The 144,179-nt window shown below is 45.0% G+C and overlaps 2 protein-coding genes across 6 annotated transcripts; both read right to left on the bottom strand.

The window, feature by feature from the left end:
* Positions 1-391: 391 nt before the first annotated feature.
* Positions 392-18,484, bottom strand: TK1 (thymidine kinase 1). Its single transcript, XM_088473349.1, has 7 exons — positions 18,256-18,484; positions 11,476-11,507; positions 11,253-11,366; positions 5,660-5,753; positions 5,490-5,579; positions 4,478-4,597; positions 392-2,402 (listed from the first exon to the last, which is right to left on the bottom strand). Exons 1-7 carry the CDS (start codon positions 18,319-18,321, stop codon positions 2,211-2,213), a joined length of 708 nt encoding a protein of 235 aa, XP_088329475.1. The 5' UTR covers positions 18,322-18,484; the 3' UTR covers positions 392-2,210.
* Positions 18,485-78,368: 59,884 nt separating this feature from the next.
* On the bottom strand, positions 78,369-136,749 carry LOC148541892 (uncharacterized). Of its 5 annotated transcripts, none has more exons than XM_088475240.1 (11): positions 136,651-136,749; positions 136,195-136,269; positions 127,896-128,003; positions 123,305-123,430; positions 119,081-119,155; positions 115,720-115,839; positions 102,399-102,497; positions 83,161-83,427; positions 80,689-80,880; positions 80,302-80,354; positions 78,369-79,605 (listed from the first exon to the last, which is right to left on the bottom strand). In XM_088475240.1, the coding sequence occupies exons 1-10, from the start codon at positions 136,697-136,699 to the stop codon at positions 80,323-80,325; spliced, it is 1,143 nt and encodes a 380-aa protein (XP_088331366.1). In that variant the 5' UTR covers positions 136,700-136,749; the 3' UTR covers positions 78,369-79,605; positions 80,302-80,322. The 5 variants fall into 5 exon arrangements, with proteins under 5 accessions (XP_088331366.1, XP_088331376.1, XP_088331385.1 ...); XM_088475250.1 differs by having other exon boundaries at positions 78,369-79,602; XM_088475259.1 differs by having other exon boundaries at positions 119,081-119,134.
* Positions 136,750-144,179: the final 7,430 nt, after the last annotated feature.

Below are 144,179 nucleotides of genomic sequence, written 5' to 3'. Positions count from 1 at the left end.
CAACCATTCAAAAACAGTTTGGTAACGAACAATGCCTTTTCCAGCATGATGGAGCACCGTGCCATAAGGAAAAAGTGATATTTAAGTGACTTGGGGAGCACACACACAAAAAAAAAAAAAAAAAAAAAAAAATCGAAATTTTGGGTCCATGGGCAGGAAACGCCCCAGACCTTAATTCCATTGAGAAATTGTGGTCAATTCTCAAGAGGCGGGTGGACAATCAATAAACCCACAGATTCTGACAAACTCCAAGCATTGATTAGGCGAGGATGGAAAGCCATCAGTCAATCCTTTGACACTTATGAAATGCTTGTAATTTTACTTCAGTATACCATAGTACCATTTGACAAAAAGGTCAACTTTGTGAAAACCAATACTTGTCATTCTCACAACTTTTGGACATGGCTGTACATGCACCACTCAAGGTTTTGCAAATTGTTTTTCCAGTGACTTCATTAAAGATGCAGTACATAAACTAATAAGTGCAGCTATTATTAAAATAGCATTTTCTTTACATACTGTATATAAAGTTAATGGCCATGTGCTAATTTTCCTAACCAGCAGTTGTAGTTTTGCCATTTCAGCCTGGCTTTCAAGCCACAGCTACTCACAGATAGAAAAGAGATTGTCCAGCACAAAGGAACCAAAAGGATAAAATGTATGTAGATTGTATAATAAACTTATTTCAGTTTGTCAGTACAATCACTGTTCAGAAAGCAAATAAATGATGCACGAGTGAACCAATCCAGAGCAAATCTTTTACTTCTGGCATGAGTAACATTACACTAATATTTCAGCTTGTGCCAGTGCAAACTACGCTTTAATTTTCTCCTTTCTGTTCCTTTGCACCAGTGAATCACCCATCTCAATCCATCACAGCAAGTTTGGGAGAGATTTTTTTTTAACCAACTGTGGTGCAATGTATGGTACCCCAGCAGACCATCTAGCCAGATCATCTGATTGAGCACCGATTGCACTTTCTATCTGCAGAACATAGAAGGCAATCTGACACTTGTATGCATATATAAATGCAAATAAATAAACCAATAACCTTTTATGGTTCTCAAACAAACATGCTATGTACAGCCAATTTTTGCACCGCAAAGAGCTGACTGAAAAATCACGGCAATTAAAAAAAAAAGAATTCATTAAATACTATTGGAGTTGGTGATACCACTTTCAGACAGAATTTCCCCAAAAGGTCGCTTTTACGTACCGGGTTATTTTGCCGGTCCCAGCCTGACCCGTTCAGATAGAGGAGCAAATTTCCTGGGTTGAAACATTTGACCCAGTATTTGCTGATTAATACGGGTATTTCTTATGTCTGCATAGGTCAACCCGGGTCGAAATTCCTGGGTCGAGGTCTCGGGAATTTTGACCTGGGTTGACCCTTTCAGACAGAAAAAGGACCAGTGTTGATCAGCAATTTACCGGGTAGAAATGTTTGACCCAGTAATTTGCTCTTCTGTCTGAAAGGGGTATGACATTACCATCCACTGGCAGGTAAAGTTACCAGGAAATGGTGTTCTTTTAAAATACATTTTATCTGATACTTACACCAACTGTATTCACTGCTGTTTGGCAGCTACTTTTTTCTATAAATCTTTAGGTCACCAGGAAGAGGTTTGGAAATTAAAAGCTGCAATTTCCTGCTGTGGATGATTGCCGCTGTTCACCATCACACTCTACCTGTACTTCCTTATTTAGTGGTCTTGTGAATCATTTGTTTTTATAGGCATAGTAGTAACAGACTACTGCTAATTACATTTACAACACCAATAACCATTTTAACATGAATTATCAGCAAGCTTTGCTTCCACTTTCAAGTGGTGTCTTGCAAGCAAGGGTAGACAACCTCAACCTACAAACGACTTGGATCATGCTAAAGCAGCCATGATTACTAACAAAGGATTGTTATTGCTCCACAGAACATCATAATACAGTAATTTCCCTGTAAAAGCAGCAGACCTTTGGCAGCAAAAAACAAATAAACAAACCAAATTGATTAATGGACTACCATCAAACATCACACAATGTAAAATGCACATTTATACACACACACACACACACACACATGCACCCTCGCTGTTGACTGCCCATTGAAAGTCAGTAATAATGTAATCAAGCCAAGTTTCTTCACCACATACTGCCCAGAATATCAGCCCTGCACTGTCCGTTTCACTTGAAGCACAAGGTTGGGTAACATGGAATTAAGAGCATTGCAGCTGTGATAGTGGTTTACGTGGCGACTTGGCTGGTAGGTGTTTAGTGCCAACTGAGAGAGATGCTTTGTCTTTAAGTCTGTGACCAAGGTTCTCTTTCCCCTCCTCCGGCAGCTGTGTCCTAAAGTAGCATGGTCTGCAGACAGAGTTATACTTGTCAGCTCCTCCGATCACTTCCACCTGCAGAAAAGAAATCGTTGTATGAAGTGAAAGGACTTAGCTGCTAGTATAAAATATAATTCTGGTATAACCCTGGCTCATAACCCAGTCTGCACTCTACAGCAATCATACATCATAACCTTATCCACCCAACTACCCCAATATCTATTACCAGAGGGATTACATCCTGTGATTTTGAGATCCAGGAGCACTGTAGAGCTAATTGTTGTTTAAGTCTGGTATAAAAGAGGTATAAGTGTACTCCAAAGTTCAGGGTCTGACCTGGGGGTTGGAACAGTGTTCCAATCCGGATCAGACCCAGAACTTGCCCCTTTCATACCGGAGCCGGGTCTGCAGTGACCCGGCTCTTCCGTCATTGCAGTGGACGCTTGGGCACGATTCAGGTCATTGTGACCCGGATCGCGCAGTTTACACTGCAGGGTGCCACGGGAACGACCCATGGCCAACCCTGCAAAGTGCCTGAGTTGTATCGCCGGACCGCGGTGGATCCATTTACACAGACAGAAACCCTGGGTTTATGCACATCAACCCGGAGATTTTTAGGTCGGTGTAAAAGGGGGTATGACAAACAGCATACTACTAGAGAGATATTGCCCAACTGTTCCATGGTATGATCCACATACATTTACAGGCCAGATTATATTACACCACTAAACAGAGGCTTTAACCGCGTTATACAAAGTGCAGGTCATTGCTTAGAGCCGCCCCAACGGAAAAATAATCTCTGCCGCCTCCTCTTCCTGGACCCACCCTGCACTGGAGGCAAACATTGCAGCCTCCACTTATGCTACCTGGAGCCCACCAAACCAAGTGAGATGCCTGTTGGGAGGGTGCACAATGGTTTGCTGCTTGCCGCCTGTGATCGGGTTCAGTCATCCCGGTCAGCGCTGCCCCTTCCCCCTTACTTAATAATGCATGTCAGTGAAAAGGTGAGAAACAAGCACAGTCTTATTTGACAACCATCAGGATGTTAATTCACCCATTAATGTTGAGTTTCCATATATGAAGAGAATATTCATTCTCATGGTGTAGTAGCTCTTTAAAATGTATTACATATAAGACGGCTAATCCTAAACATCCTTATAATTAGAAGGTGCCTTGCGTGAGGATCCTTGAAAGAAACATGCCTGCCTATTAAATATAGTCGGTATGCACAATTACCATTTAAAATTGCCAGTTCCCTAGATCAGCACCTTCTAGTGTAATAGTTTCTCACCTTTTGCATTACATAACCTGATTGTGACCATACAACGGTCCACTAGGAGAACATAGCTGCCACCTAGATTACGTGAGGTGTAATTGGAAATAACTATTCAGAAGGATATCAAGATATACAAACTAATTTTTGGGGGGAGGGGGAGAGAGCGAGAGATAAATGAAAATATTATATATATATATATATATATATATATATATATATATATATATATATATATATATATATATATATATATATATATATAGACACACACACACATAAGCAGCACTCTGGAGACTTCAGCAAAGTTGAAATAAACAAGTGTCTTTATTCGACATTTCGGGGTACGTGACCCCTTCCTCGGGAACACACAAATTTGTGTGTTCCTGAGGAAGGGGTCACGTACCCCGAAATGTCGAATAAAGACACCTGTTTATTTCACCTTTGCTAAAGTCTCCAGAGTGCTGCTTATATTAAGGGGAGTGATCTCCACCTTTTGAGGGCACCTGGAGCAAGTTACAGACCCCTGTTGTGCTGCAGAGTGCCGGGCTATTTGTATGGTATAGAAAATATTTTTATACCACTGTAGGTGGTCAAAACGGCGGCACAGCGGTCACCGCCGGTGAATGGATGCCGGGCGCATGTGCCCGGCATCCATTCACTGTGACCGCAGCACTTGGGGGCTACCCGGCATGTCCGTAAGTGCCGGGCACGGCCCCAGGAGTGACGAAAAGGTGGAAGTGTCATAAGACACGCCCCCTTTTCTTTGGCTATGCAGAAGTGCCCTAAGCTCTAGGTCTGGCGCCCTGCCTGCTGCCGGACCTAGAGTGAACACTAAGTACGGATGCAAATTGTTATCTCTCAATGGTCAACTTACCTCTTTTTCTGCCCCTAATCGCTTTGTGTAAGAGGCCTCACGATAGCATTCCATGCAAACAGCGTTCAGCTTTACAACACTCTCTGCCAATGGCACCAAATTGAGGATGTCACCGAAAGCCTTATAATAGAGATAGGAAAGAGACACCTCAGTTCCAATACATTTGACAGTGTCAACACTGCCAGAAATAGAAAATTAACACACGTTAGGGAGCTACAAGACAACCCAGCACTATGTACACATTGTATGAGCCTATAGCGTGAATGCACTAATCTTAAGGATCAACTACTTAGCTGAAGTACCAAATCACTGCTGCACTTCACCTCCAGCTGACCCAACACAGATAATAGGCATCACAGTTTCACCAATTAAATCGTATCATTTATATATGCCCACATCTAACAAAGTAGTGTCAGCCAGTTTGTGCATATGGCATCAGCAAAAAAAAAAAAAAAAAGTTGACACTATTGGAAAATATGCTCCGAGGTCACACAAGGCATACATTACATACACTTACAACCACAATATTTAACAGTTTTGCTAGCAAAATAGGTTCTTTATTTATTGCTCAGGCATATGTTAAGGCATAATAGCGAACGCCTATAAGTGTTGCATTCATAATCAGCCAACCACAAAAGGTTGACTAGAGCTGACAACCTCATCAGTGCATTTGCACCGGTCCCTGACCACCCAGAAGAGTGAGAGGGAGGGAGGGGGTGACAAATCAAGCATATATGCACCAGTGTCCTGTTCTACACGACTGCACACCACTGAATGCCCCTTCTCTCCTTTGCCAATATTCGAATATTCTGCATTCTTATAGATAAATATCCATAAGTAATAAGAATACAGTGTAGCAATTTATCAGCGCCCCTAAATATTGACCATGAAGTGCCTCAGTGATGTATATGGGTGCTAATGCTTCAATAGGCTGTATACTTCTGAATATTGCTTTAGCCCATACAATGGTCATCTCCACTGCACATAGCTGCTTATTTCCAATCCTACCCACCTTCCTCTGGAATGTGCCATCCAGTGCAGCCACAATTATAGTCTTGCCTCTGTTAGCCAGGTCTTCACAGAACTCAACCACATCTGGGAACTACGAGGAGAAAATTCCACCAAGTCATTGTGAAGATAGAACAGAATAGTAATCTTCCCATAAAGCATTTAGATACTTACAAATTGCCCCTCATCAATTCCGATCACACAGTGGGTCAGAGCCTCTGTGAACACATCTGCCAGATTGCAGGCAGAAACTGCAGACATTGTGTGGCTATGGGGACAAACATGTATAGTATTAGGAATGAAGGATTAATATTGGAAGTCATAAAATGCATAAAATGAGAGTTATGGTAAGAACTTACCTTTGTTAACTCACTTTCTTCAAAGTCCATAGGGTCCACAGGAAGACCTTTGGGTGTAGGTGGTGGATCTGGAATCCGGGCACCACGCAGTAAAAAAGCTTTTAGCTCCCAGGATGCACTTGTCCACTTTCCCTATACCCCGCCCCCAAGCCAGAGGCACCTCAGTTAATACTAAGCCAAAAGTCAGAGGAGGATGAGAGAAGGAAGACTGGTACACACAAAAATCACACGCTTAGAAAAGGAGACCGGAAACCGGTGACCAGAAACATAGCCCATAAGAAGCCAGGTGCGTTAGGGTGGGTGCCCTGTGGACCCTATGGATTTTGAAGAAAGTTAACAAAGGCAAGTTCTTTCCATAACTCATTTTCTTCTTCATGGTCCATAGGCTTCACAAGGAGACCTTGGGGGGATGTCCCAAAGCAGTCCTTTTAAAGGGTGGGGACGCTCCAGCCCTGAGAGGAGAATCCAGAGCCCAAAAGGAAGCATCCTGAGAGGTGAAGGTATCAAAAGCATAGAACCTCAGAAAGGTCTGAACAGAAATCCACGTGGCTGCCTTACAAAGCTGAACAGCCGAGACGCCACGGTAAGCTGCTCACAGACAGAATAGAATGAGCAGTAACAGAAGCCAGAAAAGAAAGGCCCGTCTGCGAGTAAGCCTGTGAGATAGTCATACGAAGCCATCTAGCCAATGTTTGTTTATTTGCTGGCCAACCCTTCTCGCGAAATCCAAAAGAGCACAAATAAGGAGTCTGATTTCCGAACGGAACTGGTACTGACCACATAAATCCTGAGAGTGCAGACCACATCCAAAGAGGCCTCATCTACCGAGAGGTCTGGTGATTGAAAGGCGAGACTATAATTTCCTCATTAATGTGGAAACTAGAAACAACTTTAGGAAGGAACCCAGGGTGAATCTGAAGCAAAACCCTGTCCTGGTGAAATATCAGAAAAGGGGAGCGACAGGAGAGCTCCTCTATCTCCGACACCCTCCTAGCGGAGGCAATAGCCGAAAGAAAGAGTCTTTGCCGTTAACCACTTCAGTTCCACTGAATCTAGGGGTTCAAATGGAGGACCCTGGAGGGCCCGAAGGAGGCACTTATGCACTTTCAGTGAGGCCAGGCAGAGAAGCTGGCTTACGCGCTCTAAGCCAGCTTCTGCTCTGCCTGGCCTCACTGAAGCTAGAGAATCCTTTGGACCTTAGGACCGAGGAGGTCATCCAGGTATGGTAGCAGCCGGATACACTGATCCCGCAGATGGGCCGCCATGATAGCCATAATTTTGGTAAACACCCTTGGAGCTGTGGACAGAGCAATGGGTAGAGCCCGAAACTGGAAGTGTTGCTGTAGTATAACAAACCGGAGATGACGCTGGTGAGAAGGCATTATAGGAACATGTAGGTATGCGTCCTGAATATCCAGCGATACCATAAAATCCCCAGGTTCCATAACCAGTATGATGGAGCGTAGGGTTGCCATCCTGAACCTGGACACCCTGAAGAATTTTTTCAGGGATTTGAGGTTGAGTATAGGCCTATGAGAGCCATTCGGCTTCAGAACCAGAAAGGGTAGAACAACAACCAGTCCCTCGCTGAGATAGCGGGACTGGCACAATTACCCTTGCAGCAAGGACTGTATGGCTTTCTGGATATGTAGGGTCTTGTTCGTGTCTGAAGGAGGGCCTGTGCAGAAAAACTGGTGGGGAGGTCTTCGAAGGAATGAGAGGGCGTACCCGCGAGAGACCACTTCTCTTACCCAAGCATCCTTGGTGTTTTGACACCAGCACTGGGCAAACTGAAGTCTGCCTCCCACTCTGGGACCCCCAGAGGTAGGCCTGCTCCTTCAGGCTGAGGGTTTATCCTCTGGTTTGGAAGCAGGGCGTCTTGTGCTCCAGGCCTGTTTCTTAGGCTTGGAAGCCTTCTTGGAAGCTGACTGTCTAGGAAAGGACTGTCCTTTGGGCTTTCCTTGGGGGCAAAAGGACCTACAGGAAGAAGCTTGATGCTGAAGGCAGAAACTCACATTTAGATGCTGCCAATGTGTCAACAACCTTGTCCAGGTCTTGCCCAAACAAGATCTCCCCATTGTAGGGTAAGGCTTCCAGGCCTTTCTTAGAATCAGCATCCATCTTCCAAGAGCGGAGCCACAGGGAACGGCAGACAGCCGCAGCCAAGACTCTGGAGGTCAGTAGACTGGCATCCAGAGCAGCCTCTCCAATATATGCAGCCGCATCCCGAATGTGACTAAACAATGACACCGGATCCCCAGGAGCTTCTGAGGAGAAGGAGTCCTCAAGTGCATCGGCCCAGCTCTCTATAGCTACCCATGAAACAGCCATGGATGGGCGGGCCCCTGAAAGAGAGTAAATAGATTTCAGGAAAGTTTCCACTTTCCTATCTAGGATCTTTTAAGGAAGAACGAAAGGCATAGGTAATGTAGCACTTTTAATTAAACGTGTAACGTGGGAATCCACCGCAGGGGGAGATTCCCATTTTTTGTTTTACAATGAGCCTCAGGAAATGGGTAACATGAGGCCAAACGCCTTTGAGGTTGAGACCTCTTACCTGGCAACTGCCAGGCAGTAGCCAGGTGTTCTACTAGCTGATCTGACAGGGAATTCTGCGGAAGTCATCTTAACCCGTGTAAACAGAGGGTGTTTGGATTGAGGGGTTGGCTCGTCATCCTCTATTACCAATACGAATCTGACAGCTCTCACCAAGGCAGGAATATAAATTTTTGACCTAATCTCCACCTCCTGCAGAGTGGAGTTGGGGTTAGAGGCATCAGCTACCTCTCCGTCTTCAGATGACATCTCAGACTCTAAGAGCTGTGTGGACTGTGATGACAACATAGTACGCTTAGCCGGGTTTAGGGGTTTCTTACCCTGCAACATAGTCTGGAGGGCAGTAGAGGAAGCCACCAGGCTCTAAATAATTTGTGGTAATCCCTGTGAGGGAATAACGGTCTGCTGTGGTAACCCCATAGGGGGAAAAAAACAGTGTGGAACGCTAAACGGCCCGCATTAGAGGCCAGAAACTGAGATAAGACAGCCCAAGGGGCCTATTGTACCAGTTGCTGGGGGAGGAGTGTTTGAGATGCATGGGGGATTAGAACACCTCACACAACCAATCCCGAACCAAATCCTCCTCACTTAAACCTGCAGCACATAATCGGCAAGAATAGGTGCAGAAGAGTGCATGTTACCCAAGTCAGACATATCTGCAGAGTAACACACAATATGGCACTGGGTATAATGCAACCACAAGTATATACTAGTAGAAGAGCAATGCACTGGTCCTGTCTGATGCTTGGGTAAGATGCAGGAGCCCACTGCCTAATATGGCTCAGTGCAGCACACAACCGTATGTGACAAACCTCACAAATATTTCTATAGATGTGAGGTATAGGAACCACCCTAACTACACCTGTATTAGAGAAGAGGTATAGATATATGCTGACAGTTAGGAAAAAAAGTCACAGATAGGCAGCACTAGCACAAGTCACATACAATGCAGAAATAACACTACAATCAACCACACAGACTCAGTGACTGGTAGGCTATAGCACTACATACGCTCACTCCAGGGAGAGGTATGTAGGGGGACCGGACCCACGTTATCCTGAGAGCGCTGCTACTGTGCCACGGAAAGAAAATGGCCGCCGGAGACCTCAGAGGGGACGTGGTCGGAGGACAGCTCAGAGAAGCCAGACCTCAAAGGAAAGGCACCCTGAGCTGAGGAGCAGCTTTAATGGGGAAGCTGTCTCTCCTTGCTGATTGTTTAACACCCAAGACGGTGGTTCCCACACCACTTTTCCTTGGTCTAGTGGAGCGTGGTGGCTAGAGCCTGTGTCCACACTCAGCACCTCCGGTCTGACTGCTATCACGCGGGTCACCTCCATACCTGTCCTCTTAACGTCCGGCTGCAGTCTGGGTCCTCCCACGGGGCATGGCAAGCACTGACCTCGGGATGACTGCCGAGATCCCCAGCCTGAACTGGCGTTGCGGCATCGGAGGGGTGACGGAGCGGCAGCGCAGAAGTCCTAAGGACAGTCTGCTGCTGCGCACTGTAAGTAGTAAAAGATAAAATAAAGAATAAAATAAAAAGCTTTAGGGTCACCTAAGCAGCCCCCTCCGTAATGGTGACAGACTCCGGCCGGGCACCAACAAAACGGAGGCGGCTCGGGGGCGGGGTAGAGGTTGAGTGGACTAGTGCATCCTGGGAACTAAAACCCTATAACTGCGTGGCGCCCATATTCCAGATCCACCACCTACACCCCAAGGTCTCCCTGTGGAGCCTATGGACCCTGAAGAAGAAAGACTTGTTAAAGGAAACACTAATCACATTTGACTGTGTTACTATTTTTACAGTCTTCGGTTCAGAAGTTACAAAAAAAAAAAAAACAACCCACACACAAAATAGTTAAACGCTGTCCAGCTGCATTTAGAAATGAGACGTGAACCATGAACCATGTAATACAAGCAGGAGGACCATCTTACAGCCACTCTATGATTTTAAACAAAGTATATGGAAACCACAACACGCCCTGCTGCACAAGGATCAAGTGTTTTCTGGTGGCCCATGCTTTCCTGCATAATTAGTCTCTACTGTATGTAAATATAGTTTTATTGATCTAACACTTGGTTGCTTGTTTGGGTGTTATGGCCACCAATGTATATTATCCATACCCTTGTCCTGCAAGTCACTTTTTGGTTATGTACTTTGTAAGCCACTACAGAACACTTGTGGCGCCATATAAATAAACGATAATAAATTGATTTCATTAACATATCTACATATATAGGCTTGCCACATCATTCCCTTAATTGAGGACACATGTGAGTTACACAGGTTCTGTGGTGGACTAAAAACAGGTGAAATGTAAACTTGAAGAAGTCAGCCATCCACAGAATCTGTGTAACTCCTATATTTTCCAAATTAAACGGATGGTATGGCAAGCCTATACACACACACATATACATATTTTATATAGAACATATCCGGTTTGTTGCATGGAACTAGGAAATGGCAGTTTAACAAATAAGACCACCACCGAGGGTCATTGCTTCCATAAAGGCAAGTTTCCATCGTAGGGGTGACACAGACAAGGTTTTCAACTCACTGCATGGCCCCTAAACCTTTTTCCGAACAAACTTTCACCAAACAATAACAGAACTGCTTGCAGAAGGTAATTGCCATGCAGTGTTAATAGAGCATCAGCAAGAGGAAGTATTCCTGTCATTCTCCTGCAAAACACCTATCAGCGTGGAGCTAGTTCACCAATTATAGGAAGATGCAGGTCACCCTCTATTATTCTTGCAATCCGTTGCACGGTGCTGCCAGTGACATTATTCCCAACAACACCCTGGTATTTAAGCAGCAAGATGGAGAAGCTGAAAAGGAATGCATTCCTTACCGGTCATGAGTAGCCAATTGCTCCTTGTTGTAACGAGTGTCTTTAGCATACTTTATAACCATACACTTGTACTGTGCTATTTGAAAGCGACGTACTCTACGCATCAATTCTGTACTGCAAGTTTAACACAAAAATACAATAAATCATTACGAAAATGCAGTCTTAAAATGTAAGTCAAAACATCCCTCCCCCACAATCATAATTAGAAAGAAATCAGGCTCACCTTTTTCCTGAAAACATGGGTCCAAATATCACCTGAAACAAACATAGGAATGTTAGCAATTTCTGTGAGATGCACAGCTAACAGTTACGACTTTCCAGGGACTGATCCCCAGGAAATTTACCACGCAGCGGAAGCCCAACAGCGCTGGAAATCCCGATCTTGGATAGGTAAGTATCCACTAACCTAAACACCCTAACCCTCCTTAGAGGTGCCTAACCCTAACTTCCCCCCCCAAGTGCCTAACCCTAACCACCCCCTTCCCCGCTACCTAAACCTAAGTCCCCCGGGCGGTGCCTAACCCCAAGTCCCCCCGGGGGTGCCTAACCCTCCCCCTAGCCTAACCCTCCCGGGGGGGGGGGGTGCCTAACCCTGTCCCCTCCGGGAGCCCTAAACCTATCCCTCCCCCCTTGCGGCTGTCCGCTCGCGGCGCCCGGCATCACTACGATCGTGATGCCGGGGGCCGGTGTCCCGGCGTCAGGGAAATGCGGGCGTCTACATCTAGACGCCCGGCATTTCACCCTTGCCGGGATAAGACAGTCGGGAAGCCGGCTGCCGGTATATTTTATTATTATCATCATTTATTTATATGGCGCCACAAGTTTTCCGCAGCGCCTTACAAAGTACATAAACAAATAGATTGATATACAGTGACTTACAGTACAGTAAATACAATGCATTACAGGACATGGATAATGTACATTGCTACATTCACGACCATAACACCCAGATAAGCAACAATGCAAAGCAATCAAGTGTTCGGTGCCCTGGTAGAGAGTAAGAAGTAGATGAAGGTATAGTAAGGAGATGCACAAGAGGGTAGAGGGCCCTGCTCATAGGAGCTTACATTCTAAGGGGGAGGGACAGACAAACAGGGATGACACAGATGGGGTAGGCAGGGAGGAAGGAGTATGTAGCAGCAAGTTAAGATGAGAGCTGTAAGGCTTTGATGAAATAGTGGGTCTTGAGAGCCCGTTTGAAGGATTGTAGAGAGGTGGAGAGTCTGATGGGAAGCGATAGAGAGTTCCAAAGGTGGGGAGCAGCACGGGCAAAATCTTGGAGGCGGGAGTGGGAGGAAGTAATCAGCTGGCATGAAAGGCGGCGTACATTTGCTGAACGAAGAGGGCGGACAGGAGAGTGAAGGGAGATGAGATCAGAGATGTAAATGGGAGAAGAATGGCTGAGGGCTTTGTAAGTGAGCGTGAGAACCTTAAATTGGGTTCTAAAGGGGAAGGGGAGCCAGTGGAGGGCTTGTAGGAGAGGGGAGGCAGATGCAGAGCGTTTTGAGAGGAAGATGAGCCGAGCAGCAGCATTAAGGATAGACTGGAGAGGAGAGAGATGGGATTTGGGGAGGCCAGATAGGAGAAGGTTACAGTAGTCCAATCTGGAGATGACCAATGAGTGTATGAGGGTTTTAGTGGCATCCTGGGTGAGAAAGGGTCTAATCTTGGAAATATTTTTAAGATGAAAGCGACAGGACTGTGAGAGATTCTGGATATGTGGTTTGAAGGAGAGGGTGGAGTCCAGGATAACTCCAAGACAGCGCACTTTGGGGCAAGAGGAGATAGTTGTGCCATCAATTGATAAAGAAATGGTGGGAAGTGTGGTTATGTAGGGGGGAGGGAAGATGATTAGCTCAGTCTTAGACATATTAAGTTTAAGAAATCGCTGGGACATCCAGGAAGAAATGGCAGAGAGACAGTTGGAGACAGGAGTGAGGAGAGAGGTCAGGGGAGGAAAGGTAGATCAGAGTATCATCAGCATAGAGATGATATTGGAGGTCAAAAGAGCTGATGAGTTCACTTAGTGAGGATGTATAGAGTGAGAAAAGGAGAGGTCCAAGAACAGAACCTTGGGGAACACCCACTGTAAGAGGCTGTGGGGGAGAAGAGGAGTCATGAGAGGAGACAGAGAAGGATCGGTCAGAGAGGTAGGAGGATAGCCAGGAGAGGGCAGTGTCACGCAGACCAAGGGAGTGAAGGATTTGCAGAAGGAGAGGGTGGTCCACAGTGTCAAAAGCAGCAGAAAGGTCAAGGAGAACGAGCAGAGAGTAGTGGCCCTTGGATTTAGCAGCAAGGAGGTCATTGCTGACTTTAGTGAGGGCAGTTTCAGTGGAGTGGAGAGAACGGAAACCAGACTGAAAAAGGTCAAGGAGGGAATGAGAGGAAAGAAAGGTGGTAAGGCGCATGAAAACAGCACGCTCAAGGAGATTGGAAGCAAAAGGGAGGAGAGAGATGGGACGGTAGTTGGAGAGTGTTGGAATCAAGGGTTGTTTTTTTTAGTATGGGGGAGACAAGGGCATGTTTAAATGCAGACGGGACAGTGCCTGATGATAGGGAGAGATTAAGGAGGTGGGCAAGATGGGAGCAGGCAGAAGGAGAGAGGTAGCGGAGGAGACGTGAAGGGATAGGGTCAAGGGGGGAGGTGAAAGGGGGGTAAGGACTGGATGAGGGACATGACTTCCTCTCCAGATACAGGGGAGAAGAAAGTTATAGTCGGTAAAATTGAAGGAGAGGGGTGATCTGGGAAGAGAGGAGGTGGATGGCAGGGGGACTGGTGCGATATGATGTCCTGATGTATGGAGTCAATTTTAGATGTAAAGTAGGTAGCAAAATCAAGGGCAGAGAGCAAGGAGGGGAGACGAGGAGGGGGTGGGCGGAGGAGGGAGTTGAAGGTGGTGAAGAGACGTTGGGGATTTGAGGACTGAGAGGAGATGAGGTTCTTGAAGTATGACTGTTTAGAAAGGGAAAGGGCAGCACTGTATGATGAGAGCATAAATTTGAAATGGAGAAAATCAGCCTTAGAGCGTGATCTTCTCCACTGTCGCTCGGCAGTTCGCGAACACTTTTGCAGGTATATGGTGCATTTGGAATGCCAGGGTTGAGGTGTAAATCTGCGGGGGTGAATAGTGATCGCCGGAGCAACAGAGTCCAGAGCAGAAGTAAGGGAGGTATTGTATAGAGAAATGGCTTGTTCAGGGCAAGAGAGAGAGAGGATAGGGGAGAGAAGTGAGTCAAGCTGGGAAGAAAAAGAAACGGTCAATAGCATCAATGTTACGTTTAGTGATAGTGGCCAAAGGAGGTAGAGGAAGGGAAGGAGAGAGGGATAGGTTAAAAGAGAGAAGGTGATGGTCTGAGAGGGGGAATGGAGAATTGGAGTAATCAGAAATATCACAACGGTGTGTAAAGACCAGGTCAAGCGAATGCCCACTCACATGGGAGGGTGAGGAGGTCCATTGAGAGAGACCAAATGAAGACATGAGGGTGAGGAGTTTGGAGGCAGAAGCTTCTGTGGGGATATCAATAGGAATATTGAAGTCACCTAGGATAATAGAGGGAAGGTCAGAGGAGAGAAAGTGAGGAGGCCAGGAAGCGAATTTGTCAATGAATTTGGAAGGAGGGCCAGGGGGACGGTAAATAACAGCAACTCTAAGGTGAACTGTTTGGAAGAGGCGTATAGCATGAACCTCAAATGTAGAGAAAGTAAGAGATGGTTCAGAGGGTAGGAGTTGGTAGGAGTAACCGGGGGATAGAAGGACCCCTACCCCACCACCATGGCGACCCCCAGGCCGAGGGGTATGAGAGAAGATGAGACCCCCAGAGGAGCAGCAGGGGAAGTGGTGTCAGAGGGTGAAATCCAGGTTTCAGTAATGGCTAGGAGATGCAAGTTTTTAGAGATGAAAAGGTCATGGGTGGGTACGAGTTTGTTACATACTGATCTGGCATTCCAGAGGGCACAGGAGAGGGACAGTGTTTGTATAGGCAGTCGGCTTCCCGATTGCTTCCCTGCCTTAAGAGTCCATTATTGAGGTCCATTGCCCGACAGCTAGAGAGGATGGAAGAGCAGGAGTGGCCTTTCACACTGTGGTGTCAGAATCACCATCATGGAAGGCTGCAGTGAGAGAATATGCAGGTCGGTCTGTTTTTGAGCAGCTAAGGTGGAAAATCAGGTTGTTTAATGGGCATTGTGTGGCACACTGGTGGACAGGGGATGGCATTTCAGGTACAGCAAGTGGGCAAAGGGCTATGCAAGTGACAGGATGGTGGTGGGTGGGCATGGCAGGTGAAAGCAAGCAACATGGGGCACGTGAAGAAAAGTTGGGGGGCATAGGAGCACATGAGGGAGAAGCTGGAGTAACCTGTGCTTGATTAAAATCACATAAGGGCAGGTTCGTGCATTGCCATATTCATATTAGAATGGGCACTTATGGCAAGTCCTGGATAAATTGATCTAAAGTATTAGTGATGTTATGGACCCATCTGATGGGGTTCACCTTGATGTGGTGGTTAGGCATACATTTTTGGCCACATGTACTAAGAACCTCATTTATACTCTGTGGTAAGTGTACAGTTTCTCATAATTGTTTTGACTATTAGGGGTCAATCATATAGGTGTGAATTGCGATTTTCACTTCGAATTCGCATAGCGAATTCATTTTGCAATCCAATTAGCAACTCGCACTGATCAGTCAGACTGAATTCGTAACTTTCCACTCGCACCTCCCTGAGTATGAGAGATGGAAAGGAAAATCTTTATTTTAAGGTTAAAATGTGGGGACACTGCGCTGAACCCCTTGGTCACCCCCCCTAATGGCCAAATAGTAAGTTTCTAATTAGCTTATTTAGTCAAATAATTACATGTCATTTTGGGGGGACAAAAAAAAAAAAAAAAAAAGAAAAGTGGCCTCAAATTACCCCAAAATCAACTTTTTTGTTAGTTTAGGCACCCAAATGTAATTGCAATAATTTTAGTTGAAAAATAATTGTTTTTATAATTTTTTTTATCCATTTTTCAAGGTGCCCTCAAAGTACCCCAAAATCACCTTTTCCTTTTTTTTGTATTTTTCGTTTTATTCGTTTGAGATTAAACGAAAAGTTTGTTTATCATTTTCTTGCATTTAAAAAAACAAACAAAAACAAACACACAAATCAGCCATTTGACACCATTTCAAAACCTACAGTAACTTCCTAATGGCCACAAACAGCCGTCTATACAGTCCTGCTAACTAAATTATACATTTTGGGGTTTCCAGGATGGTCTTCCAACATTTTCATGCATTTCTCGCAAATCTCATTCTCCCTCCGCTGCAAGTACTGCGAATAGGCATTTTTAGTTGGATTGGAGAATTCTCAGGCGCGCGCTTCGCGGCGATGTGTGCAAGTTTAAAGACACAAACTCGCTACTTGCAATTCGCACCTAATTGGATTGACCCCTTAGTATTCTTAGAGCTTAGAAAGTGCACCTGCATTTCCTTATTCTCGGCATGACACTAATGGCCCCCATGCACGGTGCGATATAGCAGCCGATCCGACGGATTGGTACGATAGCGCTGCTATATCATACAGTGTGTGGACATGATATCGGCCAGTGCGCGGTCCCGTGGGGTTGTACATCGCACCTCCAGATCTTACTGCATGTTCACTTAATCTGGGGATGTGATGTACGTTCCCATGCAGTGCTATGCGGGTGGGGGGAACACCCAATGTCGTCCGTCGCATCTCAAGGTGCGTATCACACAATGGGGGAGATGTACGAAGCCCAGAAACGGTATCAGCGCACGTTATGTGCGCTGAAACCGCTTCTCCCCGATGTATGATCGGGGGTCCGGGCGGTAAATGACAGGGGCGCCCCTGTCATTATCAGCGCTGCTATCTATAAGGTAGCAGCGCCGACGGCAGGGTCATTTACGAACGGTCATAACGCATGACCGTTCGGCCGGCTGTAGCTGTCGTTATCGTCAGCTACAGCCTGGCGTCAGCCTATCCCCACAGCAGGGACAGCGCTGTCCCTGCTGCCGGCTCCAGGGCTCCACGCGGGGATCTTGCGATACTTGCGAGATCCCGCGCATGCTCAGTGGAGCCGGCCGAGAGACACAGCGCATCAGCACTAGGCTGATGCGCTGCTGTCTCTAGCAGGTAGCGCCGGAGGGGGGAGTTAATGCTCCCCCTGTCCGGCCGATGAGAGATGAGATATTTATACATCTCATCGGTAGTGCTTCCTGCTTCGCCTTGGTAAAGAGGCGAAGCGGGAAGCGTTATAGCGGCACGTTAAGTGCCGCTATAATACATCTACCCCAGTGTTTGAAATCAGCATGTGCAGTCCAAGCCCTCCCTTTAATTTTGACCAGGAAAAAAAACAGGCAGCACTAGGAATTCTGTTATTTCAAACTAGAAACACTGGTGATTGAGGGATGGTTCCAGGTCTAATTTCCATCTGTACAGGTCCTAGCAGTCCCTATTTCTGGCTATAAAAGTCCCATTAGTCACTAGTTCCGTCTGTACTGGTCCCATTGTGCCAGCAGTCCCCATTTCCGTCTGTACGGATCCCATTGTGCCAGCAGTCCCTATTTCCGTCTGTACGGATCCCATTGTGCCAGCAGTCCCTATTTCCGTCTGTACGGATCCCATTGTGCCAGCAGTCCCCATTCCTGTCTGTACGGATCCCATTGTGCCAGCAGTCCCCATTCCTGACTGTACAGGTTCTAGCAGTCCCTATTTCTGTCTGCCTGGAAGGGTCTCACTCTGTAGTCCCTATTTCTGTTTGTAATTACGTATTTGTACAAGCAGAACCTATTTCTGCCTGTATGGGTCCCACCGTGCGAGAAGTCCCTATTTTCTGCCAGTGCAGTGTAGACTTCCTCACCGCTGCAATCATATGTACAGGGACTCGGTGTTGCTGACTCTTGAGGGAAACGGTGACCTAGCCGCTGTGCTGTCCTCATTAACTTATCCTTAGCGCTAATATATTATGTTACTCTGCTCTCCGCTGGGAGTGAGACCTCACCTGAATCTGTCCGCGAACCTTCCTGGGGGAGGCGGGCAGAATGTCAGCTACATCCAGGCAGCTCATGTTAGCAGAGGCGGCGGCGGGAAATAAATGCGGAGATTCAACGTTATTCAATCTATACAGTATAAAACGATTCAAACAGTCCCGCGTTCAGGCACAAACTCCAACCAATCAGTGTACGGCACAGACTCCCACCCAGCCAACCAGGAACAAGACTAGGCTAAAACAGCTTCGGTTCGGTCATTGCGTGGGAGTAACAGACATCCTGGTTCTTGTGTGACTGTGACTACTGCTGCCGCCAAAATTATATGTGGCGGGTGTAAGTGTGTGCAGTGCACATGAATTATGATCTCTGCTCCTCACATGCTGTAGTAGCAGCTGCTGAGCTGTATAATAATAATAATACAATGATTCGCCAGACCGGCTGCCGTCCGCTATCCATATCAGAAGAAACATTTAAAAAAACCAAAGCATAACAACAACTGTATTAATATACTGGACAGTAATCGTCATATAATTATGTAAGTAACACAAAACAGGATTTCTAAGGCGTATGGAGCCCTGCCTAATCTGGGAGACATGCCAAGTCACCAGCCCGCCTAAAATTGGACTGGGATTTATAAAAGCTAAATGGAGTGTATGGCATGTTAAGGGACATTGGGGTAGATGTATGATAGCGGTACGTTATACTGCTTCCTGCTTCGCCTGTTTACTGAGGCGAAGCAGGAAGCACTAACGATGAGATGTAAGAGCATCTCATAGGCCAGAGTGGGGGAGCGTTATCTCCCCCCTCCAGTGCTACCCGCTAGAGACAGCAGTGCATCAGCCTAGTGCTGATGCGCTGTGTCTCTGTCCCGGCCGGTTCCACTGAGCATGCGCGGGATCTTGCAAGTATCGCGAGATCCCAGCGTGGAGCCGGCAGCAGGGACAGCGCTGTCCCTGCTGCGGGGATAGGCTGGCGATAATGACAGCTACAGCCGGACGAACGGTATGACCGTTCGTACATGGCCTTGGCGCTGCTATCTACAAAGCGCCCCTGTCATTTACCGCCCAGACCCCCGATCATATATCGGGGAGAAGCAGTATCAGCGCACATAACGTGCGCTGATACCACTTCTAGGCTTCTTACATCTACAAATTTGGGGTCTATTTATTAAGCAGTGATAAGAGACAGAGTGAAAAGTGATATGTAAGTGATAATGTGCCATCCAATCAACACCCAACTGTCATTTTTCAAACACAGTTTGAGATAGCAGCTAGGAGGTGATTGGCTGGCACCTTTTCACTTTTCCTATCACTGCTTAGTAAATAGACCCCCATTAACTGTCAGATTGGAATTACGACTTTATTTATCAGATGATCCTGATAGCATCTGATACACACCTGTCCTGCCAGATAGGAAAACACTATAAATACTAATTGCAACAAGTATATATATATAGAGTGCAACTAAACGTTCTTGAATTTTATAATACATTATGTTCACTACTATGATAACATGGGGCCCATATTAACTTTTTCTTTACAAATAGCAACTAGTCTACAATTTCTTCATGCATTTTCATCAGTGGCGGCTGAAGGCATGGGCTAGCAGGGCTGTCGCCCAGAGCGCCATAGCCTGAAGGGCACAGCCCTGCCTGAACAGAGGCACTCACCATCGTCCGGCTCCAAAAATTCCACCCTCCACCCACTCCCTGGCGTTATTGGTATACACTCAGGGGAAGGGAAGAGACACAACAGTGCACCACAGGACGTTGTTGGGAGCAGAGAAGTCTAGCTTCGGCCCCGATTAAACTGGGTTTTGCTTTAATGCCCAGAGTTATGGAAAATTTGCTATAATGAGTGTTATCTTTTATTGACGGGTTATTCTAAACTGAAGACCACTTTAGAGACACAAACACTTCTAATTCAAATTTACCCAAGTTTTGTATATCCTCTGAAGAAGATCCTGAGGAAAAGCTCCAAGGAATATTTTTTTGTGTGTGCATGTTAGCCACACCTGTCATCGACGTAGGTGCGCAGGGGTGCTGTGCTGCTGTCTGTCAAGGGGCTGCTGCCTATTTCAGGGGTTCACCCCCATTGTGAAAAATCAATACATTTTTATCTGTGCATATTAGCCACACCATCAGTTAAAAAAAAATATATATTTTATTTTTTTAATTTTGATAAATATTTTTATTGCATTTTGTAAACAAAACCAGTAATAAAAAAAAATCTCTTTTTAAAATAAATATTGCAATGAAAACCTTTTTTATAAGTTATTGGTTTCCAAAAAGTTTTTTTTTTAATCTTAAACATAGCAGAAATGTTATCCCAACAGCTTAGAAAGTTATATGCTCTAAAAAACTAAAGCCTATATTTATAAACCTATGTAGAGTGTACATCCTAAATTCTAAAACTGTTCTAGTCAAAAGCAAAGATTATAAGTGTAGTGTGTTATAGTGTGTTATTATGATGTTAGAATGTAGAAGGCCAAAAATTGGGTGGACCACACATGGCTGATTGATCAACCATGGCGACTGGATTAGTGTCATAAGGAAGAGGAGGCTGCAAACTGGGTGTCATGTTATGAGTTGGCCATATGGGGTATGTTACTATTAAGGGATCAGACTGGTTATCAGTTGACACATTATTATAGTTGTTATTCTGGGTTGTCATCTCCTGAAGCGTGTTTACCAACAGACACAGACTACCTATCAGCTCAGGCATAGACACTTCCTGAGGAACATGTGAATGAAACCTTTCCACACTACAGAACATGATGGAGAAATCCCTTGAAGTTCAGCACCTAGTCCTAGAGCATCTTTTTTCATGTTCTCTGAGGCCTCTCCTGACTGAAGAAAGCTTCTCCACACCGTAGTCTTCCATTGTGACTTTTTAATGTTGATTTCATTGTTGTCCACTGGCTGAGATCCATCTCATCCGAGGGTTGGGTTTTCCCCATGCAAATGAGACAATTCGCATCCAGAAGGTGATTCTTATGTTTAGCCGTGGTGTCAGTCTCTCTTTTGGTAGAATTTGCCCAATCTTGGTCTTGGGGGCACCATGATGAATCAGACAGATCCTCCAGTGTAAACATCTGATCTGTTGTTGTATCTATTTCTATTAAACCTTTGTGTGTGAGTTTAGTCATCTGCCGCCTTTGGTGGAGATCTTTTTCTGCTTTCTAAATGATCTCCAGACACAACGTAAAACTTAAACTGAAATGTTGCATTAATGCTCTGTTCCGCTTGTTCACATATCTAAGTAATATGGTTAAATGGACAGTGGGAACAACAGCAATTTGAAGGGCACTAACTAACTGTTTATTTTTTATGTCCCTGTACAGGTTGGGAAATTCCTTTACATAACAGAAGGTTTGCAAAGGATTATTTAAGGCAATTGTTTATTTATTTTTGGAAAGCACACTTCCTGGTCCCCTTCTGGGTTGAAAAAAATCCAGGTATGGTGCTAAAAAGAGAATTCCCAAGAAAGACACAATGTAAGACTTAAATCTGAAATGTTACATTTAATGCTCTGTTCCGCTTGTTCAAATATCTGACATGGTTAAGTGGACAGTGGGAACAACGGCAGTTTGAAGGCCACTAACTAACTCAGTTTTTTTTAATGTCCATGTACAGGTTGGAAAATGCCTTTACAGAAGGTATGCAAAGGATTATTTAACTCAATTGTTTTTTGGAAGCACTCTATACATGGTCCCCTTCTGGGATGAAAATCCACTACTAGCTGCAGAACCAGCGCAGAAAGACACAACTTAAGGCCTTAAATCAGGGGTGACCAACCTCGGCCCTTGAGAGCTTACGTATTCCAAAAACATTTAGAAAAATTCACAGGTGGAGTTAATTATTATAGTTGTGATTCTGTGAGGAGACCTGGAAAACATGCACTGTTGGTAGCTCTCGCGGACAAGTGTTGGCTACCCCTGCCTTAAATCATAGATCTTACGCTTGACCACATATCTGTACTGGTTAAGTGGCACTTTGAGGCCACTAACTAACTGTTTTTTTTTATGTCCCTGTACAGGTTGGGAAATGCCTTTATAGAAGGTTTGCAAAGGATTATTTAAGTCAATTGTTTATTTGTTTTTGGAAAGCACTCATCCTGGTCCCCTTCTGGGATGAGAAAATCAACTCCCAGCAGCAGCCATGCTCAAGGATTCTTCCGTGGCAAGGACTGATGTGAATGTATCAAATTTTTTTTGTAAATGCCGCCTCCCCTTCTCCTTCATAAATTTTCTTCGGAATAAAAAAACTAAATAATATATATTTACTACCAATCAACCCTCTCTGTCCCTGCCCTGCCTTCAACTACATACATACTCCAACTCCCTTAGGCCTCTCTTGAATATTAAAAGTGTTTCCTGATGTGCCATGTTTGAAGTTGAACTGCCATGTGTTTGTGCCGCCCACTGCTGCAGTCAGCCAGCTATCTAGGTGCAAAGTTTGGGCCTAAACTAGATTAAAAAAATCGATATTGTGAGCTGTGGGGTGGTCAAAATTGACTAGAAACGAGTGGAAATAAATGTTATTGAGGTTAATAAAACTGTAGGAACAAAAAAAGGCCAATTTTATGTGACTTTAGCTGTTTTTATGATTTTTTAAGAAAAAATCCAGATCCAAAACCAGAAAAACAAAACACAGAGGTGAAGTTTTGGCAAAACCAATCCAGATCCAAAACGAGGTGAGATCCAGATCCAAAACTACAACACGAGGGTCAGTGCACATCTCTAGTTTAAATGGTATAACCATCCAATCAGATGTTGACATAGTATCTGAAGCTGGGTACACACCTGAATGACCCCTTGTGATGGGCTGATACGATGCAACTATAGATCATGCCTGGGAACAAACTGTTCAATCCGCTGATTATAACATAATGTTAGTGAACCGCATCGTAGGTCACATCATCGCATCTGATGTGCAGCACTTCAGATGGGAAGATACAACCACACATTTCTTCACACTATACAATGGTCTTTGCGATCCATCGCGGATCACCAGATTGGACAAATTATCATATAGTATGCAGAGAGCAGCTCCTGGGGGGGCGTGGTCTAATTGCGCCGGTGTGACCTTGGCCCCTTAGGATTAAAAAACCCCAAAAACATATTTTTGCAGCACCGCGCGATGGGTAGGGGGTCGCAGTGAACCCCTCAGCCCGGCTCAAAGCCGGGGGGGTGTAATCACTGTGATCGCTTTCCCCCACAGGCATAGGAGACTGATGTGAGCAGTCTGTTAATGCAGCCCAGCACGCAGCACTTTGTGGTGGTCTGCAGTGAAGTAAGAGGGAGGGGGGGCAGCACCTCTGAGTATGTCCCCAGCTTAAGGGTAACCAAAGCAAATTATTTTGCAAATGAAAGTGCTACCTAGTGCCTAGTTTACCATTGCTTTGACAATGCAAGGTGACCGCATTATGCCTTACAGCGTAACCCTGTCCCGCCAAGCAGAATTACCTTCCCTTCCCTTTTATCCCTAAAAACCTACAATACAAGCATTATTAAAATAGTCTGATTTCTTTGAGGTCTTGTTGCAGGTGGCGCTCCACCTCTCTCTGTGTCGGAGAGTACCATATATGTGTCAACTAGGTTTTGTATCCAGATTTTTGCAATAGAGTCAGAGTCTTGTTTGCTTCTTAATTCAGGATGGCTCGCCTAACATTTACGAGAGTCATGTTATCAGCTATTGCTCCCCAAGGCTCATTACTGGGAGCTCATCAGGATAGATTTGAGGAAATGGAGATGTACATGAAAAACATGGAAGGCATATATTGAGGAAACAATGAACGCTTCACCTGTACATGAGCGATTGCCAGCAAAACTAGAGGTTTTGCTACTGTATTTGTAGGAATGCTGCAGTCTACAGTAAAAAATGCTTTACTGGGAATCCCGTAGTCTTGTGGTTCCCAAACTGAGTTCCACGGGTTGGTGATCCAGGACCAACATAAATTATTTAGGGTCAATGTGATTGGCAGTCACCACAACTGGCTTTGCCTATCATAAAATATGTGGACTAATAGAAGCACAACCCTGTCCACCACCACATAGCTGAAATTAAGGAAGGCATATAAGCACAATTTACTTTGCTTTAATAATTTTTGCTGAATTTCCGAATAACAAACGTCTGGCAAACAGATGCCGTAAAAAAATGCTGATTCTCTAGGGCGCAGTGATTCAAGAAAGTTTGGGAACCGCTGCCGTAGCCTTTAGGAGTTTTATCACCCAGTGTTGCTCTCCCTTGTTATGGCCTTTCCATGACACTAGATGAATCCCTAGAACAATATGTAATTAGGTCTTCACCTGTAGCAAGCCAATGTTCTTGTATTGTGCTATATGCTCACATATACATTGATGCCCCTAGGATTTGGGCTAGAGATTTAGCTAAATGTCATCTTAGCATAGGAATATGGAATCTGTCAAGGTACTAATAGACTGCAGGCTCATTGTTACATGAGAGCCAGGGCTGATGGTCAACAAGAAAGATAATTAGCATCTAGTAAGAAAAGCTAACTGGACAATCAACATCCACTGGTAGACTTAGGCAAAGGTCAGGACAGGTAGAAGAAAGCAAAGTGGATCAACTCACGAATAGGTAGTGGATGCTAGCCTGTATTTCGGGATTGGCAAGACCTAGTACTGAGTCGTGGACTCTAATGTGCCGCTGGTATTCACCAGGGACCCCCGCAAGGAGGTTTGGACATAGTATGTCGCAGCCCACAGGCTTTGTTCCCTAATTCAGGTGCTGGCGTACTCTGAATGCAGAGGTGTATGAAGGAGAGGTGTAAATGTAGTTGACAAGCCGGGTCAGAACCAGACGGACAAGGCGGTACCAGGAATCGGGCAATATCAAGGTCAGGAACGAAGCCAAGGTCAAAGCCGGAATACCAAGCACAATACCAGGGAGAAGACGGAATCGGCTCACGGACGAGCCAAGGTTAGGATAGAGCAGGAACAATCATAGATAGAGGAACGATGGAGTAAAGTTGGGAGCCTTAGTCCAGCTCCCTGTGGCAGCCGCTCACTGGAAGAAGAGGAAACAAGCCACTGGGACCGCACACAGCATGTCCTGGGCAGCTGTAGAGCAAGGGAGCCAGGAACCACCCGCCCGCTGTCCTGTGAACCACCAGCGCTGCCAGACCAGGTAGGTGGATGCCAGGGTCCAGCACGCCGTGACATTACCCCCTCCTCTAGGGGGGGTTGGCACCAAACACCCCACAAATTGCTTGTTAGGGAACCTCTGGTGGAGGATCTTCAGAAGAAGTTTGGGTGCATGAATATCCGAGGCCTTGACCCAACAGCGTTCTTCAGGACCATATCCTTCCCTGTCCACCAGGAATTGAACTGTACCTCGAGACACTCTGGAGTCCAAAATCTGCTTCACCTCGTACTCCTCCTGATGATCTACTGGAATAGCTGAAGGAGGATCACAGGGCCTCGAAAATCGATTCAGAACCAGAGGTTTCAAGAGAGAGATGTAGAAGACATTTGGAATCTTAAGCGTGACAGGGAGCTTCACGCGATATGACACCGGGTTGATTACTTGGAGAATCTGTAATGGCCCATTGAATCTGGGGACAAACTTCATTGTAGGCACCTTCAGTCGCAGATGTTTGGTTGACAGCCAGATTCTGACACCAACCTCTTCCTTCTCCTGTCTGCAAACACCTATTATCTCGAAGATGCTTTGCACAAGTTCTCCTTTACCCCTCTCCAGATATTGAGGAACAGCTTAACTGTATCGCGGATGACTGGAAGTGATACTGACCTAATGGCTGGCAATTCTGGCAACACAGGTTGCAAACCATACTAGATAAAGAATGGAGAGTGGCCCGCTGTCTCATGGAACAGATTGTGGGCTCGATTCAGACCCACTCGCTAGGATGCATTCACACGCAGCTTACCGATGTTTGCATTCTATGCATGTGTACATATTGCGTGTGCGCGAACCAGTCCATGTGATCGCGAAGCGTTTTCTCGCTGCGCATAGCCACCTCGCTAGAATGAGTGACAGGACGAGCTGTTTGTGGGTGATGACAGTGGTTGGTCGATGGAAACGTGGGAGTGGTGGTGCGAACGCAGGCGTGCCTGAGCATCTTAACGCCGTTTCAGAGGTGTGCATAATTGAGACACAGCATCATAGTACATGTCACTTAGCTGAATTTTACACTGACGCACTCACAGTGCTTGCAGTAGGGTATGATCTGCCACAAGGGCTGTGCATGCATCCGATGGTTCTCGATGTTACCGATTGTTGCATACACTTCCTGGAGATGACGTGTATTGCGAAGGGAAAGTGGGCGTCTTAAGATAGGCTGGTGGGCGTCTACATACACACCGCGATCACACGCCAAGACATAGTAGGCGTGCTAGTGCCTTGCTGTGTGATCGCAGGCTATGCATACTTTCACGTGCGAATGCATCTAGCGAGCGGGCCTGAATCGGGCCCTGTGTGCGAACTGAAGGCTTGAATCAGATGCGTTCGCATGGAGCCTGCCGACATTTCCAATCTGCGCATGCGCGAACCAGTCCATGCGATCGCAAAGCGTTCGCTCGCTGCGCATAGCCACCTCGCTAGATTGAGTGACAGGATGAACCGTTTGTGGGTGGTGACGGGTTGGTCGATGGAAATGGAGAAGTGGTGGTGCGAACGCAGGCGTGCCTGAGCGTCTTAACCCCAGTTTCAGAGGCGTGCATAATTAAGACACAGCGTCATAGTACATGTCACTTGGCTGAATTTTACACTGATGTACTCGCTTAGCTGGCGTGCTAGTGCCTTGCTGTGCGATCGTGGGATTTGCATACTTTCGCTCCGTGCGAATGCATCTAGCGAGCAGGTCTGAATCGGGCTCTCAGCCCATAGCAGCAAGGAGACCCTATCTTCCTGATTGTCCGGCACATACATTCAAATTCATTTTTCCAAATCTTGATTCACCCGCTCCGTCTGACCGTTACTCTGGGATTGGTAGGCTAATGAAAAGTTCAAGTTAACCCCAAAACATTTACACAATGCCTTCCAGAATCTGAAGGTAAATTGAACCCCAAGGTCCGGCATGATGCCTTTAGGGAACCCCTGCAACTTGAAGATCTCCCTTATAAAAGGCTCCTGTTAGCTTTGGAGCCGAAGGTAGACCTTTTAATGGAATGAAGTGAGCGGCCTTGGAAACCCTGTCCACTGGTAGATCGGTGACAAAGTACATAGAAATATGGGTCCAAGGCAGGGGCTGGCTGGCAACTTTTAGCCTGGGGGGCAAATGCATGCAGGCGGCCCTGGCAGAGGAGTAGCGTGTAGCTACGGTGCCCGAAGAACGTGCGTGCTACGGCGCCGCCCCCCCTCAAGTGTTTCAGGGAGGAGGCGGGTCCATATGGGATTAATGTAAGGTAAAAATAAAGATTAGGGGCAGCCCCCTGTCGTAGTGCCCATATGCAGTGCCCCCGTGTGCCACAGGAGATAACACCCTTATGCAGGCCTCCAGTAGTGATCCCCCCCTATGCAGTGCCCCTTGTGCCCCCAGTAGTGGTCCCCCCAGTAGTAGGCCCCTTATATAGTGCCCCCAATAGTGGTACCCCCTATGCAGTGCCCCCAGTAGCAGTCCACCCCCCCATGCAGTGCCCCCAATAGTGGTAACCCTTATGCAATGTCCCTTAAATAGTGGCCCCAGGTGTAGTCTCCCCCCTATGCAGTACCCCCAGTATTGCCCTTTATATAGAGCCCCCAGCAGTGGTCCCTCGCAGTGCCCCCAGTGGTAGTCCCCTCCCCCTATGTAGTGCCCCTAGTAGTAGTCCCCGCCCCCCTATGCAGTGCCCCTAGTAGTAGTCTCCTCCCCTTGTAGTGCCCCCAGTAGTAGTAGTAGTCCCCCCTTGTAGTTCCCCCAGTAGTAGTAGTCCCCCCTTGTAGTGCCCCCAGTAGTAGTAGTCCCCCCCCTTGTAGTGCCCCCATAGTAATCCACCCCCCTGGTAGTGCCCCCAGTAGTAATCCCCCCCTGGTAGTGCCACCATAGAAATCCCCCCCCTGGTAGTGCCCCCATAGTAATCCCCCCCTTTGGTAGTTCCCCCATAGTAATCCCCCCCTTGGTAGTGCCCCCATAGTAACTCCCCCCTTGGTAGTGCCCCCATAGTAATCCCCCCCCTTGGTAGTGCCCCCATAGTAATCCCCCCCTTGGTAGTGCCCCCATAGTAACCCCCTCCCTTGGTAGTGCCCCCATAGTAATCCCCCCCTTGGTAGTTCCCCCATAGTAATCCCCCCCCTTGGTAGTGCCCCCATAGTAGAGAGAGACTTAATAAAAAAATAAAAAAAAACTTACCTGAAACCCCGCTCCTGGTCCCGACGCTGCTACAGGCTCCTCTGGCCGCTTTGCATTATGGGAGAGACATCGTCATGACGACGTCTCTCCCATTACCCACTGCGGGAGCCGGAAGATGGCTCCAGCAGTGGGAGCAGCGGCAGCCGCTGAGAGTCTGACAGACTCTCAGCGGCTGCTGATTACAGCAAACACACAGTTGCCGGCTCCAGCGGCTGTGTGTTTGTGCTGTGTAGCGCTAACCGGACTCCGTCCGGTCAGCGCTACACACGCGGTGCAGTCTGTGTCACAATGACACAGACTGCACCGGCCCGCGGCCCGCATGATGCTGCGGCCCGGGGGGCACATGGCACCCTGCCCCCCGGCCCAGCCCGCCACTGGTCCAAGGACAGTTGGGCACTAATAATGGATGCAGGAGACCTGAGGGCGAGTGAAGTGGAACCTTGTGTTGAGCGCAGTTAGAACAAGCTGCCATGAAGTACTTAACATCTTGGCGAACCGTTGGCCACCAGTGCCCCCTAAGAATTGGCTCCAGGGTTCTTTACTCAGGTGTTGCGAATGTCTTCCCTGGAGGGACTATGGCCCTGATTCAGAGCCGTTCGTTAGAGGCAGTACACTCGTTGCGTTCCGATGTTGACTAACCGTGCATGCGCCGGTGTTACACTGCGCATGTGCGTACGGCTGATTGCGAGTTTTTTTTGTCTCGTTCGTCAAATAGCGTACAGGAAGTGACATGTCAAATGTGATTGACAGAACATGCCGTTTTTGGGCGTTGACGGGGGTGGAGATGGAAAAACGCAGGCGTGGCGAGGCGTTTTTGGGGCGTACATACATTAACAAATGCGAACGTCAAATGTGTTCGTACAAACTCATACGTCACTGGATGATCCTCTTTCCCTTCAAAATGCTCGCACAGCTTAGGGGCTGGATAACTCGACCACAGTGGCGATGGCCTTCTCCTCCGTCCCGGCACTCCACGATGTTGCATCGATTAATCACGGCTTGTCAGAAACTCAATTAGTGTTGGATTGAAAACCGGCTTGGTATGTGTTTGGAAAGCAGTTTTTTTGGATAGCACAAAACCGAACGCAGGTGGAAATCATAGCTGCTAATGTCAGGATTACACAATCAATTAGCGTACATTTGTGGGGGTGTATTTTGGCCGCAATGTGTTCGTTTTTGGACTATTGTAACAATAATGTCATCATGTTTAGGTTTGGTCCCTCATTTTGTGTTTGCAAGGTGTTTTTTACTCCTTAGGTAATGTTTTAAACGTTCCTTAACGAGCACTTTTTTTACAATGTGTAATTTGTGTTTTTGAACGTTGTTGGCTTGTGGGCCCGGATTAAAAGTAACCCATTTTGTAAAGAATGTCAGAATACAAAGTCGTACATTTCTGCAAAATTTATTTGTATCCACCCATAAAAAAAAAACATATTGAACTACAACATTTTGGGCAGTGTTCCACAATATTTATTAATTGTGCAAACAATAATTTTTGAATAAACGTAAATGTAAAAATTAAAAACAATTCACAAGAAAGGAGAGGGAAGTTTTGGCCAGAAAGGAATATGAGGCAAGCACAGAAGGAGTGTGGGAAAAGTAGCCAATGGTGTCACCGTTTTTTCGCCCGTTTGGCTGGGGGAGGGAGGGCACCAGACCAGGTCCGGGATGTCATCGGGCTGGCCTGTCCAGAGGCAGATGTTGTGGCCTCTGGACTAGGCACATTTGGAGGATTGGCTGATGTTGTGCCAGAGGTGGAGGATCCTGATGTTCCGGCAGGAAGGGAGGTCGGCTCCACCATGTGCTGGCGAACGAGCTGCTCCAGGGCAGTGGCGATGCGGATGTTGGCCCTGGTATTTTCCGCCAGGGCCTGACCAATGGTCACGTTGGCCGCAGCATTTTGCTCCAGGGCCTCAGCCACCCGTACCAGACTGGCGTCCATCCTCTGCAGAATCTCCGTATGGAAATCCGATTTTAAATTGAGTTCTGTGAGGAGGGACACTGCCTGCGAGGGGGATTGCCCTGGACTGGCTTCTGCAGGGTCCTCAGCCGGATGTACTGGTTCCTCCCCTGCAGAGCCAGCAGAAATTCTGCGGCCAAGGCTCCCCTCTGGAGCAGACTTATCCGCCTGTGTCTCTGTTGGAAAAATGAGAAAAGACTCACATTAGAATCTACATATTGGCACAATAACATTTCACAGTTGGTGACATCACAACATTTACCTGGGACAACATGAGGAGCCGCAAAGTCTGGCATGTCCGTATCCATGTTGGACACGCCAAACACCTCCACAGGCTGCACACACCCCTGTGCCAGCTCTTCTAAATCTGTAAACTCCAATGACACAGGGGTGGGACCTCCACCTGTCCCCCTTGCATGCCTAGCCCTGTGTGCCATTTTTTGTTTCAGCCGATATTTGAAGTCTTGCCATCTGTGGGTTAAATTGGAAGCATTACTTTTTATTTGATTGGGTTGTTGGTTTTAGGTGGTCAAGTGTTTACTTACCGCCGTTTGACATCCCGGGCTAGACAGACATAATCCCCCACCCTATTGACCTCCACGGCTACCTCTTCCCACATTCTCCACTTCTGGCTTGCACTCATATTCCTGTCTGCCTGTGGCAGGATGTCCACACACTTCTGAATCAAAACCTCCATCTCCTTTCTTGTGAATTGTGGCTGCCTTTTCTTTTTGGCAGCTTTGCCCGGATTACTGGGCCCAGCAGCCTCTTCCATGTCATCCTCCTCACCTATTTGGGGTCATTTGAAGAAATCTCAAATGCCCAACTTGCACAATAATATGTTTAGAATTAATCATTGAGTCAAAATGCATGAAATACTTACCGCGGGACTGTTGTCCATTGTTTTCCTGGTCTGTATCCATGTGTGTTGTTCCAACTAGAAATACACCAGAATTGTGTTTTTGTCTTGTGACGTATTTATACATGCGTCCTTATTTTGCGGCCGCATCATTGTGCGTTCCTCTGATCCTTCCTTAATTTGGGCGGGAAACTAAACACTATTTATAGGTTGTGGCGTTTCGACTCGAGGTGGCGTTTATTGAATGTTGGAGGTTACGTTGGTTGGAGTTGATTGTTGGCTGGTTTTGGAGATTGCGTTTATTGTTTTTTTTTTGTGTGTTAGCGGTTTTTCTTGGTTTTCAGTTCTTTTTTTTTCACTTTTGGTTTTTTGGATCGTTTCCAGTTTTGGTAAGTTTGGGGAAGTATAACTTCGGGGCAATTTGTCTCTCATTGTGGTGTTGATTTTTCTAATATTTTTTTTCCGTCATTTCATCTCTCTTAGGTTTTTTTTTGGCTCTGCCCAAGACATTTTGGTCCGGTTTCTTAGGTATTAGCTCTTGGTAAGTTCATGTGTTAAATTGTTTAGGGAATGTTCTTGTTTGTCTGTACGCAACTTTGGTTGGCCTTCCACATGTGACGTTGTTTTTTGGCAAATCGAACTCTGTGTTTTTTGTTAATATTTTTGGCCGCCGTTATTGTGCCCTGTATTTGCGATCTAATTAGCGCATTTTTACTACTTGCTATTGTGCCCTGTATTTGCGATCTAATTAGCGCATTTTTACTACTTGCTATTGTGCCCTGTATTTACGATCTAATTAGCGCATTTTTACTACTTGCTATTGTGCCCTGTATTTGCGATCTAATTAGCGCATTTTTACTACTTGCTATTGTGCCCTGTATTTGCGATCTAATTAGCGCATTTTTAATACTTGCTATTGTGCCCTGTATTTGCGAACTAATTAGCGCATTGTGAAATGTGTATTCATCCCTTAATAATGTTTTTTGTCGCATGGAGCATTGGTTGATTACATTTGGCCTCTATTTGGCGTAGTGTGCGTAACGTCATTTTGCTCTTGGGCCAAATGTGTGTGTGTCCCCTTTTATGTTTTGTGTTGCTTAAATTTGTGATAATGACATGGCCAGCATAAAATGATGTATATTTTTGATGTTATTATTTGCAGTTACAACATATCATGACAATACCCCGGCATGTAAGCATCACTGGATGGTATTTGAAAGCAAAGTTACATGTATTTTTATTGGGTGTTGTAAAAAGGCTGACCTTCCAATGTTGTCATTTCAGGTTGATTTGGGTCGGATGGTTCTGGCCCTGCTCCCGGAAGCCGACCAACCTCAATCTCGTCCCAGGCGTAGGCATCGTAGGCGTGCAAGGCCCCAGATATTTCGAACACGTGTCACCCTTTTTGGAATGCCAGATGATGAGGTTTTAAGATGATACCGTCTTCCTCCAAAAATCATCATAGACACTCTCTCATTAATAGAGAGTGATCTTGAGCGGCAAATTGACAGTCCTACAGCAATTCCACCACTTACGCAATTAATGGCGGTGTTACATTTCTGTGCCTCAGGATCGTTCCAAACAACAGTGGGAATAGTGGCGGGCATCTCACAATCCTCCTTTTCCCGGATCCTGAGGGCAGTGATGGAGGCACTTTTCAAGCACCTCCATCATTTTATTCAAATGCCTTTGGATATGGGTGCCCTTAGTGTGGCCAAGGCCAATTTTTACCAAATAGCTGGCTTCCCACACATCATAGGGGTTGTGGATGGTACTCACATACCACTTCAGCCTCCAGCACGGCTGGAGGCAATATTTAGAAACCGTAAACACTATCACTCCCTCAATGTAATGGTGGTATGTGATGCCTCCCTCCAGATCCTGTCCCTGAATGCAAAATTACCAGGAAGTGCACATGACTCCTTCGTCATCCGGCAATCAGGGATATGGCACAAATTAACCAACCTACAAGCTGGTGATGCATGGCTTCTGGGTAAGTGGAGACCTTTAGTACATAACAATGTTAAGCTTCATACAGAGTGAGCCTGATGTTGTCTTTTCGTTTTCATAGGAGACAGTGGCTACCCTTGCACGTCCTGGCTGCTCACTCCTTATTTGGCTCCCACACCAGGGCCACAAAGTGAGTATAATTCTGCACTTACTGCCACCAGGCAAGTGGTGGAGCGCTGTATCGGCCTTTTAAAAGGCCGATTCAGATGCCTCCACCGCTCTGGTGGCGAACTCATGTATTTGCCGGATATGGTTTCGAAAATTGTGGTCCTGTGTGGGATATTTCACAACATCGCCATAAGGAGTGGTGTCCCAATGCAGCCAGAGGATGCCTTACCTGAGGATGGCCCCCCCGAGGTTGGTCGGAGGTCAGTATGTGGGGGGGCCATACGCGATGATGTGGTGGCCAGATTTTTTAGGTAATTATTTGCAAAAAACCAGTGTTGATACCTAATGTGGTTGGGTTTGTTTGAGAGCATCTAATTTTTTGCTAATTTGTTTCTCCCTCTTCTGTTTTTTGACATAATCTTTGGCACTCCAACGATGACTACTTCCTGCTACCCTTACAAAACCTGTATGTGGATATTTTGTGGCTATATTCGGGAACACTTCTTCCACACCATATATGTGGAATCATGTTGGCATGGTCCTTCGTGAACCAGTTCTTGATTGTTTTTTTTGGGTGTTTGTTTTTTGGTATGTGTTGTATTTGAGATTATCACTGTGTGTTTTGTTTGTGAATGACCACTTTGCAATTTCTGTTATGTTGGTATTAAATTTTTTTAGAGCGAAATGTTGTCCCTTTTTTGTAACGTTACCACCAAGTGTAACCAGGTTCACACATGTAACATTTGACTAAGGGGTAATTCAGTACTGACGCCATTTGTGCAAAAATGATTCCTTTATTCTGGGTCCAAACCAACACCAAAAGGAAGCCTGGACAATCCTTTTGCTTCGTAATATTGCCCTAAGCTGCTTGCACACCAACTAGGAACCTGGAAAATGTTGAAATATCTAATTGTGACTACACCAAAAAAGGGAAATCAGATTTGTACTGTTAGGTGTTTCTTGTGGCTGTTGGACCCAAAAATACAACACACACTCTTATTGGGCCAAATGTGAAATCCTTGCAGGAACACTATACTTATGTCAGGGTAAACAATATGTGGTTGGAACAAAACGAATGAGCCAGAACGTAACTTCAAACAAAACAATTTATTTACAGAATGTTGAACAAAAAAAAAACTACTCCCTAAGGAGGACCGACATACGGTCAAGGACCACCAGCACCCCGATGATTTGGCTGTGCATCTGGGCCACACATCCTGTTAAATTTGCCCGAAGCCTCTGTTCCTCTGTGGGTGAGAAAAAATTGGGGATTAATACAACAATAGTGAAACCACATAAAAAAACAATTTAAAAAACAAAAAAAAAATGCATTAAAATTCATCACACTAAAATGGTGTAGGGCAAAAATACAAGGCCTATGTCCAAATTCAGACAGGTGTGCTATGTGTATGTTGAAAACAGCAGTAACAGGTTACGGCAAACGACCAAAACCACTTATTTTTGTGTAAAACAAACAAAAAACCTAAAATTAAAAACAAAAAACAAACAGTTTGTGTCGAAAAAAAACAGCAAAAAAAAACATACCGGAAGACCCAACGCCAGCTACAGAAGGCCCTCCATCGTCCTCCTCGGAGGTGGGTCCATTCCCCAAAGATCGGGGCGGTGTAATGACCGACTCCGGGGAGGGGGTCATTCGAATAGGGGTAGTTGGAGGAGAGGGGGAATTGGGACGGAGGGGAAGGAGTCCAGAAAAATCTGGCTGAGGGTGTAGGAAGGCTGGGGAGGAGGGGGGAATAGGGGAAGGAGTGGAGTTGGAGTGTTGGCTGAGGGTGGGGGAGAGTGGCCGTGCTCGCCGTCTGGCGGGACGCTGATGGCGTAGTCTTCGCTGGGCCCCTAAAAGATGGTAAACAAATTGTGGTTAGATCCAACACAAATCCGCAAACAAAATCAATTTCAAATGCACCCCCAAACCCCCCCCAAAAATAAAAAATTAGAATGAATAAAGATGAAAGACAGGGAAAACATGGCCATGCAGATATGAGGAGAATGAATAAAGATGAAAGACAGGGAAAACATGGCCATGCAGATATGAGGAGAATGAATAAAGATGAAAGACAGGGAAAACATGGCCATGCAGATATGAGGAGAATGAATAAAGATGAAAGACAGGGAAAACATGGCCATGCAGATATGAGGAGAATGAATAAAGATGAAAGACAAGGAAAACATGGCCATGCAGATATGAGGAGAATAAATAAAGATGAAAGACAGGGAAAACATGGCCATGCAGATATGAGGAGAATGAATAAAGATGAAAGACACGGAAAACATGGCCATGCAGATATGAGGAGAATGAATAAAGATGAAAGACAGGGAAAATATGGCCATGCAGATATGAGGAGAATGAATAAAGATGAAAGACAGGGAAAACATGGCCATGCAGATATGAGGAGAATGAATAAAGATGAAAGACAGGGAAAACATGGCCATGCAGATATGAGGAGAATGAATAAAGATGAAAGACAGGGAAAACATGGCCATGCAGATATGAGGAGAATGAATAAAGATGAAAGACAGGGAAAACATGGCCATGCAGATATGAGGAGAATGAATAAAGATGAAAGACACGGAAAACATGGCCATGGAGTTAGGGCCACAAAGACAAACATGAAAACCACAATCCATTAAACTTACTCGCAGCGATCTGCATGCGAAAGCTTGCCAGCAAGCGGGGCGTCCGCCGTTGCAGGTCCGACCACCTGCGCTCCAGCTGCCCGATATGGCTGCGTGAGCCGAAGGAGCGCAGGCGGGCCCGAACCTCCGCATATGCGGATCGCTTCTCCCGGTTGGTGATCGGTGGAGGCTGGCTGGTTATCCGCCGATCCATCACCTTCGTAAGCACCAGCAGCTCGCGCTTGGTGAATGCGGAGGCTCTCATGATGGCAATGGAGTTTTGCCAAAAAATCATTTTTGATAAAGTGCTCAAAAATTTTCTGATTGGCTAATGTATTTAGGATATTAACAGGAGCAATTCTATTGGTTAGTGTATGAGTCATGTGTTCGACAGGGCCAGAAATCTGAGGAGACTTATGATAGGCTTAATGTAGTGACATGCGTAAGCAAATTTACATTAAAAAATGAACTCCATGAAATATGCGGGGCTAAAAACAAATATACCAATTAGTTTATAGGGGTTAACATGTATTTTGACAAATAAAAGCGAATGTTTAAGCCGTACGTATTCTGCGGGTAAACACAAACACGGACATAAATAAAGTTTATTGCATTGTGTAAAAAAAAAAAAAAACAACAATTAAGCTAATTGATATATTGATTGGCATGTTACGATTGAGGGAGGTAGGCAGAATAAACGAGCAGTTAATCGAAATGTCTCAGGCCAACTTCCGGGTAGTACTAGTGCGTGCGTTCCCTTCAAACCACTTCGGGGATGTACGCTCGCTATTTGGCACGCTCGTTAGTTAGAGGAGGGGTCGCCTGAGTTTGGGGAGGATGTTTTGATGCAAACGAAAATACGAGCGTGTGCCTGAATTTAAATATTTCTTTACGTTCGCCTAACGTACGAATGGCCACTTGCGTCCGGGTCTGAATGAGGGCCTATGACTTTGGTGGTTTCTGCTAAATAGCAAGATGGATTCGGGATGGGCCTATCCTCCCGAACTTCGTCCTCCTCAGCTAAACTGAATGCTGGGACAATGCATCAAATTTGATGTTTTTGCTGTGTGGCCGATTGCGACCATCTGGATTGTCAATAATTCAGACAGTGAGCGGTCCTGAGGTAAGTAAGGTTCTTATGGTAAGTGTAAACTGTCACAGGGAATTTTGCCCCTTCCAGCAGGTATCGCCATTCCTGTAGGGCTAGCTTGATTTAACCGACAAATAATTTAAAAAGTGCCATGTGTGGGCATGATAACTATGCCGACACATGCCCCCACCGTCGATGATGGTCGTCGCTGATCAATTGAACATGCAGAAAGATATTGACCTATCGTTCACGAATTGGCACACATCATTCCGTATGTGTGCATGATGAATGATGCGATAGTCGAAGGACTATTTGTCATCACTGATCCTGGCCACTGCCCTCCATTTTGTGCCAGACGACGAGGACGGTGATGGAGAAGCAGCAGCGTGGATCGTCTGGGGAGATTTGCCTTCAAGATTCAAGTGAGTGTACAATAGTGCCTGTATTCCACTGCACCACCAACGTACCCACTGTACCATCAATGTTTATTAACCCCTACATCACCAATGTTTTTTAACCCCTGCACCACCAATGTAATTAACCACTGCCCCACCAATGTATCCACTGCACCATAAAAGTAATTAACCACTGCCCCACCAATGTAATTAACCACTGCCTCACCAATGTACCCACTGTACCTCCAATGTTTTTTAACCCCTACACCAGCAATGTTATGCTAGTGTAGCTCCAAGGTAGTTTCTACCAAATTATTTTATTAAAAAGTCCACCAATGGTGATTATAAATTTGCTATTAAAATAAAATGTCAAACTTAAAACACTGAAAATTAACTTAATGTTTTATAAAAACATCAGTAAACATTTAAAGAATCTATCTGGAAAAACATCCAAACAGGAAAAACATTAACCGTATAAACAGTAAAAAAAAATACAATGGGTGTATTAAAACATTTTTTTTTCTGTTTTCCTACAGACATGAATAGTGCAAGAGAAAGGTAATTAATCACTGGCTTCTTGGAGCTATACAGAAACCGTGAATGCTTATGGAGAGTTAAAAGTAAAGAGTATAGCAACAAACAAAAAAGCTGCAGCCATAGACGAGCTAGTGACATTCAGCTTGCCCTATCATGATGAGGCGTGTCCGAAATGGGTGAAGGGCAGAATACAGAACTTGAGCACTGCCTACTTAAAAGAATATAAAAAGCTACAGAAATCGCGGGCTTTAGGAGCTTGGGCAGAAAAAGTGTATACTACCACATTATGGTACTTTTACCTGCTGCGGTTCATTCATGAGCATGAACCACAAAGAGCTTCTCAGTGTCTTATGGTGAAGAACGTGCCAGAAGAGCAGGAAGAGGACACACAGGTAGCGGATCAACCGTCCTCTTTAGATGTGATAAGTGCAGACACAGGGCCTGATTCAAACCCGCTTGCGAGCGATATGCGCTTGCAAGCGGGTCGATGGTGGCTCTGTCCATGCGCACGACAGAGCCGGCTCTGTCGTGCGCATGCGCGAGACCCGGATAGCGACGGGCAATCCGTCGCTCCGGGTCTTGTACCAAAGGGGGCGTGCCCAAACGGAGGCGTCACCACGAGCACCACGAGTGATGTCAGTGGGAGAGATTTCGGCTCTGTGAGAGCCGAAATCTCTCGGGCTTGCGGCAATGAGACCCTACCACAAGGGTCTCGTTGCAAGCCCGATGGTCGTGATGGTCTTGATGATCTTCCCGGCCGCTCGCTAAAGCTGTGGGTGGTCACCCACAGCTATGCGAGCGGCCAGGAGGCCGCTCTAAAAAACAAGAAGGCCGGCCCTGATTCAGAGCGAGCGCTCTGTCAGAGTGTCTGGCTCTGAATCAGGGCCACAGTGCATACACACCATGTCAAATGTTTGCTCATATAGTCCTACAGTTCAAAATTGTTCAATGGAGACAGTCCTCTTGCCATGGCACTGCCCCCACTCCATTAAAGTAGGCCAGTTATTGCTCCCTGACCTCTTTAGCCAGTGCAGTCCCCATTGTCTCCAGATTGACAGGTTGTGCCACAGAGTGCATTTGGACTGTCTCTTCTGGCTGGTCCGGGTCGTCTGGCATAGCTGTGCCTGATGTCCTCTGTTGGCTGGTTGATTTTTGTCTGAGAAAATTGTGTAAGACACACATGCCAAGACGACCGAATCAATTTTGTCCACACTTAGATCTATTGCCGTGTGGAATATTCTAAACCGGTTGCTCAGAATGCCAAAGGCGTTTTCAACAATCCCGCGTACCCTGTATAGCCTGTAGTTGTAGATGAGCTTTTCTTTAGTCAGGCCCCTTTGTGCGTATGGCTTCATTAAGTGTTCATGTAAAGCAAATGCCTCGTCAGCCACAAACACAAAGTTAATGGCGTGCTTCGTTTCCGCTGTTGTTGGCAATTTCAGGCTATTGGAGGTAAGCCTTTCATAGTAGTGTTTTTTTTTTTAAAGGACCCACTATCCGAAGCACGGCCATTTTTTCCGACATCCACAAAGATGAACTCATAGTTGGCATTCACCACTGCCATGAGTACAATACTAAAAAAACCCTTGTAATTATAATAAAAAGATGCGCTATTGGCAGGAGGGGTTATGCGGATATGCTTCCCATCGATCGCTCCCCCGCAGTTTGGGAAATTCCACCTCTAATCAAATTCCTCAGCAGTGGTTTGCCACTCCTCCACCGTTGACGGGAACTAGAATAAAAAAAGAAAAGAACATACATAAACATGATATTTACGCTTTTCCTACAACAGTCTGGTACACCTGACCTGGACCTGAGTTCTAGCCCACAAATGACTGCCATCAGTGAAAGCAAGGCCGAATGTAGGCAACCTCTTACTAATAGAAGATATTGGCGCAAGGCACAAAGTGTTCAGTCATCGGGACTATTAAAACAAGTGGAGCAATCTTGGCACCCTTATTGCTAGTTCTTTCCATGCTTTGGATCCGGATGAGCAGATCCATGCCGAGCGGATCATATATGATGCAGTCATAAGGGGAAACTCAAAACAACTGGCCAGCACCACAGGGCTTACTGATGAGCCTCTGCCCCAGCCAACTGTACAGCCAGTTCAGAGGATTGGTCCTCCACATCATAATCAAACCTGCCAGCCACCTACCAGCCCACAACACTGATGGGTCCAACCCTATCCCACTCTATACCCCATCCCACTTACCCTACTCCCCAACCTACCTACCCCTCCACATCCTCAGAGGCTCTCTACAGAGCCATGTTGGAGGTGGACAAGGAACCACCTCAATTTTTACATTTTTGAAAAGTTTATTTTAATTTTTATATTTGCTCTTAAAAATATCAAGTTTTATCTCTCCCAATAGCTACAGTATGGTATACAGTGTTGATGACGTAGATTGGACATGGTCACTAAACACATGATGTAAGGACACATTGTTGGCCACAATCTGTAGTTGCGCCATGTGTTTCTTGGCCAATTCAATCCGCCGTCTGACACGCCGTATTCCATAGAGCAGCATAGCTATTGGGACTGATAAAACTTGTTGATAATGCAGTTTTATGTGTGTATGTTACCATGTCTTTTATTCCTGAGGCTCCTCAGTTTCGTTGGGTGCCTGGCCGGTGTCGGGTCACTGAACACGCAGTGGGGCTGTCACTAACAGCCCCTGAAGTATGAAGATTCTTCTAGTGTGGATAGTCCAGTGGAAGTTCACACTGCCGTGTCATCACCCGCAGGCGCCGAGACGCCGGTACTGATCCGGGGATCTCGGCGGGCCTCTGGGGTCTTGGCTAGCAGAGACCCCGGAGGATCCCTAGACTGCGACCGGATTCGATGGGGCAGCAGGTAAGCGACACGCAGGGCTGGAGACTCCCTGGGGTTGACAGCGCGTGGAACCAGGCATTAAGTCCTGTGCTTCCACAAGGCTACCTGGGACAGCAGCGGGCTGGAGTTAGCGTGAATGCTCCAGCGTCCTAGGGGTTAATCGCTGGCCAGGGGAGGCAGCCATCCCTGTTTTACAGCCGGTTCCTCCCCGCTGTACAGCGCGCCTTTCCACCACGGTGTGACTGGACTGTGAATGCTTCCTTCTTCTGGCTCCACCTCCCATGAGTTCTTCGGCCATTTCTCCGGCTGCGTGTCGCAAATCTTGGCGGGCGGTGCGGAGTATGGGTCCCCCTACATACATCTCCTCCTGATGGTGGTCAATGTATGTAGCACTTTGTCCTACTAGGTGCTAAGTCTGTGTAGTTGACCAGTAAGTGCCATTAAGTGCAGGTATTGTTGTTATTCTGCATTTGTCTGCGACTGTATGCTAGCACTGTCTGTCTGGGTTTCTCTTTCTATAACTATCAGCCACGTTTATGCTACCCCTGTACCTATTCTGCTATTCTGAGCCATAGCACTGTTGTTGTGCGGGTCCAGCTAAAGTGCAGTCTGTGACCTTACTACACAGTCACATCTATAGAGTGGTATCCTCTTCACTATGACTGGCAGTGAAAGTGATATACCTAATTTGGCTCCTATTAAGCTGCTTTGTAAGAAATGTACAGCGGATTTAGGGGCGGCGGACATAGCCTCTAAGGAGTAATGTTTGCGGTGTTATACCCCTCCAAGTTCCTCTGCGGCCTCTGCCACTCTGCAGGAACCGCCATGGGAGTGCTTTGCAAAGGCACTAACGGCCATTGCGGGGCATTTGGCAGGCCCTCCTGGGTTTCCCAAGTTTGGTTTTCAACAGCAGCAACTTATGCCAGCACAGAACCTGCTGCAACAGTTTACACCCATGCAGGGGTTGCCTGCTCATTGGGTTAATACATTTCCCGATGTGTTGCCGTACTGAGGTACGACAAAATGACACACCCGACAGCAGACCAGCTAAAAGGGTCTTGCTGTCGTTGCAATCTACTGTATGTGATGACAATGATGTATCATCTGATGATGGACTGCTCCCCGGTGAGTCTGACTCTGATCTCCCTACTCAGAAGTCAAAAATATACATTCCAGGTCTGATACAGGCTGTGAAGCCCTGATCATTGAGGAGGATGAGCCTCCTGCGCCTAAGTCTAAGCATGCATATTTCATGGAAAAAAAAGTGGGTGAGACTATATTCCCGTTGTCTGATCAACTGGTGAATCGCTTGGAGGTAGCTTGGAAAAGGCCAGGGAAGCATTATCAACCACAGAAGCGTCTAGCCTCTGTTTATCATTTGCTGAGAGCTATTTTACCAAGTGAGAGACTCCACCGGCGGTGGATTCCCATGTCACGCAATTGGTAAAAAGCGCGACGCTACTTATGCCTTCCATGTCGTCCCTGAAGGATTCTACAGATAGGAAGGTAGAGGTCTGCCTTAAATCTGTTTATTCTCTTTCGGGGGCTGGGTGCAGACCAGCTATGGCTATCTGCTGGGTGGCTCGGTCCATGGAATGTTGGGCTAATAGCCTGGAAACATCCTTAGCCCCAGAGAACAGCAGAATCTTGTGGGAAACCTCCGACATTCTGCTACCTATATAAATGAGGCAGCATTGGATGTTAGCTTATTAAATGCCAGGATTTCTTTGGCAGACATTGCGGCTCGCCGCTCTTTGTGGCTCCGTTCTTGAAGGGCAGATGCGGACTCCAAGAGGGGGTTGTTTGAGTGTTTGATGGAAAAGTCTTGTTTGGCCCTGATTTGAACAAGATTGTGAATACCTTAGCAGCAGCTAAGTTGGCTTGTCTGCCTTCTGCTCCGGCCTCTTCGGGGGCTCGGACCTATCGGGCCTCAGGTAAGGCTAGAACTCAGGACCTCATTCAGAGTCGGTCGTACGCAGCCGATGTTTGCTAAATTGCGCATGCGTAAATTCGCAATACGCGTGCGCAAACTAACTGTTACGATCGGAGATATCTCTCTCCTTGAACTTGGCCAGGTCGTTAGTTTGAGTGACAGGATGAGGCATTTGTGGGTGATAACAGGGGAAGGTGCTTGTGAACGGGGGAGTGGAGATCCGAACGCAGGCGTGCCTGACTATGCAAACGGAGTTTTATGGGAGTGCATAATTAACAAAGTAGTGTCATAGCACACGTGACATGGGAGGATTTTACAGTGACTTGATCGTAGAGCTTAAGAGAGGGTATGGTCAACCTTAAGCTCTACGACCAGATCCGATGGTTCCCGATGGTCTGGATTAATCCTTATATGCCTGGAGATGATGTATAATGCTAACGAGAAGGGGGAGTATTTTTAGTCTTACGGACGCTTCCTCCCCTTGGTCGTCCAGCTAACGATCCCATCTTAACGACGCAACTTGCGAGTGCATCATTTTCATATCCGGCCCCTTTTCCCTTACAACCGTGCGGCCGCAACGACCGACTCTGAATGAGGTCCTCGGTCCTTTCCCAGGCCATCCACTGCCAAGAAATCTGCCAGGTCTAAGAAGCAGGCTTGCAGTACCAGACGTCCGGCTGCCAAGCCTGATGACAAGCCCTCCATCTAATGGGACGGGCCTCCTCCTGGGGGACCCCAGGGTGGGAGGCCGACTTCTTCAGTTCGCCCTGTACTGGTGTCAGACTACCATGGATTCCTGGGTGAGGAAAGTGGTCTCTCCTTCCACAGAAGGCCTCCCCATCAATTCTTTTGCACAGGACTTCTGAAAAACTTAGTCGAAGCTATGGCTATTCAAGAGGTAGTACAATCCATGCTGCAGGCAGGGGTCTTTGTACTGGTCCCGTTGTCCCAAAGGGGAACGGGTTATTATTCCAGCCTTTTTCTAGTCCAGAAGCCAAATGGTTCTTACCGTCCTATTCTCAATCTCAGGTCCCTGAACAAATTCCTCAGCGTAACCAGGTTCAGGATGGAAACCCTACGCTCAATTATACTGGCTATGGAACCTGGGGATTTTAAATCACTGTTTATTTGCAGATTTCCGGTTCGACCTGCAAGGAAATTGCATCATGCGTTCTCAAGATATAAACTATATGAAATTAGTGGTTAGAATGTGTAGCTGTATGAAGTGTTTTTTACTAGTTTAAACTAGGGTTGAGCGGGTTCGGATTTCTGAAATCCGAACCCCCCCCGAGCCCCCCCGATCCGAGGCAGATCCAAGTCAGGCTCGACTTTTCCCGCCTGACTCGGATCTGAAATCGAGGCAAAACGTCATCATCCCGCCTTCCGGGTATCGCGGGTTTTAGATTCTATATAAGGTCCCCGCGTCGGCGCCATTTTCTCACTCGGCTGTGGACAGTGAAGAGGGAGGGTGGGAGTTAGGGCTGGCTGGGCTGTGTAGTGTAGTGCAGTGTAGTGTTGTGCTGTGCTGCACTGTGCTTCTGTTGTCCATAGGGGCTGTGTCCACTCCTCCAAAGTCCATAGGGGCTGGCTGTATTGTGTTGTGCAGTCAGTTGTCCATAGGGGCTGTGTCCACTCCAAAGTCCTGTGCAGTGTCCCAGTCCTAAAGGGGTGCTGTAGTGTTGTCCAGGGGGTGCTCTGTCCATCAGGGGTGCTCCCCCCAAGTGCAAAAAAATAAATATTTTTTCTGTGTTTGTGAATTGTGTGTGCAGTAGCCGCACGTGCATCAAAAAGTAGCGTGCGCCTGTGTCATAAGTAAAGGGCCGGTGAATTGTGTGCACTGTGGCTGCACATGCATCAACAAAGGAGCAGCGCCAAGCGTGCGCCTGTGTCCCATAAGTAAAGGGCCGCCTGGCTTGTCCATTAAAGGGTGCTGTAACCCCCAAAGTGCACTCCAAAAAAAATAAAAAATAAAAATTTTTTGTGCTTGTGAATTGTGTGCGCAGTAGCCGCATGTGCATCAACAAAGTAGCGCCAAGCGTGCGCCTGTGTCATAGGTAAAGGGCCGGCTGGCTTGACCGTTAAAGGGTGCTGTAGCCCCCAAAGTGCACTCCAAACCAAATAAAAAAATATTTTCTGTGTTTGTGAATTGTGTGCACTGTGGCTGCACGTGCATCAACAAAGGAGCAGCGCCAAGCGTGCGCCTGTGTCCCATAAGTAAAGGGCCGGCTGGCTTGTCCGTTAAAGGGTGCTGTAACCCCCAAAGTGCACTCCAAAAAAAATAAAAATATATATTTTTTTGTGCTTGTGAATTGTGTGCGCAGTAGCCGCATGTGCATCAACAAAGTAGCGCCAAGCGTGCGCCTGTGTCATAGGTAAAGGGCCAGCTGGCTTGACCGTTAAAGGGTGCTGTAGCCCCCAAAGTGCACTCCAAACCAAATAAAAAATGTTTTCTGTGTTTGTGAATTGTGTGCACTGTGGCTGCACATGCATCAACAAAGGAGCAGCGCCAAGCGTGCGCCTGTGTCCCATACGTAAAGAACCGGCTGGCTTGTCCTTTAAAGGGTGGTGTAACCCTCAAAGTGCGCTCCATAAAAAATTAAAAATTCTCCTTTTTTTTTCTGTCTTTGTGAATTGTGTGCACTGTAGCTGCACGTGCATCAACAAAGGAGCAGCGCCAAGCGTGCGCCTGTGTCCCATAAGTAAAGAGCCGGCTGGCTCATTTCTTAATGGGTGGTGTAACCCACAAAGTGCACTACTCTCCAACAAAAATAAAAAATTATTTTCTGTGTTTGTGTGCGCCTTAGCCGCACGTATATATCAATATAACATAAATGGAGGACCAAAGTTTCTCCGATAAAAATAAAATAGGGAAAGATCAAGAACTACTTCCTCCTAGTGCTGAAGCTGCTGCCACTAGTCATGACATAGATGATAACATGCCATCAACGTCGTCTGCCAAGGCCGATGCCCAATGTCATAGTAGAGGGCACATATAATCCCAAATGACAAAGTTCAGGAAAATGACCTTAAAAAAAACATTTCAATCATCTGAAGAGAAACGTAAACTTGCCAATATGCCATTTACGACACGGAGTGGCAAGGAACGGCTAAGGCCTTTCCCCTATGTTCATGACTAGCGGTTCAGCTTCACATGACGATGGAAGCCCTCATCCCGCTAAAAAAATCAAACGAGTTAAGCTGGCAAAACCACAGCGAAGAACTGTGCGTTCTAAGAAGATATCACAAATCCCCAAGGAGAGTCCAATTGTAGTGGCGGTTGCAATGCCTGACCTTCCCAGCACTGGATGGGAAGAGGTGGCTCTTTCCACCATTTGCACGCCCTCTGCAAGTGTTGAAAGGCGCACCCACAGTCCACTTGCTGATATGCAAATTGAAGATGTCACTGTTGAAGTAGAACAGGATGAGGATACTGGTGTAGCTGGCGCTGAGGAGGAAGTTGGCGAGGAGGATTCTGATGGTGATGTGGTTTGTTTAAATCAGGCTCCGGGGGAGACAGTTGTTGTCTGTGGGATGAAAAATCCCATCATGGTCATGCCTGGGCAGAAGACCAAACATTCCACCTCTGGTCTGGCAATATTTCTATCCAAATCTGGACAACAACTGTCTTGCCCTATGTACCATATGTAAAGGTAAAATAAGTAGGGGTAGGTACGTTATCCACCTAGGAACATCCTCCCTTATATGGCACCTGCAGCGCGTTCATAAAAAGTTACTGTCAAGTTCAGAAACTTTGGCTAAGACCGTAAGCAGTCCAGGGATACCTAAATCCCGTTGTCCTGTTGTATCCAAGCACCTGCAAACCACACCGTCAACTCCCTCCTCGTCAATTTCCTCCTTAGTCAGGAGCGGAAGTAGTCCTGCAGGCCATGTCACTGGCATGACTGACTCTCCTATCCGGGATTCCTCCGGAGGATCCTGCATTGCTACGCCTACTGCTGCCACTGCTGCTGCTGGGAGTCGTTCATCATCCCAGAGAGGAAGTAGGAACACCACTACTTTTACTAAACAATTGACCCTCCAACAGTCCTTAGCGAGGAGGATGAAGTACGACAGCAGTCATCCTGAAGCAAAACGTATAACTGAGGCCTTGACTGCTATGTTGGTGTTAGATGTGCGTCCGGTATCCACCATTAGTGCAGTGGGATTTAGACAATTGATGGAGGTAGTGTGTCCCCGGTTCCAAATCCCGTCTAGATTCCACTTCACTAGGCAGGCGATTCCGAGACTGTACAGAAATGTCAGAAAAAGTGTCCTCAGTGTCCTGAAAAATGCGGTTGTACCCAATGTCCACTTAACCACGGACATGTGGACAAGTGGAACAGGGCAGACTAAGGACTATATGACTGACAGCCCACTGGGTAGATGTATCACCTTATGCAGCAACAACAGCAGCGTCACCAGTAGCAGCATCTCAGAAACGCCAGCTCATTCCAAGACAGGCTACGCTGTGTATCACCGGTTTCAGTAAGAGGCACACCGCCGACAACCTCTTAGAGAAACTGAAGGAAATCATCGCCCAGTGGCTTACCCCACTTACTCTCCTGGGGATTTGTGATATCTGACAACACCACCAATATTGTGTGGCATTACATCTGGGCAAATTCCAGCACGTCCCATGTTTTGCTCACACAATAAACTTGGTGGTGCAGAATTTTCTGAAAAGCGACAGGGGCGTGCAGGAGACGCTTTGGGTGGCCCGAAAAATTTCAGGACACTTTCGCCATTCAGCGACTGCGTGCCTAAGACTGGAGCGCCAGCAAACACTCTTGAACCTGCCCCACCATCACCTGAAGCAAGAGGTTGTGACGCAGTGGAACTCAACCCTCTATATGCTTCAGAGGATGGAGGAGCAGCAAAAGGCCATTCAAGCCTATACATCCACCTATGACACAGGCAAAGGAGGGGGTATGCACCTGACTCAAGCGCAGTGGAGAATGATTTCCGTGCTGTGCAAGGTTCTCCAAACCTTCGAACTTGCCACACGTGAAGTCAGTTCAGACACTGCCAGCTTGAGTCAGATCATTCCCCTCATCAGGCTTTTGCAGAAGCAGCTGGAGAAAGTGAAGGAGGAGCTAAGACGGAGCGATTCCGCTCGGCATGTGGGACTTGTGGATGAAGCCCTTCATTCGCTTTGCCAGGATTCCAGGGTGGTCAATCTGTTGAAATCAGACCACTACATTTTGGCCACCGTGCTCGATCCTAGGTTTAAAGCCTATGTGGTGTCTCTCTTTCCGGCCGACACAAGACCTGCTGGTGAAAACACTGTCAGCTGAAGCGGAACGTGACACGTCAACAGCTCCTTCTTCATTTTCTCCTGCAACTGGGGCTGCCAGGAAAAAACTTAGGTATCCTAAGCAACCCGCTGGCAGTGATGCAGGGCAGGCAAGACCAAGTTTGGACATCTGGTCCGGACTGAAGGACCTGGCAACAATTTCTGACATGTCTACTGTCACTGCATATGATACTGTCACCATTGACAGAATGGTGGAGGATTACATCGGTGACAGCATCCAAGTAGGCATGTCAGACAGTTTCCTGCCAGTACCTGTACTGGCAGGAAAAAGAGGCAATTTGGAGGCCCCTGTACAAACTGGCTCTATTTTACCTCAGTTGCCCCCCCTCCAGTGTGTACTCCGAAAGAGTGTTTAGTGCAGCCGGGAACCTTGTCAGCGAAAGGCATAGGAGGTTGCTTCCACAAAATGTGGAGAAGATGATGTTCATAAAAATGAATTATCAACTCTTCCAGGGAGACCAGCAGGGGCTGGCTAGCAACTTTTAGCCTGGGGAGCAAATGCATACAAGTGGCCCTGGCAAGTATAGATGGCATCCTGCCATCCGACCCAGCACACCTCTGTAAGCAGTCATGCAGGGCCCCACCGGCCATATTTCAGGTCTGAGAGGTTTTCTGCTTTACATGTATTAGTAAACTCACTGACCCTCCCTTGTCCCTACACTATATAAAAAAATCAATGCTGCAAGCTCTATATTTTATTACAATGACCTTGTCCTGTGAATGTGCTGTATAATGGCACACAAATACCTCCCCAGATGCTATATGTATAATAATAATAGTAAACCTGTATGGTGCTGCAGGTTTGCCATAATGATGTGTGTAATCTTACATTTGTGGCAGTGCCAGCTGCTTACTCACTGCCATCAACCCCCCCCCCTCCCCTCTCTCTGTGCACACAGCAGCAGCGTCAGCTATGCTATTATCAGAGGCCAGTGCACAGGGATGAAGGCTAGTGGGAAGTGGCCAGGCGGAGGGAGCTGTCACCACATCAGCCCTGGTAACCTGCAGCAAATCCCAGTAACACACCACACATCCATCTCCCTCATTACCGTCATCCTTGCATTGGTTCTGGATGCAGATCTAATGCCTGGATCCCGGAGTCACTCCCTGATCTGGCACCCAGAGCAGCAGTGGTAGCGCTTAGGAGAGAATGCAGGAGCAGTCTCCATACTCGAGTCGGGGATAAACAAGCGCAAGCCCGGCAGCGTCATGTGACTGAGATCGGAGGTCTCAGACTGCTATTGGATGAGGCAAAGCTGTCGGCTACGGTGATTGGGGACGCAGGGAAAAGCTGATTATGTTATTGGCCGGCTGCAACACAGTGCTTCCTTGACTGCCAGTAGCGTGAACACATAATACTAGCTGTCCATTCCGAATTCCGCAATCTCTGCCTGGCTTGTGCGGCCCCAAATGCTTAATAGTATACCGGCCCAGGGGGCAGTTGGCACCCTGCCCCCCGGCCCAGCCCGCCACTGGAGACCAGCCTCCAGAACGTACAGAGGGACCTGTGGTGGTGGATTCCAGGGGGGACGAATTAATTCTCTGTGAGGATGAGGATGTACACAACACTGAAGAGGCTGAGAAATCGGTGGATGAGGAGGATGAGGACGACATCTTGCCTCCGTAGAGCCAGTTTGTGCAGGGACAGATTAATTGCCAGCTTGTTTTGTGGGAACCCAAACGAACCAATCATTTCAGCCACAGTCATGTGGCAGACCCTGGCGCTGAAATGATTGGTTTGTTAAACTGGGCATGTCCTGTTTATACAACATAAGGGTGGGTGGGAGGGGCCCAAGGACAATTCCATCTTGCACCTCTTTTTTTTCTTTGCAGTATGTACTGTTTGGGGCCTAGTTTTTCAAACTGCCATTTTGTCTGCCACTGCAGTGTCACTCCTAGATGGGCCACGTGTTTGTGCCGCCCACTCGTGTCGCTTAGCATAGTTATCCAGCTACCTCGGTGCAACCTTTTGGACATAAAAACACTATTGTGAGGTGTTCAGAATAGACTGGAAATGAGTGGAAATTAAGGTTATTGAGGTTAATAATAGCATAGGAGCAGAAAAACCCACAAATTCTTTGATTTTAGCTGTTTTTATGCTTTTTTTAAAAAAAAATACAGATCCAAAACACAAAACCCAGAACCCAAAACACAGAAGGGTGGTTTTGGCAAAACCAATCCAGATCCAAAACACGAAGAAAGATCCAGATCCAAAAAAAAAACACAAAAAGTGGCCGGTGCACACCCCTAGTTTAAACCAGTTCTTCGGCAGGAAAACCACACAAAGCAACATCTGAGGAACTGGGACATACCCCTAGTGATGCTGTATGAACTGTCCAATGACCTGCATCGTACTAGAATGTCCAGGAGCATGATCCAATGGAAACCTGTTAACTAGTTTCTTTGTTCTGGGAGGGTATATAGCTTACATACTGGCTATAGCATACAGCCATTCTTCTTGGATGACCACAGGCTTCTGGACTGATGACTGTATGCTGGGACCAGTGTACACTCGTATGTATTGGGCTGTATTGTATATTCTGTATTTAATTGTCTTTGCGCTAATTGTGCTAGATGAAAGCGTGTAACTTTCTTTTATTGCAATAAGAACTTTTTGTGCTTTGGAGCCACAATTATTGTCTGGACAGCGATTATTTCTCTCTAGCAATTTAAGGGTATTCATAGATGGGGGCTCGCAGTTGATATCATGCCACCGTGATTCGCACGATAGCGAATGGACCTCGATTCCGCACCAAAGCTTGGAAGGCACCATAAGCAGGCAAGAACGCACTGTGGACCTCATTCAGAGTCGGTCGAAGCGGCCGCACGGTCATACGCCACCGATGTTCGCTATACTGCGCATGTGTAAAGTTCGCAATGCGCGTGCGCAAACTAGCCGCTACGATCAGAAATTTCTCTCTCCTTGAACACAGCCAGGTCGGTAGTTTGAGTGACAGATGGAGGCGTTTGTGGTTGGTAACGGGACGGTGCTTGAAAACGGGGGAGTGGAGATCCGAACTCAGGCGTGCCTCATTATGCGAACGGCGTTTTATGGGAGTGCATACGGATTATGGGAGTGCATAATTAACAAAGTAGCGTCATGGCACATGCGACATGGGAGGTTTTTACATTGACATGATCGTAGAGCTTAAGAGAGGGTATGGTCAACCTTAAGCTCTACGACCAGTTCCGATGGTTCCCGATGGTCTTGATTAATCCTTATATGCCCAGAGATGACGTGAAATGCGTACGAGAAGGGGGCGTATTTTTTGTCTTCCGACATCTTCCTCCCCATGGTCGGCCAACTACCGATCCGAACTTAGGGACGCAACTTGCGAGGGAATGATTTGAATATCCGGCCCCTTTTCCCATACGACCATGCGGCCGCTTCGACCGACTCTGAATGAGGTCCTGTGTTCGAAACCCTGCTACCAATCAGTGGTGTGGAATCGATGTCCTTTATTGTGTGATCTTAAGGGGCGCTGATTAGGAACTTGGGGACAGGAGAAAAAGGTTTGTTTATTTTATTGTCTGTCCGTGTTTTGTGTGTTAGTTGCATTATTGTGTATGCGACTAGTCGCAAAATAGCGTAATTTTTCATTTCCGCGCTTTTGTGTATCAGTCGCATTATTGTGTATGCGACTAGGTGCACAATAGCGTAAACATGTTTCCGGTATTGCTGCCACGTGTTCAAATTGTTTAAGATTGCATTGTTGTAAATATAGCGTGATTACATTGTTTTGAGTCTCCTAATCATACTGCCATATCTAAGAAAAAGTTGAATTTCTTTTCTGCGCAGAAAAGCTGCATGATAGACGTATATTTGTGATGAATATAGGGGTACTGTGTGTTCCCTATTGCTAGGGGTACTGGGCTTGATTCAGAGCTGAACGCTCTGACCAGAGCGCTCGCTCTGAATCAGGGCCCTCCTCCCTAAAAATGGAGCGGCCTCTTGGACGCTCATATAGCTGTGGGTTACCACCCACAGCTTATGCGAGCGTCCATGATGATGGTCGCGATGGTCAAGACCATCGCGACCATCGGGCTTGCGACGAGACCCTGCGGTAGGGTCTCGCTGCCGCAAGCCCTGGAGTGATTTTGGCTCTATCAGAGCCAAAATCACTCCCACTGACATCACTACTGATGTGAGTGGGGCCGGACTCAGACGGTAGGCGTTCCCATGGGAACGCCTCCATCTGGCAGCCACGCCCCCGGCACGCCCACCAAAGAGGGCGTGCTGTCAGTCACCATCGACAGCACGCCCCCTTTGGTGCGAGACCCCGAGCGACGTATTCCTTGTCGCTCACCGGGTCTCGCACATGCGCACGACGGAGCTCCCTCCGTCGTGCACATGCGCATTCGGCCAACATCGACCCGCTTGCGAGCGTCCTTCGCTCGCGAGCGGGTCTGAATCTGGCCCACTGTGTGTTCCCTAGAGCTAGGAGTACTGTGTGTTTCCTAGGGTACACATAGCAGGTGTATTGCAGAAAGGGGTACTGTGTGTTCCCTACTACTAGGGGTACAGGGCCTAATTCAGACCTGCTCACGAGCGCTGAGCGCTCGCAAGCGGGTAGATGTTGCCCAAGTGCGCATGCGCACGATGGAGGTGGCTCCGTCGTTTGCATGCGCGAGACCCGAATAACGACGGCCAAGCCGTCGTTATATGTCTCGCACCAAAGGGGGCGTGCTGTTGATGGTGATTGACGGCGCGCCCCCTTTGGTGGTCGTGCCGGGGGCGTGGTTGCCCAGACGGAGGCGTTCCCATGGGAACGCCTACCGTCTGGGGCCGGCCCCACTGATAGAGCCAAAAGCACTCCGGGGCTTGCGGCAGCAAGACCCTACCACAGGGTCTCGTCGCAAGCCTGATGGTCGCGATGGTCAAGACCATCATTTTTGCCACTCGCTATAGCTGTGGGTGGTCACCCACAACTATGCGAGCGGCCAGGAGGCCGCTCCAAAAAGGAGAAGGGACGGCCCTGATTCAGAGCTAGCGCTCTGTCAGAGCGTCCAGCTCTGAATCAGGACCACTGTGTGTTCCCTAGAGGTAAAATTGGCTCTCAGTGTGATCACAAAATCCATTGATCAGTTAGGTTCTTTGGGCATTGCGATTGAACCACACGGTTGGGGCAGACCATGATTGTGAACTGAGTTGTGGTGGAGGAAATCACTGCTAGCAGTGGAAAGTACTTGAAAAGGGATTTTTGTTAGGGGCACTGTGTGTTCCCATTTGTTAGGGGTACTGTGTGTTCCCATTGGTTAGGCGTACTGTGTGTTCCCTATCCGGAAAGCAGGATATTGTATAGGCGGCATTCTGCTGCTTGTGTAGATTGACTGTAACTATTAGTGAGTTGGTTGTACACAGCGGGTGAAGGTGAGCGGATGCAGCCTATGAATTCATCCACCGATCTAAATTTCTATTGAAAAGTTCAGAATTTTGGCCCAAGATGGGTGCTAAACAAACAGTCGAAATGTTAGATGATGTGCTGCTTTTGGAAGGACCGACAGGTTCGGCACGGCATATAATGCATACAAAGTACGGAGCGTACAGATATAAATAACACCGGCGCTGACAGGGTGGTTTCTCTAAGCAGCTGCTAAAGAAGGGATAGTCAGTCCCAAAGGTGAACCAGAAATTTAAATATAAAAAGCAGCGCTAAAACTTTAAATCATTTATTTGGATAATACCAAGAGTACATAAATCACATAGAATGACACTAAATGACATTTAACCTAAAATTGTTATTTGCAAGTAGGACAATTTGTAAAAAAAATAACAATAAAAATAATGAAAAAATTATTAGAAGAGGCACTATTTAAGATAAAAATAGACATGCATGTCAAAAAATTAATATAGACTCAATGTCCTCAATATACACCTGTGTCAGGCAATATAGGATAGACCGCACCAAATGTAAAGCACTGGAATAAGTTCCGTAATAGGGACTGGATGAAACAGTCAGCCGAAAAAGGGAATCCAAATAGAAGACTGAGCACATGAATGTCCTCACCGCATGGACCCTCCTACATGGACAAATATTACCTCTGTAAGTCTCTGAAGGGTGGTCCAATAGTCGTAGTGGCAGTGGTCTGAGAAGAGAAATGCTTAAAGTCACAGGTCAGTGTCCATGGTTCCTGCTGGCAGGCTGAAGATCATAAATTTCTCCAATAAGGACTATGTCCCAACAATAGTGGGTTTCAGATGAAGTGCAAATACTGGTGCAGATGATGCCTGAGTCCTGGTGTATCACCAACGTCTTTCACTGTCTCTCTGGCAGCTTTTTCAAGGTGTCTATAGTCTCTCAAATGTGCCTCTTAAATAGTGCCTCCCATTAAAATTAATTAATTTCCGCTGAGTGTAATTGCATCACTCATACACTTAAAATCTAGTACATGTTGACATATTTTATCCTTAATACAAAATTACATTTGATATAAAACACACATGTGGAGGCAAACCGATCTCTTATATAATATAATATAATATAATAATGATATTAACCCACTTACTTAGATTCTAATTATATGGACATATCTTCCATCCCATAGAGGATTATAAGCTTATCTGCCATTGGTATATAGAAACCACATGTTCTTTGACAGGGAGAAATAGCTTAATGGAGGGGCGTGGCATTAGATCTCCCTGCATCCCAAACCTCGTTTTGATCCTCTGTCAGCTAACAGAGGACAGAGCTAAATGATGTAAATAATAAGGGTCCGCCCGCCGGGAAGTGAGTGACCCGTGGAGCGCCACGCCGCATAGTGTCGCGTTCCACTGTGACTCCTCCTCCACGGCAGTGTGCAGTCCAATAGTATATTACTCCGCACTAGGAAGTGTAAAACCCGTGGAGCGCAGCGTGCCTGACGCCGCGGTCCACAGTACGTCCCTCCATGAGTGACTACAAGCTGTGATGTCTTGTAGGTGGGAAATAACACTGTTGTCCATTCTAGATCTCGGGTCACATTAGTGACCACTGTTTGCAGATCCACCCTAGTATCTTTAACATAGTACAAAAAATGGAGAGTAAATAATAAAGATTAGTCTGCTGGGAGGTGGGTAGCCCGTGGCACGCAGCGTAATACAATGTCGCGTTCCACAGGGCTCCTCCTCCTCCTCAACGGAGAATATTCTAATGGTGTGAAATTCCAATCTGGGAGATGCGTGACCCGTGGAACTCAGTGTAACCAATGTCGCGGTCCACCGTACGTCCCTCCCTCAGTGGCAATGAGATGTCAAAACTTGTAGATAAAGGATATCAATAATGACCACCCTAAATCTTGATTCATAATATTGCCCTTTTGATTGCATATGGACCCATTATGTTCCAAGCTTGTATTTGGAACCTATTAAAATGGAAGTAATTGAATAATTCAATGGCCCATGTAGAGATTGGCGTAGCTCAGTGCAAACCTGGTCCCCATGGCCGTACCCATCGATTGTAAATAAAAAGTGTTTGAAAAAATGAAATAATTGTGTGATAAAATGAAATGAATGCTATCCAGAGGATATCGTACATGTCTCTCGGTTAAGTTACCATCACGCTCAAGTGTCTTCTTAATTACCTCCACACCCAATTGATGGGGAATATTGGTGTAGAGACTCTGCACATCCAGTGTCCAAAATGCATATGATGATTTCCACCTAACTTCTTTTAATAATTTTAAGAAGTGTGTGGTGTCACGTATGTGTGAACGTAACCGAGAGACACGTGGCTGAAGATAGACATCCACATAGGCAGAAAGAAAAGAAGTCAAAAAGTTTACACCCGAAATGATGGGACTTCCCGGGGGTGAGGTGAGGGACTTGTGGATTTTGGGAAGGTGATAGTAGACTGGAGTTGTAGGATGAGGTGGTAAGAGAAATCTAAACTCTTCCTTGGTAATACACCATCCTCAAAAGCATCCGACAGGAGCCTTTCTAACTCCATTAAAAAAATTTGGGTCGGATCCTTTGGAATCACACAATAAAATTTAGGATCTTCTAATTGTCTAAGTGCCTCTTTAATATAGTCCGATTTGTCCTGTATCACTACACCTCCACCCTTATCTGCTTCCTTGATCATGAGAGATGGGTCCCCAATTAGTGCCTTAAGGGCCTTTCTCTCCTGATTCGTGAGGTTACTCTTTTTCATTGGCTTAGATGTACATAAGGTTCTAAAGCTCTCTAGCATGGTCTTATAGAAAATCTCTATATTGTTACTTTTAAAACTAATAGGAAAAAACTCTGATTTAGATTTCAAACCACTTTTATCAATATCAAATATTTTTATGGGGGTTGTTCTCTCCTCAGTAGGGTTGGATTCACTCTGTAGATCTTGTAAAATTTCCACAATGGGATCATCAAATGAATCCAAAAGAATAGGAACAGGATCTGAAGTGTCTTGAGACATTGCCTTTTTAGCAAAAAATCTCTGTCTACATAGGTTCCGAACAAACTTATTCAGATCTACATAGAGATCGAAAATATTTGGTTCTGTAGAAGGAGCAAATTTTAGACCTTTATTTAGCAAAGAAAGATCATCTTTAGACAATTTTTTAGAAGATAGGTTAAAAATACTATTGATTGGATTTTGTTGTCCCTTCAACTTCAATCTCTTAAGTTTCTCCTTTTTCCCACCTCTTCTGCCTCTATACTTGGTGCTCGACCTCTTTTTGGTGTGGATGGATGGTAATCTTTTCTCCACACTGGTTCTTGAGGGGGTGGGTGCGTTTTCTCTAAAAAAACCTCTGATACTCTCTCTCTATGTTCATAAATTTTGGAGTGGTTGTTCTTTGGACGTGCCCCTAAACTCCTTTTAGTTGATAGATTTTCCTGAAGAGGAAAGGTTTCTATCTTGCTAGTATTGGAGAGGCTTGGTTCTATATCAGGCCGATACCGATCAGAGAGAACTCTCCGTCTGATGTTACGATATTTAATCGGATGAAATTGACTAGTAGGGTCTAAAGGACGGACATTCCCAGCTTTAGAGGCCATGTGGGAGTTGGAAGAGTATCTGGTTTTGTTCTGTGTCCTAAAAGATCTAACCTGTCCCTTTTTATAATCATCCAAGTCCCTTTTAAATTTTTTACATTTAATATCCGTAATATTCTGTTCAAATTTTAGTATCTTATCTGTTATTTTATTATCATATTCTAAGAAATCTGTTCTTTTACTGATGGGTTCTAATTTAATTTTGATAGCATCAATTTCTTTTATTAGTTGCTCCACTTTCATATTTCTATACTTAATCACTACTTTCATGAGGGATAATGAGCACTGATCTAGAATATTTTCCCATTCTCTCTGAAATTCTGATTCAGCTGGAAAAATAGAAGGTTTAAAAATACGTAACCCTCTTGGAATCATTTCTTTATCCAAATACTTCTGTAGGTTGGTGCTATCCAACCAATTTTTTGATTCCAACTTCAATAATTCTTCTAATTTAAAAAAATCTTGACTTATATCATCATATTCCAGATTAGGTATAACATTCCCCGTGGCTTCCCACTTGGTTAGATAGGTTTGCCTCCTATTATATCTATTATCAAAACTTGAGAAACAACTCATGTCTGCTGCCAGAATAAACTATGTGTGGTAGCAAACAGATATAAATAACACCGGCGCTGACAGGGTGGTTTCTCTAAGCAGCTGCTAAAGAAGGGATAGTCAGTCCCAAAGGTGAACCAGAAATTTAAATATAAAAAGCAGCGCTAAAACTTTAAATCATTTATTTGGATAATACCAAGAGTACATAAATCACATAGAATGACACTAAATGACATTTAACCTAAAATTGTTACTTGCAAGTAGGACAATTTGTAAAAAAAATAACAATAAAAATAATGTAAAAATTATTAGAAGAGGCACTATTTAAGATAAAAATAGACATGCATGTCAGAAAATTAATATAGACTTAATGTCCTCAATATACACCTGTGTCAGGCAATATAGGATAGACCGCACCAAATGTAAAGCACTGGAATAAGTTCCGTAATAGGGACTGGATGAAACAGTCAGCTGAAAAAGGGAATCCAAATAGAAGACTGAGCACATGAATGTCCTCACCGCATGGACCCTCCTACATGGACAAATATTACCTCTGTAAGTCTCTGAAGGGTGGTCCAATAGTCGTAGTGGTGGTGGTCTGAGAAGAGAAATGCTCAAAGCTACAGGTCAGTGTCCATGGTTCCTGCTGGCAGGCTGAAGATCATAAATTTCTCCAATAAGGACTATGTCCCAACAATAGTGGGTTTCAGATGAAGTGCAAATACTGGTGCAGATGATGCCTGAGTCCTGGTGTATCACCAACGCATTTCACTGTCTCTCTGGCAGCTTTTTCAAGGTGTCTATAGTCTCTCAAATGTGCCTCTTAAATAGTGCCTCCCATTAAAATTAATTAATTTCCACTGAGTGTAATTGCATCACTCATGCACTTAAAATCTAGTACATGTTGACATATTTTATCCTTAATACAAAATTACATTTGATATAAAACACACATGTGGAGGCAAACCGATCTCTTATATAATATAATATAATAATGATATTAACCCACTTACTTAGACCACGCTAGAGAGCTTTAGAACCTTATGTACATCTAAGCCAATGAAAAAGAGAAACCTCACGAATCAGGAGAGAAAGGCCCTTAAGGCACTAATTGGGGACCCATCTCTCATGATCAAGGAAGCAGATAAGGGTGGAGGTGTAGTGATACAGGACAAATCGGACTATATTAAAGAGGCACTTAGACAATTAGAAGATCCTAAATTTTATTGTGTGATTCCAAAGGATCCGACCAAATTTTTTTTAATGGAGTTAGAAAGGCTCCTGTCGGATGCTTTTGAGGATGGTGTATTACCAAGGAAGAGTTTAGATTTCTCTTACCACCTCATCCTACAACTCCAGTCTACTATCACCTTCCCAAAATCCACAAGTCCCTCACCTCACCCCCGGGACGTCACATCATTTCGGGTGTAAACCCTTTGACTTCTTTTCTTTCTGCCTATGTGGATGTCTATCTTCAGCCACGTGTCTCTCGGTTACGTTCACACATACGTGACACCACACACTTCTTAAAATTATTAAAAGAAGTTAGGTGGAAATCATCATATGCATTTTTGACACTGGATGTGCAGAGTCTCTACACCAATATTCCCCATCAATTGCGTGTGGAGGTAATTAAGAAGACACTTGAGTGTGATGGTGACTTAACCGAGAGACATGTACGATTTCTTCTGGATAGCATTCATTTCATTTTATCACACAATTATTTCATTTTTTTCAAACACTTTTTATTTACAATCGATGGGTACGGCCATGGGGACCAGGTTTGCGCCGAGCTATGCCAATCTCTACATGGGCCAGGTCGAGGATGAACTTGTGTGGGGAGGCGGGCTCGGTGACAGCCTGGTCCTCTATGGCCGTTACATCGATGATCTATTTATTATTTGGGATGGGGATCTGGACACGGCTATTGATTTTGTTAATTATCTCAACACTAAGACATATAATTTGGTTTTCACCTATTCCTTTAACCATACGAAAATTAATTATTTGGATATCACACTTGAATTTTTTGACAATCAAATTGTTTCTTCGAATTATACGAAAGAGGTGGGCAGCAATGCCTACTTACATTATCATAGTGCCCATTATTTGCCGTGGAAAACGAATATACCAAAAGGTCAACTTTTACGTTTGCGACTAAATTGCTCCACAAAAGAGGGTTTTCTAGAACAAGCTACCAACATGTTGGAATCGTTTAAATTGAGAGGATATCCAAAATATATTTTGGATAAGGCTCTGAATGAGGTGATTGACAGCAATAGAGATTCCCTTTTGATATCAAGGATTAAATGTAAACAGACACATACAACTGGACAATTGTCTTTTATTTCTAAATTTAATAATCGTTCAACTGAAATTAAAAATATTATTAGGTCTAACTACCATATCCTTAAGAATGATCAGATACTTAGGAACATTCTTCCGATGAACCCTAATTTCATATTTAGAAAGAATCGCTCTCTAAAAACTCTTCTTGCCCCGAGTTTCATGAAATGTGATAAATCTGAAGATACTAGAAAATCAAATTGGCTAGAAACAAAACCAGTCGGTTTCTATAAATGTGGAAATGGGAGATGTATAACATGCAAACATGCCCAGAACAAAACTAAAAATATTTTGTCTGTGGCAGGTAATCGATTATTACAGATATCCAGTTTTATAAATTGTAATACCAGTTGGGTAGTGTATCTTCTTCAGTGTGGTTGCGGTTTAAAATATGTGGGACGTACAACAAGATCATTGAAAGTGCGATTTTTAGAGCATCGCAGAAACATCTTAAATAAAGTGCATACCCACAGTATTCCGAAACACTTTTTGTCCTATCATCAAGGGGATCCCAGCTCTTTACGAGTTCTAGGTTTGGAACATATCAAGTCCTCTGCAAGAGGAGAAGGTGATAGATTTGGGAGGCTATGTCAACAGGAGATCTATTGGACCTTTCAGTTGGATTCTTTATTTCCCAGTGGATTAAATGAAACACTAGAACTAAATGCCATTAAATAGTCCTTTTTAGCAGGTTGCACTATGGTGTTATAGAGGTTTGACAAATTCTTTTGCTGCAATCTTTGGAGGGATGCTGTAGTGTTGAGACATTGGGTCCAGTATAATCGTTAGGACCCTTGATATATCCTTCTTTCAAGAAGAAGGGCTATCCACCCATTCTCATTGGGTTCATATTATCGATTTATGAATACTCATTAGTTCTCTTTAGGTTGGAAGCTATATTAGTGCGAATTATTTAGAATTATCTTACAGTGAGAGTGACTGATGAAACTGATTGCATTTCATTTTTATGAGACTTATTTTGTTTGTTTGTTTTTAATAAGGAAGTGCAATATCATTGAATTATTCAATTACTTCCATTTTAATAGGTTCCAAATACAAGCTTTGAACATAATGGGTCCATATGCAATCAAAATGGCAATATTAGGAATCAAGATTTAGGGTGGTCATTACTGATATCCTTTATCTACAAGTTTTGACATCTCATTGCCACTGAGGGAGGGACGTACGGTGGACCGCGACGTTTGTTACACTGAGTTCCATGGGTCACGCATCTCCCAGATTGGAATTTCACACCATTAGAATATTCTCCGTGGAGGAGGAGGAGCCCTGTGGAACGCGACATTGTATTACGCTGCGTGCCATGGGCTACCCACCTCCCAGCGGACTAATCTTTATTATTTACTCTCCATTTTTTGTACTATGTTAAAGATACTAGGGTGGATCTGCAAACAGTGGTCACTAATGTGACCCGAGATCTAGAATGGACAACAGTGTTATTTCCCACCTACAAGACATCACAGCTTGTAGTCACTCATGGAGGGACGTACTGTGGACCGCGGCGTCAGGCACGCTGCGCTCCACGGGTTTTACACTTCCTAGCGCGGAGTAATATACTATTGGACTGTACACCGCCGTGGAGGAGGAGTCACAGTGGAACGCGACACTATGCGGCGTAGCGCTCCACGGGTCACTCGCTTCCCGGCGGGCGGACCCTTATGATTTACATCATTTAGCTCTGTCCTCTGTTAGCTGTCAGAGGATCAAAATGAGGTTTGGGACGCAGGGAGATCTAATGCCACGCCCCTCCATTAAGCTATTTCTCCCTGTCAAAGAACATGTGGTTTCTATATACCAATGGCAGATAAGCTTATAATCCTCTATGGGACGGAAGATATGTCCATATAATTAGAATCTAAGTAAGTGGGTTAATATCATTATTATATCATATTATATAAGAGATCGGTTTGCCTCCACATGTGTGTTTTATATCAAATGTAATTTTGTATTAAGGATAAAATATGTCAACATGTACTAGATTTTAAGTGTATGAGTGATGCAATTACACTCAGCGGAAATTAATACATTTTAATGGGACGCACTATTTAAGAGGCACATTTGAGAGACTATAGACACCTTGAAAGAGCTGCCAGAGAGACAGTGAAACGCGTTGGTGATACACCAGGACTCAGGCATCATCTGCACCAGTATTTGCACTTCATCTGAAACCCACTATTGTTGGGACATAGTCCTTATTGGAGAAATTTATGATCTTCAGCCTGCCAGCAGGAACCATGGACACTGACCTGTGACTTTGAGCATTTCTCTTCTCAGACCACCGCCACTACGACTATTGGACCACCCTTCAGAGACTTACAGAGGTAATATTTGTCCATGTAGGAGGGTCCATGCGGTGAGGACATTCATGTGCTCAGTCTTCTATTTGGATTCCCTTTTTCGGCTGACTGTTTCATCCAGTCCCTATTACGGAACTTATTCCAGTGCTTTACATTTGGTGCGGCCTATCCTATATTGTCTGACACAGGTGTATATTGAGGACATTAAGTCTATATTAATTTTTTGACATGCATGTCTATTTTTATCTTAAATAGTGCCTCTTCTAATAATTTTTTCATTATTTTTATTGTTATTTTTTTTACAATTGTCCTACTTGCAAGTAACAATTTTAGGTTAAATGTCATTTAGTGTCATTCTATGTGATTTATGTACTCTTGGTATTATCCAAATAAATGATTTAAAGTTTTAGCGCTGCTTTTTATATTTAAAGTACGGAGCGTACGCAACTACGCATTGTTATGTATGGATTAAGATGACGAGGAAGTGTGTGAAATCTTTTCCGAAGATTGACAGTTTTGATGTGGAAATATTGAACAATGTTAGAGATAGCATCTGTGTGGTGAAATCTCTGAAGAAAAGAGTAAAATATAAGGATTGCTTGAAGCTGTGGCAGCATGAGGGAAACATGTGGCTTAGCGGTGTGCTCCCTTGCATCGTGAGCACGCACGCACGCAACGCAAAATAGCGTTGTGTGCATGCCACAAGGGAGCGCGTACGCATGGCAAGGTAGCATTGCCGAAAGTACAGTTATTGGTGCAGGCGCACCTCCACCGCCCTACGTGGTGGGAGGTGAAGATACACCCCATAATAAAAATGTAACAAGTAACTTGTACCCTCTCCTGAGTAATTATAAGGAAAATGTTTAAGAAGCAGATGATGAACCTGTTGTAATGTCAGCCATTTCTCATGCAGTTCAAATGTTAAATGTTCCTCCACCGCAGGTACAGGAAGTGCCCTCACCAATGGTAGCAGAAGTGCTACCACCCGCAGAAGCCATAGCAGAAGCTGGTGTAAATACTATTATATGTTGCAGTAATAGACTGAACCCCCCAAGTATAAAGGCCAAAGGTAACGGTGTGGTAGGCATGCATCCAGTCCGGACAATAACAGTTCCCAATGGGAATCCAGACGCAGGTGGTGTGGTGCCTACAAGGGAGGTAGCAATGCATTGTCCATGGACGAGAGCGGGGCTATATTCCATAATAACAGATTTTCCTAACCCTAGAAAAGAGTTAGCAAAGTGTCAAAGATTTTTAAAAGATGTAGGTAATGCTCATGAGCTAACCAACAAAGATTGGCAAGTGGTATTATGGGCATGTCTTCCACACAATACCGACGTGAAAAAGTTTATCACGGCTTGTGTATTGGATAGAGATAGTCCCTTAACTGACGAAAGTAATCAGGACAACATAACCCGCATAATCACCCAATTTACCGTATATTTTCCAGTGGTAGTTAACTGGAGTAAAAGTTTTACAATTAAGCAGAAGGAGAGTGAGTCTGCAGAAGATTATTTCACCAGTGAGCTGCAGACTATTACCCAGTACACTGGGATAGAGGACATAAAAGATAGCACGCACCACATGGAAATGTTCATCACAGTACTTATGGAGGTCTCAAAGACAATCTAAAGACCAGGGTTCAGACCTCACATCCTGGGTGGAGGGGAATTACGGTACACACCCTCAGGGAAACTGCTATTGAACATGACAAAAACATCCTCAGGAAGCGTGACACACAGAGTGAGAAGCTAATGGCTGTTAGTATTCAAGCTCTTGAAACAATGCATCCACAGCCACCAGACACCTACTCACCTGCGCAGCTACAAGTTCTCAATACATATCATCCTGCGCAGTCACAAATTACACAGCCATACCACACATATCATACTCGGCAACAAAACACATATCAACATACCTTGCCTCAGAACACATTCCACACACAGCCAGAACCCCCATATCCACATCCTCAGCCATTATCTTTCCACACTCTCCAACCCACACAACAAACTTTCAAACCATATCCACCACGAAGATGTTATAACTGCAACCAGAAGGGACACCTAATTGACTGTAAAGCAGGGACCACCTAACTAGGGAACTCCAAAACATCCCCAGAATGCAGGAAACTTCCAGCAATCGCCTGCTAGCATAGTGGCAGTAAATGCTTTATTGGAGCAGGACAGTCAGCTCTAGGGGTCAGGTCACACCTGTAGTCTACAGCCAGTCAGGTTACCTGGGAGTACTGGGGAAGAACCTGTAATGACGGTTGATGTAGCTGGTACTAAACATACTTTTCTTGTAGACACAGGGGCGACCAGATTAGTGTTAAAATCTCCATCCAATTTACAGGTGACCTGCTAGACAGTACCAGCAATGGGTGTAACGGGTAAAGTGCAGCATTATCCTTTAACCAAATCTGCAGAGGTTACTATCGGGCCATTGCATACCAGGCATTCCTTTCTCCTGGCAGCAGCGGCTTCTACTAACCTACTGGGAAGGGATTTGTTGTGTAAAATGGGATGTGTCATTTATTGTATCCCTGATGGTATATTTTTAGATATCCCAGAGAGAGTTGCGCATGAGGTTAGGGATATATTGGACACTCCACAAAGGTTAATGCTTCACTCTACCATCCTAGAGCAAAGTCCATAAAGGTAAAGGAGATGTTATTTCAAATACCGGGTTCCCTTTGGACCAAAGATGGACAGGACACTGGATTAATGGAAAATGTAGCTCCTGTAATGATCAACTTAAAGGTGGGAAGACAGGCTCCAAAAATCCCTCAGTACCCTTTAAAACCAGAGGTGGAGCTAGGGGTGTATCCCTTAACTGAGAGATTGCTCCAGCAGGGGATTATAGTCCGTACAGCTAGTGTAGCCAACAGCCCCATCTTTCCTGTGAAGAAGAGTGGTGGGAGGAGTTATAGGCTAGTACAGGACCTTAGAGGGGTTAGTAAGGTAGTTGAGAGCCAATTCCCTGTAGTTCCAAATCCAGCTGTCATTCTCTTGCAGATCGCACCAAATGTAACCCATTTTACTGTTATTGACCTCTGTTCTGCCTTCTTCTCTGTCTCTCTTCATCCTGACTGTCAGTATTTCGCCTTCACATACAAGGGGGTACAATACACATGTACACGGTTGCCCCAGGGCTTCATAGACAGCCCTAGTATCTTCTCCCAGGCATTACACGACTGTTTACAATCCTTTCAACCTGCCAATGGATATGTTCTAATACAATATGTAGACGATTTGTTGTGCTCTGATTCGTTTATGTCATATTTAAATGATACTAAACTACTGTTGCTTCATCTTTCACAGACAGGACACAAGGTTGCTAAGGACAAATTACAGCCATGCCAGACTTAGGTTAAATACTTGGGATAGAATACAGGCCATACAGACCATGACACTGCCGCAGAACCAACAGCAAATCCGTACCTTCTTGGGCATGTGTGGATACTGCAGGATGTGAATCCCAGGTTTTTCTATTTTGGCCTTACCTTTGCAGGAATTGGTGTCATCCTCAAAACCCAACCGTGTCACACACACTGAGGAAACAGAGCAGGCTTTCCTTAATCATAGAGCACCTGCATTGGGAATACCAGATTACGAAAAACCTTTTGATTTATATTGTAGGGAGGCTAATGGCTGTGCAGCAGGTGTCCTTACACAAAAACATGGTGATGTTAGTAGACCCGTAGCATACTACAGTGCACAATTGGACACTGTGGCAAGATCACTCCCAACGTGTTTAAGAAGTGTAGCAGCAACTGCTCTTTTGGTCAGTAAGAGTGAGGATGTAGTATTAGGCCATGATATGATTGTTTATACACCCCATGCTGTATCTGCTTTGCTGAATTCTGCCCAAACCAGACATGTTTCCTCAGCTAGGTTACGATGGGAACTAGCTCTAATAGCACCTGCAAATATCACCATTAAACGGTGCAGTACATTAAACCCAGCAACGTATTTACCATATGTGCCTCAGGATGCACAAAGGGTGGAGAGAGGTGAGTCGCTGGTGGAAGGTGAGTTTTGAAGGTATACTGATGCACATGATTGTATGGAATATTTGAATCAGACCTTTACTGCAAGACCTGACATACGTGATACACCTTTAGAAAATGTAGATGTGACATTTCACACGGATGGAAGTTGTCATAGACAAACTGACACTGGAGAGTTATGTACAGGTTATGCTGTTGTAAATGACAAGGACTTTATAGAAGCCGAACCCCTTGGTCCACCTCACTCGGCCCAAGTGGCCGAGCTAGTGGCACTATCAAGAGCATGTGAGTTGGCAGAAGGCAAATCTGCTATCATATACACTGACTCTAGGTACGCCTTTGGGGGTCATACACGATTTTGGAGCTCTATGACGTCTTAGAAATTTTATGACAGCAGCAAGCACACCAGTAGCACACTCAAAACATATAAAAGGACTACTGACAGCATTTCAAATGCCAAAGACAGTGGCCGTCATTAAGTGTAAAGCCCATACATGTGAGGACGATCCGGTGTCACTGGGCAATAATAGAGCAGACGAAGCTGCCAAATGGGCAGCAGGGTTAAGAGTGAACATGCCAATTAATCAAATGATGGTTTTCCAAGCAATTGATGAGCAGAAATTAATTGAGATGCAAAATTTGTGTTCCATTCAGGAAAAGGCAGTCTGGAGATCCAAGGGATGTGGGCAAGAGTCCTCTGGACTCTGGAGAGATGGACAAGGTAAGCCGGTGGCTCCCAAGGCATACTACCCATACTCACCTAGCTAAACAAGGTATGTGCAAGTTGGTCAGAGCATATTGGTGTGCACCAGGCTTTTCTTCTCAAGCTGAGAAAAGGGCAATATCCTGCCTGACCTGCTTGAGGAAGAATGTTGGGAAGACAATACCGACTGAGCCATCTCACATTCCTCTGACAGACGGACCTTTTCAGGTAATACAAATTGATTTCATCCAATTACCACCCTGCAGGAATCTCATGTATGTATTAGTTTGTACAGATGTGTTTTCTAATTGGGTAGAGGCATATCCAGCTGCCACTAAAACTGCTGCGTTTACTGCTAAAAAGATCATTCAGGAATTTGTATGCAGGTACAATATCCCTAGAATCGTAGAAAGTGATAGGGGTACTCATTTCACTGGTGATGTCTTCAAGAACATGTGTAAGTTGATGGGTATTAATAGTACACTTCACACCCCCTATCGCCCGCAAGCCAGCGCCAAGGTGGAGAGGATGAACGGTACTATTAAAAACAAATTGAGTAAAATCATGGCTGAAACTGGATTAGGTTGGCCAGAAGCATTACCGCTAGTCCTCATAGCAGCAGTCTGGAGCTCATATCAGCAGTGCTTTGAAGGAGTGAGATGTAACTGTTGTGTTCAAGCAATTTTTTACCTGGGAAGTTAATATCCACTTATCGTGTTAAGTGCGCCTATTCCATTTCATCCTTCGTAAACAGATTTAGGATCATTTGATCTTTGTGCTTAAGTGTGGTCACCTAACGATATTCCTGCAAGGCATGGAGATTAAGATCAGTGCTATCATGTGACAATCAAGTACTTAGCCCATGTTTAATTATACCAATTGACTTGTAACACACCTGCAGTCTCAATCAAGCAATAAATAGACAGCAGTATCAGTACTACTTGACAAAGGCGGAAGCCGAAACGCGTTGGTGGTCATCATATACGCCTGTAAACAGGCACGCGTCTCCAGCTGTTGAATACACCAGGAGACCTGCCATTCCATCTTGTGACAAGGCAGTCACACGGCTCCATCCGGACCGCATACACCCCAGACGAAACCTGAAGGAAGGAGAGAGCCGGCAAGGAGGAGGAGCGGCCACCTGGTAGTAACTGAGGGAGGTAAGTGTCCTGTCCATTGGAGGGGCGCAGCAGTGTTGACAGGCTCACCGGAGCTCTCACTGCCATGTCCCCTCCTGTCAGACGTGCAGGCTTCCTCCGTGTCCCGTGACGCGGGTGGGTGGCTGGATCACCCGGCCTGCACGCCCGTGCCCACACACACGGCCAGCCAGCGGTCACATCCAGGACCTGCTCCCCAGCAACCAGAGTGTGCAGCCGTACTCCCTCTCTGGGAAGACAACCCCGGGGCACCTACCCATTACTCATCAACCAGCGGGACGCCGCTGCAACGATTTGAGACTTTGTTACTTACATTCAAATGATAGTGCCTTGTCCTCACTTTGCGACCCGCCGTGGTCACTATCTATATATTGGATCATTATCACTAGCATTTAACCTGCGTTGTGGTCAGATGTCATTCATTCATGATCTGTGATTTATATTTGTTTGTTTATTAGTATCACTCATCCACAACCATCATCTCATCAGTGAGGTTGTTTATTTTTTTATATGACACGAGTGCTGTATTATTTTAAGTTTTTGACGCAGTAAACATTGTTATGCTTTATAACATGACTCCGTTGTACTGTTACATCATTTGATATATACAATTGGATTTAACCTATTAGAGCATTGCTCTGTGTCCAGTACACACTGATTGCACAGGATGTAGCGCTCCAAATATTCCTTTGATATTTACCTCATAGCATCAGGACAACTCCCAGACCCCCTCTTAATCTGTCCCCCTTTGAGATACTGTTTGGGAGATAACCTCATCTGATTGTAAGTCCACAGGAAGACTTGAAGAGTAACAACGAGGTTACTGTAAAGTATCTTATAACAATGAGTAAACAGTTGAAACAGCAGCAGCAGAAATTGAAATTGTTGTCACCCGATATGCCAGAAACAAATTGTCATGATGTTGAACCTGGAGAATTTGTTATGATCAGAAATTTCTTATGTTCAGGTTGTCTGACAGATTGGTGGGAAGGTCCATATCAAATGTTGCTGACAAGTATGACATCCTTGAAAGTGACAGAGAGAGATACCTGGGTCGATTCCACTCACTGCAGGAAGGTCAACTATCCGGTGGAGATACAAGGCGGGGTCGAGGCAGATAACGCAGACCTGTCAATTGCGAGCTTGTTCCGGGAGAGTTAAAGACTGCAGTGAGATATCTGAGCTAGGGAAATTTACAGCCCATTATTCCAGCAATGGAATGGCGGGCTGGGGTTGCGTTCCTATTCTCTTCCAGAGTTCTCATCATCCTTGTTTGGTTCGGGATGTCTTGTTTCTGTAACGGTGGACAGATGATGGTGATACCGATGGAGTGGAGTCGGAAGAAGGAGCAATACAGTCACAAGGGCAGTATCTGACCAAACCCAGTACAGTAATTAAGAGGTCTGTCATTCTAGAAACTCGGAGTCAGTGTGAAGGTCTATTGTCTGAGGAATATTGTATGTGTGCAAACTGTGGATTGATGAAAAGTGCATCCAGCGATGCCAGTACAAGAGTAACCTGTATTTGGGCGAGCATCCTTTAGAGGATTACCATTCCTTAGTGGGTAAGGTCTTAAACCAGACTGAGTGTTGGGTTTGCACTTATGTGCCTCAGGGACAACATAATGTAGGTTTAGTACCACTCCCGTTAAATATCTATGAGGTTCTTGGATTACTTAAGGGGAAAACGCTGGACGGGAAATTCGTTAAGTCCAAGCCTCCAAATTTTAAGCTCCATCAGTACCAGGTGGAAAGATCCCTGTTATGTTTAAACATCACCAATTCCAATAAACCAGGAAATTGTGAGGTGTCCGGGAACAATCAGACAATGACCTTTTCACACAGAGCTGATAATGAACCAGTAGATGGTGGAATTATACGCAATATTAGCAGTGGAAGACACTTCTGGTATAAGTATACACTTAGTTCTACCAAGGTAATGGTTGGCAGAGTACCTGAAGGGTAGTGTGCAGTTATTGTACAACCTAAAACGTGTATTAGTCAAATGGGAAAATCTAGGGTAGAATTATTTGTCAGAGAACTGTGGGCCTGATTCAGAGCCGGACGCTCTGACCAGAGCGCTCGCTCTGAATCAGGGCCCTCCTACCTGAAAATGGAGCGGCCTCATGGACGCTCGCATAGCTGTGGGTGGTAACCCACAGCTATAGCGAGCGTCCATGATGATGGTCGCGATGGTCAAGACCATCGTGACCATAGGGCTTGAGACGAGACCCTGCGGTAGGGTCTCGCTGCCGCAAGCCCAGGAGTGATTTTGGCTCTATCAGAGCCAAAATTACTCCCACTGACATCACTAGTGATGTCAGTGGGGCCGGACCCAGACGGTAGGCGTTCCCATGGGAACGCCTCCGTCTGGCAGTGACGCCCACGGCACGCCCACCAAAGGGGGCGTGCTGTCAGTCACCATCGACAGCACGCCCCCTTTGGTGCAAGACCCGGAGCAACAGCTTGGCTCCCTCCGTCGTGTGCATGCGCATTAGGGCATGAGCGGGTCTGATTCAGGCCCTGTGTTCGATGATAATGATGCATTCTATCCCTTATGTACTCCCAGACGATGTGTATTTTATATGTGAAAGGAAAGCGTATAAGTGACTCACTCCGAGTTCTGAAGGTTTATGTTATCTGGGAAGGGTACTCCCTGAGGTTATGACCCTTACACATGGTGAAATGCTTGGTATTCATAAAAACAGACCATCAACATATCTTCACACACGGTATGAACACAGACAAAATAAATATGATACCTGGTGATGTACATACAGCCACACAGTTGGTTAGCGAAACAACTGGCTTCCAAATTTTGGTAGCATTAGATCCCATCAGGATCGCTCGGGGTACTTTTAGATGCATCCAAGACCTTGCTAAATTAATAGATAATATCACCGATATGTATGATGACACGTCAGGACCGGTGCTAGGCTGTGCTGCGCCCAGCGCCGTCCTGTGTTGCCGGCCCTTCCCTCCTCCGCTCCCTCCCCCTGAGCTTAAATATGTCCTATAGTGCTGGGAGGGAGGTGGGCGTTTCCTACGCCCTCCGGAAACAGTAGCGCTCCGGGCGACGGACCAGCTTGCCCGTGCCTGGAGCCACTACTGAGACACGTTCAGGTACACTGGTAAGGAGCTACAGGCCTATAAGAAAGAACTTGTGCAACATAGACTAGTATTAAATTATTTAACAGCTGTTACTGGTGGATACAGGGCCTGATTCAGAGCCGCTCGTAAGCGGCCGCTCATTCGTTCCGAGCGATGTTTGCACAACTGCGCATGCGTACAGATCGTAATACGCATGCGCGAACCAGTCAGTTGGCCGAAAATCGTTTGTTCGCTAAATAGCGAATGCCTGCTATTTTGAGTGACAGGAGGAGGCGTATGTGGGTGGTAACAGGGGAAGGTGCTTGAAAACGGGGAGTGGAGATCCGAACGCAGGCGTGCTTAAAGGTCAAAACGGGCGTTTTATGGGTGTGCATAATTAATACAGCAGCGTCATTGACCACGTCACTGGGTTATTTTATAGTCAGAACTGCTCGCAAGATTGCGGTAGGAAAAACCAACCACAAGAATAGCGAGCAGTTCATACGCTGGTCGATGTACTCGATTAATCTAATAAATAGCGGACATGACGTAGGATGCGAGCGGCCAGGGGGTGTAGTTTCCCAAAAAACGACCGCAAGTTTTGTTCTCTCATTCAGACATAGATGCATGAATAGACCGCAAAGAGCGAACGGTTCATTTGAATAGCCATCCCTTTTTTCTGAACGAGCGAGCGCAAATAGCGTCCGGCTCTGAATCAGGCCCACTGTGTGACTCTGGCCACCCAAATTGGTGTCAAGTGTTGCACTTAAATCACAAATAATACTGGCGACCCCAAGGAGGCGATAGACCGGAAGATGGATGAGATTCTGCAGCTGAAATGGGAATTTCAAAAGAACCATAATGCCTCATTGACTGAGGTAGAGGAAAAGGTAGAGGAGTGGTTCTCGTTGTTGAACGCTGTAAAATGGTTCTCTGGTCTAGGAAAGTGGGTCCAGGAAATGGTTGCTAGTGTAGGTAAACTCCTGATCCTCATATTGGTTGTCATCTTAGTAATTGGCTTATGTGTCAGATGCGTTCCTGCTGTGTTGAAGTGTGGAAAATGTAATGCTAAGGTAAACCGGGAGAATTAAATTATGATGATGGTGGTTAGTAGCAATAGTATGCATACTAAGGTAAATGAAGAACTGCATTACAATCCTGAACTAGAATGTACCATCAGATGATGTATAGATTTAGCCATGCATGAAATGTATTATTAAATGTTATTTTAAACATCCTAAATAATGTAAGTCCCTATCCCCTTCAAGACTTCCTTTATAGGTTAGGTGCATCCCCACATCTTTCCCATGATCTTCCGAGATCCGCGGTGTGCGTATATGGGTATATGGGTCCCATGGGCTTGGCCGTCGTTATTCGGGTCTCGCACATGCGCACGACGGAGCCGCCTCCGTCGTGCGCATGTGCACTTGGGCAACATCGACCGGCTTGCGAGCGCTCGGCGCTGGCGAGCTGGTCTGAAGCAGGCCCAGTGTTGCTTGGCTTGGGATCTCACCTGCTGCCGTCAGCTCTGTACCAATGTACTGACAGGCTTGCCTCCTGATTACTTCTCAATTGCCTAGTCTGTACACACCACTTATCCTCTGGTACCCAGCTATCTCCCACATGAGGAGGATTCTCATCAAGCCTCCTGGCTTCTTACACGCCCATAATACCCATGCCGACCCTCTGATTCCTGAACTGAGTTCACAAAACCCTGCAGAACTGACAATAGTTGCCTGCCCTGACCACTCTATGGACCTCTGTTTGCACAGACTCCTGTATTAGATTTTGGCCACTCCCTGGAAGCTGCCTGACCATGTCGCAGACATAGAATCATTCCTTCTTCTAGCCTGTATGAGTTCATGCTTTTCTTTTACACTGTCATTATCATTTGAGTAGTACGAGATGTCCAATAAGTTTCAGGGTGTGCAGCGTATAGGTAGAGTAGACACAATCTGACTGTCTAGTTGTGAACTGTAATCTCTGACTAAAATTCTTATGAAATTTCAGGGCACAGAACAGTATATAATCAGCACAGCACCCCCATGAGCTTGTTCTCTTCCTTCAAGAAACTCATTATGGAGCTCAGCAGAGGCCACTAGAGAGCCATGATCTTCTACAACTCCAAGTGTGGTCTGCGACAGTATGAGAGTTTTGACCGACTATGAGCTGCTTTTGTGACGGAAGCACAGTCCCAAACCACTGTGAGTAGTTTGCAGAATTTTTCGCGGGAGATGGTCCCTGGAAGATGAGGAGTGATGCAGCTGACCTGTGTCCGCCATCACCATGGACAAAGTTGCTACCATGTGGGCCATAGTTGAGGTGGATGCCAGGGTGATTGTGGTCCAGTTAGAGAAGGAGATAAGCATTTAATTATAGGATCCATAAACTCGATGCTACACGAAAAGCTTGGCCTGAGCAAGGTTTCTGCATGCTGGTGCCCCATCAGCTGACTCAAGAGCCAGGTCTGTCTCAGAATAAGCTTTAACTTCTGCATGCCTAAGACTTGGGGGTAACCAAGAACGAGTTAGCTACTTTTCAATCTAGGACAGGGGTCTTCTTAATGTGATGACCATGACTAGCTTAGTTCTAGAGGTTCATTACCTACTGCTTTCATATTTGAATTATCTATTGTGTGCCCTATTAGTGATTCCTAGCTGCACTGGGACTCCTACAGAATGTTTTGGCAATATAAAGTTTTGGCAAACATAAAAAAATAAGCCCACACACTAAACACATTCATAAGTAATTCTCCCTCTTCAGGGACTTAAAGGCAAAGGCATTTTCATCTGCGATACTTTCCAACTGTGACTATCTATGGGTTGTGGTTAATAACCTGCATAGAGTTATTGTCCCAGGTGGAGGCCACTTATGAAAACCTACAGCTGTCACTTTGAACCAGACTGACTGGCCATTTAACAGTTCTGAATTCAGGGTAAAAAGTTTGAGACAAGGACATTACTGTATATTACATTTGAAATATGTACATCTTACCATGCAGAATATTACGGTGAATGAGGGCCAAATGTCAGTTTTGTCCTTCATTGTCCCTTCCCCATCACTGTTGAGCTCTTTGGTCACAAACTCATTTATACTTCTAAAGGAAATATTTATTTCCTAATAATAGGCCTAATTAAGAGACGTATGCTATTCTGATGTTTTCGCAGTTGATTGTTTATGGGTAAACTACACATGCATCAATGTGCTTTACTGTAGCCGCTTGCTGTTACTTGCACAGTGATTGACAGGCAGGGACCGTTTGGGGGAGGTAACGGGGAATGGCGGCAAAACCGCAGGTGTGTTGCGGCCGTTTTCGAGGCGTGTTACAGCTTGCGACTGCAATCCCAAACACCCAAAACATGGCTCCTGCATCTCAGTACCAGTGGCCATTCTGTGACCATAGGGCTACTAAAGAATTCAATTATCGAAGGATCTGTGACCACGGCTGTGTATGTGTACGCTGGGCTTTACTTTGCAATGGCTCCAATGGGCGTCTCAATACATAAACTGGTGGCTGAGATATTTGTATTTTTGTGCACATCCACTGCGTACACATTTGCAGGAGTGATGGCAATAGCGTACTCCTTTGAATCAGGACTAATGTGAAATGAACAGTCATTTTCTTACTATGCTTGCATGCATACGTAAGAGAAAATGAGAGTTATGGTAAAACTTACCTTTGCTAACTCTCTTTGTCCGAAGTCCATAGCATCGACAGGGAGACCTTGGGGTGTAGGTGGTTGTTGAGGACCAGGCACCACGCAGTTAAAGCTTTCAGGTCCCAGGATGCATCGGTCCATCCCCTTATACCCATTGAGCCAGAGGCACCTCAGTTTGTGACATACATAGCCCATATGAAGCCAGGTGCGTAAGGGCGGGTGCCCTGTAGATCCTATGGACTTCGAAGAAAGAGAGTTAACAAAGGTAAGTTTTACCATAACTCTAATTTTCTTCTTCAGGGTCCATAGGGCTCCACAGGGAGACCTTGGGGATGTCCCAAAGCAGTCATTTAAGGGTGGGGACACTCCTGTACCGAGAGGAGATTCCGGAACACGTGGCCGCCTTACAAAGCTGTTCAGCTGAGGCGCCATGGTGAGCTGTCCACGAAGGACCCACAGAGCGAGTAGAATGAGCAGAACAGTAGCCAATACAGGAAGGTCTGCCTGCGTATAAGCCTGTGAGATAGTCATGCAAAGCCATCTAGCCAATGTCTGTTTGTTGGCTGGCCATCCCTTCTTGTGAAATCCATAGAGCACAAATAAGGAGTCTGATCTCCGAAGGGAACTGGTATGGTCCACGTATATCCTAAGGGCATGGACCACATCCAAGGAGGCCTCATCTGCCGATAGGTCTGGTGATTGAAAGGCCGGGACTACAATTTCCTCATTAATTTGAAAACTAGTAACAACTTTTGGAAGGAAACCAGGGCCAGTCCGAAACACAGCCCTGTCCTGATGGAGTATCAGAAATGGGGAGCAACAGGAGAGCGCCCCTAAATCCTTCTGGCAGACGCCATAACCCGAAGAAAAACAGTCTTCGCTGTGAGCCACTTGGGTTCCATGGAATCCAGGGGTTCAAACGGAGGAACCTATAGAGCACAAAGCACTACTGACAAATCCCATGGAGCCACTGGAGCGATAAAGAGAGGTTGTATACAGGGAACACCCTGGAGGAAGGTGTGGACATCCAGTAGTGGAGCAAGTCTATGCTGGAACCAAATGGATAGATCAAAGACAAGCACTTTCAGTGAGGCCAAGCGGAGTTCAAGGTCTAATCCAGCTTGCAGGTAGGCCAGGGCTCTGGAAATCCTAAACACTTGGGGGTCGTAGCTTCTGATACAACACCATTAGAAATATGTATGCAACACTCTGTGGTAGATCCGAGCAGAGGCTGGCTTATGCGCTCTGAGGATACTTTTGACTACCGAGCTAGAGAATCCTTTGGACCTCTGGAGGGATGTCTCAAGAGCCAGGCTGTCAAAGACAGAGGACCCAGGTTGGGTAAAAGCAAGGACCCTGAGACAACAGGTGCGGTCGTTGAGGAAGCAGAAACGGAGTGTCGATGGAGAGACTCTGAAGATCTGAGTACCAATGACGTCTGGGCCAAGCTGGAGCCTCCAGCAGGACAGTGCCTCCGTCTTGTTTGAACTTCCGAAGAATTTGAGGAAGAAGGGACACTGGAGGGAATAAGTAAGCAAACTGGAAGGTTCACTTCACTGATAATGTGTCTACAAAGGTTGCCTTGGCATCTCTTGTTCTGGACCTGTACACCATGATTGTGTCGGGAGGCCATGAGGTCCACCTCTGGGAGGCCCCATCTTCTCACTAGGAGTTGAAAAACCTCTTGGTGAAGAGACCATTCCCCGGGATGCATGTTGTGATGGCTGAGGAAGTCTGCTTCCCTTTTGAGAACACCCGGGAATGAACACCGCAGAGATGGCCGGGAGGTGACCCTCGGCCCATGTCAGAATGCGTGACACTTCTGTCATTGCTGCCCGACTTCGAGTGCCTCCTTGATGGTTGATGTAAGCCACTGTTGTGGCATTGTACAGGTTTTCCGTGAAGTATGTCCTGGGCCAGTATGAGGTCCCTGTAGACAGCTCGAAGTTCCAATATGTTGATTGGCAGGGTTGATTTGACTGATGTCCAACGGTGCTGAAAGGAGTGAGGACCGGTCACTGCGCCCCAGCCCCGGAGACTGGCATCCATTGTTAGGACTGGAGTACTCAGTCCGGGATCCAAAAGGGGCGACCCTTGGTTAGATGAGATGTCTGTAGCCACCAAGAGAGGGACAGGTCAGTTTAAAAATAATAAATAATTTAAAATTGTATTTTATGCTGTATGTAACAATTTATTTTCATGCAATAGAATTATTCTCTGCATAGCTGAGTTTCATGCCCTGTGTTTTCTTTCATACTCCTCCCCATTATTAGACCTAGAAAAATACAGATATAGAGCTGACAGGGATACATCTTACTAACTGAGACAGTCCCAAGCATGGGACCCCAGCATTGGCCGCTTCTACTTCGATTTCCCAGGGAGTCTGCTGGTCTGAAATGTGCGTATGCGTGGGTTTGCGATCCAGCACATGCGTATAAATCAACGAGCAGGCTTCAAGAGACTGCAATGGCTGTAGCCACTAGAAGTCAGATTGGGCTGCCGGTTTAGCAAGAGAATGGCTTCCTGTTGGAAGCACTCTCTCTGCTAACTGCAGTCTGGACTGGCAGTCCCAGGGGAAGAAAACACCTCCTCCTGAGACTGTGTCTGGCTGTGATTAGCATGGAACGTTTTCATTGAGAAGCCACTGCCAGGCTGTCACTGGGGATGGCATATTTTACTGGAGGGGTTGGAGCCCCTAGGAAAAATCCACTACTGGACCACAGCGATTACAATATCAAAGATATTTAGGGGGAATTCAAATAGCCTCGATAAGCCGCATTTTTGTGAAAAGTTTGTAAAACAGGTTAGGTAATTTTTCGCACAAAATACTTATCACACAATCCTATTAGCCGCAGCTTCTTGCGGGTGCAAATTCTGCATAGCATAAAGTCGCAATAAGTTATCACCACCTCCTGAGCAGGTGATAAGTTGTGCAAAACCCCTATTTTTTGCCTAAAAGTGTCGGGACACCCGTCTTAATGACTAATTAGTGGGTATAGGCAAATTTCCTAATTTTTACCTCTACTTAACTCTGCAAATAGTTATCACGAAGTTACACAAAAAGTTAATGCGGAAAAGCCACATCGCAACTTTTGCAATAGGATTGTGCGAAAAGCGGGAACACGCATAGCTGTAAAACGTGAAAATGTTGCACAAAAAGTAGCAAAGTGTGCAATAACTTAACACCCGTTAAGTTATCGCATTATAAAAGGCTAATTGAATCCTTCCCTTATTATGTTTCGATATAGATTCCCATTTGTAGTCAAAAACTCATGGTGGTGAGGAATAATATCTAAAATCGAATTTATTTAAAAAATTTTATATAGTCTATGTCAAAAAACAAGTGCAGGAAAAGACATTTTATTAAGACCATCTTAGTTTGTACTTAATTCAAACAACAAACATAAGTATATACGATATATGCAACATATCGATAATAGTAAACTTAAATATATTTCAGTGGCTAAAAATATGTGTGTGTGTGAAGCCTGGTCCTGACTTTTGTTATCTGAGCGATTGATTTTTGACATACAAAATTGTAATCATGCAAATAAGAACATGTTGCTACTATTCACAATCATTAAGCTGTTCTGCCCTTACAAACAGAATCTGCAAACATCTGTAATAGTGGAAATGAAAAATACATTTGAAAGCATTGATGTGTGAATGATGATTATTTTCCCAAGTACCCACATATTTACTATATCACATAATGGGCCTGATTCTGAGTTGCATGCTGCTGCGATCACTTTAGCGTCGTTTGCCGAAGTCATGTCTGCTGCTATATGCTAGTACCCCTTCCCTTGGTGTACATGTACAACCATGTGTCTGACTATGCAGGGAGTGGGACAGTGACTTTAGACGCTATAATACTGCTTGATACGCAATCATCGGTCTCACCATTGAAACTATAATAAAATATAGAATTAATAATATAATAATTATATAATACTGAATTATACTAAAATAGTATGTGGCTCAGAATCAGGCCCAAACCTCATAATTCCTTCATTATAAGTTCATGTATAAAACTACAAAAGACGGTGTAAAAAGTTCAAAGATGTATTAAGTGGAAATATTTTTTTTAATATTTGTTTTGCAATTTGTCTCTTCATAATGTAGTGACAGAAGATATTATTATTCGAAACATCTTCTACCCAGAACAAGGCTGTTGGGTCCATAAATGGAAACTAATTGTGATGGTTAAATAACGCACTTGAAAAATAAACTTTGAAAAATAAACCCAGGCAGATGCTTTAAAAGAAACAACCTGATAAGATGTCCCCAAAGTCAGCATCTGACTGAAAAGAACATTTAGAGTAAAGGTCCAATGAGGTAGATTTACGTAATGAAAACATAGCTTGAAAAGCATCAGCAGAATAACACAGGCAAAGGTGGAGTAGAAAGACCAGACATTCAGTATCTCTTGGAGAGGCGACACGCAGAAAAATGTAGATCAGCCTCCTGCACCAAACGTCTTCTGGTCTCTCATGTTGAGTGAATCATGGTTTGGTTCAGCATCTTTTTGAAAAATTGTCTCCAGTCTCCAGATATTTCCATATTCTTATGAACTACTGAAAAAAAAAGAATTGCCATGGATGTGGACAGCATATAAATTAGAATATTACTTATTGCTAACAGAGAAGATGCTGTAAGATGTGATATTGTTTGCTTATAGTATGATATAATTTAGGCATTTATACTGGTCACGGAACTGCTTATGATATGCATGGGGTTCTGTGATATACTGGACAACTGGTAAAGATGTGGGGCAAAAGCACAAGATAGCGTTTTATACAGCTCAGCAGTCTTACAGGATCCCTGCCAGTCATGTCGTGTGCCATTAGACCTCACTTTGTGCCACAAGACCAGATTAATAAAGTTTTGGACTTTACTTCAAACCCCATTTGTTAAATCTGATAGTGTTTTCTGGTCACTCCCACAGCCACATAGCCTACAATATTATCAAAATGATCTGATCTCACGAAGTTTGTGGCCCAAAACCACCTGAAATGACAGAGAATAATCCAAACAAATGTTATAGTGTTTTTCGGCATTCCTGTAAATCCGGATAGTCGTGGATCATTACCATGTGATCTTGCCTGAGCATTTAATGACCAGAATACTCCAATGCTACCATTCAAATAGTGATATTGATATTGGAAATGGATCTTAGCATAGGGCACATATGTGACAGCTTTACATATTGTTAATTCAGAAAAATAGAGGATTTAGTTGTTTTTTTTTTCTGCATATATAAATAAGCTCACCCGCTGCACAGCTGATAAGATTCACACTTCCACATGATGTTCCCGCCGGTTACCTACAAATGATTTCAAGGTAAAGAAAAAGTTAACGACACACAGCCATCATTTCTGAAAACGCTCAAAAAGTTGTGCACAGGAATAGCTTCTAGAATATGGCTGGAAACTTCTACATCGTCAGACAAATTGTATGTAAAATAAATTACTTAGTTTTCTGCCATGAGGTAAATATATTCCATACACATTTCTTGTGTGTGGCTCTTCCTTAGGTATCCCTCAGGCCCTCCATTCTAAGCAACTACCTTATGCTTTACACAGAAATTAATTTTTGGATTTTTAAAAAATGTTTTTGTACAATTATGGCCCCACAGGATTAAAGCAAGAAAGACTCACGGAAATGTGTAAGAAGGATGACAATAATCAAAACAAACAGGATGGTGGGGCCGCAAACACATAATAATAGAGTATTCCGTTTTTGGACTTGTGGGTCCACAGATGTCAAAATATAATGTAGTGCGATGAGATGCTTAGGTCCAGAATCTTTATCCCCATCATCTTCCTCATCCTCTCCTTTTGGGGTATCATCTGTATAGGAAGGGGAAAATAATTGAAGCAGCTCAAGAAAATACTTATTTTATTCCAAGGGAGCACTGAACCAGTATTCATGACAGCCTATAAACTTCATGCTTCTTTTCTCACATTTTTAAAGATCTAGGAACCTATTTATCAATGGTAGAATAGCCCTAAATCTGTTGAAAACAGCAGTTTTTCCTGGATACAGAGCTTCTACCTATATTCATAAAGTCCTACAGCTACCGGTGGGCAAGAGCAGGTATCGCCGAGGTAGCGATTGCCGGGGCTCTCCTGCGATGGCTACCCCATACAAAGCAAGGACAGCAGTGGTACATGCACGTCGGCTGTCCTACTGAGCAATTGCTATTTCGGTATGGCAGTGGCGGATGTGGTAAACAGGAAAAAATACTTTATTATTCAAAGAAAGCATTTTTTCTTAGGCTGAGCTTTCAGCGCAGTGCATTTGGGAAGCCCGATAATCCCACAAGTTAAAATTTTTTGCATGAAGGTTTGCTTAGAAGATTTATGGGTCTATTTACTAAGCAGTGTTAGGAGACAGATAAGAAAGTGATAAGGTGCCAGCCGATCAGCTCCCAACTGCCATCTCACAGGCTGTGTTTGAAAAACGACAGTTGGGAGCTGATTGGCTGGCACCTTATCACTTTCTTATCACTTTCACTCTGTCTCCTAACACTGATTAGTAAATAGGACCCCTAAGGGCTTGATTCATTAGTGGACGTAAAAGTGCCCACGGCTGCATCTGCGACTTTATTCAAATGCCGCTTGTTCAAGGACAGAGATGCCCACTGTCAGCGCCTGTACACACAGTACTACCGATTGGTGCCTCCTTAGACAGAACCTTCGATATGTTTACCAGCCCTATGGGAGGTGCCGCTTCTTCCAAATATGGCCTCCTGCCTGTCTGTGTGTGCAAACACTTTCACCGACAGGCCCACGGCACTCCCATAACACGCCCATAGGATGGACCATCTCCCTGCATTTGCGGACACCTCCCTGTCACCACCCAGGAACGCCCACTACATTTTCAGTACACTTCCTGCGTGCACCTGAAATTACAACTGCGGCTCTGTACAGAAACAATCGGGAAGCATGTTCAGTAGCAAAAAAATCGCTCCACTACGCCCGACATCGGCAGTGCCTAACACTCTGCATCAGGCCCTAGGTTGGTGAAAGTTACTAATGGTTTGCTGACTGGCAAGTGTATGGACTCACATCACACCGGAACACGCTATTTGCCAAACACATTGATATGTACACAGCCATTGTTTCACTTCCTGGCATCCCTTTCTGGCATACAGCATTTCATCTGAATGCTGTATGTGTCACATGGCAAAGCACAAGAGACTTCAATATTTGTAGTCCATTATAAGGGTATCAGACCTCATCTACCTGCCAGCACTATTCCATCCATGATAAATAGATTTAATAGAAGCAATATACAGAATAAAAGTTGATTTAATCATATCATATCACTTGAAGTTGTCCTTCACAATCTCCAGACAAGTGGCTTCGGACCTCATTGAGTGATGTACGTAAACCGGATGGTTTGAGTACATCCCCGATGATGTGGTGCTCGTGCATGTGCAGGACGGGTCCTGTATCGGTGCACACAGTGCCTCCTGAGCTGAGGCCTGATTGAGAGGCTCCAGACATTTTGGGGTGAGGTGTGGGTTGTGCCAGATTTTATTCCGCCAATTAAGGGTGTCCAATGCAGATTTCCTGGCCTTGGCTACAGAGGCCAATCTGAGTAACCTCAGGGTTACTCAGATGGGCGATGGTCTCGCAGATGATCCGATGCTGAATCTTAGCATGCACCACTTGAATCTGCAATGCTGTCAGGACAGGAGGCATCTTTTCTTTTCAGACGCCTCTTGCTGCATTAGCATATTTACACATCGCTGCTACATCCAAAGCCGCAGCAGCAATGTGACCTGCGTTCGTCTCTGAATCAGGCCCTTTGTCTGTAGTGCTACAAGCAGGGACAAAACTAGGTATTTAAAGGCCCCATAGCAAAAGTTTGTAAGGGCCCCTATGTACCACCCAAAATGTATATAACACATGTAACTTTGAAAAGGAAGATGGCCCCCCGCAGCTCAGGGCCCCATAGCAGCTGCACCCCTTGTACCTATGGTAGTTACGCCCTTGGCTACAATTACGCTGTGGTTTAGTAACTTCTAGGCTGATTACTGTTTGTGTGGATACTTTTTACCTTGTATTTCCATAATTCCATAATTTGGTCACTGATGTAATTAGAAGATAACTGAAACTCACCGTCTAGACTTTGTGTTACAATATTACTGGACACCTCCACACCAGAGGAGCTTCTAGCTTTGCACTTGACCTGAGCATTTGCCCCAGGAGTCATCAAAATGGTGAAGTTTGCAGGTTCTTTAATATGGACTGTAACCTCCTGCACTTTTCTGTCACCCAGGATGAGTTCATATCGAATGGGGAGTGGTCCATGTTCTAAGAAGCATGTTATATGCATTGTATTGTTGTGCAGGCCGTTGTATTTTATTATCGGCTTTGATAGATCGTCTGCAACAACAAAAAAAGATAAATAATGGTGATCAGTGATGAGTTAGTATAGGCTAATTTATGGAAGACTGAAGTCCAACTACAAAGGACAGAGATCACCGCAGAAAATGACTTCACAGTTTTAGAAATAAGTGGTCATAATTCATGAAAACAAATATGTCAGCAATTTAATGCTTATATTAAGATATCAAATGTCAATAAATACAATGAAAAAATTAAATAAATGTTGCCATATTCTACATACTGTATGTGGCGATACTATGTGTGTGTGTATTGATTGAGTTTTGAAGGCTATCACTGGTGGAGACTCACTTCACTTTGCTCACAATTCTCCTTCCATACATCTACTTTATTACTATTGGTTAGATGAGGGCATTCACAGTTGTTTCAAATGCCACAGTAGTGATAGTGCCATCTGTGTTTAACATTGATGGCACGAAAACATAGATGGGAAAACATTGATGGTTTGACCTAATGTTGGGCATCCTTGATGTGTGAATAAACAGAAGGCGACACAATCAGGGAAGAGGACGAGGCTGAGCTGTGTGATTCGGAGTGGGACTAAGTGCTGTCCCCTTGTACCAGGGAATGAAAAAAAATAAAATTGTTGCAACGATGGTTTGCCACTGATGGTCAATAGTTTTCTATGCCAGGGTAGGAATCTATGGACGCTGGTGGATAGGGGAGCTATGACACTTGGGATCCATTATACTAGGGATGAGCGAGTTCGGATTTCTGAACTCCGAACCCCTCCGAGCCCCCCTGATCCGAGTCGCATCCGAGTCAGGCTTGACTTTTCCCACCTGATTCAGATCTGAAATCGAGGCAAAACGTCATCATCCCGCCTTCAGGATCTCGCGGGTTTTGGATTCTATAAAAAGTCCCCGCGTCGACGCCATTTCTCACTCCGGCTGTTGACAGTGAAGAGGGAGGGTGGGAGCTAGGGCTGACTGGGATGTGTTGTGCTGCTGTTGTCCATAGGGGCTGTGACCACTCAGTTCATAGGGGCTGACTGGCCTGTGTTGTGCTTCTGTTGTCCATAGGGGCTGGCTGGGCTGTGTTGTGCTGCTGTCACAGGGGCTGGCTGGGCTGTGTTGTGCAGTCAGTTGTCCATAGGGGCTGTGTCCACTCCAAAGTCTATAGGGGCTGGCTGGACTGTGTTGTACAGTGTCCCATAAAGGCTGTAGTCCTAGAGGGGTGCTGTAGTGTTGTGATCTGTGCATCAGGGGTGCTCCCCCAAAGTGCACTTAAAAAAAAAATGTATTTATTTTTCTGTGTTTGTGAATTGTGTGCGCAGTAGCCGCACGTGCATCAACAAAGTAATATCAAGCGTGCGCCTGTGTCATAAGTAAAGGGCCGGCTAGCTTGACCGTTAAAGGGTGCTGTAACCCTAAAATGCACTCCAAACAAAATAAAAAATTATTTTCTGTTTTTGTGAATTGTGTGCACTGTTGCCGCACGTGCATCAACATAGGAGCAGCGCCAAGCGTGCGCCTGTGTCATAAGTAAAGGGCCAGCTGGCTTGTCCGGTAAAAGGTGCTGTAACCCCCAAAGTGCACTCCAAAAAAAAAATATATTTTTCTTTTGTGTTTGTGAATTGTGTGTGCAGTAGCCGCATGTGCATCAACAAAGTAGCGCCAAGCGTGCGCCTGTGTCATAAGTAAAGGGCCGGCTGGCTCGTCTGTTAAAGGGAGGTGTAACCCCCAAAGTGCACTCCAAACAAAATAAAAAATTATTTTCTGTGTTTGTGAATTGTGTGCACTGTGGCTGCACGTGCATCAACAAAGGAGCAGCGCCAAGCGTGCGCCTGTGTCCCATAAGTAAAGGGCCGGCTGGCTCATCTCTTAAAGGGTGGTGTAACCCCCAAAGTGAACTCCAACAAAAATAGAAAATTATTTTCTGTTTGTGAATTGTGTGCACTGTACGTGCATCCTCAAAGCAGCAGCGCCAAGCGTGCGTCTGTCCATTAAAGGGTGGTGTAACCCCCAAAGTGCACTCCAATAAAAATAAAATTATCTTTTTTTCTGTGTTTGTGTGTGAAATGTATGCGCAGTAGCTGCACCTGCATCCTGAAAGCAGTAGCGCCAAGCGTGCGTCTGTCTGTTAAAGGGTGGAGTAACCCCCAAAGTACGCTCCAACAAAATAAAATAATCTTTTTTTCTGTGTTTGTGTGTGAAATGTATGCGCAGTAGCCGCATCTGCATCCTCAAAGCAGCAACGCCAAGCGTGCGTCTGTCTGTTAAAGGGTGGTGTAACCCCCAAAGTGCGCTCATACAAAATAAAATAATCTTTTTCCTGTGTTTGTGTGTGAAATGTATGCGCAGTAGCTGCACCTGCATCCTGAAAGCAGCAGCGCCAAGCGTGCGTCTGTCTGTTAAAGGGTGGTGTAACCCCCAAAGTGCGCTCCACAAAAAATAGAAAATTCTTCTTATTTTTCTGTCTTTGTGAATTGTGTGGGCTTTAGCCGCACCTGCATCCTCAAAGCAGCAGCGCCAAGCGTGCGTCTGTCTGTTAAAGGGTGGTGTAACCCCCAAAGTGCGCTCCAACAAAACAAAATAATCTTCTTTATTTCTGTGTTTGTGTGTGAAATGTATGCACAGCAGCCGCACCTGCATCCTGAAAGCAGCAGCGCCAAGCGTGCGTCTGTCTGTTAAAGGGTGGTGTAACCCCCAAAGTGCGCTCCACAAAAAATAGAAAATTCTTCTTATTTTTCTGTCTTTGTGAATTGTGTGGGCTGTAGCCACACCTGCATCCTCAAAGCAGCAGCACCAAGCATGTGTCTGTCTGTTAAAGGGTGGTGTAACCCCCAAAGTGCACTCCAACAAAAATAAAACATTTTCTTCTGTGTTTTTGAATTGTGTGCAATGTACGTGCATCAACAAAGGAGCAGCACCAAGCGTGCGCCTTTGTCCCATAAGTCTGTTAACGGGTGGTGTAACCCCCAAAGTGCGCTCCACAAAAAATAGAAAATTCTTCTTATTTTTCTGTCTTTGTGAATTGTGTGGGCTGTAGCCACACCTGCATCCTCAAAGCAGCAGCACCAAGCATGTGTCTGTCTGTTAAAGGGTGGTGTAACCCCCAAAGTGCACTCCAACAAAAATAAAACATTTTCTTCTGTGTTTTTGAATTGTGTGCATTGTACGTGCATCAACAAAGGAGCAGCACCAAGCGTGCGCCTTTGTCCCATAAGTCTGTTAAAGGGTGGTGTAACCCCCAAAGTGCGCTCCACAAAAAATAAACAACTCTTTTTTTTCTGTGCTTGTGTGCGAAATGTATGCGCAGTAGCCGCACGTGAATCAACACAGCAGCAGCTCCAAGCGTGCGCCTGTGTCATAAGTCAAGGGCCGGTTTAGACATCTGGTCCGGACTGAAGGACGTGCCAACAATTTCTGACATGTCTACTGTCACTGCATATGGTACTGTCACCACTGACAGAATGATGGAACATTACATTGGTGACAGCATCCAAGTAGGGATGTCAGACAGTCCATACCTGTACTGGCAGGAAAAAGAGGCAATTTGGAGGCCCCTGTACAAACTGGCTCTATTTTACCTGAGTTGCCCCCCCTCCAGTGTGTACTCCGAAAGAGTGTTTAGTGCAGCCGGGAACCTTGTCAGCGAAAGGTGTAGGAGGTTGCTTACACAAAATGTGGAGAAGATGATGTTCATAAAAATGAATTATCAACTCTTCCAGGGAGACCAGCCTCCAGAACGTACAGAGGGACCTGTGGTGGTGGATTCCAGCGGGGACAAATTAATACTCTGTGAGGATGAGGATGTACACAACACTGAAGAGGGTGAGGAATCGGTGGATGAGGAGGATGAGGACGACATCTTGCCTCCGTAGAGCCAGTTTGTGCAGGGACAGATTAATTGCCAGCTTGTTTTGTGGGGGCCCAAACAAACCAATCATTTCAGCCACAGTCGTGTGGCAGACCCTGGCGCTGAAATGATTGGTTTGTTAAAGTGTGCATGTCCTGTTTATACAACATAAGGGTGGGTGGGAGGGCCCAAGGACAATTCCATCTTGCACCTCTTTTTTTTCTTTGCATTATGTACTGTTTGGGGCCTAGTTTTTCAAACTGCCATCCTGTCAGCCACTGCAGTGTCACTCCTATATGGGCCACGTGTTTGTGCCGCCCACTCGTATCGCTTAGCATAGTCATCCAGTTACCTCAGTGCAACCTTTTGGACATAAAAACACTATTGTGAGGTGTGAGGTGTTCAGAAGTGACTGGAAATGAGTGGAAATTAATGTTATTGAGGTTAATAATAGCATAGGAGCAGAAAAACCCACAAATTCTGTGATTTTAGCTGTTTTTATGCTTTTTAAAAAAAAAAATACAGATCCAAAACACAAAACCCAGAACCCAAAACACGGAAGGATGGTTTTGGCAAAAGTAATCCAGATCCAAAACACGAAGAAAGATCCAGATCCAAAACCAAAACACGAAAAGTGGCCGGTGCACACCCCTACTATAAACACAGGGGTGGCAAAACATATCCTAGGCATATTCTTGATATTTAATAAAATATTTAGATACATATTTTTTTAAATAATGTTCTAAACTTAATTACATTTTTAAAAATGACAATTTCTGACCTTGTTTTTTGATGAAAAATGTTCTAGTTAAGTGATTAAAATGGGAAGCTGTAGACAGAATAATCTTGGTGATGGTGCTAAAAGCTGACGTTGGGGTCTATTTATCAAATTGAGGCAATAGTAACAAATCTTCATCTCTTATCAGTGATAGAAAATTCTCTATTGTTGCAATTCAGTGTTCTCCCCAGGCAGTTTTCTGCGGAAACAGCCTGCCGTCCGGCACTTTTCCCCGCCGACCCCCCCTACCCCCGCTGTGGAACGCTGACCTCTGAAGTGACCGGAGGCTAAAGAAGCCTCCGGTCACTGCGCGGGTGACATCATGACATCACCTGCGACGTGAGGAGCCTGCCTCGCACGCCTGCTGGATCTAGTTAAATCTAGTCAGCGCGAAGAAGCAGCGAGCGGCCAGCAAGTAAAGGTAAGTGCTGGGGCCGAGGCCAAGAACAGTACCAGTCTGGGGGCACTATTTAAGTCTGGGGGCATTGCATAAAGGGGCCAGCCTGGGGGCACTGCATAAAGGGGCTAGCCTGGGGGCACTGCATAAAGGGGCCAGCCTGGGGGCACTACATAAGGGACCAGTCTGCGAACACTACATAGGGGCACTACTTCAGCCAGGGGGCACTGCATAAGGGCAAAGCTAAACTACAGGGGGCAATGCATAAAGGGGAAAACTACAGGGGGCACTGTATAATGTGCACTTTTGACTGAGAGCCAGTGGGGGAGCAGCCTAAGACCTGTCGGGCTGGAATGGTAAGGGAGATACCACTTTTCCTGGCGCGCGCATAATTGCGAAGGCCCCCACCCGGCTACTTTTGGATGCCACCCGGCTGGAAAAAAATTCTGGGGAGAACACTGCAATTTATCAAAGGGGGCGATTCAGACCCAGACGCTAAGCTGCGCTCTCTCGCAGCCAAAAGAGGCAGGATATGCAAATGCTGCGATCGCACAGCCAGGCTAAAGGACGCCCTCTATTTCTTAGAGAGTGACGGCAGAGTGATCGCAAGCTGGTATCAAGACGCCCACTCTTCTTTCTTAGCACACATAATCTCCGGGAAGTGTTTGATTAATTAGTAACATCGAGAGCCATCGGAGCTGCTCGCAGCCCTTAAGGTAGACCCTACCCTGCCGCAAGCACTGCGATCACTGCAGCCTCAAATACAACCAGGTGATGTGTACAATGACGCTTCAATGCTAGTTATGCATGTCCAAAGAATGGCGTTCTGTTGCTCAGACACGCCTGCGTTCGCACATCCACTCCCCCGTTTTCCTTGATCTTCACGTTACCACCCACAAACGGCACTGTCTGTCACTCAAAGTAGCGCTCAGTCTTTGTGCTACGGGCGCACGATTCCCAATCGCAGTGACTGGCTTGCGCACGCGCACTGTAATGCATGCGCAGATGGGTGACAATCGTCCATAGCGAGCAAATGCTGCTTAGCGAGCGGGTCTGAATCGGGCCCAAAGTTCACTGTGAGAGCTGAACAATGCCCAGGATCAGGAAAGTGAGAGTGCTGTGTTATTTTTTTCCTTTTTTGTTTTTAAGAATATCTGCCTAAAACAATTTTTGTATTTCATTTTTATTAATTGTTTTTGTATCTACTTTAAGTATTGCATCTTTCTCATTAAACTTAATTTAATAAGATTGCTCTTTGCAATTCTTAACAGATTTTGCTTGTGGATCCGCTAATCCCGGGGTGTGGAACCTTTTTTCTGCTGAGGGCCATTTTGATAAATATAACATTATTCTGATGCAGACCACGCCCCCTCCATGTGATGTCACACAGGGACGGGGGCGCAAACGCCAGTTATTACAGCAATGCCCGGAGCATCCTGAGGATGCTCCAGGGAGCTGTAAGGGCAGCGGTGTGACGGTCTGAAGCATCCTAAGGACGCCCCAGGTGGCACTGCTGCATAGAATCTGGCTGCAGGGTGCCATTCTAGGCACCCTGCTAGCCAGATGAGGCTAGCAGAAAAAAGTTCAGGGGGCCAGACCAAATGATTCGGGGGCCTTATACGGCCCCCGGGCCTGAGGTTCCCCATCCCTGCGCTAATCCATGCTCCAAATATGTGCTACATGTTATTATTTGGATAATGATAACTGTGACTGACTTAAGGTCTATTTGTATTTGTGTAGGGAAAACTTAAGGCTTCCTACTTGGAGTGAGTTGCTCCTGAACTAATCTTAGTGGTGGAAGAACCTGTAGTAATAACAATAATAATAATAATAGTAAGTGTGTGAAATAACGGGAAGTGTAATCATTGTTCAGCTCCGTACATACGGAGCGATGTCTCTGATCAGACAACGATCAGATGATCGTTGTCTGATCATCCTGCATATTCGATATTGAACATCCTGCCTCCCCAAACGACTATAACGTACCGCGATCGACGATCGCAAGTCCCTATAGTAACCAGGCTAACCTGGTCGATATCGACCAGGCTGGCCTGCATGCACGGGCGATGATCAATATCGGACCTTCCGTGCCCGCGCATAGACCGTCGTTTGGTTATTGGAAGGTGCCCAAAAATTCACGATTTGAACGATAACGATATCGTTCAAATTGTGCATTAAAATTTGACCATGTGTATGCACCATTATACAGACTTGGTGGTTGTTTGTTTTTATTAACTCTGTCACACCCATATCACACAGACTCAAGGGAGTGCTAATTGTGACAAGTTATTGACAGTGGTTAGAGATTGCAATGAATATTGTGCATATCTGAGAAACTTAACCTTGTTGAACAGAAGTGTTACGTACTGTAATTCTATACAAATCCCTTACTGAGTAGACTTTATTGTAAGTGTAGAATATAACTGATTAATTATACAGTGAATGGATTAGGTCGTATAACAGTCGGTGGTATTAACCATGTTATATTTTTGCATAATATCTGTGTCCCTATCCCTGTTAGCCTGGAGGAAAAACCTTGTCTCCCTGCTGGGTTGGGTACTACCTTATGCTAATGCAAGTTTCTGTAGAGCTAATGCTGGGATCTGTATGGCTTCAAGAGGGAAATTAAACGAAAGGCTAAATCATCCTGTCAAATGCTTTTCCTGCAGGGAGCAATATTATAATTCTAGGAGCTATTCCTTACTTACAACCAGTATCATATTTATTGTTTTTCTAGTCTTATGGAGAGCAATATGTATTTAGGTTAGAACCCACCTAGTCTGGTGGATCAGAGCTGGTAAGATGGTACAGAGGGTCTCATTCAGACCCTCTCGCGAGCGCAGGACGCTCGCAAGCGGGTCAATGGTACCCAAATGCGCATGCGCACGACGGAGGGAGCTCCATCGTGCGCATGCGCGAGACCCGGCGAGCGACGGGGTAGCCGTCGCTCGGGGTCTCGCACCAAAGGGGACGTGCTGTCGATGGTGAGTGACAGCACGCCCCCTTTGGTGGGCATGCCGGGGGCGTAGCTGCCCAGATGGAGGCATTCCCATGGGAACGCCTACCGTCTGGGTTCGGCCCCACTGACATCACTAGTGATGTCAGTGGGAGTGATTTTGGCTCTAATAGAGCCAAAATCACTCCTGGGCTTGCGGCCACGAGACCCTACCGCAGGGTCTCGTCGCAAACCTAATGGTCACGATGGTCTTGACCATCGCGACCATCATCATGGACGCTCGCTATAGCTGTGGGTGGTAACCCACAGCTATGCGAGCGTCCAAGAGGCCGCTCCAAGTTGAGGTAGGAGGGCCCTGATTCAGAGCGAGCGCTCTGGTCAGTGCGTCCGGCTCTGAATCAGGCCCTGAGTGCCAGCATTTTCATAAATAGTTTTAACTTAAGTCAGAGGTTCAGTGGGAGACATGCCTGTAACTTGGGCAATCACTTGGGTCTTTGCATGCTTTAGGCATCCCTACAGTTCTAGCGCTTGTTGTAACTGGATTGAAATTTGCCACTTCAAGCCCCACGTTAAACAGTTCCACTAATATTATTATTCTTGATGATTTGTAAGGCGATGATGTTGAAAACAGGACATAAATAAAACAGTGACATAGCAATACATGCATGCATGAAACCTAAGGGTAGGGAGAGGCCTGCTCAGTAGAGAGTTTACATTCTAATGCTGCATACATACGGTCGTTCATAGATATTGTACCGTGTGTACGCACCTTAACTGTTACAAATGACAGGATATAATTTTTTATTTTATGTTTTTACTTGGGGTGGAACAATCAGAGTTTGAGCAAGGTTCATGGTTAGGACGTAAAGGAGAGCTATCACGAAACTAAAACATACTTGCCTACCCTCCCGATTTGGTCAGGAGCCTCCCGAAAATCAGGTGCCGCTCCAGACCTCCTGGGAAGGCCGCCCACCCCTGCTTTCCCCCCCCCTGCAATTACCTCTGAATCCCCCGCATCGGGGGTTGGAGCGGTGACGCGATTCACGCTGAATTGCGTCATTTTGGCCCTGCCCACTGCTTCACAATGCCTGTAATATCAGCATTGTGTAGTGTGGGCGGGGCCAAAATGATGTGATCATGTGGCTCCGCCCCCCACCCACAAATTCTCACAGCCTGGCTGGTCCCGCCTCCTTGAGCTGGCCACACCCCCTGTCATGCCGATCTGGCTGCTCCCTCATGGAAGGGGCAGCCAGAAAGTCAGCAAGCCTGAACTAAAAAAAAGTAATTGTGAAAGTATTACAGCAAGTAATAAATGTTTGAATATGGTCATTAAAATCACGAATGGAAAAAAAATATCAGACGTTGCTTTGAAATCCCATACACAGCACACAATAGAAATAGAGAAACTATAGAGCTCATGAGAGCAATGAGAAATACCTATTTATGGAGCATACACACGGTCAGATTTGTCAGATCTGTCAGATGAACCATTTGAATGATCTGAACGATTTGATCAACGATTTGACCAACGATTTGAACTATGAACGATTTTTGACTGCATTAAAATGAATGGAATCGTCCAAATCTGACTGCAAACATATCAGATGTCAGATATCATTATCTGACCATCGGGAACGCGCATCGTTCATCGGTCAGACATGTCAGATATGTCAGATTTTCCTTCAGATATGTATATCGTTATCGTTCAGATCTGAAGAAAAATCTAACCGTATGTATGCACCATAATAGATGGTTTAATCAACAGACAAATGAAAAAAATGGAACAATAAAAATAAAAAATCTAAATGAATATCATCCTGATATCAATTCAATGTTTAAACAAATTGAGATCTCAATGGCTAAGAGTCAGCCATGTGCACATGAACGAATTACTTACTATTCTTAAAATATATACCTGTAGCTGCTTAGTGGCAAAAAGTCCAACCTGTACAATAGCTGTACACATCAGGCATCCTGCTGAGCTAGATGCATGTTGGACATAATTTACTTTAAATAAACTGTGTAAATGTTTGCCCCATATGCTGAGTCACATGCATCTCTAGATGTATCAACCTCTGAATCCATATATCCTTGTACACACTACAAGGACCAAAGCACAAGAATAAAAAATAATAATTTGTTTGATAGTGAGAAACTCATTATCTATTAGGCTTGATTTATTTTTTTGTGTGTTACCAGTGGTGAAATAGTTAATTTCTACATAGGCATATAAGTTGTAACACACACCTATACCCCTTGCTAGGCCTCTTTGAGGTTTGAAATGAGATTGTCTTATTACAGTTGCTGTTTTTCTATAGAATGGTCAAAAGACCTTTTGGGGTCAAATAAGCCATAATTTGAGGGGCCTACTCTACCTGTCATTTCTATTGTAACTATAAGTATAATGAGCCATTCATAGCTTCTACGTTCTTATCAGTTAGCTACATTCCATTGGAATGACCGTCATAAGCTGTGTAGAGATGCTAAGCATTATGGGTAATTAACAGTGATGTCCAGACTCTATACAAAGGAGCCTTGAAATAGAGTTCATCTCCAGACATTAGGATACGTCATTACTGTATTCTCTTTGTCTGAACATCTTAGTGCTTACGGAGCATGTGCAATAGAGAAAAGTTTGGTCAATGCTATGCTGGACCAATGAGTGCTTGATACCTAGCACTGTATGTAATTGATATGGGCTTAATATCCGGCAAGCCAACACCCCATTCTAGGGTATAAAAACCAGAGGTACACAAAGGACCCATTAGCTCATGTATGGACCTAAGACTCTGCAGTAGAGGTGCCTGCAATGTAAATTGAATTATCTGGGCGTTGGAAACCGAGGGCTCCCCAGAGAGAAGATAAGATGAAGTACATCTTATGCTGAAGATGATGAGTTACCGGTGTCATCTGAATACATAGACAAAAGTTGAGTATACTGTATACTTTGTATGTTGTTTGTTTATTGTTTGTTTGTTACTTGTAAATAAAGTGTGTTCATTTGTACTCACTCATATTGGTCACATGTGTGTACTATTTCATTCCGATCAGAACGAAACCCACCGTTATGCACTTGGTGTCAGAAGTGGGATCGGAAGGGTTAATTAGTTTGTGACCAATTGACTGATTCTGTAAAAAAAAAGTGCAAAATGATGTTTTGCTTTTTCTCTGCTGACCTGTATATTGCATTGTGTTTTCTCTGTCTCATTCTCATTGAGAAAGAAGATTGTGATTTAGCTTAAATCACATTGTATGTTGTTTTGTCTTTTTCTTTTTAAAAAAAAAAAGACAATTGAGAAAAATGTTTTGCAAACTTTTGAAACATGTGAAAAATGCTAAGGGTAGATTACAGAAAAAGTTGGTGAAATTTCAGAAATATGTAAAAAAATCTCGGATTAATCCAACATGTTTAGGGATGCCTTTACAATGTAGTGATGTGAGATTTTTCAAAGCAACTGATTTTGAATCAGATGAAGTTTTACGTGTTTCTGATTCTCCCAGTCTGCCTTTAAGAAATTCCTTAGGGAGGAGGAGGGAATCCTCACAAGCAAGAGTTGAGATGCCAGATATAAGTGCTGATTTATTACACACAGAAAGTGTAGAAATTTGCGAGCTTGAAATACAAAGAGAAGTGTGTGAAGTTACCCAGAAAGAACTTAAAACAGAAATTAAACAATGTATTCACACTACAGCAAATGTATTTGATCAGAGCAGTGATTGTGTGATTAAATTTTCTGATTTCATAAAATGCAAACAAAATGTTGAAATCCATGAATGCAGGGAATGTACAGAAATCAGAATCAAAATTGAATGCAGATGAGGTTTCTGATAACATGCCATTGGTTAGTGATACTCTTGAGGTGAATGATGGTATGCATGTATTGCCTAAGACTGTCCAGCTTGCCATTCACTGTGAACTGATTGAAAAAAAAGATGTGTTTGCATGGCCATTCAGAGGGGTGTTGCTAAGTGAAGGGGTGGTGATGATGCCTTTTGCCTTGCCCAATGAGACATGGGCATTGCCCAAAGCCAAGGGGTGGGAAATGGGCAGGATTTCAGTTAATGACCATGCCCCTGAGACTGAAGACTTCCCCCATGACAACATTAAATTTACATGGCATGATCAACGTGTTATTGTTGAGTTTAAAAATGCAAAAAGTGAACAAGATGTGTTTTCTAATGAAACATCCATTGCAAATGATGTTCATGGTTTACTTGCTCATTGTGAAGGAGGGGTTGGTGGGTACACACTGACTAACCACAAGGGGCATACATGCAGTACAGACACACTGATTGTGGGTTTGTTTAGTGACAAAGTTGCAGATTTTGTGTTTGGTAATGAAATTCGCATTCCAAGTGTATTTCCTTACAAAGCCTTACCAGCCAAAGGTTTTGAAGCAGCTGAAAGATACACAGTTGCTAACGACAACAGCAGAAACTCTGATGCTGATAGAGGAGTTCAAAGCACTACTTGCTGGCCGAGTGAAATTTAAACCAATGTTTGAAGTGTCCATACTGGATTTCTTTATGATCACAGCTCCACAGTTGTGGGAAGATTTCCAAGACAGAGAGCATTATTGGTTCATGGACTATGGTGCTATCTGCACGCACGCAGGACTTTTGTTGCCCATTGCTGAAGCAAAGCAGCTATCTTTACAAGCTGACAGCAGACAGCCAGAAGAAGGGGCTAGCAAACTTGTTGCATCTATGACTGTTTTCCAAGTCACTGACAAGACTGGATGCCCTGTAAGTCTTCACACTGAGAAATGGACATTTGATACAAAGTCTATATGCGCTGCTGTCCAAAGCTGGAAGATCGACGTGGGACATGCTGATACACACACCTACAGCTTCAATGGTGTGTGCACAAGTGAACTGAACACAGAAGATGGTGTGCAATTCACCGCAAAGACAGCACTGATGGTGCTAGGAGAATAGTTAAGCCATGACGGAGCTGAAGCTGCATTCGAGCAAGCTCAAATCAAAGGGATTCCTTATATCCAAGCCATGGTTAGAGACTTTGCAAAAACCTGTTACATTTGCCAACAGCTGGGAATGTGGCCTACCTTGCTTGCTACTGAAGGCATAATTTACTGTGAAATGACTGCACAAGTCTGACAATTTGAATTCATCGTTTGCCACCAAGAAGATGGAGGATGAGTGCTGTACTGAACAGCTACAGAACACTGTCAGTCAGGAGTGAAGTTGTCTCAAGCAGAGTGATACAAGATAAGAGACTTTCCTGAAGATGTGACACAGACTGATTTGCTGATATTATGGGATGTCTGAGAAGATTCAAGCAGACAAAGACGCCCATTTTACAGAAACATGGAGTGTATTGGGTTTTCTATGCTTCATACCATTCACAAAACTGACATCAGTATGATTGAATGAGTGAATGTGTTGTTTAGGAAACAGGAATGTTCATATATATGTATATATATATATGTATATATATATATATATATATATATACAATGTTGGGTTTTAGAGCAGGCTGTATACAGTACATATATATTTTGATAACCGGAGGGTGGTAAAAGGTTGAACTTTTAATTAAGATATCTGGTGCACAGACACAAACACTTATGATAAGGTTGTGATGAAATGTTTAGTAGGAAGAGAATAGAGACAGGTGTAAGAGATAATTGCAGCAGGATAAGTAAATGCTTATTTTATTTTGTTGTTATGGTATATCTCACACTGTTTATTTGTTTAAGCCAACAGGTTGCTGATCGTCGCTGGAGGTGAGAGAACGTCGCTGGAGGTGTGCCTGAGATGACGATGGCCTGAGAGTGATTTCTTATACAGAAGAGAGGGTCCAGGAAGACAACAGACCGCACAACCATTACATACATCTATGTGTATTGTGCAAAACTGAACTTGTGCCTTATATTGGTTGGATCCACACTCACCAATATTCTCAAGACTTTTTCAAGATTTCATTGAACTGAACTTTGCTTTACTTTACTGATATTATTATCTTATAAGTAACATATATTTGATATAATCATATGTATTCTTCACTGTGTTATTAGAATATTCACATGATATAAAGGAATATATATAATGTAGAGAGTTAGAAATGAAACAAGAGTTCAGTGATGCTTATTGCCAGGATTCTGCAATACAGCCAGAGTGGTCAAGTCGTGAATAGAAATGTTACTTTAGTGTGATTTTATGTTATTTGTTATATGTAATCATAGTATTAACCTTGTTATATTATATGTTGTTACATAGTGTGTTAGGATAAGTAGTGAAAGTTCAATGGAGGTTTAGATTATGCAATGGGGATCATGTTCCTTATATTTGATATGTAGAAATCAAAGGGTGGAATGTTACCAGTGGTGAAATAGTTAATTTCTACATAGGCATATAAGTTGTAACACACACCTATACCCCTTGCTAGGCCTCTTTGAGGTTTGAAATGAGATTGTCTTATTACAGTTGCTGTTTTTCTATAGAATGGTCAAAAGACCTTTTGGGGTCAAATAAGCCATAATTTGAGGGGCCTACTCTACCTGTCATTTCTATTGTAACTATAAGTATAATGAGCCATTCATAGCTTCTACGTTCTTATCAGTTAGCTACATTCCATTGGAATGACCATCATAAGCTGTGTAGAGATGCTAAGCATTATGAGTAATTAACAGTGATGTCCAGACTCTATACAAAGGAGCCTTGAAATAGAGTTCATCTCCAGACATTAGGATACGTCATTACTGTATTCTCTTTGTCTGAACATCTTAGTGCTTACGGAGCATGTGCAATAGAGAAAAGTTTGGTCAATGCTATGCTGGACCAATGAGTGCTTGATACCTAGCACTGTATGTAATTGATATGGGCTTAATATCCGGCAAGCCAACACCCCATTCTAGGGTATAAAAACCAGAGGTACACAAAGGACCCATTAGCTCATGTATGGACCTAAGACTCTGCAGTAGAGGTGCCTGCAATGTAAATTGAATTATCTGGGCGTTGGAAAACGAGGGCTCACCAGAGAGAAGATAAGATGAAGTACATCTTATGCTGAAGATGATGATTTACCGGTGTCATCTGAATACATAGACAAAAGTTGAGTATACTGTATACTTTGTATGTTGTTTGTTTATTGTTTGTTTGTTACTTGTAAATAAAGTGTGTTCATTTGTACTCACTCATATTGGTCACATGTGTGTACTATTTCATTCCGATCAGAACGAAACCCACCGTTATGCATTGTGCATTCTGTTTTTATGAAAGGTTCCAAATGAACAGATATACAGAAGCAGTATAATACAAACACATCCATATCAGAACAGATAATGAAGTAGACATATACAAAAATTGTAATCCAATACAATTAAATTCGAATAGAAAAGAGAAAAGAACTAGGTATTATGGGACAGAGAGAGGAGGAAGATAAGGTCACCGTATGTGGGGTAAACTGATGTTAGCAGAGTAAAAGAAATCGAAACATATTATCTGGGATTAGGGATGGAAGACAGATAGTTTTAAATTCCGTGCCATGGGAACCAAATACTGGTGAAAGTGGAGGATCCATCGGTAGAAGAGCTTAAAAGGTCTTCCATTGACATGTAGTAATTGATCCTCTGGAACCAATCTTACGGGTAGGAAGGGTGCGGGAATTGAAAAGAAATGGAATAACTGCCAGGGCCGCATTGCTAAAATGACGTAGCAAGGATTTCTTGTTGGACCCTAATGAGGTATGTGACTGATTAAGCAGCCAAAATATGGGATCAGTAGGGACGGGGAAGCCTAGAATTTTTTGCGAAATGGAAATAACCTCAGACCAAAATTTAGATAATCAAGGGCAGTCCCACCATATATGTCGTAGAGACCCACTGAAAGACATCTCCTAGGAGCCAGATATCGTTGGGAACATGGTATGGAGTAGGGAAGGATGCCTATACCACTGCATTAAATTCTTATATGGATTATGGAGTTACCTTAACAATTGTGCAAACAGAGCTACAATGGGTTTTGAGAAAAATAGTTTTGCCATTCTTGTTCAGTGAAGGAAACACCCAGGTCTGAAGTGGCAAGCTAGTCCTGGCAATTGTACATTTCATTTTGAACCAGCCTGCGGCACCACCAATAGATTCGGCTACTGACAGGCGTATCTGCTTTTCAATGCGGATCTGCATCTGCTTACAGTCACTATACTCGGCCTATGTTAGACCGCCCTTCACTACCATTGTCCTGCTTCTCCAGTCCCAAACAGGTGCAAGTGTAAAGTCTGCATAGGTGCATAAGTGTGCAGCGTGTTTTGTGGGCATGTGCAGTACTGATTTGCAGATCTAGCACTACCCAAACGGTGATTTTGCTTTATACACCATTTAACAATAGTTCTTTGATTCCTATGCTAAATGGATCAACCACAATCACTGTTAGTAGTGGACCATCTGCAGTACAGATGACTCAGTTAACATAATGCACTGTCCAAGCAGAGACAAGTATGTGGTGGTGATTGCACATACACAGCAGAGACAAGTGTGTGGTGATTGCACATACACAGCAGAGACAAGTGTGTGGTGATTGCACATACACAGCAGAGACAAGTGTGTGGTGATTGCACATACACAGCAGAGACAAGTGTGTGGTGGTGATTGCACATACACAGCAGAGACAAGTATGTGGTGATTGCACATACACAGCTGTGACAAGTGTGTGGTGATTGCACATACACAGCAGAGACAAGTGTGTGGTGATTGCACATACACAGCAGAGACAAGTGTGTGGTGATTGCACATACACAGCAGAGACAAGTGTGTGGTGATTGCACATACACAGCAGAGACAAGTGTGTGGTGATTGCACATACACAGCAGTGACAAGTGTGTGGTGATTGCACATACACAGCAGTGACAAGTATGTGGTGGTGATTGCACATACACAGCAGAGACAAGTGTGTGGTGATTGCACATACACAGCAGTGACAAGTGTGTGGTGATTGCACATACACAGCAGTGACAAGTATGTGGTGGTGATTGCACATACACAGCAGAGACAAGTGTGTGGTGATTGCACATACACAGCAGAGACAAGTGTGTGGTGATTGCACATACACAGCAGAGACAAGTGTGTGGTGATTGAACATACACAGCAGAGACAAGTGTGTGGTGATTGCACATACACAGCAGAGACAAGTGTGTGGTGATTACACATACACAGCAGAGACAAGTGTGTGGTGGTGATTGCACATACACAGCAGAGACAAGTATGTGGTGATTGCACATACACAGCTGTGACAAGTGTGTGGTGATTGCACATACACAGCAGAGACAAGTGTGTGGTGATTGCACATACACAGCAGAGACAAGTGTGTGGTGATTGCACATACACAGCAGAGACAAGTGTGTGGTGATTGCACATACACAGCAGAGACAAGTGTGTGGTGATTGCACATACACAGCAGTGACAAGTATGTGGTGGTGATTGCACATACACAGCAGAGACAAGTGTGTGGTGATTGCACATACACAGCGTGACAAGTGTGTGGTGATTGCACATACACAGCAGTGACAAGTATGTGGTGGTGATTGCACATACACAGCAGAGACAAGTGTGTGGTGATTGCACATACACAGCAGTGACAAGTGTGTGGTGATTGCACATACACAGCAGTGACAAGTATGTGGTGGTGATTGCACATACACAGCAGAGACAAGTGTGTGGTGATTGCACATACACAGCAGTGACAAGTATGTGGTGGTGATTGCACATACACAGCAGAGACAAGTGTGTGGTGATTGCACATACACAGCAGTGACAAGTGTGTGGTGATTGCACATACACAGCAGTGACAAGTATGTGGTGGTGATTGCACATACACAGCAGAGACAAGTGTGTGGTGATTGCACATACACAGCAGTGACAAGTGTGTGGTGATTGCACATACACAGCAGTGACAAGTATGTGGTGGTGATTGCACATACACAGCAGAGACAAGTGTGTGGTGATTGCACATACACAGCAGAGACAAGTGTGTGGTGATTGCACATACACAGCAGAGACAAGTGTGTGGTGATTGCACATACACAGCAGAGACAAGTGTGTGGTGATTGCACATACACAGCAGAGACAAGTGTGTGGTGATTACACATACACAGCAGAGACAAGTGTGTGGTGGTGATTGCACATACACAGCAGAGACAAGTATGTGGTGATTGCACATACACAGCTGTGACAAGTGTGTGGTGATTGCACATACACAGCAGAGACAAGTGTGTGGTGATTGCACATACACAGCAGAGACAAGTGTGTGGTGATTGCACATACACAGCAGAGACAAGTGTGTGGTGATTGCACATACACAGCAGAGACAAGTGTGTGGTGATTGCACATACACAGCAGAGACAAGTGTGTGGTGATTGCACATACACAGCAGTGACAAGTATGTGGTGGTGATTGCACATACACAGCAGAGACAAGTGTGTGGTGATTGCACATACACAGCTGTGACAAGTATGTGGTGGTGATTGCACATACACAGCAGTGACAAGTGTGTGGTGATTGCACATACACAGCAGTGACAAGTATGTGGTGGTGATTGCACATACACAGCAGAGACAAGTGTGTGGTGATTGCACATACACAGCTGTGACAAGTATGTGGTGGTGATTGCACATACACAGCAGTGACAAGTGTGTGGTGATTGCACATACACAGCAGTGACAAGTATGTGGTGGTGATTGCACATACACAGCAGAGACAAGTGTGTGGTGATTGCACATACACAGCAGTGACAAGTATGTGGTGGTGATTGCACATACACAGCAGTGACAAGTATGTGGTGGTGATTGCACATACACAGCAGTGACAAGTATGTGGTGGTGATTGCACATACACAGCAGTGACAAGTATGTGGTGGTGATTGCACATACACAGCAGTGACAAGTATGTGGTGGTGATTGCACATACACAGCAGAGACAAGTGTGTGGTGATTGCACGTAGGATACCCAACTACAAGTGTGCAGGTGTCAGCTATATCAATGTATAAAATATGTGATACATACCATGGTTTATTCCATGTTCATATGTAGACATTGTATGGTCTCTTGCTGGAAGCTTGATGTGATGCTCTATCATAGTGTGAGGCCCAGGAAATGGTGTTGCTATATAAATTGAGATTTTAGAAAGAGAGAAAATATTGGATTATTACCATATTAGAACACAAAATATCCTATATTATACTGAATAGATTTCTCAAGTGGAAACACCTTATCATTAGTTGTTCAGCTTTTATAGAGATGTTATACAGTAGATAAGTCTACAAATCAACTGCAAAGTGTTAGTACAGCTGATATATTTAGGACATGGCTCTATATTATCAAACACATTTACTTATCCTACATTTTCAACTCACTCTAAAGCAGTGCAAGCTGCAAGCAGGTTAATGTCTACAACATGATAAGGAGGCATAACTTATGCTCCGTACACACGTAGCGATCAGCCAGCGATGCGATATCGCTGGATGATCGCCCTGCACTGTGCCTGGTGTGTTGGATGATCTATATAGATCCAACACACCACCAGTTGCCTAACAACTATAGCGACCCACAATCAGCGATCGCAGGTCCCTATAGTGACCACCTGCTGGGCAACATGCACGGCCGATGGACGATATCGCTATCGATGACGTGGTTGAATCACTGAATCTCGCTAGATTATGCTTTATGTTTTATATCAATACAGATTACAAAATAGTCAAAGACATTACATAAAAAAACGTGGATAAAAATCTTGCACAACATAAGCTGATCATACAAATGCTTAAAAAGCATTACAACAATATCTAAATATTATCCAATATAACACAAACAAAATATTAGGAACAAAAATCAGACAAAAGCAAAAGCAAGACACAAAAGGGAGGGGATGGGACTAAAGAGGGGGGAAAAGTGGGGGGAGAGTTCGGAACCTTAGAGTGTAAATAGAGAGAATAATTGCGGAAGGCCTGCCGTCATCAGAAACTGCTATAAAAAACCTCTATCAGAGGAGAAAAACCCGGGCTTTTGCTGCAACCATCAGGTATGTCTCTGAAGATATGAATTCCAGTCATGTGTCCCAAGTAGAGGTGAATTCCTGGTTCCTCTCCAGGGTCACACGGAGGTCAACCATAGACATGTACATGTCTATTCAGGCAAACCATTCCTTAAGAGTGTGGGGGGGAGTAGACCGCCAGCAAACCGGGGTCACAGCTTTCGCGGCACTATTAAGGAACTTTAATAAGGATTTTTTTATACGTTGCCAAAGGGCCATGGTGTTAATTAAGGAGCCAGAAAGAGGGATCAGGGGGTGCCTCCTCGCCCACTATTGACTTGAAGATACTGTAGATATCACTTGGTCCCAGAAGGGTTGTAGGAGACTGCAATCCCACCAAATGTGTAGCGGGGAGCCTATCTCTGCATTACAATGCCATCATCTGTCCGGCACCCCAGCAAATATCAGCTAGGGTAATGGGGCACCTATACTGTGACAGAACCTTAAATTGTGTTTCAATCACAGAATAACTAACAGAACTTACAAATCTATTCTGAAAGATTCTGCTCTAATCACTGTCTGCTAAATCAAGCTGTACAGTAGGTCATGTTTAGAATCTTTGGCATATTTAGGGGGAGTTGAGTACGTGTGTTCAATGAGAAGTCCATAACCCCTCGATTGGGAATGCGCCGGCATTATGGTGCTAGGCACATGTCCTCAAAGGCAGTTGGGGGTCTGACAGAAGCCATGCATAGTTCCCCGTTTTGTACAAAATGCTTCAATTGTAAATATTTCTAAATCTCAGATGGGGGAAGGTCCCACTTAGCCTGCAGAACAAAACAGGAAGAAACAGCTGGCTGACCCGCTGCACTCCACATTGTAACCATATAGAAAAAGCGGAACTAGCAACACCCGGGGGGAAATCAGTTATTAAATAAAAAGGACAGTGGGGAGAATTCTGAGGACACACTGGAAAGTTTCCGCAATCTGTTTCAGCGAGCCAAGGTTGGACCAATGGTGGGGATGAGAGACAACAGGAACCTTGGACCTCCAGGGGTACTGGGCCTGATTCAGACCCGCTCACTATGTCGCAATTGCATGCTATGGCTGATAGTCACCCGTTTGCACATACATCGCAGTGCCCGTGCGCTAGCCAGTCACTGCGATCGGGAATTGTGCGCTCATAGTACAAAGACAGAGTGCTACTTTGAGTGACAGATAGTGGCGTTTGTGGGTGGTAAGGGGAAGGTCCTAGAAAACGGGGGAGTGAATGTGCGGACGCAGGCATTTCTCAGCGTCAAAACGCCGGTCATAATTGGCATGGAGGCTTCATTGTACACATCACCTGGTTGTATTTCAGCCTGCAGTGATCGCAGTGCTTGCGGCGGGGTAGGGTCTACCTTAAGGGCTGCGAGCAGCTCCGATGGCTCTCGATGTAACTGATTAATTATACACTTCCTGGAGATGACGTATGCTAAAAAAGAAAAGTGGGAGTCTTTACGCCGGCGTGCGATGCTCTGCTGTCGCTCTCTAAGAAACAGAGGGCATCCTTTAGCCTGGCCCTGCGATCGCCACATTTGCATACCCGGCTCCTTTTTGGGGCCGGGTATGCAACTTTTCATTTTGGAATTCAGATAAGCTTTAAAGTTTTTTCTATTGGTAAGCACATTTTGATTTAAGCACCGTTTGCCACTTTAATTAATAGTATTACACTATCAGGCGCATGTTTTTTTAACCTTTTTCTATATATTTAATTCCTCAGAAAGTGGGGATCCAAAAAAGATTAAAATTGGGTCTCCACCTTCCAGGCAATATCCAGCAGTGCTATGCCCCGCAACCCTGGTGGTGGTGGGTGTGGGGTTCATGGTATAATAATATTGTTCTATACAGGCGCATGTCTTTTTAACCTTTTTCCAGAACTACCTTGTCTATCGGCCAAACGGGATCTCAAGAAGACTTTTGCCGCGTTCATTTCAATGATCAGTTACTTGACTACAGGTTTATTAAAGAGAAAAAAAGGGAAGATTCCTGCACTAGTTAATAAATAGGAAATATATAGATATTATGGAGACCCTAATATTTACAATAGTTAGTAAATCTAAATAATAATGTTATATTAACTAAAGGGGGTGCAGCCTGATGACAATGGGAAGTACATCCAAATATACAAGAAAAAGACATGCTCTTTTCTTTGTATATTTGGATCTACAGGTTTATTAGCCTGAATTAATCAGAACTTTGACAATATACACACAAGGGGGGCGGGGTTAATCTGTAAGTGCCTCCCCAGCTATTGACCTCACCGCACATCACTGCTACTGAGCAGGAACATGAACATTGGCGTATTCAGCCTAGTTTTCAGTTTGGCAAGCTTTTAAAACTTTACTGGGAACAGTAGACTCCTTAGGTAACTACAAGGCAGCAGCAGGATATATTGAGGCTGAAATTAGTCTCTGAGGCTAAACAGCCGAACTAAAGCATTGTCTGAAAGCTTGAAAATAACTCTCTGGACAAATCAGGGAGGCACAGGTACATTTATTTATTAACAGTTTCTTATGTAGTGCAACATATTTGGTTGCCCTTCACAAATGGAAACATTAATAGAACAAAACTGGGTAATATAATAACAGACAAACATATAGGTAGGAAAGCCCTGCTCGCAAACTTACAATCTATAGGGAGAAAGGCATTGATACACAAGGATAGTTGCTATACTGTATATTGTATTTTGGTCCAGCCAGAATGCAGAGTTTCTTGATGGACTGTATGATCCAGTCACATAGGAATGTTGACCAAAGGCAAGGAGTATGTGAAAGAAAGACAATGTGTGAGGTTATGTGTGGACTGTGAATGGGGATGTAATTAGATATAAGGGTTATTGGCGGCGGTTCTGGAATCTGATAAGCTTGTCTGAAGAGGTGAGTGTCAGGTTCCGGCTTTGGATCACCTCAGCACTGGCTTCCCCTGACCTCTTGAGTGGTCAGATGCCAGGTGCTGCAGCGAGTGACGCGGTGAGTTTATACCTGGGATCTGCTATCACATCCATGTGCTCACTCCATGATTTGGTTCCTGCGGTTACCATCACGGGCGCAGCCATGACAGTCTACATCACCTGATTGCCATTTACCCAATGGTAGCATCCTCCAATGGACTGCTGCCGTAGGTTATTTAGCCGGGCTCCAGACAACAGGAAGTTGCCTGTACAATGTTGTTACGTCCAGTGTATACTTGCTGTTGCAGCATTCCAGGCTCCAAGCTCCTTTCTTCCAGTGATACTCTCCTAGTGTTACCCACGGTGTGTGTGTACTCAGTACATTATCCGAGTACAATAGCTGAAGTATCATCATCCTGTGCCAGTTCTGCGTCTGGAACCACAGTGTGTGTACTTAGTAAGTCATCCAAGTACAAAATCCTATTGCCATTCTCCTGTGCCATTTCTGCGTCTGAAGCCACAGCATGTGTACCCAGTACATCACCCAAGTGCAAAACCTCCAGTATCATTCTCCTGCGCTGTCCCTGTGATAGTGTTCTTCCATTTCCCACTTGTGCCGGATACCTGACCAAAGGGCCGCAACCTGCTTGCTGGGTGCAGCTTAAGCCCAAATCCCGCTTGGAGGGGTCACTGGTGAACACCTTCCAGTAAGTTAGACCCCGCACCTTTGGTCACGTCTAGCCAACATGTGGTACTTGTGGATGAGGAAGGCATATATCCTGCCCTTCACCTCAGATTCCTTTATCAACCTGGGTCCACGTCTTGTAATCCCTCTACAGTGGACACCATAGCCCGAACGTAACAATGAGTTTTCGGGGAATGCTGGAATTTTTGGAGATTAGAGGAAAGTCTTATTGTGCGTTGGAGGGCATTCCACAGAGTGGGTGCAGCCCGAAAAAATTCCTGGGGATGCATGGGGATGAGGGACACAGATCTTGTACTGAGCGGAGAGGTCGAGTTGGGATATATTTTGAGATGAATGAAGAGATGTACGTTGGAGTGGTTTGGTTAATAGCATTATGTGTAAGTAAAAGTATTTTGTATTGAATATGGTAGAAAACAGGTAACCAATGGAGGGACTGACAGAGCGGAGCAGCAGATGAACTTTCGGCGAGGAAGAACAGCCTCACAGCTGCATCCATAATAGATTGTAGTGGCGAGAGATTATTGCAATAGTCAATGCGGGAAATAATGGTGCATGGATTATAGTTTTTGCAGTGTCTTGTGTGAGATATGGTTGATTTTTGGATATGTTTTTTAGATGTATGTAACATGATTTTGAGACAGATTGAATGTGGGGAACAAAGGGCAGTTCAGAGTCAAGGATGACACCTAGGCAGCGAGCTTGTGGGGCAGGGTGCATTATCGAGTAATCAATAGTGATAGAGAGATCAGGTTAGTAACTGTTATTGGCCAGTGAAAGAATACATTGTTGCATGAAATAATTTGGAGAAGCACGAAAAAGCAAAGGCCACTTTCCTGTTTCCGGTTATGTTCTGTTTTCAGCAGGTGGTACTGTATGGCTACTATCTGCATAGCTTCCTATCCTGACTTGTCTGAAGCCAAGTATTCATTTAACCAGCTGGCATAAGTGAAACTGGAATGAACACATAGGGGTACATTTCTAAAACAGACAAGTGGTGATGTTGACCGTAGCAACCAATCAGATTCTAGCTATCATTTGTCTATTGCATTATAGAAAATGATACACAGAATCTGATTGGTTGCTATGAGCAACACCACTACTTGTCTGTTTTAGAAGTTTTAGTAAATATTCCCCCCGATCTCTTGTGCTCTAGACGACATTTTGATAGCCATAAGTCAATAGTCAATCTCCTCTGTATAAACTATTTAAGGGTAGAAGGATCCATGATCTAAACGGTCCAGCCAAAATTTTATGTCTTCCAATATGCCTTGACGATACCAAAGAAGACGAGCAGCCTCATTCCAGTCAGTCTAATCGGTCCAGTTATGAAACTTGCCTTGGTGTAGGCGAGTTATATAGGCTTTAGCTGCAGAACTGCGCTGTGGATCAACAAATACAGACATGAAGGTGGTCTGCAAATCAGACATGGATAACAGTATTGGATTGCTTTTGGATCACTTTTCTCCAAATAAAGCAAAGCCCAGGTCAAGGCATCATCTTTCAACAAGAACAGGATCAAACCCACATCATAGAATCTGTGGCAGAAATGCAGTGTTTCATCTGGAACCCCAGATTGCACTGTGGGAAAAAAGCCTGAAGCAATGAACGATATCCTGAAAATGGAGAGACAAGCCAAGGTTCCTGGTCAAGTTCTATAGCAGGTACAGAAGGACAGGCAACGTTTTCATGCAGTCTTGTACAAGACTGGTATGTAACTGGGTCATTTCTGCCTGTAAGTCTGGCTTTTTTTTGTACAAGCTGCATAACCACAAAGCCTATTGGTGGAGTATCAGTAGATGTAGCATCAGCTCAAGCGGAAACCATTTTGTAGGCCTGAACATTTTATCATGATTACTACAGCTCTGGGGCTACAATGGTGCTCCTCCAGGGTTGGATCCCAGCTGCTAGCAGCTGAGAGGTTAAATTGAGCCTTATTTAGAGACAAACCAAATGTTTGTTAAACAAGAGAGCAGTCAGAAATCTGTCGCAAATAGCCAAGAGATGATCCAGGAACAAGCCAGGAAGATCAGAGCCAAGTGGCAGTTAGACGAAATCAGGGGTCAAAGGGCCTCATTCAGATGTGGACACTAATGCAATCGCAGCTGCAATCCCGCATCGCAGCTGCTGTGTGCAGCAATATGGTAATGCACACAGCCGACTGGAAATGTACTGAGGCGCCCACAGGCGGCTTCGCAGATCCAAGCAAATGTGTACAAACATGCAGCGGTAGACACAGATCCTTTCATAATCGACCATCTGAGTAATACTATGGTCACGCAGAATGGCAGCAGGAACTGAAACACTGGCACCAAGTTTTCTGCGTATGGGAAGACAGTAGTATGCTGGGACGAGCCCCAAAAGACGGCGGCGACATGCTTGCATTTTTTGCAGCTTCTCCCCGTAACCACCCCCAAACGGTCCCTGAATGTCAATCACTATGCAAAGAAATCATCAGTACGTATGGCATCGCTAAGTTATCTTGGTGCGTGCGCAGTGCAACCACAATGCATGTGCAGTCGGCCGATAAACGCTCAACTGCGTAAATATCTGCATTGTGTCCACATCTAAATAAGGCCCTAAGTCCAGAATATCAAACAGCAGAACCAGGAAAACTGGCCTGGTTTGATGCTAGACTTCCATGTGTTTGGTGTCTGACTGGTGACCTGGCCACCTGTAACATGACTCTGCTGTTAGGCTTGTATTTTGTTCAATTAATTCAGTAAATTCATCACAGATCTCAAAGACATCTGGAAAGCAACTGGAGTTGCTTTCTTAAAGCCTCTACTTGTCATAAGGCATACTCTGATAAACATTGTCGGTCAGCACCATCTTATGTCCAACAGATAAAGCATAAAGTACGGCTCCTTACCAAGGCCATTAAACTCCTAGCACATTCAGTCAAACTTGCTCTTTATCTCAATGGACCATACAACATTTTGGAATGTACTAATCTTATCTCATTCCGAGTTCTGACTAAACTTCCTCAAATACTTTTCACATCTCTCTCCTCAAGCCTTTGGTAATTAATATTTTTTTCTAGCAAGAAATTAAACTACTTCTTGTTGACTGTCAACAAGAGTTTAACACTGTGTTTGCCAGTTTGGTATTCAAGGCACCCTAGCAGTCCAGGTTTTAATCATATCCATGCTTGAGCACAGATATTTCAATCAAAGGGGGGTATCCAATTAGCTGCGGTAAATTACCACAGCTAATTACCTCGCCCAGGGCTATCCAATTAGTCCCGAAGTCGGCCTGACGCCAGCACTTATCGGGTTTTATTTCAGGACCTGGTGTGTCCCGAAAGAGAATCCACGATAACTGCTGTTTTTTCAGCTGAAAAAAGGCAAAAACACATAGGTCTGCAAGCTTATCGTGGCACCTATGTGTTTTCGGAAGAACTGTCCTATTATTTCGACCAAAATAATAGGATAGGGTGAAAACAAACATTGGCGAAAATTGTGGATAATTGTCGAAAAACAGGGATTTTTCCCCGATTATCCACGATTTTCGCCGATGTTTTTAGTGTTTAGCGTGTTTAGTGTCGACCCAAATGTAATTAAGACAAATCCTATATATACAAGCAACACTCACAGCTGTATAATATATGTAAATGCTAGGACAATAACTGACCATTTCTTCCACAAGTCTGTATTGTAAGTTGTAACAGTTTTATTTTATTATAACTTAACATATGGATACTTGTTCTGCATGACATTGCTTGCATTTGTGTTTATGCTTTATACAACATAAAATTAGATTATTTTATATATTTAAATACAAATTGTAAATTAATTATATAGAATGGTCATATAGTGTTGGGAAGTGTGGTATTGTAGCTCAGACTTACAGCCGTATTGAATTAGACACGAAAAGCTGTTTTCCGTGGAAAAGTATCGCGGGTGACGTTATTTCGCTAGGCGGAAAAGTATCGACGTATTCAATTCCAAATAGTTTTCGCGTACGCGAAAATGCAATGCAATGTAATAGGCGAAAAAGATTCGCCTATGCATAGGTGGTGAAAAAAAGTGCAGAATTGTGCTTTTGGGGTGCAAACGTCGGGAAACAACTCAGCACCCTTGGGCCAGCCCCCCAAAGCATAACTGTGTCAAAGAAATTATAACAAAAAAATTACCACCCCAAAAATTACTTTAAAAAACATCAAAGTCGGGGTACAAACTTAAAAACTAGCAAAATAAGCTTTTGGGGGGTATGCAAGTATGGGGGATGTGTTTTTTTTATTGCAGGTTATTGCTGAAGGTGCATTTTTTATGTTTTTTAAAACTTCACTTTTGCGATTTTTAACCATGCTAGCACCCATTTTCATGTATCCCAAATTTGCTGGGACTACTTATTTTCTCCCAAAAAAACTGCTAAATGCTATTCTTCACCACTTGTGCAAAGACGCTAATTAGCAGCTATTGAAAGCATTTAAGTACCCCAAATACCTTCAGCCTTGGCTATTCGGGGGCATCTACATTGATCCCCAATGTTAGTGCATCTTTTTTGGGGTGTCAGGGTGATTTCCCCAAATCTGACAGAACTTTTCGCCTGTTTGCGTTTCACTGGATCCTGTTTTCGTGTTCTTTGGAATTTAGTAGGGCGAATAGCGGGGGCGCTCCCGATAAGTTTCCGCGTCCAAAACACACGATGTAAGCGGAAAGTAGATTCCGACGATGGCGGCCAAATTATCGTGGCTAACTGAATACGGCTAAAATTAAAAGTATGAGCACAAGTAAGTAGTGTACATGCTAACCATCATAATTGTGTAATGACGTGTTACACCACCATGTGGTCACCAAGTATAGTACATGCCAAACTTGTAAAGTATTTATCGCTATGTCAAATGCTATGCCTATGTCACAGCTAACGGCATCCAGTGTTGATGAAGAATGCATTGAATGTAGACACATAACTCCTGTAGTGATGAATATATTACACTGGCATAGGTTGATGGCATGCTTATCTCCCAGTCAGCCCAGTAGAGGACAAACATACCATTGACCTGCTCCACAACTGCTCATAAATATGATCCCTAAACCAAGCTGGCAGCAGTGTCCTTCATTATGGTTACTGATGTGTATATTTTTATATGATGCAAGATGTAGACTTAGTGGCCCCTTTAAAGGAATGGCAAGGTGTACTGTAATTACTCTTTAGTTTGCCTTGAGTGTGGTTCTCTCCAATACTGGTGATTGGGAGTTTCTTAGCAGCAGTGCTGTGTTTGGAGGATGTGGCTGGAGCTCGTTGTAGTAATGACAGCTTCTTTTTCTATTGTGTGGAGAAATATAAATACACAGAGTTTACTACACTGGAGTTTATTACTAGAAACAGTTTTCAAGTCATGCTATTCCTGTCATGCTATTCCTGTCATGCTATTCCTGTCTTAATATTGTGAACGTCCCTGTGGATAAAAACATGAGGGGTTTGGGTAGCACAGAAAGTGTAATAGTTAGCATTACTGCCTCACAGCACTGAGGTTGTGGGTTAAATTCCCACTACAGCCCTAACTGTGTGGAGTCAAGTGTGTATATTCTCCCTGTGCTTGGAGTTTACTCCTGGTGCTTCGGTTTCCTCCCACACTCCAAAAATATACAGGTAGGTTAATTGTCCCCCAACAAAAATTAACCCTAGTGCGTATGAGTGTGAACATGTGGTAGGGAATATACCGTAGATTGTAAGCTCCACTGGAATCCCTGTAAATCAGGGTTACAGCAAGGTCATTTTCTGGAGCCCAGTCATAGACCCCCGTGTTCAGTACTGTAATGACTCCACGTACTAGGAATGGCTCCCAGGCAGTGTCAGAGAAATTAGCGCCACAAGATGAGCCTTATACCTCGTTTCGCTCGCAATTCTATGTTCTGATGTATAGTAAAAGTCTGGCAGCCAATCAGAGTTCACCTGATTCATTCTGACTTCCTGCCAGGATAGCTGACTGCACTATTCTTTACATGTATTTCAATAACACAAAGAAAAGGAAGATATTTAATCAAAATCACTAGCCACACATTTTTTTACTTTTACACCCATTTCCTTTCACCACCACTGTCTATGGGTCTGATGCAGAGTTAAACACATGTATGTTTGTAGTTTTTGGCACTGTGTGTGGTTTGGAACTAAGCGTGTGCAAGCACAGGTGATGCAGAATAATTTTTAATTCAGACACATCTCGACTTGCGCTTGAGTAGGTGGAAAGGGCTGTAATGGTTTTTTTTCAAAAAGTTCAAAAGGGGAATGCTGCAGAATTGCGGGCTACACAAAGTTGTGCTTATGTGTAAATTTGATTTCATATGTATCTTTTTTATCAAGGCTGTGGCTGGTGCATTGGCAGTAATGATGGCGGGTATGAAACCAAGAGCAGTCCAGCCACAGAGATGTGTACAACTCTGCATATGGGCGAATATACGCATTTAGGGCCAACTTGCATTCAACTCTTATATGACTTATCTGAGTCTTTTACTCCCCTCCACCTACATCCCATTTTGTTTGCTATTCTTTTTTCTTCTGCTGGTCACTAGGACCCAGAGTCTGCAGGGGGGTCTGACCTCCAACCTGATGTGCCATCTTGCATGTGTACTGTGTAGACTGAGTAATAAAACCTCTTAAGACCTGCTTTTAAAGCTGTTCCAGCATCCCTATCTCTACCCGCAAGCATCATACACTCACTGGCTGTTGAGCGGTATAGAACCCTGCTCCGCCCAAGCTTTGCTCCATCACCAGTGTACATGTAACAGTGAGTACGGATGTATCTACTATACTTATATATACCAACACCACTGATTAAGTAACTGGGCTGTTCATAGTTTGAGTCATACACTGGTGTGTGTCTACATAACTCTGTAATATCAACACCTGCAAACACATAATTTAATTTCCAACATATATTCTCACTTTAATGCCAGTGCAAACTGAGGAATCTATGCAAATAAAATCATATCTTGCTCTTTAATGCCAGCACTGGGAATAACTGGTGGCAGAGAGATCTGCACATAAAACTGATGATATTTGCGGGCCCACTCACCCTATGAGTAGATTGTTCCTATGCATCAGTGGCTTAATGAAACTATGACCGCGCAGGCCTTGGAAGCGAACCTGGTCATGATTGTAACCACTTTAGTGTCTTGGTTTCTGGCATTGTTACAGTGCACTATAATTCCTTAATTTTTGAAATATGCAAAATAGAATTCACAGAAATCTAATAAAAACATAAAAGGTCTTACACACATATTACTAGGCCCTGAGCAAAGTCACACTATCATAGTTGCCAACATGTACATATTTCATCCTGTAGCCACTTTACTGCTGGACAGCTATAGGTACTGCCAAGAAGTAACTTGGTGCAGAAGAAGCCGCATAATAGTGTTAATAGAATGTATTTCTTATTCATTCTAAGGGGGGGAGGGATTCCATTAGATGCGGAGTTTCACATCTAGAGCTATTTAATTATCAGCATTTGCCCCATGCGGTAAACCATGGGTTAATGTATGCTAACCCATAGAGACCGTGGAAAATGCTGGAATGTGTGGGTTCCCCCGCACGTTAAACGCGGAGGAGGAGTGACCCGCTTGCTTTAGCAAAGTAATATGCTCAGAAGAGGGGGTCCGTGTGGCTTTAATACGCCCCTGCTCCCTCAAGGCGGTTCTCTTGACTCAAAATCTCAAAGTCTGTGACTCAAAATCAGGACTAAAGTCTTCCCATTGCACAGAGCGTCTGATGGAAAGTCAAACTTTCATGGAGTGGAAACAATTTGTAATTTGTAGATATTGGTGAACTGCTCCTCAAACATCCTGCAAGGGCAACTATATGGGAAAACAGGGGGAAAACACCTGGTCTAATGAGATGGTTTAGGCGGAAAATATCCACCTTGTAGCACTTAGAACACATTCATGGCAGGAGACCTGGAGGGAAAGACGGTTTATCACATAAAAAGGGATTAAATGGAAGAAGAGGATAACAAATGGCACAGTCTGTTACAACATGGGGCCTGATTCACTATAGATGGCAATATTGTGTACCCGCGAAATTCAACTGCGATAGCAAGCCAAACCACTGTGATCACAATGCAAACTCAGCACCACAAAAGGACGTCCGCTTTACCATACGCACACCCGTAATACTTAGCAGAGTAACAAAACCATCGGTACAATTGAGTACCATCGGACCCATACGCACACTTGCACAAGCCCTGACCTTACTCAGAAATTGCTAACAGCCATGCACACACTATGAGTCCTCAGGCTGGCTAGGGCTTCGCAGTGGGTAATGTATGCACACCCCTGAAACGGAGTGCGAACGCACTGGCACGACTGCATTTCCCTGACCACCCCCTCATCACCATCCACAAACGGCACTTCCTGTCATTCACTCCACGATGGGTCTGGGTAGCCTCTGCAATCCAGTCCCAATCGCAGTGGCTAGGTCGCGCACATGCTTTGTGATGCATAGACGCATTCGCAGTACGCAACAATCGGCCGATTGCGTGCGTATTAGCAACTGCGTTCCTTGCTGAATCAGGCCCATGATCAGATAGCTAAGCATGATAGTGTACTTAAGTCTCAGTCAACCCAGTGCAGGACAAATATACCATGGAACTGCTCCTGTATATAAGCCCTAAACAAGGCTGGCTGCAGTGTCCTTCAGTATGATTATTGATGTGTATATTTTTTATGTGATACAAGATAAAGGCCTAGTGGCCCTTTTAAAGGCAAAGGGTACTTACTCTTGACTGTGCCTTGAGTGTGATGCTTTCCAATAGTAATGAGTGGGAGTCTCTCAGCAGCAGTGCTGGGCTTTTGTAGAATGTTGCTGGAGCTCTTTGTAGCAGTAACACCTCCTATATCTGTTATGTGGAGACAACAAATACTTGTTTAGAAATGTAATACAGGTGATTACAGAAAGACAGTTAGAAGCGTGAGGGGTTGAAGCAAAGCCGTCTCCTGTAGCCTATTTCTCCTGTCCAGTCATAGGCCCGCTGTGTGCATTACTATTACCTGTCCTGCGGTGAGTACATGCAATGGCTCCCAGGCAGCGTTAGTTAAGCAGTCCCACAAGATGAGCCTTTGACCTTGAATCACTCGCAGTACTACACTCCGTATAGTATTTGGCATTGTATCAGAGTGCAGCTGGTTCATTCTGATGTGCTGCCAGGCTAGATGACCGCAGTGTACTTAATGTGTATTTCAAGAATACACAATAAAGGAAGATATTTCATTAAGATCGCTAGGTGTACATTTACTCATTCTACAATTTCCCTACCCCAGCTCCACACTCTGTGTGGTTGGTAAAAGCATGCCCATTTGTGGAGCGTATGTAGCAGTTTTTGTACTGCGCACACTGCTGAACACAAGTAGAGTCAACGCAGAGGGGTACACACTGCAGACGCATTTCCACTTGTGGCTGAAGGTCCATAACTGGGCTGTAACAGGATCATTTTATATTAGCAAAGTGCAGAGAGGCGTGATTACAGAACTGTGGGCTATGCAGAGATGGATGGAAGAGTAAAAACACCAGGTGTGCACTGATGATAGAAACCAATGATATAGATAGGGGTAGTCTGCTAGTATACATGCGTACAACTCTGTATATGAATATGCGCATTTTGCTCTGTGCACGCAATGCAGGAGCAATTATAGTTTTTATTAAACTCTGCATTAGGCCCTATATGTCTAGTTTAATCCTTTTACTCCACTTCCATCTTATTATTTTATCCGTTCTTACTCTTTGGATATATATGTCCATTTTAATGGATGAGCAGGCTGAAAAAATCACGCAAAAATCATCTCTTGCCCTTTGATGCCAGCACTGGGAATAAGTGGTAACACAGCAAGATCTGCAGATAAAACAGCTGATGTATGGGGGTCTGACCTTACTGTGGGGTCTATTTACTAAGCAGTGTCAGCTCCCAACTGCCATCACACAGGCTGTGTTTGAAAAATGACAGTTGGGAGCTGATTGGCTGGTACCTTATCACTTACTTATCACTTTTCACTCTGTCTCCTAACACTGCTTAGTAAATAGACCCCTGTATGAGCAAATGGCACCTATGAGTGTGCATAAGCGGCTTACTACAATTGTTATTAAAAAGGTGTGAGGCGCTTGTGTTTCACTAAATATATAATATTCTTTATTAAAAAAACATATAAACAGGCAATATAAACAACACAAAATTATATATAAAAAAATACCCATGAGATACTGTTTCTAAAAGTAATAAGTAGGTATCTTAATCAGAGTAAATTCTAACACAATCTAATATTCTGGTACAGATATGCCCCGCTGGCACGCCCGTGAGCGGACACGCGCACTGCGTACGCTAGCACAGCTCCATAGGAATGCATGGTGCGATCGTAGTGCACGCAATAACGTAGCATAGTGTATGCAGGCGCGGGTAATCGCATGGCACGATGCGTGCGCACGTTTGTGGCCACAATGTAACTGGGCAGACCTGTACACTATATTCTGTGATAATCACCAGGAACAGATGTGTCCTTATACACTAAGTCTTCAGTTACGCTAAACAGCCCCTCTCGGCGTGGAAGGGCTTAGGTGACCCGGCCACGTCGAGCTTCTTTTTCGCTCAAAATGTGCACGAAATAAAACAACTGATAACGACAAAACTACTTTTCTAGACTGCACTGATTAATTTGATGTGCCACATTTGTACTTATGTGTGCGAGTGAGCCTGAATCTGTATGCGAAATGCTACGATGCAGAGGCCACCTAGTTCCATTGTGCTTCATCTGCAGTCCACTGTGAGTGATATTTCACTGCGCCTTTGATGTGAATAACATGCAAAATGTAAAGAAAAATGCGCTACCCTACATCTCTCAGAGCGGCTTAGTTGCACTGTAAGGCATATTGAGGCTAGGGACTTTATTATGAAGCGTTGAAAAATGTAAAACCTGACGCTTCTGGTCGTGTTTATGCCGGATATTTAAAAGAGCACTGCTTTTACTAGCAAGACATGGCTAGTAATAGCATTGCCCTTTTAAATATTGGGCAGAATCAGAAGCACTGGGATTACAACCCAACGTTCACAAATACATCCCTGGGTGTATGAGGACACATCTGGAGTTTAGAATAAATGTCTCTTTAAATAGAAGTTATGTCTCAATATCCATATGGAATGTGTATAGTTCAGAGACTCTGTATATAGCGATCGTGAACAATATAGTATTGTGTGGTTAACTGTGTATTAAGGGAGTTCTATATCTCTCACCCACTTTCATCTGATGATTCAATGTGTACACCGTTCTGCAGCACAACCCTACGTATTTGCAGCTTTAGAAAATAGGCCTTAACCTATTTAGCAGTGCTTACTGTCTTCCCCATAGACGTCTATGGGGACGGAGATTGATTACATTACTTACCTTTAACAGGGAATCCAGCGACTCTTCTCTGGATCCTTTGTCGGGTAAGATTGCTATATGTATGTGGCAGCGTTAGCCGTGCATGCGCATAGTGCAAACAAGGCAGTGAATACTTACGCCAGTAGAGTTTAGGTTGCTGGTAAATGGAAATTTCCTTGGAATGGCAAAATCCCTAGCATGACAAATAGTACCAGTACTATTCACTTCACTCACGTACCAGTGACGTGAGTGAAGGCGGAAGTGCAGTTCTTGCCCATGACAGCCAGCTTCACAAGTACTTTGTCCCCACTTAGACAAGTTTGTTGTCCCCTCGCGGGCTCGCGGGCTCGCTGGCTCGCCACACTTCGGGCACGGTGGCTCGCTACGCTCGCCACATGGTTATATTCCCCCTCTATGCCCACTTGGATGGCAAGGAATGACGCTGGACACTGGCTGATGACGTCAGGGTCCTCTCCATGAAGGGGATTTAGACATTACCTATGTATAAAGGGGTTAATTTATTTACTAGTCAAATATAAAGAGGAGACAGCAGTAGGGATGATGTACACCAGCATGCCTAAGACACACTTCATATTTCACATATTAATAATAAATATATCACTTCTAAAGACTTGGAAATTATTGGCGAACTCCATAATGATATCTGCTGAGATTTTATGTTTTCACTACACATAAATGTGCCCCAATGAAATGAAAAGACTTTCAGCTTACCTGAATGGGCGACAGAGATCACAGGAGCCGCTGTGCTGCCATGGATTGAAGGCACTATGGTGGCAATGGCACTATCTTAATACAAGTTTGAACATGTATGAAGAAAAAAAAGGACGGATATGAGATAGGGTTGATATAAGAATAGGAGGCAAGTCAATAGAAGAGAGAAAGATGGGCTACGTAAACAGGACACAGGGAATAAATAATGAGTGCCCCCATAATTAACAAGTGTATTGTGCATCTCTTACGCTCTGATTGGCCTAATAGATCAAACAGATCAGAAAAAGTTTATCTAACTTTTTTTTCCACAATTTTGCCTAGAGAACAACTGCTTTTGGGGATTTGAAAATGCCGCATATTGCCAGCAGTTTAAGGGGCAGATTCAGTTAGGGTCGTTGTGAGTAGGACTGAGATAGCTTAATGCGGGTAAAAATCATGCATAAATTTAAAGCGCAATGCAATTGCTATTATTAATGTTCTTTAACATATAACCCATAAGAATCTTGTGTGTGCCGCTCTTGATATAAAATAATAATGGCAAGAGCTATTCAATTACCCACGAATGCTAACCTAACATATAACACGGATAACAATAGTGCTATTTTTGCACGCACCATAGGCAGGTGCGAGATCATGAGCCTTTATGTGTTTACATTGTCCTCACCTATAACCCCATTCCCCACTATTTGCTAACATGCATGCAAACAGTGGTGTAACTACCGTGGGTGCAAGGGGAGCGGATGCTATGGTGCCAAGCTGCCTCTGTGGGGCGTTGCTCCCCCTGCACCGAGTCACGCAAAGGTGGGCCGGTCCAGTCAAGGCTGCCGAGGTGGGCCCGGGTGTCAGCGGTGTTGATTTGGTGCTGGCCCGCCAACTGATTATAGCTGACGCGCTGGCAGGCAGACATGGAGAAAAAGCGCCGCCAGTCGCGAGGCAATCAGAGCTAATGGACCAGCAGCCAATCAGCAGTGGCAACTAATAATTGGCTGCTGGTCCGCAAGCACTCATTGGCTCACAACCAGCTCCAGATTCCAATTGTGCTGGCGCTATCTGTCCATGTCTGCCCCTGCTTGCCGGTGTGCCAGCTGTAATCAGCACCAAAATCACACCTGCTGACTGCTAATGGCACACAGGAGGAGGTGAGTGGCTGCTGGAGGGACATGGGAAGGTGAGTTGCTGGGTGGTGGGGCATAATGTGTAAGGGGCATTACTGTGTGAAATAATGTTATAACGGGCATTACTGTGTGGCATAATGTGTAAGGGGCACTACTATTGTGTGGAATAATTTGTTATATGGGGCACTACTACTATGTGGTATAATCTGTGAAGGGCATTACTGTGTGGTATAATGTGTAAGGGGCATTACCGTGTAGTGTAAGGGGCATTACTGTGTGGCATAATGTGTATAAGGGGTACTACTGTACAGCATAACCTGAATACGCTCTGTGTGGCATAACATGAATTGGCTCTGTGTGGGGGCAAATGTATGTGTTTTTTTTTACCTCGGGGGGCCTTTTAAGTTCTTGCTGTGTGGCCCACAAAGTTCTAATTACACCCTTGCATGCAAACACAGAGGGCTGGCCAGGGCCGGCAACAGAAATCTTGGGGCCCGGTACACACATATTTTTGGGGCCCCCTCATTACTGTAAGTATAAAGTTGAAATAAGCAGGGCAATGTACAGTGATGTGCAATTGGTGATGTAATAATAATAATAATAATATCCCCACAACACCAGTGTCCTCTCCAATGAAATTGCACTGCAACACACCCTATGGTCCTCTCCAATATGTGGCAGCTTGTACATATTAGGCTATTTGTTAATGTGATTGTGGAGTATATGTATCAAGCTGATTTTTACATAAAATTATGGAGAAACTGCAGTTTATGGTGTTCTGTCACATTTACCATCACTAATAACGTCACCCATACACAGCTCTTACATATGTTGTGCAGAGATAAAGAGTGGCTTTCCTATCAGCTTAGGTTGTCAAAAATTGCTTTCTAGTGGAACTCTAAACATGTTGTCTCTGTGGAGGGCAGTGCTTTTTATGTGGTGTACTCGGGGGTACTCAGTACTGGCACCTTTTTTGGTGTAATTTTTTTTTCTTATAGCTAGTTCCAGAAATAAGAATAAATCAGTGACTATATTTCAGAAATAAATAAAATGTGTATCAGCACACTAATCCAGAGTATGGAGCTACTATAAAACCTGTATAAATATATAATTAATTTTACATGAGTTTTGGCATCTTTATTTCTGAGTACGTACCATCACCTTTTTCTCATAGAAAACAAACACTGGTGAAGGGGTTCATTATTATTATATGCAATACATGAAATGAGTGAAGCCCTAATTTGCAAAGCATTGGATACACACCGCAAACAACTGCACCAGTGCATGTTGTTTGACCGTCCAGTATACTTTAAGGTTTACGCCTATCTTCTGCTTTTTGGAGACTTCTCTACAAGCTAGAGCTGCACCAATCTCATGATAAAATGTGCCCCTTTATAGTTACTTACTCGCCCAGAATGTCCTGTAGACTTCCATAATATTGTGAAACGATAGACGAAGCTCCCAGATCCCCGCTGTGCTACATGAAATTGGATGTCGCTCACCAGCACATACAGTAGAAACAAGTGCCCTACAAGAAAGTGACTGCATCCCTCCAGCACAAAGAAAGATGTGCACTACCAACAGATGATCACTGTTCTGCCACACTGCACATGGCCTCGGTGTTAGTTGCACAATCTCCCTCATGTACTTCAATCTGTTTTTTTTCACATTGGGAAAGTGTACCTAAAACAGCACAACTTTATCAAAGTACACTAGGAAAAAGTAACAACTTCTGCCAGCTCATATCTGGAGAGGAATAGGCTGTATGTCACTACTCATAGCAAAGAACAGGCCTAAACATTCACCTTGTCCGCCTCATTATCTAGTGTCAGTAATCTGTTTCATCAATCCACAAAACTAGGCACACCAAAGTGACACCAATGTGACTAGAGTACTTAGCAAGGAACTCCCTTACTGTGCCCATTTCCTGGGGAAGTGACTGCAACTACACAGCACAAGTAATAGATGATATCGCTATTGTGGCATATGCATGAAGTGTATCTTTTGCACTTGCTACAAACCGAGTGCAAGGACACACTAATGACGATGAGGATATATATACTGCTCAACATATGTGCAGAAATACTGTATTGTTCCATGCATTTTCCTCAGCTGCAGATGTGTCCACATATATCTCTCCTCCAGGCTTGCCGACAATCTGGCTGCCTCTTCCGGGAGAGGCAGCCAGCTTGGCACAGCAAGGGGGGGCATGGCGTGGTTTTCTGGGTGGGCGGCGGGCGTGATCGTGTCATCGTGGCCCCGTCTCCGCTTCACAATGCTGAGAGTACCAGCACTATGTAGCCAGGGGCAGGGCCACAATGACGCGATTCAGCGCGAATCGTGTCATCAGTTCCCCTCAGACTGGCCACCTATTGCAAGTTGAGATCAGATGTCCGTGGGAGGTGCGGGGGGGTGACGCTGGCCGGGAGACTTGCCCACTCTTCCGGGGGGCCGAGAGATACCCCCGATTATCGGAAGTCTCCCAACCAATTCGGGAGAGTAGGCAATTATGCTATCCTCTGTGCACTACAAGTTTCATTACACATAACGTGTGAGCGCTGTGTGAGTCGGTAGCGTAGAGCATCTTTTTGTGCAATTTTTTCCCCTTCAATTGTGTCTTATTCGCACAGCGATGTGAATAAGATGCACAGACAGCTTCTGATTAAAATAATATGCCTATATGACTGCGGGTGTATCTGCATGCGAAATGCTACGTTACAGTGTCAGCGGCTGTGACACTAACGTAGCATTTTGCATGCAGATACACCCTCAGACGCACACAGAATATAGGCATGCCGCATATCAATTTAATGAGCAGAAGCTGCTTGTGCATCCTATTTGCATCGCTGTGTGAATAAGACATAACTGAAGGGAGAAAGCTGCAGGAAAAGACGCTCTGCTCTACCGAGTCATGTGACGGCATGGCACGACTAGAAGGGCTGTTTAACATGCAAGGATCCTAGATGTATGTGGACACATCTGTACATCTATGCCTCATCCCATAGTTATATGCTGAGTGGTCTGTTGATGTGTACATTTGTATAACATGCAATATGTAGGTCTGGGGACCCTATTATGTCCCTTTAGAGGAATGACAAGGTGTACGTACTTTTGACTATGCCTTGACTGTGGTGCTCTCCAACACTGGTGGGTGCCGGAGGGAGTGTCTTAGCAGTAGGGCTGATTATTCCAATGATGTTGCTGGTACTTGTAGCATGCATGACACCTCCTATTTCTGTACAGAGAGACAGTAACTTGATTAGAATTGTAAAATACATAACATTTACTACGGGGCACTGCTTTACTGATCTGCCATATCTCCTGCTATTGTGAAAAAGTACCTGTGGGCTTAGAAGCTTGATGGGGTATGGCGATGTCCTTGCCCTCGTCTGCAGCATGTTTCTCCTTCTCTAGTGAAGGCCCACTGTCTGCATTATTATCCTTACTCTACTTACCTGTGCTGTAGTGAGGCCAGGCAGAGATCTACCTCCAATCTATCAATTGCAAAACTAAGCTTCCCAGTATAGTGCCTCATTCAGAGATGGATGCAGTGATGATGTTTATGCAATTGAGCGATGTTTTGCTACTGCGCATGCATGTAAGCCCATGAATTCTTTACTGCACACGTGCAAAGCCAAGTGTCCTATGCCATTCACAATGGCATCACTAACACTTGAGAAGGGGTTAGGCTGGAGACTGGGAGGTGACCTTATGTGATTTCAAAACGGGCCATTTCATGGGCATGTTATGGGAGTGTCATGAATGCTTCTGTGTTCCCACTCACAAACCCAGTGCTTCAGAGGCCATGCTTAGTTGGATTTCAGAAGAGTAGCTAGAGTAGATCCTAGGGTACTGCAAATGTCAATGGAGACTGAAAGTGGGTGTCTCACCGCTCGTACACGCCATCGTGCAGTGGAGCACAAAGGGAAGGCATTTACATATTCCTGCAACCGCTATTGCGAGAGCAGCTGCATTACCATCCATCACTGATTCAGGCAGCTAAATCATTCTAATGCACTGCCAGTCTTTGTGACCTGTCTGTCTCACTATGGTTCTGGGTGTGAGGACTCTCATGCGGGACAAGACAGACATGAGCATAGGCCAATACGTGATAAGCCATTCTCAGCAGTTTTCCCACACTCCACCCAAACAGAGACAAGCCACACTGATTGGCCATTCACCTACTGATCACTGCCTTTCATTCAGGTCAGGGCTCCGCTAGAAGCAAATACTTATCAGAGTTTATATTTTTTGCTACTATTACTTCATGACAGAAGAAAACAAAATTCCATATGGATTTAATAAAAAAATAAAGTGGAAAACGAATGCTTTGCGGGGGTGGTTATTGCAATTAATATATCACAACCTGCGGTATGTACGGTTGATTAACTCATACTTACCTACTTTTGAAAAAGCATTTCAGGGAGATTGTGAAAGCAGCACCTATGAGCGCGTGTTACAGTGGGCGTGTACTGATAAATCTGAGAGGCGTGTCCTAAACCTGACGTACATCCAAATGTAAACCAGCCCAAAAGCAGTTAGTAAGATCTGTTTGTTGATGAAAACACACTAATACTTTTCAGAAATTCATAGGGATCATTGTGCCTTATAATAACCAATGCAAGGAAATGACACTAATGATCCCATTTGAATGTATACATCTCTATTTTTTAATATAACAGCTTCATAATGGGGGTAAGGATGAAATGTGGGAGATTGCTAGACTCTTCAGGGAGACAGGGAGATTACTACTATTTCAGGGAGTCTCCCTGACAATGAGGGAGAGTTGGCAAGTATGGATTAACTACATGTTCCAGTAGGCCTCTATTGCAAAACCACTGTGCCACCCGTCGTATAAGCTGCAGCATGCCCAAGCAGTCAATGGCTGCCAGGGCTTGCTGGGACTTGTAGTTATAGTTAGAGGTGGGACTTGTAGTTAGAGGTGTATCTAGACTAGAGATGTGCCTCAAGTGCATGTTATGTGTAACTCAATGTTACTGTGCATTGAGCAATAAAATAGAGGCTATTTTTGTGACCTGCTCTTGGCCTTGTGTGAAACAAAAACCTAAAATAAATCAGGCATATTGTTCTTAGATGGTATTTCAAAAACATCCAAGAAAGAAAGATATTTCCTAAAAAAAATTTACTTGCTGCACATTTATTATATCTACTTCAATTTCCCAACCCCTCAGCTCCACATTCTGGGGCAGATTGTGAGTTGCATGCTGCTGCGAGCGCTTCAGTGTCTTTTGCGGTAGTTGTGTCTGCAACTTTATACTAATGCCAGTATCAGCCCTTCCCCTGATGTACAAGCGTGCATCTGACTGTGCAAGGGCTGGGAAGCCCACTTTATGCGTCTGTAGATGCAACAATCCAGCTTGGTGCATCTTTAAACGCTACCACCAGTCACACCATCAAAACTTGCACTTAAAAATGTTTACAAATAGCATAAAGTTTACCCCAGACATACTTCACATACACCCATGTTTTTGACCAATTGTTTTGGTTGTGAAATACATATTTATTTATTAGGCATGAACAAAACGTACAAAACCTCTCTAAGTGGTGTCACTAGGGGGGTGCGTGTGTGAACAGCATCTGGTGACACCATCTGAGCAGGTGACCCCTCAGAGCAGCCGTGACACTGTCGGGAGTCGCCCCGAAAGTGTCACACGCAAGGGTTGTAGGCACGAGGCCACTCTCCCTTTCACAAGCGTAGGACGCGCAGAAGAAGCCTACGGTAGCGCACTGAGTGACACCAACCCCAGTGACGCCACTTTTCTCTAATACAGCAGAATCATCTCTGATTCCTCTATGAAAAAAATTATTCTAAGACATGCACACAAAGCAGTCAGTCCAACAAGGGGTGAGTGGAGAGAAGTGGCATTGCAATGGCGTGGAAAGGAAACACCAGCAACAAGCACCTCATCTCGCTCCCATCTGACCCCCATCTCACCCTAGATTTGTGGATTTTTGCATGCAATCCCAGAATCTATGGGCAGAGGATAGCTAACAGATGTATGTGGCAGGTAAAAGCACAGTATACACTTGAATATATGAATGTAGCACCCCTTGCTGTTTACACAGCCTGTCCCATGGCTGCAGACCTAAGTCTCTACAACGGGTAACTTGGGACCACAATCTTTATAGAGATTCGGATTTCCCACATTTGGGAGTCACCACAGAGCTATTATTTTATTGGATATGTTCTTATTGTTGTTTTATATTCATATATAATACTGACTGGTGTGATTGTAATAGTTGATAATTGTTTAATTAAAACACCTGTTTTTCCTTGTGCATTTGCTACATATTCTGAGGGCTGATAGCTGCTGGAAAAACACTGGACCTCATTCAGAGCCGGACGCTATTTGCGCTCGCTCGTCCAGAAAAAGGGGCTGGCTATTTAAATTGACCGTTCACTCTTTGCGGTCTGTTGGCGCCTCTATGTCTGAACGAGCGAACAAAACATGCGGACTTTTTTTGTAAAAAACGCCCCCTGGCCGCTCGCATCATATGTCATCTCCGCTATTTATTAGATTAATCGAGTACATCGAAAGGTGAATGAACTGCTCGCTATTCTTGTGGTTGCATTTTCCTACCGCAATCATGCGAGCAGTTCTGGCTAAAAGACACCCAACTGACGTGGTCGATGACGCTGCTTTGTTAATTATGCACACCCTTAAAACGCCCGTTTTGACCGTTTGGCACGCCTGCGTTCAGATCTCCACTCCCCGTTTTCAAGCACCTTCCCCTGTTACCACCCACAAACGCCTGATCCTGTCACTCAAATTAGCAAGCATTCGCTATTTTGCGAGAACACGATTTCTGACCGCACTGACTGGTTCGCGCATGGTTCGCTTACGAGCGGCTCTGAATCAGGCCCACAGTTTTTAAAAAAATTGTGATCAGCACCTTTATTTTTTTTGTATTACCAGAGCCAAAAGCAGACAGCATGGCCAGACTAGTTACAGGTATGGCCACCAAAATCATCGATGGCTTCACAAATCAATGGGTAACGGTGGTGGGCTGCTCAGTGATCGGAATTGGCAAATTGAGGATTTCTGACATGTTGGATTTTGCAGTTCATCAGCAAATCAGGGATCAGGGAATCATTGAATTGAAGTACACTTAAGCTGCATAATACAGCGACAGTGAAGCAGAATGCAGCTGATTCCGTCTGAATCTATAACTGACAGCACTATCACAGAACACAGTCCCACAACTGCAATGAGACCCAGTACAATGCAGGATAGTACAAATAGAATTGGTTCTTTGATAACTACTTCTGTAGTATTTCTATTCTGGTATCCTGGGTCTCCCTTTGTCTTATTTCGTGATGCCAGAAAATAAATAAATGTCCCAGTGCCTGCTGCTGCTTGTGCATCTGTGCACTTAGAGTAATGACAGTGGTGTAACAAGGGGGGTGCAGTCCGAGGGGTGACGCAAAGGTGCAGACTCCCCTTCACTGAACGGAGCCGGGTGCTGCACTGTAGCGTTAAGTGCAGCACTTGGCTCCTGACACTGAGGGAGCCGGCCGGCACTCCTCACAGGGACCTCCTGCACCCTCCCAAGTATAGGCATGGTGGTTCGGGCTGCATGGCCATGCCCCCTTTTTGGCGGCGCATGGGCCGGCTGCGTCACGCGAACCGCGGGGAGGGACGCCACTGAGTAATGATAACTTGATAAGATATACTCACTATTTACTGTGCTGTGAATGAGGTTCTTTCCAGGAGTGAGGAGTGGCAGTGTCACACCAGCAGTGTCAGCATGGCTAAGGCTTGCTGTTGATATGCGATGAACATTTTCTAAAAGGGCACATACAGTACATGCATTATGAACTATTAGAAAAATGGTAAAATTATATTTCTTTCATTGTATTTCATAAACATAAACACCCAATAAATTAAGATATTTCATCCAAATCACTATCCACGCATTCATTATTTCTGCACCAATGTTCTCTCTCCCAGTCCCAGCTCCATACTCTAAGCCTGATTTAGAGATTCAGAGATGGACACTAATGCATTTGCTAGTGCAACCGCTGTCTCAACACTGCTTGCAGAAATATGTAAATGCTAATCTCAGTCTTCCCCCTGCGGACCAGCGTGCGATGGAGAATATAAGCACTGAGACGCCCCTGTGAGACACCATGGACTGTGCAACTGCGACGGTGATTGTAAACCATCAGCGCACCTAGGGGTTAGTCTGGCTACTCCTCTCAACTAGTACTTCCAAACATGGTGTCTGAGGCTGTGGGTGTTGGATTGAGAACGCAGCCCTGATTGAAGACACTCCCTTGACACTCCCATAACACGCCCATGAGACTGCCCTTTTTAGCAAACACTTTAGCTCACCTCCCACCTCCACCCTCACAAGCCCACAGATTGCAGAGGCCGTCTCTAATCATAACAATGTCATATGCAATTCCGTATGCCATCGCACACCGCGGTTAGCGCTTGCGCAGATAGGGTCTCCTAGACTTTTTATGGATGTGCATTAGCAAAACATCGCTCAACTGCATAAACATGATTTGATTCCTTTACTCCTGTCCATCTCATTATTGTACCCTCTCTTTTTTCATGTATATTCCCACTTTCATGGCTAAACAGAGGGCCTGATTCAGTACAGATCGCAATTGCAATAGTGACTACACATACACACGCAGTATCACTGCGATGATATGCTAATCCATTGCGATCGCTATGCCTTGCAGCACAACGTAAGGGCGCCCACCTTACCTTACACATCGTAATGTTTAGCAAGACTGCAGAACCATCGGTATTGCAGCCTCACGCACTCTTGCACAAGCTCTGACCTTACTCAGGAATTGCTAACCTCATTACATGCAGTAAAAGGCCAATCTGCGTAGGGCATCGCAATGGATAATTTATGCACGCCCCTGTAACGGCTCAAATGCACTGACACGCCTGCGTTTCGATGACTACCCCCCGTCACCTCCGCCAAGTGGTACTTCCTGTCAATCACTCTGCGATAGGTCTGTGTAGTCACTGCGATCGCAGTCCCGATCGCAGTGGCTAGTTCGCGCACTGCAAACTAGCCACTGTGATGCATACGCATGCGCAGAACACAACAATCGTCCGATTCCGTGCGTAATCGCAGTTGCGATCCTTGCTAAATCAGGCCCAAACTGAGAGATCATCTCTTGGAATTACTGGAGGCAGCAAGATCTATAATTAAAACAGCTGATATATTGGGGCCTGCTCATAGCATAAGCAAATTACTCTTGTACAACGTGCACATCAGTGGCTTAATAAAGCTGTGAGCAACCAACTCAGAGGCCAAAGGCCGAGCAGTCCTTAGATGCAAGCCTGAGGGTAAATTACTATACAATGGATTTGCTGTCATATTGAAACCGAATGGCATCAACGACAGATTGCAGTCTACAAAAACAGTATTTATTGTGCATCTGTTTTGACTGTCGCTTTTCATCTGCCATCAATACCCGTCAGATATCAACAGCAAATCCGACAACAATCCGCCTTCAATCTGGTGCAGATTTAATGCACTGAATAGATCACTATGATATGTGCAGGCTTTGTTTTAGTAATAAGTTTTAAATGTGTATATTAGGGGTGTGCACCGGACACTTTTCGTGTTTTGTGTTTTGGTTTTGGATCTGGATCTTTCTTCGTGTTTTGGATCTGGATTGGTTTTGCCAAAACCACCCTTCCGTGTTTTGGGTTCTGGGTTTTGTGTTTTGGATCTGGATTTTTTCTTAAAAAATAAAAAAAAAACGCTAAAATCACATAAATGGGCCTTTTTTTGTTCCTACGCTATTAATAACCCCAATAACATTAATTTCCACTCATTTCCACTCTATTCTGAACACCTCACACCTCACAATATTGTTTTTAGGCCAAAAGGTTGTACCGAGGAAGCTGGATGACTATGCTAAGCGACACAAGGGGGCGGCACAAACACGTGGCCCATCTAGGAGTGGCACTGCAGTGGCAGACAGGAAGCCAATCAGCGTTATGGTGCCCATTTGCATGTAGCACGAACCCGGGAGATCCGTGCTACATGCATCTGTGTGATTGGCACAGAGCAATGACAGGTCCGTGAGACCCGTCTGTGCTGCTGTGGTAAAAAAAAAAAAAAAAAACCTGTGTAAAAAAAGAAAAAAATGGCGTGCACCCCCCCAAAAAAGAGCAACCAGCCCCGGGCATTAGTAACCCAGTGCTGGGTGTGCTTAAATACAGGGGACAAACGACGTAGGGGTCCCCTGTACTTAAGCACAACCAGCACCGGGCTAGTCAGAACCAGCGCTGGTTGCCAAAATACGGGGGACAAACGACGTAGGGGTCCCCTGTATTCTGCGCAACCAGCTCTGGGCTCTGATCCGGTCCTGGTTCTGGAAATATAGGGGACAAAAAATGAGTAGGGTTCCCCTGTATGTTCCAGAACCAGCACTGGACTTTTTCTAGCGGGGGGCTGATGCCACAGCCAGGGGAGCCCTTTCACCGGGCCCCCCAGCCGCAGCATCAACCCTGACCGCTAGTCAGCCCAGGCCGGGGATCCCTGGAGAGCTGGGGACCCCCCCAATAAAGGGGTCACCCTCTCCAGGGCACCCCAGGCCCAGGCTGATAGCCCGGGGCTATCCCCGCCACCCCTGGTGGCGGTGGGTGGCGGGTTGATTGTGTGGTGTGGTGTAAATAAAGAATATCAAACATTGTCTTTACAAGTAGAACTGCAAGTCCCAGCTAGCCTGCCCCGCATGCTGGTACTTGGAGAACCACAAGTACCAGCATGCAGGGCATTAAGGGCCCACTAGTACCTGTAGTTCACCTGTAAAAAAAATGTTTAAAAAAACACAGGACACACACACCGTGACAGTATAAGTTTATTAAACATACATACACACACACACATGTACACATACTCACCTATGTAACCTGTAGCATCGGTCCACTTGTCCGGTAAAGTATCCCTAGGGGACCTGTGAAAAAAAACATACTCACCATCTCCTATGCGAGGTTCTGTCCTCTTCGTTCCAAAGTAGGCATCCCCGGACTTGGCAAAAAAAAAAAACGAAAACGCGATCCACGAACTTAGTACCGTTCTATAGAACGGTACTTCCCGAATGAGAGCTTAGCGGCGGGGTATCACCATGGAAACCCCGCTGCTAAGCGTTCATTGGCTGAGAGAGGTCATCTCCCGTCTCTCAGCCAATGAACGGCTCCCTCCATTGTAGTCAATGGTGGGAACCGCAGGGTAAACTTTAATAACCTTGCGGCTCCCAGCATTGACTACAATGGAGGGAGCCGTTCATTGGCTGAGAGACGGGAGATGGCCTCTCTCAGCCAATGAACGCTTAGCAGCGGGGTTTCCATGGTGATACCCCGCCGCTAAGCTCTCATTCGGGAAGTACCGTTCTATAGAACGGTACTAAGTTCGTGGATCGCGTTTTCGTTTTTTTTTTTTGCCAAGTCCGGGGATGCCTACTTTGGAACGAAGAGGACAGAACCTCGCATAGGAGATGGTGAGTATGTTTTTTTTCACAGGTCCCCTATGGATACTTTACCGGACAAGTGGACCGATGCTACAGGGTTACATAGGTGAGTATGTGTACATGTGTGTGTGTGTGTGTGTGTGTGTGTATGTATGTTTAATAAACTTATACTGTCACGGTGTGTGTGTCCTGTGTTTTTTTTAAACATTTTTTTACAGGTGAACTACAGGTACTAGTGGGCCCTTAATGCCCTGCATGCTGGTACTTGTGGTTCTCCAAGTACCAGCATGCGGGGCAGGCTTGCTGGGACTTGCAGTTCTACTTGTAAAGACAATGTTTGATATTCTTTATTTACACCACACCACACAATCAACCCGCCACCCACCGCCACCAGGGGTGGCGGGGATAGCCCCGGGCTATCAGCCTGGGCCTGGGGTGCCCTGGAGAGGGTGACCCCTTTATTGGGGGGGTCCCCAGCTCTCCAGGGATCCCCGGCCTGGGCTGACTAGCGGTCAGGGCTGATGCTGCGGCTGGGGGGCCCGGTGAAAGGGCTCCCCTGGCTGTGGCATCAGCCCCCCGCTAGAAAAAGTCCAGTGCTGGTTCTGGAACATACAGGGGAACCCTACTCATTTTTTTCCCCTGTATTTCCAGAACCAGGACCGGATCAGAGCCCAGAGCTGGTTGCGCAGAATACGGGGGACCCCTACGTCGTTTGTCCCCCGTATTTTGGCAACCAGCTCTGGTTCTGACTAGCCCGGTGCTGGTTGTGTTTAAGTACAGGGGACCCCTATGTCGTTTGTCCCCTGTATTTAAGCACACCCAGCACTGGGTCACTAATGCCCGGGGCTGGTTGCTCTTTTTTTGGGGGGGAGGACGCCATTTTTTTCTCTTTTTACACAGGTTTTTTTTTTTTTTATTTACCACAGCAGCACAGACGGGTCTCACGGACCCGTTAGTGCTCTGTGTCAATGACACAGATGCAAGTAGCACGGATCTCCTGGTCCGTGCGTGCATCTGTGTCATTGAAATACACAGCAGCACAGACGGGTCTCACTGACCCATCTGTGCTCTGTGTCACTGTCAATCACACAGATGCATGTAGCACGGATCTCACGAGTCCGTGCTACATGCAAATGAGCACCATAATGCTGATTGGCTGAGAGCCGTGACAGACGGCTCTGTCAGCCAATCAGCACTTTGCCCATTAAAGGCAAAGGCATTTTTTTTTAAATGGCCGCTCGAGGCAAAACCTCGAGATCCGACAGCAGATCTCGAGGTTTTGCCTCGGGAGAGGGATCCGGGGCAGACAGGGAGATCCGAGCTTGGGCTCGGATCGCCCCGGATCCCCGAAGTTCGGGTGGGTTCGGTTCTCAGGGAACCGAACCCGCTCATCCCTAGTGTATATATATTTTTAAATCGTGTACGGTTCCCCCCAATCATAGTGATCTGTGCAGTGCTTCTCACCTGCCATAGACTGGTCTATTTTTCTGTATGGTTTGCTTTGCTGCAGGTTCTAAATGTGCTGCATAATAAATCCGGGGTTTCCATTTTTGTAACTAAAAAAACATTACTACTATGCCATACTTACCTACTCTCCCGCTTTGGCCGGTAGCCTCGAAATTCTGGTGGCGCTCCCAGCCACCCTGAAAAGTAGGTAACTCTCGGCATTGTGTAGCGGGGACGGGGACAAAATAATGCAATTCCATGGCCACGCTCCACCCCATTGCCGGGTAGTATCCCGGCCACGCCTCCTGGAGGGGGCTGCCAGAATGTCGGCAAGTATGTACTAAGCCAATGATCTATTGTGTTCTAAAGTCAGCATTTTAAGCAGATTCCCAGCAGATTTGACTAGTAAATCAGCAAATTGCAAACCTGGAATCCGCAGAAAACCCCTAATCTAACGTTTAGTACATTTACCCCCTGGTCACAATTTCAACCACTTTTTCTATTTCTGGCATCGCTACAGTGACACTTTACTGCTGATCAGCTGCATGTAATCATTTTATGCACTAATAATAACAACACGCTCACTAATATACATCTTTTTAAAATAATGAGAATTGCATTTAATGTATAAAATTGTACAATATTGATAAACAGGTACATTCCAGGTACAAGCGCAAAAACTAATGCTGTGAAGTAATGACTGGGACACACTAATAACTCCTTTTCTAATCCATGATTACACAGTAGCTGATCTACTGTACATGTTACTTTTCCTAACATACTGTCCTTTGCTAATCCCTGACTATAGCTGTTCTAGAAATATGTGTCTTTCCTAACATTCTTAGGCCTGTATTCAATTAGATACGAAAAGCCAGGATCCGCGGAAATATTTTGCCAATCTCGGCTTTTTGCATGTCGGAGACTTAGCTCCGTATTCAATTCCAAATGCTTTTCACATCCGCGGATAGTTAATGTAATGTAATAGGCAAAAATGATTCGCCTCTGAATAGCAGGTGAAAAAAAGTGCAAAATTTTTATTTTGGGGTGCAAAGGCGGGGAAACCACTCAGAACCCTGGGGACAGCCCCCCAAAGGACAACTGCATCAAAAATCCCTGAAAAAAAGTGAGGAACACCCCAAAAAAAGTACTTTCCTTTTTGGGATGAAACAGTACAAGCATAGAAACTAACAAAATAAACTTTTTGGGGGTCTGCAAGGATGGATCAGGTGTTTTTAGGAGTGCAGGTGCTGGCACCAGGTGCGTTTTTCACGTTTTTTTAAAACTTAACTTTAGAGACTTTGAAACATGCTAGCACCCATTTTCAAGTACCCCAAATTTGACAGGACTACTTATTTTCACCAAAAAATACTACTTACTGCCATTCTTCACCACTTTAACAAGGACGCTAATTGCAAGCAATTGTCAAAACTTAAGTACCCAAAATGGCTTTATTAGGGCTATTTGTGCTCATCTAAATTGATCCCCAATGTTAGTGCATCTTTTTTGGGGGTTCAGGCTGATTTCCCCAATTCTGACAGCACTTTCTGACTGTTTCACATTCACCGGGTCCCGGTTTCCCGTGGTTTGCAATTGAATACGGCGAATAGCGGGAGCGAGCACGAAAAGTTTCCGTGTCCAAAACATGGGTGTCAACAAAAAGTCCGGCATTCAAAACTTTTCCGCGGGTGCGAAACTAATTGAATACTGCCCATACTCTGACTGAAGACTAGAGCAGTACACTGTGTATCCCAGTAGTCTATGGGGCCCATTTATCATATCCTGCATTATAAATGGCAATGGGATATTATAATAACAACTAAGGGCATGATTCAGAGATGGACACTAATGCAATTGCAGCTGCCATTTCATATGCAACCCAACTGTGAAAATATGCTTATGTTCCAAAGATCACCCGAGTATAAGAACGCTGACTGCTGCCTTCATACGTACGTACATACATACGTACGACGTCGCTGACCTGTGTAAATATCGGTAGCATTGACACACATTGAGCGACCATCTTGCCCTTGCGGCAGGTCTGACCTGCTGCAGACGCGGCAGCTCTCCTTGAACGCTCTAATGCTGCGTAGGAGATTGCAAGGGCTGATTAATGCACACCCATGTAATCGTAATGACCTTTAAACGGTCAGACACGCCCACGTTTTTCTGACTGTTACCAGCCCCAAATGTTGTCCACCCGTCACTCACTTTGCAATGGATTTCTAGGTACGTTCGCAATCGCAATGCGACAGCTGCGCAGGCGCTGTGTGGCTTATATGCATGCACGATGGCAAACAATAGCTCGATCTACTTGAAAATCACATTACCATCCATCCCTGAATCAGGCCCTAACTTTGCAGCTTGAAAATGTAGATTTTCACGCACATTTAGTGTCATTCCCAAGAGCCCGTCCTGGAGAAGAGCTGTTAGCAGAGTAAAACTGTAGCTTACGTTATCACCCTGCTTCCGGGTCCGGCATCAGTGCATGGATCCCTTTCTGTTAAAATCTGGTCTATAGTAGACTATAGGATACTAGTAAATCTGATAGAAACCTATGGGGGCTGCTTTTGGTGTTGGAAATGGAGGAATTGCTGTAGATTTAGGAGATATCTGCCCTGGTTCCTCCTTCTTAAATCTTGGGGAACCTTTATATTTGCAGGCACCCTCCACAAATGGGTGTTTTGGGAGGATATCCTGCAAATATTCTTTAATAAATATGTCCCTAGATGAGGGGCATTTATTGTAGGGGCATTTATTGTAGTAGTTATATTGGAGATACAGTATCTCCTGCTTTCCATCTGCCGGCCCCTGCAGCAGCCATAATCCTCAGGATGGGGAGATGATACAGGGAACCTCGGGTCTATAGGGATGGGGGGGGGGGTAAATTTGAAGCACTTCTTGAAGAGATTAGGAAGGAAAAGAGGGTATGATATACATACTTCCTACAGTAAATGGAACAGAGTAAACAAACATTGTAATACAGTGGATAATGCAGTTGTCACGTCAATGGAATTGTCAATTAACGCAAACTATATTTTTACCATGTTCACACATATATAAATAAAGGACATCCGTCTTACCTGAGTGGGTGACAGATTCCACAGAAACCCCCGTGTTGCCTTGGATTGTAGAACTTGTGGTGGCAAAGGCACCGTCTGAACAAGACCCGGAACACGTATGAAGAGGGGAGATAATGAAGACATTGAGAAACTGACAGGAATATGAGCAAAGGAAAAACAGATATGAGGTAGGGTTGGGAATAGTAGGCAATTCAATTGACAAAAGAGAGAGAATTGGTGTAGAAATAGGCTAAAAGGAATGGAGAGGGCAAACACATAATACAGGAGTAGAGGGTTAATACCCAAAAAGAATGAGATAGCAAATAAACAGAGGGGATGAGAGAGGCTCTAGAGACAGATAACCAGCTCATAATCTACAGTAAGAAGACTGAAGGGGTTAATAAAAAAGAAATAAGGGTCAGTTGAAAGAATAAAGGCGAACAAGGAAGAGGAATCCAAATAAAAACTTTGTCTTACTGATGATTATGGTGATATATGCTGTTAGCAATCCTATATAAACCTTCATGGCTCCAGTGTGTACATGGGATCTCTGTGCTTCTCAATGCTTTTACTATAAGAAGAACTGGTGTTCTGTCATATATACCAGCACTAGTAATGACCTCACCCAAGCGCAGCTCCCACATATGGTTACACAGATAGAGAGTGACCTTCTTATCAGCTTAACCTATGTGGAAACCAGGGCCCAAAAAAATGACATAATAAAAATGCTACTTGTTGGAATGCACAGCTTCTGTGATGAGCATCATTATTATTACTGTGGGCAGGATGCAGCAATGTCAGAAATGCGGTCAAACCCCCAAAAATTCAGTTTTCGGGGGTTTGACCACATTTCTCATATGCTCCAAGCCCCAGAATGCATCGTTTGGATATGGTGGTATTGAAGTAAATAGTGAGAACTGCTAAGGTTACTAAAGGTTACCTTAGTGATACTCACCATTGAAGACAATGGTGGGAACCACTTATTGGCTGAGAGGCGGAAGGCACGCCTCTCTCAGCCAATGAAAGCTCAGCACCGGGATTTCTATAGTAAAATCCCGCCGCTGCGATGTCATTTGAGTAGAGGACAGTACTAAAGTTTGTGGTTCCGAGTCAATTAGTTTTTTTATTTTCCGAAAACCGTGGATGCCTACATAGATAGAAGAGGAAGTGATCCATGCAAGGAAGAGGTGAGTATGGATTTATTTTTTTTTACAGGTATCCGTGGATTTCTACTTGGACAAGTGGACGTGAATGGCTACAGGGATACTAGGTGAGTATGTGAGATATTGAATGTGAGTGTGCATGTATGTGATAATAAAATGGTACTATCACGGTATGTGTGTATTTGTGGTTCTCCAAGTACCAGCATGCGGGGGGAGGCTTGCTGGGACCTGTAGTTCACCTGCAAAAGACAATATTTTTACTTCTTTAATTTGCACTACACTTTACATAACCCGGCACCCATCGCACAGGGGTGTCGGGGATAGTCCCGTGCTATCAGCTGAGGCCTGAGGTGCCCTGGAGAGGGGGACCCCTTTATTGAGGGGGTCCCCACATCCCCAGGGATCCCCGGTCTGGGCTGACTAGCGGTCAGGGTTAATGCTTTGGCCGGGGGACCCGTTGAAAGGGTTCCCATGGCTGTGGCTTTACTTCCCCGCTAGAAAGAGCCCAGTGCTGGTTATGGAAAATACAGAGGACCCCTACTTTTTTTGTCCCCTGTATTTACAAAACCAGGTCGGGCTCTCAAAAGCACGGAGCTGGTTGTGCATTGGGGGGGAGCATTTGCTTTATTAGTATGCATCACTATATGTGTATACTCGAAGCACTGTGTTACACACCTAGAGCAACAGTATTCTCTGAGAATCAACAGAAGACTTGACACCCCTCCTCACAGCTGCTATTAATTTGTATTATTTAAAGCACCTTTCCTTTGAGGGTTTCTTTCTACTTCTGGGATGGAGAAAACTTTTCTCCTGTTTCTTACTATAAAAGTGCGATAAATTACAGCGGGTGCGATAATATCGATATTATCACCGCTAATTATCAAAAAGACTTTTGACAGTAGAAATCTCCCCAGTGCTTACCCTGAAAACTGGTTTAAGTACTTCCCTTCATCCATCCCTGCAGTGTAGAGCAGGACACAGCAACTATTTAAAATTCCAGCGTTATAATCCTCCTGAGAAACATCTGGTCAACATTATAGGCATCACATGCATGGGCACATCACTTGAGTACTTACACAATGCTACAAAAGATGCCCAAGCAACCTCATGAAATGAAATCCATGCTGAAAGATGCTTCTCCATTTGCTGAAATCAGCTTATGGAGAGGACAGTCCTCCTACATTCCGATCAGCTGGTGCTGAGGTCTGATGCCAGGGGTTCAGCAATGGGTTGTCTGATGGTCCAGGGGCCCCACACCACACTCCCTGCACCGATATTTAGTTTATACTCACCTTTCCGCAGTCTTCCGAGTGCTGCTCCACAGCAGCAGCTACTCTGCCTTGTCCGTGGCAGCAGCGCTGTCACAATCCAGCGGCTCAGCGGTCCTGGTGATGGGTGGTGATACTCTTTCCTGTTCTGGGGCTGTCCTCTTCGTTGCCCATGGCTCGCCAGCAGTCCAGTCTGTCTCATGTGCGGGGTCTTGCTCTTGACTGGTATCCTTCAAGGCGGCATCGGAAAGGAACTTTTTACAAGGAAGGATTCCTCCTTCAAGTGCCGGCAGCACACATCTCCTCTGGGGGTCTTGTGTTCCACGGACACTCTGTGAGGTTCTGTTTTTGTTGTGGGCCCGGGGTGGTAAAAGGAGCAGACACTGAAGCAGATTTAAAAATAAACGTGGAGTTTTTAATGAGTGGCTTAACAGACATGAATGTGGAAAAACAAAAGTCCGAGTATAGCACTAAAGTGCACTTGGGAAACTGTAGTGAAGCAATGGGAAAAAGTCCAGGGGCTCTATTTATTAACATTATTTTTACTAAAATAAAGTGAAAAAGGGTGTTTTCACACCCTTTTCACATTATTTTAGTTTCACCTGTAGTTATTACAGGGTAATTGGAGTAGAATTAGTAAAATTCTACTCCAACCCCCAGTATCACTTATTTTTAGTAAAGCAGATCGCATTTCCCATAATTGTAATGGGAAATGTGATCCGACCACAGTTACTAAAAATAAATTGTAAAAAAATACCGGTGGAAGCCCTGTGATAATAACGCCACCTGGAGGTGGCGTTATCCAGGGTCTCCCCCGGTTACCGGGCTCCCACTCTGCTCTAACGGGGAGAGCAGAGGCGGGAGCCGGTACCAGTAATCAGCTATGTGGTCTAAGCAGACCGCAAGCTGATAACTGTAAAAAAAAGAAAAAAAAAATTAAACATTTTTTTTTTTACTTACCTGACTCCAGGGACCGGTGATCGGGCCTCCGGTGATGGCTCCACTCCGGTCAGCTGGTCTCCCACAGTGCACTGGGGCCCGGTCATCAGGTGATCGGGCCCCAGTGCAGTATGGGAGATCACCTGATCGGGAAGCCCGGAGAAGGTCACCGGAGGCCAGGAGGATTCAGGTAAGTCTAATGAAGGGAGGGGGGGGTCGCGGGGGGGGGAGGGGGGGTCGCGGGGGCGGGGCTTAGCGCCAGGGGGCGGGGCTTAGCGTCGGTGGGGGGTAGTAGCGGTGGTCGGTCGGCGCATGCGCGATCTCTTAGTCGCGGTATTTTTTCCGAAAATACCGCGACTAGAGTGCGGATGGGATCCGCAGGGACAGAGCTTTATCGCAAGCTCTGTCCCTGCAAGGGATTTATAGTAAATCCCTGTGATATTGCCTGAATTCGCAATGCGAATTCACTCGGTAATATCACACTACAATCCGCATTCAATATGCGGATTGCAGTAAATAGAGCCCCAGGTAGTGATAACAGAAGGTAGTACAGTATTCCAGGGTTTGTGAGGCTGAAAAGAATTGCAGGCTGAAATGAGTTGCATAATGAAGTGAATTGCAGACTGAAGTGAATGGCAGGCTGAAGAGAATGGCAGGCTGAAGTGAATGGCAGGCTGAAGTGAATGGCAGGCTGAAATGAATTGCAGGCTGAGAAATAATGTCCAGGGAAACTGCAAGTGGAGGCAAGGTGCAGGGTAACAGCTGACACAGGTACTCAGGCAAGGGAGAGGCAAAGGAGGAGGCAGGAGCCAGTGGGGTTGGAACAGGCAGGGTGAAGCAGGCTAGGTAATGATCCCAACAGACAGGTGAATGAGCACAGGAACTCTCTCTCTCAGCTCTCGCTGAGAAACATGTTGCACTGGCAATGAGAGGAAGCTCGGCACTCCCTTAAATACCCAGTGCCGCACTGTGACAGGCCAGAGAGAGCATGTGACACACCAGGATAGGGCGACTAGGTCACATGACAGGAGGCAAGATGGCGGCGCCCATGCCAGAGCGGAACGGAAGCACCACCAGGCCTAGCCAGACCAGAGTGACAGTATGCCCGCACAGGACTAAGCGCAGCCAATGAATCCAGATACCAGCGCCACCGCCAGGCACCCCTTGCCATAGCGTCCTCACAGGTAATACCTGCCGGCCGGCATGCCTAGAAACCCTGGTCATGAAAGTACCCTCCCCCCCTTATGGGTGGCCTCAGGACACTCACCAGGCTTTTCAGGATGGACGGCATGGAATTTCCTGACGAGTGCGAGAGCATGGATATCCCGGGCATCAGTCCAACAGCGTTCTTCCGGGCCGCAACCCTACCAATCCAGAAGGTACTGTAATCGACCCCTGCGGACACGAGAATCCAGAACCTGGGAGACCTCGAACTCCACACCTCTAGCAGTATCCACACGTATCAGTGTATTTTCATCAACAAGTAGATCTTACTAACTGTTTTGGGGCTCATTTACATGTGGATGTAAATCAATTTTATGACACGCCTCTCAGATGTAGCAGTACACGCCCACTTTACCGCCGCACTTATAGGTACTGCTTTCACAATCTCCCTGAAATGCTTTTTCAAAAGTAGGCAAGTATGCTGTAGGTGCTCCTCACCTCTATGGGGGGAATTTAAGTAGATGGCGCCCGAAAAAATGTATTCAATTATTGCTCCATTCGGGCGCGCACAACCGCCTGCGCTGACAATCCTACTCGCAGCCTCCCCGAGCTGGCGAGCAGAAATGACTGAGTGACCCATTTCAGCGCTCAAACTGGACTTTCCGTGACAATGTCCCATCATTTTGATGAGCTGCTAACTAGTTATATTATAAGCCTTGGAAAAAAAAGGCACTGAGGCCTGGGGAGCACAACCACAGTCACTCCACCAGATCCCTCTAGTCTGGTGGCTGGGAGTGTAGCCGCATTCACTATTGCAGTCAGTCATTGACTGCTATGACAATGCTGACAGCCAATCACAATACAGAGTTGCTCCCAAGCCTTTCTAGTTGCTAAGAGGAAGTGACGAGACCGCCAACCATTTACTGATATACCATGCATGGGGCAGGCCATGGGCCTGTGTGTGATCCAGAAGAGTCTCTGCTGTGACACAGGGTAGAGCTGATGCAACATGAATCTGCCTGCTGTGAGGTGAGAGTGGCCGGGCTGTATACACAGGGCAGTGAGAGTGGCCGGGCTGTATACACAGGGCAGTGAGAGTGGCCGGCTGTATACGCAGGACATTGACTGCAATGATGGGCTGTTTACACAGAGGTGAGACTGTGCTGCAAGACAGTTAGAGTGACTGACTTTATACATATGAAAGTGAGAATGAAGGGCTGTATACACGGGGCAGAGAGAGTGGACGGGTTTTATATGCAGGGTATTGACCGGGCTATATTCACAGAACAAGAGGTTTTCATTTATACCCCTTTTACACTGGCCAAATAACCCGGGTTATTGCTGTGTCAACCCAGGTGTCAACCCAGGTCATGGCTCAGTGTAAAAGAGCCCCCGAAAAATAACCTGGGTCCAGTGACCTGGCAATCCAACCCGGATTACGGGGCAGTGGAAACGGGTGACTTGGGTCATCCAACCCGGGTCCTGTTCACAGCATAAGAACAGCCAACTCAGTTTTGGTAAGGTGGGGGCACAGATGGAAACTTTCGCCCCGGGGCTCCACATAGTCTAGAACCGGCCTTGTACTGAGGGGAGAAATAGAAGCAACAACTGTAAAGCAGTATGAACAAAAGCTGATTAATGTTAGTAGCAGTCAGCAAGTTTCACATGTAAACAAGTAGGTGATTAGCCTTCAATTAATGAACAGGGACTGTGCACAGCCCGTAGCAGGAGCCTTAAGCTACTGTAGGTACAGTATACACTGGAGGGATGGGGATTCGTTCCGACATGCAACATCAACAGTGATTGTGCATCAGCACTGAACTACTTTAATGAACGACATAACGATCACTGAGCCTGATTCAGAGCCGGACGCTATATGCGGACGGTTGTTCAAAAAAAGGGGCCGGCTATTTAAATTGTGCGCTCGCTCATTGCGGTTTGTTGACGCCTCTATGTCTGAGCGAGCGAACGAAAAATGCGCTCGCTATTTTGTAAAGACGCCCCTTTGCCGTTCACAGTCACACGTCATCTCCGGTATTTATTTGATTAATCGGGTACATCGAAAGGCATCTGAACTGCTCGCAGTGCTTGTGGTAGCTTTTTCCTACTGCAATCACTGCGAGCAGTTCAGGCTAAAAGACAACCAAGTGACGTGGTCGATGACGCTCCTTTACTAATTATGCACTCCCATTAAACGCCATTTTTACCATTAGGCACGCCTGCGTTCGGATCTCCACTCCCCCGCTTTCAAGCACCTTCCCCTGTTACCACCCACAAATGGTACATTCTGTCAATCAAATTAGCAGCCCCTCGCTGTTTTGCGAGCACATGATTTCCGACCGCAATGACTGTTTTGCGCATGCGCATTATGACCCATACGCATGTGCAGTTGAGCGAACATCGCTCAGAGCGAACAAGCGGCCGCTTACGAGCGGCTCTGAATCAGGCCCACTGTTCCATCATTCATTAACTATGCACTGGCCGCTAGTGATGTCGCTAGATTTGATATGCAGCACATCAAACCTGGCGACCGTCCGTAGCGACCGCGAAAGCGCACAATCATGCGTACACACAGAAACGATCTAGGTGAGATGTCATTACGAAACTGCATATTCGCCCGACATTGCTCTAGTGTGTACCCAGCTTTAGAATGTAGTGGCCTCATGGCACTCTGGGTGTGTGCCCAGTAGTCTTTGAGTTGCTGGGCTGCTGCCAGGCTTACCCCCGCACTGTCTAGATGCTATTCACCCGCTACTCTGATATGCAGAGCAGTGGTGAGATAGTTGGGGAGATGTATTATTGCGGCACTTAACAACAGACAGACAGACAACTATATGGCAGACATCAGTTGATTTATTTTATTTTAAAAAAATGTTTATCTCTCGGAATTAAACGTAGGATTTGTTTGTATTTTCTGAAGTAGAGTGCTTGGGCTCATATTTTATTTTTTTATGTTACATGTATCTTGTAGATAGCAGTGCTGATAATGACAACGTCTCTTCTCCATTCCATGCCCCGGTGGCACTTATAAGTGCTTCTTCAATTGTTAAGTTTACTTACAAGTGCCACCAGGGAACAGAGGGGAGACGCTTCCCGTCAGCAGCAGTGGGCAGAACATAGATCAGTATTTTGAAAAAAATATATATATACAGTATATATTCAATTAGCGCAGCTGTAGTCAGTGCTGCGCATGCGCTGCTTCTCTGAATAGAAGTGGCGTATGCGCAGCAATGATTACAGCTGCGGTAAGGTAGGAACAAGCAGGGAAAAGTATCTATTTTACTAAAAGCTGTCATTGGAAAAATAACAGCTTTTCGGAATAGATACTCATGTAGAGGAGGAATGATGAATTCCTCCGGTAATTAGGTAGAACCCCATGCGAGTTCTAAACCTATTTATCGCCAGAGTTTTTAGTAATGATGAATAGGCCCCTGAGTCACCACATCATGAGCCTGATTCAGAGCTGCACGCA

Source organism: Taudactylus pleione, unplaced genomic scaffold (genome assembly GCF_031769625.1).
Source record: "Taudactylus pleione unplaced genomic scaffold, aTauple2 ptg000016l, whole genome shotgun sequence".
Classification (NCBI taxonomy): domain Eukaryota; kingdom Metazoa; phylum Chordata; class Amphibia; order Anura; family Myobatrachidae; genus Taudactylus; species Taudactylus pleione.
Note: the sequence above shows the minus strand (reverse complement) of the source record. Positions and strands in the feature narration are given on the sequence as shown.

Bases quoted from the DNA above. Each gene is read 5' to 3' on its own strand.
- TK1 (XM_088473349.1), bottom strand. From the start codon at position 18,321: ATGAGCTGCCTGGATGTAGCTGACATTCTGCCCGCCTCCCCCAGGAAG. The intron at 5,754-11,252 runs GTAAGGAATGCA...TTGTCCCCATAG, and splicing joins CAATTGGCTACTCATGACCG to CCACACAATGTCTGCAGTTT. The intron at 2,403-4,477 runs GTAAGTTGACCA...TCTTTTCTGCAG, and splicing joins GATTAGGGGCAGAAAAAGAG to GTGGAAGTGATCGGAGGAGC.
- LOC148541892 (XM_088475240.1), bottom strand. From the start codon at position 136,699: ATGAAGGTTTATATAGGATTGCTAACAGCATATATCACCATAATCATC. The intron at 115,840-119,080 runs GTAAGCTGAAAG...TCCACATAACAG, and splicing joins GATCTCTGTCGCCCATTCAG to ATATAGGAGGTGTTACTGCT. The intron at 80,881-83,160 runs GTGAGTTTCAGT...CTTCCTATACAG, and splicing joins TGTAACACAAAGTCTAGACG to ATGATACCCCAAAAGGAGAG.